The 144,179-nt window shown below is 48.7% G+C and overlaps 3 protein-coding genes across 11 annotated transcripts in view; 2 read left to right on the forward strand and 1 right to left on the reverse strand.

Moving 5' to 3' along the window:
* Positions 1-909: 909 nt before the first annotated feature.
* On the reverse strand, positions 910-37,049 carry LOC147673088 (spindlin-1-like). 6 transcript variants are annotated; one of them, XM_086946783.1, is made up of 6 exons: positions 36,951-37,024; positions 35,696-35,726; positions 31,632-31,673; positions 30,271-30,524; positions 26,913-27,146; positions 910-5,047 (listed from the first exon to the last, which is right to left on the reverse strand). In XM_086946783.1, the coding sequence occupies exons 3-6, from the start codon at positions 31,649-31,651 to the stop codon at positions 4,836-4,838; spliced, it is 720 nt and encodes a 239-aa protein (XP_086802909.1). In that variant the 5' UTR covers positions 31,652-31,673; positions 35,696-35,726; positions 36,951-37,024; the 3' UTR covers positions 910-4,835. The 6 variants fall into 6 exon arrangements, with proteins under 6 accessions (XP_086802909.1, XP_086802910.1, XP_086802908.1 ...); XM_086946784.1 differs by having other exon boundaries at positions 36,734-36,978; XM_086946782.1 differs by lacking the exon at positions 35,696-35,726 and having other exon boundaries at positions 36,951-37,049.
* Positions 37,050-45,672: 8,623 nt separating this feature from the next.
* On the forward strand, positions 45,673-91,279 carry LOC147673089 (uncharacterized). 4 transcript variants are annotated; one of them, XM_086946787.1, is made up of 11 exons: positions 45,673-45,828; positions 56,986-57,072; positions 65,616-65,822; positions 66,945-67,142; positions 70,252-70,452; positions 74,324-74,518; positions 75,331-75,504; positions 76,403-76,471; positions 78,184-78,333; positions 88,653-88,751; positions 90,286-91,279. In XM_086946787.1, the coding sequence occupies exons 1-10, from the start codon at positions 45,781-45,783 to the stop codon at positions 88,716-88,718; spliced, it is 1,395 nt and encodes a 464-aa protein (XP_086802913.1). In that variant the 5' UTR covers positions 45,673-45,780; the 3' UTR covers positions 88,719-88,751; positions 90,286-91,279. The 4 variants fall into 4 exon arrangements, with proteins under 4 accessions (XP_086802913.1, XP_086802914.1, XP_086802915.1 ...); XM_086946788.1 differs by having other exon boundaries at positions 56,986-57,057; XM_086946789.1 differs by lacking the exon at positions 66,945-67,142.
* A 49,071-nt stretch (positions 91,280-140,350) lies between these two features.
* The window catches only part of LOC147673090 (cocaine- and amphetamine-regulated transcript protein-like), a 12,999-nt gene continuing 9,170 nt past the window's right edge, over positions 140,351-144,179 (forward strand). Inside the window, exon 1 of the mRNA XM_086946321.1 lies at positions 140,351-140,580. Within this exon, the coding sequence (XP_086802447.1) occupies positions 140,449-140,580 (132 nt within the window). The 5' untranslated portion in view covers positions 140,351-140,448. The remainder of the gene's footprint in view (positions 140,581-144,179) is intronic.

The raw sequence follows: 144,179 nt of genomic DNA on the forward strand, positions 1-144,179 counted from the left end.
GATCAGTTTTCAACATTCTGCAGGACATGGAAACGTCAAACACTGTTCCCCCAACGTTGGTGCAAACTGCTCAACGGGGAAGTGGAGGGTACAAAGATATTAAGCGTGCAAAGTTTTTTATGAAGTGTGGTGTGAAACATAACGGAGACAACTGGATAACTGTAATAGCAATACACATATTTCAGTGATTATGTCCTCACCTGTACAAAACTTAGACGGACAGAGTTGGGCCCTAGAAATAAATATCGTTTAGATTTATAACTTGGCTTTCAATGTGATAATATGAACCCTTTGGTTTGAGTATTTGGGATAAGACTCTGTGGGGCAGTACCAAAGGGCCAAAAGGATGCATGACCCCAGTCCACAGCAAATCTGGCTTATGGGCTACTGAAGATGAAAGCACTAGAACTGGGGTTTAAGCTCCAAGCCCAGGGAATCTCAAACCTTGTTGCTTACACAGTCTGTGCAGTGTGGCTTTCAAACACCCTTATTTTGTGCCATTTATGTCAGACTGTAGACAGATAGAAGTATGCACAAAGACATACACTCTGTTGTAGAGCAGTGCATTTTTTGTAACTCCCCTATGCACAGAAATTATTACCACAGTTTTGTATATTTGAAAACAACATTGCAGAACACAGAATCCCCATTACAAGGATAAAAACCAAAGATTGCACATCATGAGCCAATCCCATATTATGTTCAAGAGACTCTTTACTCTAGGATGTAGCTTAGCCTATCCCTATATGCCTCAAGTTGGCAAAAGGGGTTGCACACGTTAAATATTGATGGACACTCCCGCGTATGTTCAGACATTACAAACACATTCGCTCACATCCCTCACAAGACATTCAAAGCAGAGTGGTATTTTACAATTTATGTGCACGGTCAGCAGTCGTAGCAACGTGGTGTGGAAGCCGTCATTATCATGAAGTTTATTGCATATAATTAATACATACAAAATATTATGAAACACCAGCACAACAGTAGTCAAACATCAAATTCAGTTAAAATCTAATCTACATTAAGTAAAATCCAACAAGAAATCAAATATAAAAACGATCAGCAATACAACACATTGTGAAGATAAAATGTAAAATTAAAAAACCGACTGAACCAGAGCTTGCCCTCCTAAGGCGTTGCCAACAAGCTCTTTAACGGAGAGCAGCAAATACCGCAATACGATTGGTTGTGGTTTTAAACAGACTGTGCTGCACCACAGGCAGACTTAACACCTCTGCTCAGGAAAAAAGGTTAAACCAGACATTTCTGAGCCAGCTTACCAGGGTACAGGATAAAAAAATAAAAAAGTATATTAAAAAAATGAATGACTGCCCCAAATGTTAATAGAGACGCAATGTCATATGCACTCATCCATCGGGCTTTCCCTTCCACAATCAAACCTGGCAACCATAGAGAACTGGCATACGTGAAAGAATGAATAAAGTCGATGCAAACAAGGTTTGCAGATTAGAGAGGTAGCTATTAACGTCAGGTTCATTAAAAATGACCAACAGTTGGAACAATTAGCCCATTCCTCGTCAATCCAGAAAAGCTGAGCTGGCGATAAAATCTGGTGTCTCTTAAATGGACCAATATGCATTGTGCCCAGAATATCTCAGATGGGGTCTGCTTAACCAGGTCTAGCTGAAGAAATACAGTGCACAGGGCTCGTAAAAAATATTTTTTTAAACAATCAAACAAAAAAATAATAATAATCATATAACCACTACATTCAATTAATCAGAATTTCAGTTGAAATAGAGACTTACTACACATTACTTAATGAGTAATCGGAGAATCTCCTACTTTCGACCTAACCGCTAAAACCGCCAGGGTGGATTGGGGAGCCCCTCCACAGTGAAGAGAACCTTATTTTTTTAATGTAAAAAGCACACAGGCCCGACTATCCCCCACAGTTGTACTGTGTATGCACCCATTGCTATTGTCCTGCAAACTGGCGGAGGCTTTGCTACAACAGAATGTCCATACGCGGAATGGTCTTTGATCAATTAAAGAGTAACGTGGGCCTTTTCTATATGCTTAACCCCACTATCCATTTAAGAAAAACAGATAATAAATTGCTCTGCTCTGTCCAGGGTGATTCCTATAGGACAGAACTTGAGTCCATGCGCCCCTGCCATTACCTTTGCTTCGTTAATTAAAAGCTTTTCCATAAGATATAAGCTTTTACGGATGAAATCAATGATTTCAGAAGTCATATTGTCATATCTAAAAGTACAGCATTACTTGTGAACGGTAGTATAGGGATACACTTTTCTCCCCAGAAGATTTGATGCGTCTTTACCGGAGGATGCAATGTCATTGTTATAAGAAAAAACTATTTAGAGCACTGTGCTGTCTCACGCTTTGTACACAAAACATTGAAAATCAGAACAGAGAAGCAATTATGTGAAGGCTTATATAAACTACAGTTTAACAAATCTTGTAAAAGCATGTCCGAGGAAGCTTGAGTTGTACAGCAACAATTAACTCAAATTACCTTTTGTATTATCATAGTGGAAAAGTATTAAACAAATACATATAGTAAATTTGATGTACTGCTTGGTTGCTGCTTTAAAGAATCAAAGATTATAATAAAGTACAAATTGGCATGTCCTACAAAAACTGGGAGGTATGTCCAGGAGTGTGCCCAAAAGGGACTCCATTAGGTAGTTCATACGTAGGTTAAATCAACGCATGGCCAGTACACAATAATGGACACTTTGGGAAAGTGTTAGCCAGCTACCCCCATAAACCTCCCTCCGATCAAAATTTAAAAGAGTTGTTCTTGTGCATGGCTCCGACACCCCACAACAAATACTGTCTAAGACCCGTCTCCAGCTGTGCCATCTGCCAAGGGGCATGGAGTTGAAGGCCTGGTACAAGTAAAGAAAAGCAAAGTAGAAAGGTTGCCATTGTATGAAAATGTACTTGACAACCTCAATAATGTTCTGGGGTCCTTTACTGAGGCCTTCAATGTCTGCCAAGCCTCTTTCATCTGGGAGATAACCATATACTACAGCTCGAGGGAGGTATTTTGGGTACTAAAAGCGAGGGGGACTGGTCTTGAGTTGTATTATCAAGGTAGCCTCTGCCCTACAGCACTGCTGGTCAAACCTATTATTGACATGGGCTCTTCCTTCCAGTCGACTTGCTGGTTTAAGGCCTAGTCTCCTTAAATAATGTTGATTATTCTTAAAGAAACTCCTCAAAGGATACACAGGGGTTATGGGTTCCAAAGGAATGTGGCCAAAACTACCACCGGGTCAAAACCTGCAACACTCAATGAGCGAAGTGACTAACTATAACCTAAAGGGGGCAGAGAGGCAATGAGAAAGTAGGCCTCCTATAGAAAACACCAAGGAGAGCAGGAGGCGGTCTGACTCCATTCACAGGAGCACTTGCAGGTCTTGAAGAGAGGTTCAAGCAGCAGCAGAGATTAAGAAGGTGAAAAAAGTGATGGTGGGCGAGATGTACAAATCTGCTTTTAGCCATACAAAAAACTGCTTTTATATCTAGTTGTTCAACACCCCCAGTTGTTTTGCACATGTGGGAGCAAGCCAGGCGAAGGCTGGGGGTGTGGGTGGGGTGATTCAATTCTATAAAATATGGTCCGCCTCTTCATGGACATGATCAGTAACTTATTGGATTTAAGGAGCTTTGATGCAATGAGTCCTCACTTTGGATCAACTTCAACCTTGCTATGCTTCGGCACCAAGTCTGTGGGTGGCTGGAGGGGGAAGTTTAACAGTTGCAAAATTTCACACATTCTTATATTTGTAGCCATGCTTTTAGAGAAGGAAATGACGTACGTTCTTTTCTTCTATAATTATAAGAAGGAGATGGCACACAAGATAAGGCCTGTGCTTTATAATTTGGTTTTAAAAAATCAAAAATCTAATTTTACAATTCTTTTAAATAAAAGACAAGTTAGAGAGACAAGTAAGGGTTACCACACCTTACTGGAACATTGACGAGAGCAAGATATAGCCTGAGAGTCTGGAAATACTAACAATGGCAGCTTCACAGTGCCAGGAAGTGGTAGAGCAAGTGAAGGTAGGTTTTATATGTCTGCTGATGAAGATACAGTGAAAGGATGCAGACTAATCCTTATTGAGGTGTTGTATAGAATGCACACGTACATCTTATGGGGACGCATACAAAACCATCCTTCTATATTTTAATTGTGCATATTTTCGGAACAAAAACATTCATGTAGCTGGTGAATAGCTTTCTCCTTAGAGCCTCTTGGAGCCAAGCTGTGCACAAGGAGAGAAATGCCTCACACAAGGGAACTGGATGCCAGCTCTGCACTTGTTTTAACCAACCAACAACGCCTCTGCTTGGCTTGAATGGTTCACACTGTGAAGTCTACCCATCTGAGTAGCTGGTACATGCAGACACAGTCAGCGAAGGCTCTGCACAGCTTGAATGGCACACCACTGGCCAGGCTGTCCTTGAGTAATTGTAGCATGTAGCCTTCAGTTCTTACACACTGGCCATTTTTAAAGCAAGTACATCAGAGTCAAAAGGAGCATCAAGACAGCCTAGGAAAATCTAGGAACCAGTTCCTAATACTACAGAGCAAACACATCCAAAATAATTGCCTTCAGGTTAGGCAACTGTTATTGTCTTTTCTAGAGGACTCAAGTCACACCTCAGAAGTAACTTGGAAACAAAACTCAAATCAGAAATGACAGTCCAGTATCACCACTGCCTGAGAAACCCCTAGTAAGACCAGGATGTGAACAGTTTTTTTGATTTAAGCTAAATTCATCTCTATGAATGGAAACCAAAGGGTTGTTTGAGCTGGTGATCTCTCCCGTCTCCGTTCAGTAGGTTTTGACAACGTCATAGACATAGATGTGAAAGTCATCATTGAATTTGATGAAGTACACAGTGGGCTTGGATGGGATCTGGTAGATAAATATTCCAGTTTTCTTCACTCCTTTCTCATTGACATATTCAAATGGCTTTCCAGCCAGGCTCTCGTCGCCCTCCACATCAGAAGATCCCCGTTCTGGTGGCAGTAGAAACTTGTTCTCTAGAATTACAAAAATTAACTAATCAAAGGCAGACAAAAGCAAAAAATGTAAACGACTAGAAAGCATGCGGCTGACATGATAATACATATCTCTAAAATACCCAACCAGAAAAGCACTCGAAAAATTAATCAGATAAATATTAATCGGAATACAATGCTGGATGGTGTTCATATTCATGGTGTGATATTTTCATGCTAGATCAAGGAGCAGCACTACCACCTTACCAAGTAAAAAAACAAAAAATTATAAAAAAATAAAACAAATCTCTTTCTAGAGACCTAAAAAAAAATCTATGTTTTAGGCAGACCGTGTGACGGACATTGGTGGAACAAGTATCCACAATTACACAATATAATGTGTCATGCAGTAATTGCAAGGATAGATTTAAACGCCAGAAGCAATAAGTATGCACATGGCATGCAAAGAGCACATAAAAGCGCTGCAGTTTTTCAGAAATAACGCACAAGTTAATTACCTTCGGTAACAATATATCTGTAAGAAACATTAGTTAGTTATAGATTCCTTACCTTCGAATTACCCCCGGTGTCAGACTGGATCTGCAAATTTTTTTCGTCAGCAGTACCTCTGCGCATCGGAAGGTGGCGTCGGTCGGCTACGCGTCCGTCGTCGTGGTCGCCGGGATGACGTTGTAGAAGCTACTTAGACACCGCCCTTACTCGCGGACGTCAGTTCTGTACATGACTTTCCGCGCCATAAACGCAGAGCCATGCAAGACACTGACCATTGGTGCACAAAACTAGGGCCCTGAAAGGATGTCTGTAGGAGAGTAGGGTCTGCAATCCTATGATCACCCAGATTTTTTGCTTTTGTTTCACTGGTTTACGACTTTCTCTGGCTGTGGGCCTGCTAATCAGACCCACAGCCTGGCTGTTCTCTTTCTAAATTACGATATGTACCCTAGGTGCATTTACCAATTGGTACTGGGCCGCCTTATCAGACCCTGTAACTCAGGGCATAGGTGTACCCAGGGCCGCCAGGGGCTGCAGCATGTATTATGCCACCCCTGGCTGGCCTCCTAAATTGGACACAACTGGCTGCATGACAGCTGGGGCAAAGTCGTGTAATCACCCTTTGCTTTAGGTATAGTAGCTCTATATCTAACCATACAATGGACACCCGAGTTCCTATCAGTCACTCCTATGGCAGGCCTTGACAATCCTGAAGGCAGAGTGCGTGGGCTCGTGTGAACTAGGTTCTGGCCCGAGCCGAGCCCGGTTGCAGCTTGCGGAATCAAGACCCAATGGCTGTTCCATGATAACGCGTACCACATTGGTAACTTCGGTGTCGCGTTATCAAGGCATGTCGAGTAAGGTGTCATACGAATCGGGATGCTGCCCTCTCACCAATACTGGCGACGAGGTTAACATTCCGCCCTTCTAGAGGGACACGACATGTACGTAACTGTGAACCCCGGTTAAAGTTAACTGAAGCCTCAGCTCCACAAAATGGATGCTGCCACCACAGACACGAGTCTGACCTCCTGCTGCTGGGAGTCCTTCCAGCGAGGAGCGCTTGGACAAAGGGTTTCCTGTCAAGGGCGGTGTTCGCACCGTCCCAGACAGGGTTTGTGTATTCTGGGTAGGTAGGGCTTTTGCGAGAAGGTGACTGCGGAGTGGCACCCCGGTGCTCACTACGCATCAGCCGGTCAGAACCAGTTCCAGGGGCGCCAGCCCTGGCCTGGGGAAAGTCCGGCAGGGGAGAGGGGTGTAACTACCCCCCTTCCTGGTCCCACCCTTAGGGCAGGACCTAGTCATGTACCCACCCCTTTCTTTAGGATAAAGGCCGGAGCGGGGACCCTTCCAAATTAGATCATCTTTGAATCAAGAACTACTTTCCATGAAAGGACCTTCAAGACTCTTCTCAAGATTTCTCCCTTGTGACTAAGGAGTAGTCACCCTGCATCAGCGGGCACCATCTAAGAACTCTGCGGTTTGCTGCAAGTCCTTCCTCAAGGATCCGACGGCCCAGCTCGACGAGAACCGGCTTCCCTGGCACCTCTGACCTCTACCCACGTCATCAGCTCAGCTGTGATCTGTGGGTGCGACGAGACCTCGAGGGACCGGCCATCATCAAAACCTGCACGCTTTCTTAAACCAGCACGACCATCGAAGCAATTCTCTGGTGAGTGCTCTGGGGTCCGAGAAGCCCCGACCCTGAGCCGCTCCAGCACCGAAGTGCAGTCTCCCAGCATCTCCACGATCTGCGTGGGGCCCTTCTGCTCGCTGCTCAGCCCGTTGTCTGGTCACTAGCCGCTGGCTTGTGCCCTTCTTTGACGACATCCGACAACCAACACTGCTGGTCTGGTTGCTCCAGACTGGCCTTTGCTCCCTTCTGAGAGAGGAGCACCCCGGACCCTCCTGGTCCACTCAAGACTCCATTGCCAAGGCTTGTTGCCCCAATCCTAGGCCCAGCGACGCCGACAGCATCAACCTTCGTGGGACAGCTCGCACCTCCATCCTGGTCGCCGACAACGCCTCCTGGTCCGTGAGACTGCAGAGCCTAGCGTCGCCCACTCACCTGGTCGAGGTGACGGCCAACCGGTGCCTTCCTGGTACCCTCTGACTACTGGCTAGTAGTACGAACTTGGTCCCCTCTGCTTTCAGGTATCATCGATCTCTGATCCAGGCTTGGATCTCTACGAACTATTCAGCACTGGTCGCCGGCCAGCAACTCCTTTTCCTTCCGGCTCGTCAGCGAAGACCCCGACGCCTGTAAGACTTGTGCAGCCGCAGCCCTCGTGGCTAGGTAACTTCGGCATTTCGGTGCCTGCATAGCCTCCTTACTCTAGGGTCCCGAGTCCCTCGCTTCCGACTTGCCTTATCGGGTCCGCCCGAGACCACTAAACTTTCCGTGTCCTCGGACACTTGTTTAATTGTGCACTTGAAGTATTTTCCTAAGAGATTTGGTTTGTGCTTAGTACCCTGTCCTCATAAAGAGTACAGGGCTGTTGTGAATCTTAATAAATATCCTGTTTATTTTCATAACACTTGTGTGGTGTCCTTTCACTGGGTGTTCAAGGGGTACATGTGTGGTAAACAGCTGGCTTAACACGCCCTCTCGAGTCTTTAGCCTTAGACTGCTCGTATCCACGCTACTAGGATAGCTGGTCTATAGGTTGACTTACAACCAATCCTCATAAGGGTCGTTTGGAACGATACATAGCGGTCGCTAGAATAGCGAACGCTGCATATCGGGCCAACTTCTCACAATGTCCTTCACCCTAGAAATCAGTTTGCAGAACGGGAAGGATGGGGGGGGGGGGGGGGGGGGGTGGGGTGGGTTGGTGAGCAGTAAGGAATCTATAACTAACTAATGTTTCTTACGGGGCGTGGCCAAGCAGCATGACCGGCAGGACATGAGCTCCTCCGGCTCCGTCCATCAGACCCTACCAATCTTGACAAATATCCTGTCCGGCCTCCTAGACGAGCTGACCGGCACCCGCCCCCTACTGCCTGGGAGGGCCAGCGGACCGGATCCTGAGACGGGTCCCCACGAGTGGCCACCGTCAATTCCTGCCGGGTGACACTCCGGGCCTCTTTCTACTCGAGGCCGGGGCTTTCGGCCTTGCACTGCAGGGGGCGGAGCCCTGTTCCGGGCCGACGGAGGCCTGCCATCAGCGACCCCTGGTGCCGGGGGAGGCCGGTGGGCCGACAGCGGGACGGACCTCTGAAGCTGGCCCCCGTCGATTTCTGCAGTGAGACGCTCTGCGCCTCTTTCCATCTGGGGCCGGAGCTTGCGGCCTTCGGCCTCCGGGGGGGCGGAGCCCCGTCGTGGGCTGGTGGAGGCCTGAAGTTGTGAACCCAGCGGCGGGGCGAATTAGTGTACCGGAGCCATCGGGGGCTCCGGTTGCTGGGAGGCGCCTGTGGGCACCACCCGGGCGCCGCGGCGGGAGTTGTCGCATTGACGGAGGCGGGGGAGCGGACCCGGCCTCCCGCTTGATCTGTGTGACCCTTACCCCCTCTTCGTGGCGGACTGTGGCTGCACGGGGGCAGACTTCGGCCCGGGCGGGGCCCGACACTTGGCAGCCTTTAAGGGGTGCAGAGGTGGCGGCCTCGCCTGTGCCCAGGGATTAAATCTGTCTGGCTGGTCAGCCTTTGGGGCCCCCGGCGCCATTCTGCGGGCAGAACCGCGCCCTGGACTGAGACCCTTCCGGTGGTCTGGTGGCAGATTTTGAGGGTCATTCTCGTAGCCTGTGCACGCTAGGAGCTGGCAGAGTGCCTCGCCCACAAGCTGTGTTTGCCCCCCAGGGCAGATGGAGAAGTCCGCGTCTTAATCTTCAGGTGGGCGGAGGCCGGCCCGGACGCTCTGATCCCTCGTGGCCCTGGGATCCCGTGCTGGTGGACATTGGCTCGGTTGCCTGGGACGGGGGCTTCTTCTTGGCGGGGAGGCCTGGTACCCCACGGCGCTTGCCGCCGCATCGGCCCCTACGATAGGTGGATGGAGACATAGGGGCTTCTTGTTTCCAAAGGGTCATCTGGGGTCCGAAGATCCTGCTCTGGGAGGAGCTCTGCGCCCCCTTTCGGGTCCGGGAGGGCCGCAGCTGGAGCTCATGATGCCTAAGGATAAGACATCTCGGTCCTCGCAGCCCAACACCATTACACAATACACTACCCCGCGACTCCATTCTCAGCGGCTCAAGAGGCAGTCGGGCCATGACGAGGTGCCGGATGCCCCTTGGGAGCCCTCCCGGGCGGAACTTTTGAAAGCAATTCAGGGCTCCCACTCTGCACTGGAACGCCAAATAGAGACGGTATCCATAGATGTCAATCTGTTGCAGGCCGATCTGCGGAATGCAGCGGACAAAGTGACTGTGGCGGAGAGTAATGTCAAACAACTACAGGGTGAGGTGGCCGGCCTGAAGAAGGTATCACAACTGACTGCCACGACGGGAGCCCTGGAGCACAGGGCGGAGGACGCGGAAGGGAGGGCGCGTCGCAGTAACATCCGTGTCCTGGGGGTGCCCGAACGTGCGGAGGCAGGGAATGCGGAACGCTTCCTAGAAGACTGGATTCGTACTCGCTTGTGCCAGAGCGGTCTCTAGGAGGTCTTCGTAATTGAAAGAGCCCACCAGGCTTTGGTCCCGCCGCCATGCCCGGGGGCACCCCCTAGAGCCATCATCGCGAAAATCCTGAATTATCGAGACAGGGATTGTATCCTGCGGGCAGCGCGGGAATCGGGAAACCTTATGTTCGAAAATAGCAGGGTCTCCATTTACCCGGACTATACCCAATAGGTTCAGGAGCAGCAGAAGTCCTTCCTAGGGGTCAAGCAAAAACTCAGAGAGATGCAACTGCAATACATGCTTTTATACCCTGCTAAGCTCAAAGTTCTGTCGAAGGGGAAGGCGCACTTCTTCGAGGCCCCGGCGGAGGTCTGGGAGTGGCTGGAGACCGGGGAGACGATCCTCCGGGAGAGCAGGAGAGAGGGGGGGTCCCCGTGAAAGATGGGGCTCCAGACTGCCTAGGAGACGCAATAGCAGATGGCGGCGCCGATCCGGAAATGCGAACAGTCAAGTGCACGGCAGAGTTCTGGTCGGTGAGGACGGTGCTTTACATATGAGTCCGGCGGAGGTGGCCGACGACCGGACGGCTGGTCTCCCCCTTGAACGTGATGATATCCTGGTCCCGGACACTCTCCTGGAAGCGGCTTCAACCGAGCCGCTTACTGCCATGGCGGTCTCGGAGACTGCGGCGAGCGGATCCCCAAGGGGCTGGAGATCCCTACTGAGAGACTTGGACATTTACGTGAACAAAAAGTGGCTGATGGGTGACTCAGTATGGCGGTTGAATGTGGGCCAGTTAGTTGAGTTGGGGCTCCCTGGGGCTGTTTCTGGGGGAGGGAGGGATGGAAGTCTCCCCTTAGTTGGAGGGCCTTGCGTTTGCGGGGCTGAGAGCGTGATATGGGTTATTGCAGTGGGTGTGTATGGTCGGGAACCGAAATGTTGAGCCTGGACTTTGATATCGGCAATGGGGTTGGTGGGGAGTTGGGGGGGGGGGGGGGGGGTAGTTTTCTTTGTCGTTGTAGTGGGTTGGCCTCTTAAGCGCATGAGGTGGCTGTGCACGTCCTGGCACCAGCAGGGTAAGGGCAGAGTGGCGCGTGTGGTTGTTGTTGACATTTTGCTCGTGGGCGGGGGGCTTGTTTGAATGGGAAATTGTGGGGTAATGTTTGGGGCATCAGTTGTATTACAGGTCGGGGACTGCGGAGGGTACACACTGTGCGGGGGGGGATACGACGGGGGTAACAGTTTTTGGCGCCCATGGCGTATAAGTTTCTGAGTTGGAACGTAAGAGGGCTGGGCACATGCACCAAGCGATATAGGGTCCTCTCCTACCTCCGGAGACACAAGGTGTCTATAGCTTGTTTACAGGAGACCCACCTGGTGGATGATGGGGCACAAAAGCTAGGGAAAAAATGGCGTGGGCAGTTGTTTCATGCGTCCTTCTCTTATGCTAGAGGGGTTCTGGTTTGGGTGGCACCTGGCGGGCCGTTCGCTACGCAATATACGGAGGCAGATGTTCAGGGGCGGTATCTGCTCCTTAGGGCTATGCTGGATGGGAGGGATTTGGTTATACTGAATTCCTACGCTCCCAACACTGATGACCCGACATTTTTTGGGGATTGCAGGACACTTTTATACATGATATGGGAACCCCGTTGCTTTGATTCGGGGATTTTAACTGTATCCTTGATCCGGTCCTGGATAGGTCCCCCCTCGGGAGGGTACTAAGCCCCGCATGACTGCGCAGCTTAGAGAAGTCATGAATAATGTGGGTGCGATAGATATCTGGCGCTTGAAACACCCATCTCAGCGGCTGTACACCTGTTTTTCGCCCACACATAATACGCACAGCCGTCTCGACAGGATATTAGTGGCTGATGCCGGAACTAGCCTGACGATTGAGGTGACGCACCAGGCCCGGTTCTTGTCCGATCATTCCCCGGTGTCCTGTGAGGTTTGGTGGGGTTCCCCGGTGGCCCGGCCTCACACTTGGAGGCTCCCGGCAGACATCCTTCGTGACCAGGTGGGGAGGTCGCATGTGGATAAGGCGATAGAGGACTACGCGGATCTCAACTGGAGTGATGGGACGGTATCTCTAGCCACCAGATGGGAGGCCCTCAAGGCAGTTGTGCACGGTGCTTGTATGGGGCTCACCTATGGTGTTCGGAAGCAGCTCCTTCACGACCTACAGAGGGAGGAGGAAGCTCTCCTGCGTGCTCAATCAGTGGGCGACCCTAGTGGTCCCCAGCAGCGGGAGGAACAGGCGGCTCGGACCCGGGTACATGATGTCCTGGATCGGTTGGACAGGTACACTCTGGGCCAATATAGGCAATGCCTTCACCGGGAAGGTGACAAGTCGGGGAGGCTTTTGGCCTGGATCCTGAAACGGGAACAGACCCCTGAACGTATCGTTGCCCTATGTAACCAGAAAGGAGTAATAGTTTACTCAGAACGGGCCCTCCTCGAGGTCCTTCAGTCCGATTTACAGCTTGTGTATCGGGCGGACCCGGCCATTTCGATGGCCACTTATATCCCTTATTTACAGGAATTGCCCCTCCTGACCCTTTCGGATTCGGACCGCGAGGACCTGGACTCGGTCCTGACCCTTCTGGAGATACAGGGAGCGCTGGCTCGTTTGCCGTGCGCCAAATCTCCAGGTAGTGATGTATTCCCCCTGGAGTTTTACTATGAGTTTCAGGAATGTCAGGCGCCTCCCCTATTGCAGGTCTATCTTGAGGCCTTTGAGGAGGGGGGGGGGGGGGCTCAGGGTGAGATCTGCATAATTCTCAAGCCAGGGGGGACAAGCATGACCCTTCCTCATACCACCCCATCCCTATGATCAACACTGATGTCAAGATTTTGACTAAGCTGCTGGCTACCCGGCTGGCGCCATATGTGGAACAATTGGTGCATCAGGACCAGTATGGTTTTATACCTGGTCGTAATACGGCAATGAATCTGAGGCGGTTAAACCACATACAGCATCATGGTGGGCGACACTTGCAATTTTCTGTCGCTCTACGCGGATGACGCGTTGTTTTATTTGTCCACAGCTAGAGAGGCCCTACCGCAGTTGTTGAACCTCCTTGACTGCTTTGGGGATGCGTCGGGCCTGCCACTCAATCGCGATAAGTCAATGATTTTCCCACTTTCGGGTTTTGACTCTGTACACATCGAGGATCTGCCGGAACTGGGCTTACGATGGGAATTGACCAGCTTTAGATACTTGGGCATTCACGTTGCCTCGTCGGAGGCTCAGGCCCTGGCCGGTAATGCAGACAAAGTGATTGCCTCGCTGAGTCAGTCGGTTAAATTTTGGAACACCTTGCCACTCTCCCTCATGGGGCAGCTGGCCATCGCTAAAATGGTGATGTTGCCACGGATGCTGTATATTCTTCAGAATGCACTGTGCCCTTTCCCCGCCGAGGGTGTTTCGAACCCTCAATTCACTACTGACGTCCCTGCTGTGGGCGGAACGGCGTAGCTGAGTGGCCCTGAGCACTGTGGTGTGTTCCTTTTCAGAGGGAGGTTTAGAGGCCCCACGCTTTGATCTTTATTATTATGCGGCACAGCTCCTTCCGGCGGCCAGATGGTTTGCGGATACCGATACGTGGGAGACTAAGCTGTTGGCTGGCCGGGCCACGACGCAGGAGCTTCAGCAGGCACTGATGCAGGGTTCGGGGGCTTCACCCGCGCTTCCGTATGTGGTACGGCACACGGCTAGTGTGTGGCAGCGTTTTGTGGAGAGGGTTCTGCACTCGGCGCCCTTTCATAGAGAGTTGCCAATTTGGATCTTGGCCTCGATGGTGGAGGTGGAGAGTCAAATGTCCTTTCGATCATGAAGGGACAGGGGCTATGAACTGCTTGCAGATCTGTACCCATCGGATAGCTTCCTGACTTATGACCAGGCGGAGGACACATTTGGCCTGAGCGGAGGGCAATTCCTTCAGTATCAGAGCCTGCGCTCCATTGTGCGATCAATCTGGCCGCAGTGTCCAGAGATTCCCCAAATGACCCATACACTTCATATCATATTGACCTGTGGCAGGGGGCGTAAGTTGATAACTTTGTTGTACGTGTCGATGAGACGTGATTCACCACCCCCCCCCAGTCCCGCCGTCCTGGGCGGCGTGGGAAGGGGACTTGGGTGCACTTCTGGATCAAGGTCCGCGGACGCGCATAGGGACCTTGACAAAACGAGTGTCCTGTAATGCTCATTTTAAGCTTATTCATTTTAATTTTCTTCATCGCACCTATCTTACCCCCAATACGGTGAGTAGTTACTCGACGGATGGACGGGACAACTGCCCCAAGTGTGGCACAGCAGGGGCGGGATTTTTGCATATGGCCTGGGAATGTTCTTCGGTGGGGAGCTTCTGGACCGGGGTGGTGAGTCGCATTGTAGCCACCACCGGGCTTCGAATTGACTTGTCCCCCTTGCATTGTCTGTTGGGTTTGGTGCCTAGGCCCAGGAAACGGAAACTTCTGTATAGGATGCTGCAGTTGATGCAATACAATAGCAAGGAGTTATTCAACATCGTCAAAGAATTTACCAACCCATCAGCAAACTCCAACGACATCACCCCCTCTCAAGCCCTCTGCGACTCCCTAGCCTCCTTCTTCCACAACAAAATTGCAGACATCCACAACAGCTTCGACAACCGACCCGAAGACCAACCCACCCAACCTTCTGCAGGACCTTCTCCCCCCTTGAACATCCTTAACAACTGGAACCCAATCTCCACTGAGGACACCATCCGCCTGATGAACTCCATCCACTCAGGATCCCCAACTGACCCATGCCCTCACCACATCTTCAACAAAGCAGACTCCATCATAGCACCACGCCTCCCAGACGTCATCAACTGCTCCCTCAACTCCGCCACCTTCCCGGAAAGCTGGAAACACGCAGAACTCAGCGCCCTTCTGAAAAAACCCACAGCTGACCCCACCGAACTCAAAAACTACCGCCTCATCTCGCTCCTTCCTTTCCCGGCCAAAGTCATCGAAAAAGCTGTCAACAACCAGCTTGCCGCCTTTCTCGAAAGCAACAAATCCCTCGACCCCTCACAGTCCGGATTCCGAGCCAAACACAGTACTGAGACCGCACTCATCGCAGCAACAGACGACATTCGAACCCTACTGGACAATGGAGAAACAGTCGCCCTCATCCTCCTTGACCTCTCCGCAGCCTTCGACTCAGTCTGCCACAGCACCCTATTACAGCGCCTCAGTAACATCGGAATCCAAGGAAAAGCACTGGAATGGATCACCTCGTTGCTCACCGGAAGAACTCAGAGAGTCCGGCTCCCTCCATTCAAATCAGAGGCCTCTGAAGTCATCTGCGGCGTGCCGCAAGGATCGTCACTCAGCCCCACCCTCTTCAACGTATACATGAGCCCCCTCGCAGCCATCGTTCGTCAACACAATCTCAACATCATCTCCTACGCTGACGACACCCAACTGATCCTCTCACTCACCAAGAACCCCAACACCGCCAAAAACAACTTACACGAAGGAATGAAAGAAGTAGCCGAGTGGATGAAACACAGCCGTCTGAAACTGAATTCAGACAAAACAGAAGTCCTAATCTTAGGTACCTCCCCCTCCGCCTGGGACGACTCTTGGTGGCCAGAGGCCCTTGGAAAAGCACCCATCCCGACGGACCACGCATGGAACCTGGGCGTCATCCTGGACTCCTCACTCTCAATGACCAGACAAGTCAACGCTGTCTCATCATCCTGCTTCAACATTCTTCGCATGCTCAAAAAAACTTTTCGCTGGATCCCCACCGAAACTAGAAAATCGGTCACTCACGCACTTGTCACGAGTCGCCTGGACTACGGAAACACCCTATACGCCGGTTCCACCGCAAAACTCCAGAAAAAACTCCAACGCATCCAGAACGCCTCAGCCAGGCTCATACTTGATATCCCGTGTAAAGAACACATCTCTGGTCACCTGAAAAAACTCCACTGGCTCCCCGTAAATAAGAGAATCACCTTCCGCCTATTAACCCACGCACACAAAGCACTTTACGAACTTGGACCCGAATGCCTCAACACACGACTGTCCTTCTACACCCCTCCCGTCAACTACGATCCTCCAACCAAGCCCTGGCCACTGTTCCCCGCATCAACAAAGCCACCATGGGAGGTAGATCCTTCTCCTACCTGGCAGCCAAAACCTGGAACTCTCTTCCCACTCACCTTCGGCTTACTCAGAACCACCTAGCATTCAGAAAGCAACTTAAAACTTGGATATTCGACAAGTAATTTTCCCCCTTCCTCAAGCGCCTTGAGACCCTATGGGTATGTAGCGCGCTATATAAATTTCTGACTTGACTTGACTAGTTTTGGCTAGGCGCAGGGTTGCTATCACATGGATGGGACAGAGGGCCCCTGAGGTAGATATTTGGCTTGGGAATTTGAGGGAATGGGCACTTGCGGAGGAAAAAACGCATATGCAGAACTCCAGAAAAGATGACAAATTGCAGGAAGACCTGTTGGCTTAGCAAACCCTGTGTATGGCAGGGTTTGGCACGGAGTCACACTCTGATTCCAAGGGTACCAGCGGCGACCTGTTCTCTTCATCTGAATCAGGCCTGGGGGGGGGGAATGCACGTCTATGAGTACTTGATTGTGGGGTGCTGCTCTTGGGTCCTGCTCTGACTTCCTCACGTATACTTGAGCTGTAATTCTGGTAATGTTTCTCTGTCACATGAACTTCCTTGCTTGCAGATGTAGTCCTTTCTGTAGAGTGCCATAATGAGTCCATCGACCTGTGTACTATTGTTTGTAACAATGCCCATGTGGGGGGTAGGTCTTTTTGCTTTTTGTATTGCTCATAAAAACTTTTGAAAATAAAGGTTTTTTTAAAAAAAAGAAAAAACTAATGTTTCTTACAGATATATCGTTACCGAAGGTAAGTAACTTGTGCATCTGAAAGAAACACACTAGTTATAGATTCCTTACCTTAGAATAGATACCCAGCAATACCATACCCGGTGGTGGATCTGCAAACCAACATCAAACCAGAAACTCATGGAGAACTTGGCTGTCCAGGCAGTAGTGTATGTTGAACGTGTGCAGCGATGCCCATGTGGCTGCCTGACAGATGTCATTCAGAAGCACTCGCCATCCCAAGGCAGTAGTGGCTGCCGTCGCCCAGGTGGAGTGAGTGCATAGCCAGACTGGAGGCTCTTTTTCAGCCAGAGAGTAACTAGCCTTAATACACAACACGACCCATCGATAAATGGTGCATTTGTGTACGTACCGACCCTTCTTTGCGCCCACGTAACAAACAAAAAAGTTTATCATCCATCCGGAACTGTTTTGTGCGATCTAGACAGGAGGAGAGTGCACGTTTTGGGTCCAGACGGTGGAGACTCTCTTCCTCCTTTGAATGATGTGGAGGGGGAAAGAAGGTGGGCAAAGTAATGTCTGCCCGATGTGGAAGGCTGTGACCACCTTAGGAAGGAAGGATGGACGGGTCCGAAGAACTACCTTATCCGGAGGGACAGACAGGAAAGGAGACTTAGAACAAGCATTAGAAATGCAATAGGTCTCGCAGCATTAGAGTTAGTGCTTTTAGAATTGTTTATGGGTTTTTTTGTAAATCTTTAGCATGAGGTTGAGGGTGAGTGAGGGTGAGGGGTTGAGGGTGAGTGAGGGTGAGTGAGGGTGAGGCTGAGGGGTTGAGGGTGAGGGTGAGTGAGGGGTTGAGGGTGAGGGGTTGAGGGTGAGTGAGGGTGAGGGGTTGAGGGTGGGTGAGGGGTTGGGGGTGAGGGGTTGAGGGTGAGGGGTTGGGGGTGAGGGTGAGGGTGAGTGAGGGTGAGGGTGAGTGAGGGTGGGTGAGTGTGAGTGAGGGTGAGTGTGGGTGAGGGTGAGGGATTGAGGGTGAGGGGTTGAGGGTGAGTGAGGGTGAGGGGTTGAGGGTGAGTGAGGGTGAGGGGTTGAGGGTGAGTGAGGGTGAGGGAGGGTGAGGGGTTGAGGTTGAGGGGTTGAGGGTGAGTGGGGGTGAGTGAGGGTGAGGGGTTGAGGGTGAGTGAGGGTGAAGGTGAGTGAGGGTGAGTGAGGGTGGGTGAGGGTGAGTGAGGGTGAGGCTGAGGGGTTGAGGGTGAGGGTGAGTGAGGGTGAGTGAGGGGTTGAGGGTGAGGGGTTGAGGGTGAGTGAGGGTGAGGGGTTGAGGGTGAGTGAGGGTGAGGGAGGGTGAGGGGTTGAGGGTGGGATTATACAGTCAGTCCCTCGGTCACAAGACCTGCCAGGAGGGCTGTGCTGTGGTAGGTTTATCCCGGACGTGCTGTGCTGCCCTGCCCTGCCCTGCCCCCGGCTGCAAGGGTGCTCCAATGCTGGCCACGCACTTCTCTGTAACGGGTGTCATGTGAGGGTGAGTGAGGGTGAGGCTGAGGGGTTGAGGGTGAGGGGTTGAGGGGTTGAGGGTGAGTGAGGGTGAGGGGTTGAGGGTGGGTGAGGGGTTGAGGGTGAGGGGTTGAGGGTGAGGGTGAGTGAGGGTGAGGGTGAGTGAGGGTGGGTGAGGGTGAGGGTGAGTGAGGGTGGGTGAGTGTGAGTGAGGGTGAGGGTGAGTGGGGGTGAGTGTGGGTGAGGGTGAGGGATTGAGTGTGAGGGGTTGAGGGTGAGTGAGGGTGAGGGGTTGAGGGTGAGTGAGGGTGAGGGGTTGAGGGTGAGTGAGGGTGAGGGAGGGTGAGGGGTTGAGGTTGAGGGGTTGAGGGTGAGTGGGGGTGAGTGAGGGTGAGGGGTTGAGGGTGAGTGAGGGTGAAGGTGAGTGAGGGTGAGTGAGGGTGGGTGAGGGTGAGTGAGGGTGAGGCTGAGGGGTTGAGGGTGAGGGTGAGTGAGGGTGAGTGAGGGGTTGAGGGTGAGGGGTTGAGGGTGAGTGAGGGTGAGGGGTTGAGGGTGGGTGAGGGGTTGAGGGTGAGTGAGGGTGAGGGGTTGAGGGTGAGTGAGGGTGAGGGTGAGTGAGGGTGAGTGAGGGTGAGTGAGGGTGAGTGAGTGTGAGTGAGGGTGAGTGGGGGTGAGTGTGGGTGAGTGTGGGTGAGTGATTGAGGGTGAGGGGTTGAGGGTGAGTGAGGGTGAGGGGTTGAGGGTGAGTGAGGGTGAGGGAGGGTGAGGGGTTGAGGGTGGGATTATACAGTCAGTCCCTCGGTCACAAGACCTGCCAGGAGGGCTGTGCTGTGGTAGGTTTATCCTGGACGTGCTGTGCTGCCCTGCCCTGCCCTGCCCCCGGCTGCAAGGGTGCTCCAATGCTGGCCACGCACTTCTCTGTAACGGGTGTCATGTGAGCTGGCGTCATCTGACACGGCCTAGCAACCGCGCGAGCCCAGCGTGGAGACCGCAAACACCAGAGCCTGCTATCGGCGCAGGAGCAACTCGCTGCAAGGGCGCCTCGCCCTGCACCACCTCTGGGATACACGGCGACCCTGCACTGAAAGGAAGAAATGGATCTTAGGCAGCTCAGCGAGCTTCACTCTGATTGCACTGAACAAAGAAGCGTGCATTTTCCCTCTTTAACCAACATGCCAGAGGCTTCTGCTCACACTACTGCCGAGTAAGGCTAGGAGCAGGGTTTAACACAGTTACATCAGAAAAATCTTCGGGTGACGCATTACCAGCTCGTTCAAATATATATAACATTAAAGCAGTGACTTCTCAAGACACGTGACACAGAACCACAGAGCGTACCCGAGGCGAAAACATGGGAGCTGTACACAAAACCTCTCCCAATAATTGTAATGAAAATAAAAAAAATCAATAAAAAAAAAAAACAGTAAGTACAATAACTGTTGCTATTTTTCTAAAGTATTGGAATGGCGAGTAACCTTGTCATCCGCAAATAAAACAGCAAATGTTGTTTTAATTATTTTATTTTCCGGTCTTTCCAAGTCTGTGTAAGAGGAATGGCGGTGTAAGGAAACTCGTGCAACCGTGGCGATCACCAACTCAGCCTGAATCTAGGTGCACTGGGAAAACTGTGAGTAAATGGGTGAACTGTTAAGAAATACAGCGATGCAATGTTAAGGGGAACTGCGAGGCAAGGCGGAGGTAGAGCTTGTATCTTTACTGAGGACTATTCCCGTTTGTGACATTTCATCGCGAGGTGAAAAAGACAGCTGGTGTCAACAAATTAACTTTTGTCAACTATAAAACAAGCCTTTCACCGTAACACGGCGGGGAGGGGGCGGAGAGGGAGAGGAGAAATGCGACACGGAGGGAGGGGGAGGGGGAGGGGGCGGAGCGGGGAGGGGGCGGAGAGGGGAGAGGTGCGACACGACGGAAGGAAGAGAGGGGAGGGGGAGGAGAAAGAGAAATGCGACACGGCGGGAGGGGGCCTAAAGTATTGGAATGGCGAGTAACCTTGTCATCCGCAAATAAAACAGCAAATGTTGTTTTAATTATTTTATTTTTCGGTCTTTCCAAGTCTGTGTAAGAGGAATGGCGGTGTAAGGAAACTCGTGCAACCGTGGCGATCACCAACTCAGCCTGAATCTAGGTGCACTGGGAAAACTGTGAGTAAATGGGTGAACTGTTAAGAAATACAGCGATGCAATGGCGGGGGAGGGCGGGTTTGGAATGACGAGCTCGCGAGGCGGTGTTGGCGGGGAGGGGGCGGAGCGGGGGAGAGGGTGTGTGTGAAACGAGACGGAGGGGAGAGAGGGGAGGGGGAGGAGAAAGAGAAATGCGACACGGCGGGAGGGGGCGGAGCGGGGGAGAGGGTGTGTGTGTGTTGTTAGGAGACGGACGTGCACGCGCATGCGCTTTTAAGGTCAATGCGCATGCGCATAAGCTCAATGCGCATGCGCATTGACCTTAAAAGTCACGGGCACTGCAAGGAATCGCCACGATTCCTTGCAAGTTAGATAAAGAGTCGATGAGCCCCTATAGTCTCGCTTGCTCGATGCGCATGCGCATCGACAGGCGAGACCTAAAAAAAGAGCCTGGAGGTCGCTCACCCTTCTAGCAGAAGGGTTGGCTACCAGGAAAGCAGTTTTAAGAGTCAAAAGACGTAAAGGACAGTCATGCAGTGGCTCAAAGGAAGCACACATTAAATAGGTCAGCACAAGATTCAAGTCCCACTGAGGCATAACGAAGGGGATTGGAGGAAAAAGGTGCATTAAGCCTTTTAGGAAACGGTTAACAACCGGGGACTTGAAAAGAGTAGGCTGATCTAGCAACCGAAGGAAGGCTGAAAGATAGCCCTTGATAGTGCCCAGAGCAGAGCCCTGCTGGGCTAAAGAGAGAAGAAACCAGAGCACCTCAGAAAGAGGGGCAGAAAGGGGATCCGAAGCCTTTGATGTGCACCATGCTTCAAACTTGTTCCACCTACAGGCGTATACCGTCTTTTTGGAGGAATGCCTGGCTGCCAAGATTGCGTCACAGACTTCGGGAGGCACGTCGAAATACGTCAACTGCCGTCGCTCAATCTCCACATAAGGAGGTAGAGACTGGACAGGTTGGGGGGGGGGGGGGAGAGGACAGTCCCCTGCTGCTGCGACAGAAGATCCTCCTGAAGAGGCAGTCTGATCGGAGGATCGATGGCCATGTTGAGCGGCTCGGGATACCAGACTCTCCGTGCCCGATCCGGAGCCACAAGAATGACCTAGGCCCGGTCGAGTCTGATCTTCTTCAGCACTCTGGGCAGTAGTGATATAGACGGAAAAGAGTACAACAGACCGCAACCCCACTCGTGGCGAAAAGCGATGCAGAGCGAGTGCAGTCTTGGAAATTCCAACTAGCAGAATTGCTGACATTGCGCGTTCTCTTCGGTGGCGAATATATCTAACCAAGTCTTTCCCCACTGTTGAAAGAGACCTTGCACCACCTCAGAGTGAAGACGCCATTCGTGATCGATCATGCACCTGCGGCTGAGTTCGTCCGCCCTAGTGTTCAGAGAGCCTGCCAGGTGTTGAACCACCAAGGAAATGCCCTGATGTTCCAGCCATATCCAGAGGCATAGGGCCTCCTGACATAGGGTCCTTGAAACCACCCTCCCTGCTGGTTGCAGTACCACATGGCGGTGGTGTTGCCCTCTGAGATCTGGACGCAATCGGCCAGATTCCATGGATGCTGTGCCCACTGGAACTTCAGGTCCCACTGCAGAACCTGCATATGCCACCTGGCATGATCGACCTGCAGGATGCAGGAAGCCATGAGGCCCAGCAGCCTCAGGGTTATTGTGGCCAAAACCCGGGATAGCGGCTGAAAGATCGGAATCATAGCCTGTATAGCCCAGACTCGCTGTTCGGGAGGATAGACCCGAAACCGAGTCGTATCCAGTACCGCTTCGATGAAGAGGAGCTTCTGAGAGAGAATCAGGTGTGACTTCAGCACATTGATGGAGAACCCCAGCAAATGCGGGAGGTCAGCCGTAGTCTGGAGGTGGGAGACGACTGCCTGTGGCGAGCCCGCCTTCAACGTCCAGTCTTCGAGACGTGCAAAACCCACCTGTCCGATGTGCTGGTGCGCCAGTGGGGGAGGTGATGGCGAATCCTGCCGCCCACTGGTGTTTTATGGGCCGAACAGGTCGGATTAGGAGGGTTTGGTGGACTGACCAGCCCTTTGGTCCCCGGAACCACGCCGGTTGTTTCCACGCGCCCAGCCGCACGAAGGTTGGGTAACTTGCTGCGGCCTGGTGTCTGGGTGGGACGTAGCGGGGCAGTCCTTCCATAGCCACAAAAGGGGTGAAAAGCAGACTGTGCCGGGTGTTGGAGGGGCCTAAGGACTTAGCCGTAGCCTGTGAGTTCTTGAAGCGCTCTGGGGCGTTGTCTGCTTTGTTCCCAAAAAGGCGACGGCCATCAAAGGGCATGCCCATCAAGGTGTTCTGGACATCCCCTGAAAAGCCAATGGACCTCATCCAGGCGTAGCAGCAACGTTAAAATGGTATCCCACACGGAGTGCGAACATCGGCCCAAGAGACATGCGGTGTTTACGGATCGCAGTCCAAAGCTGGAGGAAGAGAACATTTTCTTGCTGCGGTGATCCAGATTCTTGAATTCTCTTTCCGGTGGAGCGGTAGGGAAGGCGCTCTTGTAGGTAGAAGCTTGAACTACCAAGCTTTCCGGGGTGGGGTGTTGGGAAAGGAAAGAGGGGTCGCCCAGAGCCGACGTTGGACAATCATCCGGTCCACGGGAGCCCCCGTGTTGGTCCTGGGCCACGTGCCCAAAAGGACATCTGTGAGGGCCTCATTAAACAGCAGCAAGGGCTCCGAAGAGCTCGCAGCCGGTTGAAGCACCTCTGTCAGGAGGTTAGTCCTGACCTCCACCGCAGGAAGCTCGAGGTTGAGTGCCTCGGCCGCCCTACGCAACACCACTGCGTATGACGCTTCCTCCTCCGTAGCCACGGTAGGAGGAGACAACATGAGAGGTGTCAAGACCACTGGCATCCTGCAGTTCCTCTATCCACTCTGGCTCAGTGTCTAACTGGTCAGTCAAAGGGTCACCGGACCCCTCCCAGCCCTCATCCTCTGGGTGCCAACCTGGCTTAAAAGGAACCCCAGTAGTGAACAGGGGCACATAAATCCCACTAGGCGCCGTATCCGGCATCGGACGCCGCCGGTCCGGCTCCACGTCGGGATGGAGGCTGGGGTCGACGTCAGCCGGGGAGCCAACCAGCGTCAAACGCGTAAGAAGGTCAACCGGCGCTGATGTGGATCCAGGCCTGGATCCAAGGGGGGCCTGCGGTGCCGGCGCCGCCGGCAGCGCAGACCTAGGCCCCCCAACCGAGTATGCGGGGCCCGAAGGCGCGCCGGCTGGGTCGGTCCGTTTAAAGATGGCATGCATCGCCTCGTAGAGCATACAAAGCTGGGCCGGGGTCGCTCCGGGTCCCGGAAAGGGAGGGAAACTTAGAGTTGACTCTTCGGGCTCCGCGAACGGAGCCGTGGGAGATGCACCACCCGTGTGCCTCGCCGGATCGGCCGACCGACGAGAAGTCGAAGAGCGACAATGCTTCTTCCACTTCTTATGCTTCGACTTACCCGACCCAGAGTGCGAAAACTTCGATGACTTAGAACTAGAATGGTGGTGGCTCCGCGACCGGTCCCTCGAACGGCGCGGAGCCGACTGCTGGCGTTCAAGCAGATTTCGGAACCGCTCACGCAAAGCCTTTGTCACCATCGACTGGCAGTCGGAGCACGACTTGAAGTAGTGATCGCGCTCCAGGCAACAGAGGCTCACGCGGTGCGGATCAGACACCGACATCACAGGGACCGCAGAACTTGAAACTGGGTATCCCTCATGCACCCGTTCGGAGTCCGAGATTCGAGACAAGAAGCCCACAAAAGTCGAGAAAAAGTAAGTCAAAAATCGACTGAGGTACCGCTCTTCCCGTATCTGCCCTGGCTGGCGCGGAAAAAGAACGAACTGACGTCAGCGAGCGAGGGGGGATGTAAGTAGCTGCGACGTAATCCCGGCTACCACGATGACTGACGCAGGACCAACCGATGCCACCTTCCCACGCGCAGAGGTATTGCTGACGAAAAAACTTTCTCGATCCAGTCTAACGGGAGGGGGCAATTCTAAGTTAAGGAATCTATAACTAACCTGTTTCTTTCAGATAAGAGTATCACCAGTATGGAAAATGTATTAGGAGAAAACTGAGGTGACTTCAAGAGGATACTACTCAGAGGACCTTAAAATGCTAAAAACATTTGCAAAGCTACTTCAACATCCTAAACTCTGTCAGAAATCTTAAAAACTGAGCTGTAGTGAGAGGATCCTTCTTCCTCCCCCATCTATGAAAAACATGAAAGGCAGAATGCAGGCCTCTCAAGTATCCAGGGAACAAACTGACACCATAAGATGGACAGTACACAACCCAGTCTGAACAGAAGCAGATGGCATGCTTCATATCCATAAGCCAGGTCCTCCCTGGACTGGAACCAAGCATCCTAGGAACGGTTTCGGGGTTTCACCCCTCATCAGCCAGGATAGCTTGACTGCAGTGGCATGGAGAGCACAGTTATCACATCTGGGCCTACCCATCCCACTCGGGGGTCACAATTGCAAAAAGAACAATTGATGAAGAGAATGTTGAACAATGTCAAACATTCCCCCCAGTACAGAGATCTGAGCCTAAATCCATCAAGCTAGCACATTGTATGCATCAACCTACAAACTATCCCACAGACAGCTGAGCTACTTGTCCGATTGTTTGAAAAATATTAGTGGTATCACGCTGTATGCCTGACGAGGTGGTGTATTGGGCAAAAGAACAATGGATCTCTTAACTGGGGGAGAATGTTTGAATCCTTCAGTCCATCATTTGTTGCAGTGACACTCCAATATGAACATAGGCAAACCTTTACACAATGCGGGGCAGCACACATTGTGTTTATAAATATCTGTTACAAGTGTCTGGAGTGGGTGTCAGGTGTAAAATTGCGAACTGACACTGTAAAGTACATATGAAAGGTAATTAAGGCCGCTTCCAACATGTGTTCTTCTCAGGACTTTTTCAAGGCTCAGTGAACTTATTTCTAATGTTTCAGGCCCCCTAACTATGACAGAGAGTCAAGGACTTTACATTCATGACACCATAAAATAATGATTTTTAAGGTATTTTCAGTTTGAAAAAAAACATAGTAGTGTTTCCTCACCAGAAATAAGTTTTATTGGGAGAACCCCAATGAAACCTACTCCTACCAGTACTTAATATGTTTTAACTAGACGGTTATTGGCCTAGACAGCAATTGCAACTCAAGAAATAGCTGCATGGTTCAGCGACCACCCAAGCTACTGCCAATTTATCTCTGAAGAGTCTATGAATTAACTACGCTCCAATTGTATTGGAATTACCTCTTATATGAAGGCAAACAGGTAGGTATATCATCATTGTTAATGTGGTCCACACACGTACTCTTAAGAAGTCCTGACAAGTACAATCAAACACATCTGCTGTGGAGGTTAATAACCCTCCGTGTGAACATTACGCTGGCCATTCTAATTTGGATAGGAGAGTAGGATTATTCTTGCCGGAGCTTGGAGGTTAAGCCTTGCTATGTTTGCGCTCATCTACTAAATTGTAAAATAAAAGATCAGTGATGTCCAATCTAACAAGGAAACAAAAGAGTCTCAAGAAAGTCAAGTCTTTACAGTGTACTAGTTTGTTGTTTAAGCTAGCCATGTTCAGCCATTAACAGTCAGTCTAAACTGAATCTTCACCAGAGCAAATAGATGTATCCAAGGGAGGCAGTGAAAGATTCAGAGGAAAAGTGCAGCACACAGACAAGAAATTGAAGGAAATAAAAGGCAGAAAAGTGGTAATGACATCAAGAAAACTACAAAGGACATCAAAATAAAACTGCAAACAAACACAAAGGACAGCTAAAAACTAAGAAATCAGGAAGAAAGCAAAAATGTGCGTGGTGGAAACAAATGTGAAAAATTTGAGGCCAATAAAAAACGATTGAAATTAAAAATACATTCCTGGTTACCCAAACATGAATCTATGCACTTAATTAAAACAAACTCAGTACACGCCATTTCCTACCCCACTGACATACTGGTATATTTGCAGTGTTTGCGCCAGTTGCAAAGTCATAAAATATTCTTGAACAGGCAGCTGTGGAAGATGGTGTGGCTTGTACAACAACACAGAAGAAACAACTGGCAGTTCTAAAGTACCAGCAACGCGATACAAGTTCTTGCCAGGCTACTATCAGTAAGGACCATCCCTTGATCTCCCTCCCTGTAGCCAAACATCTGCTACATGTGGCTTGGGAGTGCAAAACCTCACTTGTGGCTATTACCAGCTGCAACACTGGCACCAGAGTGGAACAGAGCAAATCATGCTATCAAAATGAGGACCAGAGGACTATCATGCGCCCTCCATTACCTTTATCTGTCAGGATACGCAGGTCTCCTATCTCGTAGTCCTCGTGTAGATGGTACATGTAGAGGACCGGATCCTTCTCGTAGGTGATGTAGTGCCAGCTGCTCATGATGGGGGCATGGCAGAGCACCATCCCACGCCACTGTACCTTACTGCCATCATCTTTCTCGAAGACGTGCTCCACTGCCTTCCCAACCAGCTCCTCTGCAATGCGGATCTCCTCTTCAGTGGCCGTAACTAGAGGGGAGAGACAAAGAACAATTGAGGGTGCTATATTTGTACGTCTATCTCTCTAGGCCCCAAGGGGGTATCGAAGATCATCTGGGGCAATTGCTACATGCTCCTGGTAGAACTAAGTAGGGCATGCTTGGGGGGAAACATACAGGATATGCTTGGCGAAATCTGGTAATGAAGCAACAACTTTCAATGCAGGCAGGCAGGCAGAAAAAAAAAAAAAAGGAAAAAAAAGTCCGCCTGGAAAAGCTTGTGAACAAATTTCCATACATTCAGACATTTCAGGGCATCTACTAAAACATCTTTCTACTTATTTATAAAGCACAAGACCAGTGCGTCAGTATGGCTGAGAGCTGGTTGGCATACTCAAAGACACTGAGTATGTGTGTCAGATATAGGGAGCTTCAGCACACCTTCAAAGAGGCGTCCTAGAAGGGCATTTACAAGGTACACGTGGGGAGAGTGGTGGACCTGGTCCTCTCTGCAGGGTCATCCCCAAGTCTTTTGCCTTCACCCTCATGTTTTATGTACCAGTCTATGTTGGCTTGTAGGACTCTGCGCACTTTACCACTGCTAACCAGTGCTAAAGTGCTTGTGCTCTCTCCACTTTAAACATGATGAAACTGGCGTGCACCAAATTGGCACATTTAATTTACTTGCAAGTCCCTAGTAAAGTGGTACTACATGTACCCAGGACCAGTAAATGAATGCTGCTAGTGGACCTACAGCACTTATTGTACCACCCACTTACATAGCTCTGTCAAACATGTCTCAGGTCTGGCACTGCAGCCTGTATGCCGTTTTAAACTGTCATTTTGACCTGGCAGAATAAACATTTTGCCATGGGTGGGTAAACCTTTCTTTTTAATACATATCAGTCACCCCAAAGGAAGGCCCTAAACAGCCCATAGGACAGGGTCCTGTGTTTTTGAAAAGTCAGGCTTTTACTTTTAACTTTTACATATCCTTGTAGTGAAAACTCCTTAAATTAGTTTTGCACTACTGAAAGGCATACCACTCCCATAGGATAACATTGGGTTACCTCATTACATTTAATATGTGATAACTTTTCATTGGGAACAGGTAGAAATGTTGAATTCGCTCTCTAGAGAATTGTAATTTTGAACCCTCTAATGGTAAAGTTGGATTTTTGTCACAATTCTGAAAATGCCACTTTTAGAAAGTTTGCATTTTCTTGCCCAGACCGTTTGGTGCCTGCAGCCTATACACTAGGACACATGACTAGGTAAAACTGGCATTTGGTCTTTGTGTATTGCTCTCAGACAGTGAGACAAAGGGGTTATAGGTCTTGGCAGAATGGGCCATCTCCGATTAGATGGGGGTAAGAGCTGTCACCAACCACACTTACACATCACAAAGGCTCTGCCTCAGCACACTCACAAAGGTTTCACACTAGTCTTTTGTGCCCCCCCTCTGCCCCCAGAAGCTGAGGCCATGGCAGGGAGGAAGGAAATTCCTAACACCTCTAGGGGCGAACCATCTAGAAACTTCTCCTTCAAAGCTCGCACAAAGGCTAAATAGTGAACTCTCAGTCTGAACTCCTGAACTTGCAGAAGACTCAGAAGAAAGACTGCTGCGCTGCAAGGAGGACTGCCAATCTGCTGCCCTGCTGACCGAGTGAGACAAACTGAACCTGCCTCTTGAATCCTGTACCACTAGAGTAACTACAAGGACTAGTTGGCTGGCCTCCTGATCACAGACTCAGGGACAGAAAAAGCTGCTACCACCATGAAACTGGACTCTGCCCGAGTCTTGTCCACAAAGTTGTGCCACCCCAGACATGGACCCTTTGAAGTCAGCCTAAAGGAGCACTGCCAGCCCAGCTGTGGTCTTAGCAGAACAGACGCAGAGTGACATATCGCAGCTCCGCATCTGAACCGTCGCTGAAAGATGCTTCCTCTATGCAGGGCCTTGCATCGCAGCCCCTCGAAACCACCACTGAACGATGTTTCTTCTGCGCAGGACCTCGTGTCGCAGCCCACAGCCCCTCAGAACCATGCTGCGCAATGCAGGACCTCCCATTGTAGCCCCCAGCTCCTTGGAACTGCTCCTGTGCAACACATTCTCAGAGTAGGACCTTGCAAAGCTCTGCAACCAGGTTTTAAGGTACTTTTTCAGTAGCCTTAACTTGGCCCCTGTATCCGGCCCATGCTCCATTACGGTCAGCCTGAACTTGTGACTTTGTCCCAGTCTGTCACAACCAGATAATCACAGTTAGCATTGCGTGCATTTAAGTACAATTTTTACTTAAATCTTTAACATTGCTTACTTCCGGTTCTAATGATTGGATTTGTCATTTTGGCGTCAAAAAATTAAATGTAACTATTTTTCTGAATTGGCGTGAAATGTCGCTGTTGAGTTTTCACTTTATTACTGGTTATGTTCTGCATAAAAACTTTACACGCTGCCTCCAAGTTAAGCTTGACAGCTTTTGCGCCAAGCTACCAGAGGGTGAAGCACAGGTTAATTTGGTGTTTGCTTGCATTACATCCTGTCAAGAACTGTGGTGCATCATAAGTAGGGTTTCACCCCCTTCAACCAGTAACCCAAAATTCTACAGGGAATCCTCTGGTAACAAAAAATTCAACTAGACATCTATTTAAGAAACGGAAGCCAGCAGAAACATCAATGCTGCAGCAGGCTGCAAAAATGAAAGACTAAATCAAGTCAGTGGTCTTTCGATGCTGTCAAAATCCATGCAAAAAGTTATTCGATGCATTTTTATATCGCACTTGGGTCCAAAGATAAGCGTCCTTCAGTTTCACTGTCAGTATTTTATTCAATTTTTAATCAGCACTATTACAAGCCAGATGTGTCACAGATCAATATTACCACATATGCTGCAAGTACAAGAAATAACTGAGCGAGTTTTAAATATATCGATTTACGAGTGCATTCACTCATGTGACTATGTAAGCCAGCTGGACATAAAGCTTTTACAGTAGTGAAAGCCTCTTAAAAGTATTGTTCCTGGGCTGTGAGTCAGATAACACAGGAGATAGCACTTTAACTTGGAGAGAGTAATGGAAGTGACCCTACTCTGTCCCATCCAACTTAAACTCTAGAGTACGGAGCTTGACCCAGTGTATTGAGGGTTTGTACTCACAGGACCTCCTGGGCATGATCTGAAGCTTCTTCACCCGCTTGTCCTTAAAGAGTTCAATCCCGTAAACGCAGTCAACTCCATCATAGATCACCAGGTACAGGCCAGGCTTCACTTCCACCTGGTCCAGCACCAAGCCTTCCCACTGGCTGATGGTGCCATTCTTTTCCTGCCAGCCGTGCTGGACTCTCTCTCCAATCAGGCTGGACAGCTGCAGGCCTCCCACAATCTCTTCACATTTCTTAGTGGTGCGACTCCTAAAAGCAACGAAAGAGACAGAGCGGTTACCGAACAAGAGACAGTAATCTCTAGTTGTCAACACTAGTGACAAGAATTATGTTTGGTAGGAATCCATATGATGTATTTTGCTCATTAATGTTATATCAACTTTTGAAACAACATCTTGAACAGTATCAAAAATTATATGATTAACTTTAGTTCTGTAATTTTTTATTGAAAAATAAAGCATATTTACAAACGTATTCTCATGAGAAAATAGTTCAGAGTAGGTACAAATACTGCCTAATTCAGGAAAAGATGAAAAATACTAAAAATGAAGTAAATGTTTTTCAAAATGTTTAAATTCATTAATCACTTTGCAAACCCTAGACCTAATCTTTGGGCAGGTTTTTTTTTCTTTTTAGCAAGCCCGTGGTGATATTGCCCCAACATCTACATTGTAATTTTTAACTCATGCTGATGTACTTGCTCACAGCAAGCTGAAATGTCTGTTGTGGTGGACTTACTCAAAACAGAAGACACAAAAAGACAATAGTCAACTTCCAGACATGCAAAATGTTATCCATCACTGAAATTCCAGATGGTTCAAAAAACACCACAGCAACTTTGTGTGAGTGCTGAATATTCACGAGTAGTCTTAGATCTACTGGTGAAATATTTTGATTAAAACTGAAGTTAACAATAAGATATTAGCAAAAAAACGAATCAAAACATCTTTAAAGGGAAAAAAACGCTTGAAAGAATCTTTACAATTTGGGAAATACTGGCGGTTTTTATCATTCTATTTTGAGAGGCTTTTTATCACACATTAGTTTTAAAGGTGTAAAAGTTACTTAGAAGTATGAACAAAGTGTACATTGTTTAATAAAAAGAAACACAGAAGTAGTTTAGAATAATGCAAGTACTTATAAAGTATCTATAAAATGTGGTTAATTGTCAAGGTTTCGCTCTTGACAACAAATTTGTGAACTCCTGTAACTACCATAGCCGCATTTTCGCATAAATCAATTATTTTAAACTACATAAGAGTGCTTCCAACGTGATTGGAATGTTGGGAGAAGCTATGCTTGATCACTTCGAAAATATAATAAGTCTATATTGAAGTAGTTTTTCATACAACATACCGTACTTTTGTTTCAGCCATCTCGAACTGCAAGTGCTTCCCTCTGAGTAGGAAAAAACAAACCAAATACCTAAGCGTCATTTTTGTATCAAACTGCAGATTTACATTTTAGTAGGGTCTATACAACAAAGACATAAAAAAAGGCATTACACTTTTGGGCAATTTGCAGTAAATAATTTGATGCACAGGGAGAAGATGAGGCATTGAAAAGTTGCAACTACCGGAAAGATAGGGATTGGTGCAGCGTGATCCCTTGCTATCCTTATATCTTTCGAGCTTGCTGCTTTAAAACAGTGAAAGGTATACGGAAGCCAGAATGTAGGAAGGGATCTCTGCTTAGGCTCTACCCAGAGTCTAGTCGTCCATAAGTTGATATGTCAGGTGGGAAGGAGTTTTAACTGTATAGTTCATAGATGCATTATACAATTTTAGTTTCATCGAAACGTCACCTCATATCAAAACTATGTTCTTGCTACTTCACTGGCACACCTTCGATTTATATTCCAGCTCGTACATCATTTTAATTATCCCCCTAACATCCCATGGGCAAGAATTCATTTTTGTTTCCGACAACATTCTCTGCCGACTTCCCTAGTTTAGTGTTGCAACTTATCCTAATCACGAACACCTTATTTTTACTTATTCGTTTCAACTTCCATGCATCACTGTAGTTACACTACAAACTACAGGTGAACTCCAACATCATTTTTCAGCTTACTAGAGCCTCCTCCATAACGGTTCTTCTTTAGTCTACTATTAACTCTACACCCCCACTTCCCACCATGGTAACTCGTTCCTGCAGTCCAAAATGTGTTTTTAGTTTGCACAGCCATGAATTCCCACCACTTGCTATAATCCCCAAAAACAAAAGCCCCAGTTATCTGGAATTCACTAGTCTTTTGTTCAACTACAACCTAGGTGCATATAGGTTCCTTAAATAGAGAATGATACCACCATCTACAACACATACGGACTCTGTTAGTAAACAGAAATATAGGACCTATCTGATACAAGGCATGATAGGTGAAAGCACAGGGCACAGGATAAGGCGCTATTTCAGAAGGTCATAAATCAACCTCCGAACCAGAAACATTTGTTTTGTCCCCAATGAGTTTAAAAATATACAAAAACATTAATTTCAATAATAAGAAAGCAGCTCTTCAGTTGACCAATGGAATTGGTTGTGATTTGATCGACGTTAAAGGCCATGAGTAAAGATTACAACCTACCAATTCAAACCACCAAAGATAACTTCATAAAGAACCAAATCAATCTGTCTTAAAATTCAGCAAAATGTATTTTAAACTACATGCACACCCAGCCTACACCGGTCCTCAAATGCAGCAACATTTAACATTACATCTCCGACACACTCAACTCTACCATAGAGTAATTCTCTTCTAACTCAATTACCATTGCAACACTATCACGAAACCAACCAATAGGCCGCCCCCTTCACCCATCTTATATCTAGAGCACATAAGATTTACTTCTTAACCCCTTTGCTGCTGATGACGAGCTCAGCTCGTCATCAGACACGGGTGGCGTGTGCTGATGACGAGCTGAGCTCGTCATGTAACGTGGTATTTTTAAAAATGCCGCACAGCGCAAAAATCACCGCAGCAGCGATGCGGTTAAATGCCCTTGCTGGAAACATCTTCAAAACCAACTAGCAGCTTTTTTTTTTATTGACACAGAGCTCTATGGTTAAAACGTTGCTCTATCAGGAATATTTCCCAAACTACTACTTCTTAAGATTTCCTCCACTATGAAAGAATCTCATCTTGATCCCAACCTCCTTCCTCACTCCAGACCAGTCACCAACCTACCATGTCTTGAGAAAGCCTTTAAGAGATGTGCTTCTAGACAACTGCCCTTCTGGTCAATGAAGAGTACCTCTTATTGAAAGACCAATTTTCTTCTGGTCTGTCTGCAGAACTGGAAAAGCCACTTTGAAAATCTTGGCCGATGCACACAGTATACTTGGTCTACTTAACCTCTTGGAAACTTTCAATATAGCTGATATCAATGGGAACACGCGGTCATTCTTGTGCTAGTTTTCCTCCTTTTTATCCAACCATGATCTATTAGGTTAGATTGGAAAGTACATTTTAGTAAAAGTATTAACACCCTGTAGTGTTCCTTTGGTTCCTATATGTGCGCCCACTTGGTTAAACTTGCATCTGGAGCCAAAGAGTTTGCTGTTCGCGGTATAAGGGTCTCAAGTCACAAATGTACAGACAACACGTAACTTTACCTAAAATCAACCTCCACATATGCCCGCACCTTTGGATCCACACTTGTCAATCTCGACAGTTGGATAAGTTAAAACTTCCTAATGCTGAACCCCCTGAAAGCAGTTTCATCTCACCTTCTCTCAACACATTTGATCAATTGCTACTGGCTTTATTAAAGTATTGGATTGAAGCCTTCCACCATAGACAGTACAATTTCTAGGATTTACGGCCAAATAAACCTCTCACTCATCAGAAACCCCTAAGCTCAAACAGATAACTTTTAGCTTAATTCACTAAAAAAGATTAAAGCCCCCTCTATAACCTGGTCAAGTGAAGCTGGAGCTCATGCTCTTGTAATTTCTTGCTTAGTCTGTAGTCTTAAGTATCCTGCTAATCTCATTCATGCCTTTGTTCATCATTCTACAGCTAGACGCGTGTCCTCTGCAAAGAAACTCAATCACATCTCCTTCTGCTCATGAGACCATCACCAGCCGTGCATCGAGAAGGGATCAAATTTCAAATCTTCTGCCAAATATACAGTCATTTATCTTAATAAACCTCCATATCTAGCTAAAGCAATCACCAGATAAGGAAAAATGTGATGTCTATTCCAATACACATCAGAACTCCATAGTCTACTCACTACTACAGAAAACTACTATAAATTAGCAAGTCACGGTTTCTCGGTTTGAACATAGATCAAGCCCATTGATAATTTATTTGCTTAGTCACTTACCTTTCTAGTTCAAAATGGTTGCATGCACAGCGTATTCTTTGTAGAGAATAGTAATAATACTAGAGTTGAAAAGTTAATAGAAAACTGTATTTTATTATTATTAGATATTCAGAATATGTTGGCTTGAAACTCAGCACCAAAAGATGTAGGTTCTACTGAAAAAAAAATGTAACTACACTTTCTGCCACTGCCCGGAACACAAGAGTTATCACTCCTGTTGGGCATACATTTATACCGGGAGGATGTTGTGGCCAAGAGGAGCGTTTACTATCCTGCTTGAAATCATGCTGTTTTTAGTGAAAGATAACAATTCTGCAACGCGACATCAGTAATGTTTTTCTTTTTTCACTTATGCCCTGGCTGGAAGTAGGTGTTACAGTACGACACTGTGGATAGTCTTCCATCTTTAGGGAGTCTATTCTACTACTAGCATGCTGGCAATCACGTATTTGAAGGCACTATTAAAAGAATTACTGAACATATCTGAAAAGTTTGGATTTCCAAATACACATGGACCTGTCAATTTTATAGAATTATGAGAAAATATGTTAGCCAATATAGGAGGCCATTATGAATTTGTTTTACACGAACAGGGGCGCAGCATTAAAAAGTTTGACTACTACAGCTGCATCTCCTCCCCATTATGTTGCCAGCCCACCGAAGAACAGACAAAGGGTGCGAAAGAGCTGCTTGAAGCGGGTCATGTTGATGGTCAACAATCAAGTATGAGAACGCGCCATGCAAGTAAAGCTTTTTAATGTGTTGAGCAAAATAAGTCAATATGTTTTATTATGCTAATTTTTAAACTGACAACTTTTAGTTTTATCAATCTATGGCTGTACAGTACTATATTAAATTAAACTACTTCTTTATAGTATATCTTAAGCCATTAGTGGACTTCTCAACCGATCTAAACAGGCACTGGTGAAGCCATTAGGTTTATATTTTGAGACCTATTGGCTATGCAAATAGTTTTTATCTACAGAGAATCCTTGATGCTGTGCAGTGCGGATAAACTTAAAAAAAAAAAAAACTTTGACATCTGCCTGTCTCATTTTGTAGGCATGCGCTACTACAACATGACATGGTTACCTTATTAGTTACCGATTCAAGTTGGTTGTAGCTGAAAATAAAATGTGCAAATTATTTTTTTTTAAAGCAGGAGTGCTGTGGAAGCAGCAAAGAGAGAGTGAAGCAAAAGGTGAAGCAACAGAGGGGAGGGATGGGTACAGGGTCTAAGCAACAATGGAGTGGACGGGAAACAACAAGGGGTATGCATGTAGACTGAAGCAATGAAGAGAAGCATATGGATAGTGCATGAGGTGCAGCAGAGAGAAGCACTCGATCGATAGCAACTCGGAGTGCACCGAAGACTTAAAGGAGAAAGATGGCTCGAAAATACACACATTTTCTTGGAATGCTTCACACAAAAGAATAAAAGTCGTTCTTGAAATGAAAGCCATATAAACTGCCATGCCAGATAATCAAGGAGTTTGTAAAGAAGCAATGCTCCATTAGCCGGAATAACAGAAGACTGACACGCTGGGTCACCAATAAGAAGTAGGCAAATGAGAGTGACAAGAAAAGCCAACTTATGGTAAGCAACAGTCGGGCTCCAAGCTCCTGTAGCTTCTGGATAAGCCACAATATGCCTCGGGGCAGACAACGCATGCACTGTCTAGTAGTTTCAACCTAAAAAGGGCCATTCACTTGTAGTATTGAACAGGTGTGAGGTCGGAAATGCTACAGTGTGATTGAGAACTGTATATACTTATACTGTAGCCATTGTTTCGGGTTTCAAGAATCTATTTCACGTTTCTCAACGTGGTCGTCAGGCCCACAAGCATCAGAAACAACTCCAAACCACCCAACTACAGGAACCGTTAACAACACCATAAAAGCAACACTGATCCAGGCTCTACCCTCCCAGCAATGCCCTCAGAGCCCCCCCCACTGCCCCTTCCACGCGCACCACTGACTCTTAGAGCGTTCAACCTCCCAGGACCACCCACCCTCCTGGCACCAGACCCACACCCTACCCCAGGCACCACTGATATAAATACCCCAGAGTGGGATGCGAGAGAGACGAAGATGAAAAGGTCTGGACAGTTTAATTCTGCATTGACTCACATGTAAGTGTGGGGCTTTTCTTATGAGGTACCGCTGGAATAGATAGTTATCTTAAAACAGGAACCCCTCCCTAGCCCACCCCTAAACCGGAAGTTGGCATGCGAGACCCTCTGCCCACCAACCAGCACCCCAGAACCTGTATGCTTTCGGCAGACCCCCACTCCCCCCGGCCAGCATTGTTGACAGGGCTGCTGCTAGAACCCGAGCCCACCACTACCTTCTCCCTCACACCGACTTCGATGCACGAGCGCCCGCCCCCACCGACTCCAGCACACGGAGGCCGGAGCACCCAATCAGAAAGCTGATTCACAGTGATTGACAGTTAACGCAGCGGAAGTAAAATAGCTCTGATGGCTGCCAGCACCAGGAAACCTGTGATTGGATAGAACTGGCCCGCCCCCCGAAAAGAGGCAGCCAGTCCGCTCTTCAAAGGCGCCGTCTTGGTTGCTGACCCGGAAAAGGCGGGTCATAAGTTAGACGTGTCGATCCATATGTGCCGGAAGTGATTGCCCCACAGCACATGGGCCGGCGCTGTTGTCTAAGGTTAAGGTTCAGCGGGTCCTCGACCGCAGTGACCCCACGAGGCTCTACTTCCGGCACAGGGAGCTCTAGGGGCGCCTGGAACTGTGGCCCTCGGGGCCTGAGACCTCTATCATACATGCCAACATTTCAGAAGAGCAAAGAGGGAGATTTAAAAAAAAAAAAAATCGGGAGAATGTGGCCTTTAATCGGGTTACTGACATGTATGGGCTTTGGGAGTGTGCTGCTGCAGGATTTGACATTTGAAATACAAATGCAGGTTTTTTTCATACCTTTCAGAAACATGGAGCGCAATGGCAGGCAGAGAGAGGGTGATGCAAGTGTTGTGCACCTGCCTGGCAGGTTGCTGGCAGTGTATGTTCCCCCCACCCCCCCTGTGTGACAGCCCAGGCTAAAACAGCTTCCTGTGCATACACAGCCCCCCCCCCCCCCCCATCGACCCCCCACCAATACTTCACAGGTCTTTAAAAGACCATTCCCTTGTTAATGACGCATTGTTGGTTTTTCACCCCTTCTAGAGCCCCTGCATGGCCACTCTAACTATTGCTGGAAGAATTGGCACTTTACACAATACCAAGCCCCGTCAGCTGAAACCCAGAGGAATCGGGTTTTTACTTGCAGGAATCGGGAGGCAGGAGACTAGCCTTGAAATCGGTAGTCTCACGCCTGAATCGGGAGGGTTGGCATGTCTGCTCTATTCCAGCAATGGGGCTTTGAGGTGGCGCTAGGGCAGGGGGCTCTGTGACAAGGCGCTCCCCAGGCCCTCGCACCTTCTGCCCCCGGCAACACCCGCACGTTTATCACATGTACTGGGGGGAACACACGCAGTTTATCAGGTGCTTGGAGACCCCAGAAACAAGGGGCAGATCAGTGCTAACATGCCAACATTTTAGATAGAGGTGGCTGCTACCCTTTGAAAGTGGTGGAGCAATAGAGGAGTCCCACAAATACGCCAAAAAACTAAAGAAAACACCCCCTCTCTCCTCCAAAACTCCAAAGTAAACCACCTCTCCCTCCAAAAGCTCAAAATAAAATACACCCATACCCTCCAAGAGCCCCAAATAAAACACCCCTCCCTCCACAAGTAAAACAAAACCACTAGATTAACATTTGAAATACATAGTACTTTCCCACCCTCTATGTTCAACTTGTGAATCTGCAAGCTCCCCATACCTATCCAGACGCTGCGCTCATGCTGTTAACCAGCATGAAACCAGCGCTTAAATTGAATGGAGCGGGCTGGCTGGATGCTTCTTATAGGCCTGTGCTTGGTCCCCACCAGCTGTCTAAGACAAGTGTGAAGCTTCAAAGTGTGTGTGTCACTTTGGCCAGCACAAGACAGCCAGCTGAAGTGACATGCACACCCTGAAGCATCCAGCCAAACACTGCTCCTGTCCTCTGCTTTCAATAAGCAGCAGAGGACACACCCCATATGTCTGTGGGGTCAGCTGGCTGCTGCAGTGCACACATTGAAAAAAAAAATGGCAATTACATATTTTCATTGTCATTTTATTTTTCTGTACGGTTAGCAACATAAACTGCAGCTGATTTTAGAAGAGGAAAGTGGGAGATTTTAAAAAACATAATCAGAAGAATGTATTTCCACTTTGACTTCAATTGAAGCAGAGGCAATTTCAGGCAGGAGAAAGCTAAAATAAAGCTATTATTTACTGCAAAAATAGAGAGTCTCCTGTCTGAATCGGGTCTATTGGCAAGAGCGCCAACTCTGATGCTGGGGGACCGGGTTTGAGTCTTGGCGGAGGCTCAACATCCTGTGATTCCGGGCAAATCACTGAAAGTCTCAGTGCCTAAAAAATTAATGTGTCTGTCTGTAATTCAACTAGTGTTCATGTAAAGCACTCTGATACATTCCGGTCGAGTTTGCACTATTTAAAACTGCAAAAAAAAGTATGTGGGCAAAAGAGGAGCATGGATGACAGCCCCTACAGCAGAGGTCTTCAAACTTTTTGATGCCGAGACCCCCTTGTAAAACATTTTTAGGCGTAAGGACCCCCTTACAACAAAAGTTTCTAGAAACTGGTAGTCCTCATCAACTTTTGACAACCATAAATGCGCCTGTTAGTCCTCATCACATCCATCCATCCATCATTCATCCACCCACACTTTCACGCATCCATCAATCCACCTTTTCATCCATACATCCATCCTTTATCCATCCGCCCTTTCATCCTTCCATCCATACATCCATCCTTTACCCATCCACCCTTCCATCCATCCACCCATCATTCATCCACCCACCTTTTCACACATTCATCCATCATTCATCCATGCAACCTTTTATCCATCCATCCTTCATCCATCCACCCTTTCATGCTTACATCCATCCTTCATCCATCCACCCTTTCATCCATAATACACCCACCCACCCACCCTTTCATCCATCCTTCCACCCATCATTCATCCCCCCAACTTTTCACACATCCATCCATGCATCATTCATCCATGCAACCTTTTATCCATCCATACATCCATCCTTCAACCATCCATCCACCCTTTCATCCATCCATCCTTCCTTCATCCTTCCACCCTTTCATCCTTCCATCCATACATCTATCCTTCATCCATCCACCCTTTCATCCTTCCATCCATACATCCAGCCTTCATCCATCTACCCTTTCATCCATCCATTCACCCATCATTCATCCACCCATATTTTCACACATCCATCCATCATTCATCCATGCAACCGTTTATCCATCCATACATCCATCCTTCATCCATCTACCCTTTCATTCATCCATCTACCATTTCATCCTTCCATCTATCCATCCTTCATCTATCCACCCTTTCATCCATCCATCCACCCTTTCATCCATCCACTCACCATTCATCCACCCACCTTTTCACACATCCATCTATCCTTTATCCTTACATCTATCCATCATCAGTCCACCCTTTCATCCATCCATCCACCCACCCATCATTAATCCACCCACCTTTTCTGTGCCTCTCTCATGGGGGAGGGGGGTCAGTATCTCTCTGCGTCTTCTTCCTTCTTCTTTCCCGCTCTTGGGAGGGCATCTCTGTGCCTCCCTGCTGGGGGTGGGGTGGGGGGTTGGAGGGGGCAGACAGGCTGTAACAACATCTCACCATGAAGAACAGACTCTCAGGCACATTTCTTCCCACAGGCGCCAGGTATGAGGGCACCTGGGACTTAAACCAATGATTTATGGGACGTGTCACATGACCCACAGCTCCAGGCGCGCACGTCCATTGAACTCAAAGGGCTACACTACAGCCTCCTCCTGCAGCCACCCCCCCAGATCGTGTATGTGAGCCCGGCTGAAACAGCTTCAGGGAAACACACACAGCCACACCCAAGTACTTCACAGGTCTTTAAAAGACCTTTTACTTCTTAATGAGGCTTTGATATCTTTCACCCCTCGGTGTGAATTAGGTCTCCGCCGTGAGCACTCTCAATCAGCCCAACGCCAGGAACTGCATGCTCTGACAGAATCTGCGACCCCCCTCCAAGGACTCCACGACCCCCCTTGGTGTCGCGCCCCACAGATTCAAGACCTCTGCCCTACAGTAAGACTGGATGGATGAAGGGGGCATATAGGGGGACCGCCAGACACTGCCTCAGAGTCCTCACCAAAGGGTCACGTCTGTGCACATAATTATGGTCAATAACTAATAATTGTATAACTCAGCCCTAACTAAAAGTGACAAGCTGACACAAAAATGTGGCTTAATTATAAGTTATATATACACTAATGGGGAGAAGCACTCAAATTGAGTATGGTATCAACTTCATAACATGCAAAATTCAGCACTTCAACCTCTTTAGTTCTTGTGCTCTAAGCTATAAGGAAGGCATATTATTATGAGGTGCTGTGGAGCGCCATTTCACTCAGGACTTCAAGGGCAAGATCACCAAGGATGGATCATTGGGGGTCATGGCCCCATCTGACGAGAATAGAATAACGTCAGCACTGTTAGTGTCAGCAGACAACTCCAGCATGCTATTCAAAGTCTTAAAGGAGATTGATGAGCCACCAGGGACACAGCTCATGAACCTCTCCCAACACTACTGTGATAGGAGTAGCACTCTACATCCAGGATAAAGTCCTTAAAAACTTTACCCAGTTCATCCCGACTGCATATGATGAACCTATCACAGAGGTAGTCAAAAGGGAAAGTGAAGACCAGTCTAAGGGAAGCGTTCCCAAGGTTCTGAGAAGTATGCCCTGTCCTCTTTCCCACAGATCACAGCTCTGCAAACCAAGGAATTCTTACTTGGCCTTAAGTCCGGAGCTCCCTCAGACACTTGTATGCCTTCCATATTCCGATTTGGCCCTGACAATAGCCAACTTCCTGTGCCAGTTCTTCAACATGACTCTCATGGGTGGCAACTACCCAGCCACCTGGAAGGAAGCAATCGTCTCACCTCTTCTTAAAAAAACAAATACTGATCCCTCAAAGTTGAACTTCCGACCTATCTCCCTTCTCCCCGCTCTGGCCAAAATCCTGGATAAATTCATCAATGATGAGCTGATGAAACACATTGAATCCCGGGAAATCCTGGACAGCTCTCAGAATGGTTTTGTGCCCGTTACAGCACCAAAACTGCCCCTGTAGTAGCCACAGACTGTATCTGCATGCAGGTTGACCAAGGCGAATCTGCAGTGTTGATTTTGCTAAACCTTTCAGCGGCATTCGATAACATCTCCCCAGCGTGCATGATCCAGCGACTGCTGAAAGCAGAAATTACAGGAAAGGCTCTGCAGCTTCTCCACTCTTTTATGACCGGAAGAACTAACATCATCAGTTGTGGTGGCTTTAGAGCAAAGGCCTTCAGCTTTCCCTGTGGGGTCCCCCAGGGATCTTCACTTAGCCCCACATTCTTTAACCACTATGTGACCCCTCTTTTGGAGTTGGTGACATCGTTTGGTTTCCAGGTGCTCTCCTACACCGATGACACCCAAATCATTGTGTCCATAACAAATGATTTGCAATTAGTTGCCCAAAAGTTTAATCAATGTATGTCCAGCATTATATGCTGGATGAAGGATAATTCTTTAAAGATCAATGCAGACAAAACCGAGGTGCTAGTCTTTGGATCACAGAATTCTATCTGGTCTAATGCCTGGTGGCCTGCAGCTTGTGGTCCCCTTCCTGTGCCAGTCAAAACTGCAAAAAATCTGGGGGTCATATTTTATGAGGGTCTGACCTTTGATGCCCAGGTTAGCCAGTCAGCCAGCACCTGTTTTTTCATCTTAAAAACCCTGAGTAAAGTACTGCCGTATATCCCATCTGAACTGCATCGGCCTAATATCATCGCTCTAGTCACTTCCTGGCTGGACTACTGCAACACTCTATACCTCAACATCAACACAGGGCCCCTGAACAAGCTTCAGGTGGTACAGAACACTGCGGCAAGGCTGATTCTTAACATCCCAAAGTATCAGTCAGCCAGGGAAAGAATTCGAACCTTGCACTGGCTCCCCACCAGGAGGCGCATTTCCTTCAAGGTCTTTAGTATGGTGTACACGGCTATGCAGAGCAATGGTTCATCACACTTAAAAAATATGTTTCAGTGATACAACCTGAAGAGGACCTTGAGATCCTCCTCACAAAAAACAGTTTCTCCCAGATTTCACATGTCCGGATGGGACGGTCGCTCCTTTTCTGAGGCATTCACCAAACTCTGGAATTCCTTGCCCCGTCCATTTCAAAGGCGGACTCTCTTCTGGTCTTTAGGAAACTTCTGAAAACCTGGTTATTTGCTTCATAGCTGGATGCTGGAACATTTTCCTCCTCCCCGTTCACTTAGTGCCTTGACACCAGTGGGTATAAGTGCGCTTTATAAATATTAGCCTATCTTATCCTGTTGGAGTGTTATTTTCACCTGGTCTCAGCTGACTACGGGCTTCACTGCTGTGTTAGCCCATTTGAGTGGAACAATGGCCTCTCTAGATCACCTGCACAATGAAGTAGATAGAATTAAAATAAAGCCAGTATCAGTGAAGGACATGCTGGAGGCAATGTGCACAAGAGCTGTTGGTGCCTTATCGAAGAGGTGTACAATACAACAGGAGTGAGAGATTGCCCTTCCTCCTCAATGCTGGTTATGCTACTGTCAGAAAGAGGAAGGAAGTAGAATAGTGTGAGAAACTCAGCTGGAAGATCTAGCTCAACACAGCTATTTGCTCTAAGGAGGCACTCCCATTAGAAGAATAGGAAACCACTAGACAGCAAGACATCCCTCTTGTTATGTTATGAGGATTTGTAAGGCACACTAATCACCTGTGAGGGCATCCTGACACTTCAGCAGCTGTGGAGGCCCCACAGAGTTATTAGAACAGCCAGGTCTTCAGCCTCTTGCGGAACTCGAGAAGTGAGAAGGAGGCTCTGATGTGTTGAGGGAGGTTGTTCCATAGTGTGGGTGCGATGTAGGAGAATTAGGGATCTGCTCTGCTTTTGTGAATGTGGGGAGTGTATGTTAGTGAGTTTGAGGCAGAGCATAGGTGTCTGGCAGTTGGTGAAAGTGTATGCGGCAGTTCAGGTATGCTAGTCCAGTTTTGTGTAAGGCTTTAAATGAAGGCCCCTGCAACCCCAGCTGTGCGGGGGTCTGAACTCCACGGGGCCCCCGCAGTACAGTAACCTGGCCTGAGAGATCCTGAGTGAGTTTGAAGTGGGGCCCCTCTGTGCACTTTGCAAGGGGGCTTCTTCAGGTTTTGTTGCACCACTGCCTGACTCACCTCAGGCCGGCTCACTGTGAGAGACAGAATGACAATGAACTGCTCCTTCTGTCACAGCAGAGGTGTCCCTGCCTCCTGGCTCCCTACAGGTGCAGCACAGACCTCAATGAGCTGCAGATGGGAAGCCATTAGCACTCGCTTTGCAGAGGACTGGGGTAGGGAGGAGGAGTGAAAAGTTAGGGGGGACTGGTTAGGCCCAGGGAGGGAGCTTTTTAGGTTATTTGAGTCTCTCTCCCCTCATAGAAGGCAGGGGGTCGGGACATAAATGAGTCTCTGTTGTTCTCCTCCTTTTCCTGCCAGAGTCCGAGCTCATACTATATAAAACTACAACAAAATGAATGATCCTGGAATGTGGGCCACTTTTTTGGGGCGTGCCTGGGCCTAATTGTGAACCCATACTGACACTGAACCTAGGCGAGACATTTGTAAAAAAAATCTCAGGAATTGAAATTCTTGTAAACTTACCTTGCGTTGGAGGAAGTTTTAAGCTGGTCAATGGTAAAGTAACATAATTTTCACCATAGAAAAACAATATTGAGTCTTCGGGCTATTTCAGGAGATTTGGCGCTCACCTTTTATACAAAATACAAGAAAAGCAATACTAATTTATTGCCACGGTCAAATGTAGAAATATTCCCAAAACGTCTTTTACTAAATGTTTTTAGGTGCAATATAGTCTTGCTTTTCCCGCAACGAGATGTAGGCGGACGAAACCCTGACGCTACAAAGCACTCAATTCCTCCCAGGCCTTCAAAACTGACCTCAAAGTTCTTCTCCTTCAAAGACACTTCCGAATGTAATTATCCTTCTACCTGTGTTTGGTACTCGTTTGTAACATGCACATGTCACTTTTCTCTTGTAAAACACTGTTTGCTACCTCTTACATTTTGTTAGCTTTAGATACTGGCACAAGTGCGACCATTGCCTACGTAACGTTTGTTCTTGTTCTTGAGTGTCTGCCATTTACTGCAGTATTATACCTCTACTTGTATTTTGTACGCTTTGGTAACCTGCACACATGTCACTTTTTCCTCCTATATTGCACCGTTTGCTACCTTTTGTATTTTGTTTGCTCACAATTGTCATTGTTGCCTCATGTAACTTAATGTTTGCTTTTGTAATTTGTTCACTTGCAATGTTCTCCTCATGTATCAGTTTTGTTCCTATTGTGAAGCGCCCTGACACCTTCGGGTAAAGTCTGCGCTATATAAAAATGCATAAATAAATACATAAATAATAAATAGTCAGTAAAGACCCTGCAGATTTTGCTTTCTATGTGTTAATATATAATGACGTATGAAAAACGTCTTAGATTCTAAAAAATTCTAAAGAATTAATGTTTTGCAATATTTAATACAGCTAACCCAGCATAACTATATATTTTTTCGTAGCTTGAATGTTTACGCTGTAGTTTTATTCGCACTCTGTGAGACTCTGCCAGGTGGAGTGTTTCTTTTCTTTCAATGGTCTGGAGCTGCTCGTTGCGGACATTGATGGGGCAGGTTATATGTCCTGCAGTTCTCCCATTCTACCCGTAGATGCCGCTGCAGAAAGAGACGGCGACGCTCTGCCTCTGTCCTCCCTGTCGTCACTGGTGGTTGCTGTGCATCTTGGGAAGTGTAGTTGAGCGTCGTATTCCAATAGCGGCGCGGGCAGGCTGTCTCACTATAATGCCCAGACTGCCCTTCGGCGCTGCCCACATGCCAAGCTCTGCTGATGCCTGTTGAGTGGGTCCTGGGTCTGCTTTTTGTGCAGTGATTATGGGGGTCTAGAGGCGGAAGGATGGCTGCCTGCGATGGGGAGATAGTGTACCAGAAGGACAGCTCCCAGGTAAGGACGGAGGCGAGGGGTGAGGGGCAGTGTGATGAGCTAGGAGGGGGTGGGGGCAGGCATCAGTCTGGAGCTGGAGGGCTCTGTCTAGGAACCACAGCTCAGTCTGGGCTGCACAGCACGTCCTCGGGATGACAGCACCACGAACACAATATCGGCTGTGTTGCACTGCACAAGCAGCAGTGTCTGCCAGCCCCAGTCACAGGAAGGGCTGAACAGGGCACCTTGTAGGTGCCAGCTCTGACTAGAGACCCAGCAGAGCCCGGGATGCACAGCACGCCTAATGCTCCACAGCACCAGCTCCCTTACACTGCACCACCCGTTGATGCAAACACTGTCTGAGTATGTGTTGCACTGAACACCCTGCTGATGTAAACACTGTTTAAGAGTATGTGTTGCACTGCACCACCTGTTGATGCTCACTCTGGCTAAGAGTAACACCCTGTTAATTCAAACACTGTCTAAGAACATGTGTTGAACTGCACCATCTGTTGATGCAAACACTGTCTGAGTATGTGTTGCACTGCACACCCTGTTAATGCAAACACTAAGAGCATATGTTGCACTGCACACCGTATTGATGCAAACACTGCCTAAGAGACACTCTAGAGTATGTGTTGCACTGCACACCCTGTTAATGCAAACACTAAGAGCATATGTTGCACTGCACACCGTATTGATGCAAACACTGCCTAAGAGACACTCTAGAGTATGTGTTGCACTGCATACCCTGTTGTTGCCAACACAAAGAGGCACTGCTGAGTACGTGTTGCACTGCACATCCTGTTGATACAAGGACTGTCTAAGAAGCACTGCAGAGTATTTCTTGCTCTGTACATCCTATATCAACACTAAGAGGCACTGCTAAGTATGTATTGATCTGCACACCCTGCTGTTGCCAACACTAAGAGGCACTGCTGAGTACGTGTTGCACTGCACACACTGTTGTTGCCAACTCTGTCTAAGAGGCACTGCTGAGTACGTGTTGCGCTGCACACTTTGTTGTTGTCAACACTGTCTTAAGAAGCACTGCAGAGTATGTGTTGCACTGCACACCCTGTTGGCAACACTGTCTAAGAAGCACAACAGAGTATGTGTTGCACTGTACACGCTGGTTTTACCAACACTATTTGAGTACGTGTTGCATTGCATACCCTGTTGTTGGCACTCTGTGTAAGAAGCACTGCAGGGGGTGTGTTGCACTGCACACCCTGTTGCCAGCACTAGGAAGCACTGCTAAGCATTTGTTGCACAGTACACCCTGGTGATAGCAACACTATTTGATTAGGTGTTTCACTGCACACCCTGTGGTTGCCAACACTGTCTAAGAGGTACTGCTGAGTATGTGTAACACTGTACACCCTGTTGTTGCCAACACTGTCTAAGAGGTACTGCTGAGTATGTGTAACACTGTACACCCTGTTGTTGCCAACACTGTCTAAGAAGTACTGCTGAGTATGTGTAACACTGCACACCCTGTGGTTGCCAACACTGTCTAAGAGGTACTGCTGAGTATGTGTAACACTGTACACCCTGTTGTTGCCAACACTGTCTAAGAATCACCAGGGTATGTGTTGCACTGCACATCTGAAGGATGCCTGCACAGCTTAAGAGTCCCTTGCACAATGCACTCTTTCAATGCCAGCATTGTCTACAGTATGCAAGGTAAGGGCAGCCCACAAGGCGGCGTCCCATAAGTGCACAGAGTGATGTCCAGTGAATGGAATAATCCGAACTTTATCAAATATGAAGGGCAGGTAATCTGTTCTCTAAAGAATTGAATTATTCAATCGTCATAAATTCGTTTTGTTCACATGTCATTAAGAAAGGAGGTCTTTTAAATGAGGCAGATAGTTGCTCCCAAATTGTTGGATCGGATACCATTTGGGCTTAAAGAAGCCCTTCACCTAAACACTCCTTCATCGGGGGAGTGTTGAACGCCAGTGTATGTGGGTTTAAGAATTTATCTTGCGGTGTCGCTAAGACGTTCTAACGGAGCGAATAATCTTATCTTGCTCGTAGATCAGTGGGTGATACCCGATCTGCACGCATCCCCCTAACGAACCTTCAAAGGAACATTCAAACTTTGCTTTTACACCAAGTGTACATGAACTACCACCGTATATCTGCATAGCATTGTCTACAGGCCTTTTCAATCCCTGTCTGTGTTCTGCTGCATTCTGTGGTATGCCAGCATTGCCCATGAGCCAAAGCACAGTTTATGTTGCCCTGAACCTCATGTAGAGACCAGCACTCAATAGGGAGCTATGTTCGAAGCACTCTCCAGTAGTACACCACAGTCCAGGGTACACCTTCTTAGGGATACAACTGTGTCTGGAAGGCGAAGCCCGGACTGGAAAGCAGGTTATTTTCTGTAGTAGCCGCCTGAGCTGGGGAAGTGCCAACTGTGGGAAGTACAGTGCATGAGTAGCTGTTAGAGAAGCACAACACAGGGTGGGAGTACCAGTCTGGCAGGCACTGCACAGTAAAACAAGACCGTTTTGTAGGAAAAGGGAAACTGATAGAAAGTCATGGTTTCTCCAGCAGACCGTAGTCTTATGCCTCCATCTTCGAAGCAGCCTACTCACTAAGGGGTTGCAGTAGTGCAAGTCTCCATCTTCCACAGAAAGGTACAGCAGGGTGGTTCGCCAGGCAGTCTTCCCTCACACATAACATGGAAGCATGAGCAACAATATTGCAAATGATTTCTAACAAAGGACTAATGTGGCATAAACAACAGCAGTGCAAGCTTCCCATACTCACATAACATGTACAGCACAGGCAGAATCAGTGCAAGCTTCCTGTACCTGCATAACTTGTACAGCACAGCAACATCAGTGCAAGCTTCCCATACTCACATAACATGCACAGCACAGGCAGAATCAGTGCAAGCTTCCCATACTCGCATAACATTTACAGCAGCGGCAGAATCAGTGCAAGGTTCCCATACTCGCATAACATGCTTAGCACAGCAGCGTCAGTGCAAGCTTCTCGTACTCGCATAACATGTACAGCTCAGCAGCATCAGAGCAAGCTTCCCACTACTTGCATAACATGTACAGCTCAGCAGCATCAGAGCAAGCTTCCCACTACTCGCATAACATGTACAGCTCAGCAGCATCAGTGCAAGCTTCTCATAACATGTACATCACAGCAGCATCAGTGCAAGCTTCTCATACCTGCATAACATGTACAGCTCAGCAGCATCAGAGCAAGCTTCCCACTACTCGCATAACATGTACAGCTCAGCAGCATCAGTGCAAGCTTCTCATAACATGTACATCACAGCAGCATCAGTGCAAGCTTCTCATACCCGCATAACATGTATAGCACAGCAGCATCAGAGCAAGCTTCCCACTACTCGCATAACATGTATAGCACAGGCAGCATCAGTGCAAGCTTCCCACTACTCGCATAACATGTACAGCACAGCAGCATCAGAGTAAGCTTCCCATACTCACATAACATGTATAGCACAGGCAACATCAGTGCAAGCTTCCCATACTTGCTTAACATGTTCAGCACAGCAGCGGCAGTGCAAGCTTCCCATACTCGCATAACATGTACAGCTCAGCAGCGGCAGTGGAAGCATCTCAGTCCCGACCACTGCCACTAGTTGCAAGTATGACACCTGTATTGCATATTTACCTGTAGTAATGCACCCCCTGGACTTGGATGTACAGTCCTGAATGACCCCTCGTTTTGGTCCAATGAAGAAGCGCCTCTCCACCAGTTTTCTCAGATGTCCGGATGGGGAATGACAATCTAGCAGGGCCCCTCTTTGGGTCTAGGGAAGAGCCCCCTTCCTGCTTCCACTGACGACTATATGCAGGCCTCCTTGACCTATGGAGACCAGAACTAAGGTCTTCTTGTACTCTGTCGGACATTGAGCCAGTCGTCGCTGATTCACACTCGACATTTGCTCTCCTCTGCATCATGATGTCTTTACCCCAAATGTCCTGTTATTCTCTCTTTGTCTAAATTGCACTTCTTATCGTTTCTCGATGCCTATCATGTCAATTTAATTTAATTTTGCTTGTCCTTAATATATTTCTGTACCCTTACCCGATATCTCCCCTGTTAATGTAATGATTGCTTATTTTTGCATTTCCCCCAACCCTACTCCGCAATCTCTTGACTTCTGTCTCTCCATTCCCAAATGAGTACTTCCACTTACTGATTTTATCCTATTACCCCCTTCTTGGCTCCCCTCACACTCCCCCTTCTATTCTCTGCTCCCCCTCTTATTTATCACATCTCCCCCCCCTTGTTCAACCCAATCCCGTGATCCCCACTCCCTTCCCCCTTCTTTGTCTCCCTTTCCTCCCCTTTTGTGTTAACTCATTCTATGGTGGCTACTCCTCTGTACTACAACCCTTTTCAATCTCAAACCTTGACAATTCTTAACTCTTGCCCCAACATTTGAGTCTGTCTTCCCACACTCTCTGAATTTTCTCTCTTCCACCCTGCCCTCTCGCCCTCCCTATCTCACACTCCACTTTTTCTTCTGCCCGCACATTCAACCATCCCAGCTGTCTTATAATGCCTCCCTCCAATCATACCATCACTCCACCGACCCTTTAATCACTAGATTTGGCACCAACTCGTGGACCATCCTTTACCCTCCCACGCTCTCTAAAAATGCCAAGAAAAACCTGAAACATAAACTCTTAATTCGTCACCATGATCCCTTTTTGTTGACTACTACCTTAGCCTTACTTCCATTGTCAAAACCAATTACATCTTCTACTCGAAGCGTCCCTCTAAATGGAAAAGTGTCTTCCTCCGCCATTTACCCATTAAGAAATCCATCAAAATCCCATATGGCCTGAAGCTATCCACCACTCCATCCCCCTCATTCGCTGGAGAAATTGCCATCTCAATCTTCAAATTAGGAAATATCCTCATTCAAGGCTCGGAAAACAACCTCTCCATTTTCGAACTCCACTTCAACCAGTCCTATATGATCTACTATCCTCACCTTCTCATTCTTCCTCAGCCGTGCAAACACACAAAGCCCTCACAACTACACTTTCCCTGACTCCAGCTCCACCTCCCACCGAATCCTTTGATATCTTTGAAATCTCCCCATCCCAGTCCTTGCCTCCCACTGCTAACACTGCACCCGCTCCTGCGCATGTCCCCTCCCCCTCTTATCTGACTCCCACCCCCTACACTCCCTCGGTCTCTCTCTCACCCATCCCCAACCACTTACCTCTTTCCCCTCTCTCCTCCTTTCCCCCACTACCCGATCCTTCTTCTCCTTTCCCCTCTTCCCTCTCCTCCTCCTCTTACCACCTCACACCCAACCCTTACCTCACCCCTCCTACCTTTCTTTCCTCCTCCTCCTCAATCCCTGTCACCCCATCCCCTCCCCTACAACTCACTGAAGCCCCTCACTCCTTCCCCACTACTGCACCACGATGTCCTCACATTCTACCAGACCTTTTTGATCCTCAACCGCAAAGACAGGATTTCCCATCTCCTCCTCCCCCCTCCTCCTCCCTTAGCACCCATCAAACCGCCGGGTTACTGGACTCTCACACAGCCATCCTACAGCAGGTCGGAATCGGGAACACCCCTCTCATTCCATCTCCTGGATTCCCCCCTCTCCCACCGCCTACCCCTCTCCCCCCCGAATAAACTGGAACAAACCCCCATCCATGTTGACCCCCTTTCCTCCTTATCCTCCCCCTTCATAACTCAATTGCTTCTTATCATCCAAATCCACCTCTCTATCTTATCATTAGAACTCTCCTCCCTCAGGAAGAACTTGATCACCCTCCGTGACACTAAATCGTCCAACCACCCCATATCCCTCGTCAACATTCCTCCCAACTTTTCTCCTCATCTCCAAGGTTGCACCTCTCCTAATGACATCCTCTACGATGGATTCCCACGTAACTGCCATCTCTCCACTTAAGGCCTCCTTCTTCCGCACTCAACTTGATCGAGCCAAGAATAGATCGAGGGAATTATTTAACATCATCAAAAAACAATCTGCTTCCGCCACCCCCAAGTTGATTGCCACTGCAGAAAATTGCGACCTTATTGCGAATTTCTTCTCTGAAAAAATTGCCAAGATCGACGCATCCTATGCTTCAAATCCCTCCCCGCAAGGTGTCTCACCCCCCCTTGTCCTCCCACCCTTGACTCCTCTATCTCCTTCGCCTCCTCCTGATCCTTTCCCCCCCTTTGATACTGCTCTTCGCCCGCTCTCTGCCGTCCCCCAAGATCCTTTCCTCCCTAGCGCACAGCCTAAAAATAATGCCTCCTGGCTTCACTTCAGCCCTGTTTCTGAGCAAGAAGTCCTCAACATCATCTTCAAGCTCAAACCCTCCTCTCATACCCTGGACCCTCTTCCTTCCAATATCGTTCCAGACCTAAAGCATATCATCACTCCTTACTAGACCTTCATCAACACATCCCTGGCCACAGGTTGTGTCCCTGTCTCCCTTCAGCTGGGCCAAATCTTACCCATCCTTAAAAATGCCACAGCCAAACCATACAACCTCAACAATCTCCGCCCCATCTCTAATCTTCCTCTTCTCTCTAAAGCTCTCCAAAAATGCGTCCTTCTCCAACTGGATAAACACATTGACTCATTCTACCTTCTTGATGTATTTCAATCAGGTTTTCGAAAGGGTTGTAGCACTGAAACTGCAAATCTCAACATTGTCGATGACATCCACCACTCCCTTGACAAGGCTGAGGCTTCCCTTCTCATCCTTCTTGACCTTTCTGCTGCCTTCGATACTGTCAACCACTCTACTCTATTCAATACCCTCAAAGATCGCTTTGCCCTCAAAGGTCCCTTTCTCAAATGGTTCACCTTCTTCTTCCAGCACAGATCCCAACAAATCAAAATCAGCAGTTGCCTCTCTAAACCTACACCTGTCTCCCTTGGTGTACCACAGGGGTCTATTCTCCCTCCCTCTCTTTTTAACCTCTTCATGGAGCCCCTCCCCCTCATTCTAAAAAATGCAGGTATCAACTACCACCTCTATGCTGATGACACCCAACTTTACTGTAAAATTAAATTCCACGCTGACATTCTGCACCACAATGACACCCTGACTAAGATCTAACAATGGTTCCATCACAACCACCTGAAACTCAACCCTAAAAAAACTGAAATCATCCTCTTTGCCCCTAAAAATAACGGGCTCCCCATGCAGCTCTGGCTCTCTGACCGTAACGCTCTCAACTGCTCCCTTTCCATCTCTAACTCAGTCAAATCTCTCGGTATTAACATTGACCAAAACATCAGTCTTTCCCCTCACATAAAACGTGCTGCCAAAGGAGCACTCTTCTCACTTCTTCACCTCAAAAAAATCAAACCCTTCATCCCTGCTGATGACTTTAAATCTGTTGTGCAATCATTAGTTCTCTCCAGACTCGACTACGGTAACTCTTTACTCCTAGGTACTCCTAAAGTCCATCTAGCCCCAATCAAATCAGTTTTGAACCTTGCGGCCAGGCTTATCACGGGTTCTAAGAGGCGGGATCACATCTCGCCCTTCCTCAAAGATCTCCAATGGCTTCCCCTGTATGGCAGATCCATCTACAAAAACGCCTTGCACTCTCAAACCCCACTGTATCTCTCCCAAAAACTTCACAAAGCCGGCTGCCCCAGAGAATTGAGACTCTCCAATGCCCTCATCCTGGTCCCTCCCTTGGTTAAAAAATAATCTACTCAAGCTCGCTCTTTCTCCTGTGACTCTCCCAACATTTGGAACTCTCTTCCCAAAGATCTACGTTGCAACCCCTCATACTTCAGCTTCAAAAAAGATCTTAAACAACACCTTCTCCTCAAATACTGGGGTCCTTAATCCTGTTTCCCTCCCAGGTGTCTCCTAACCTCCCCCGTATTTTTCCTTTTTGCCCCTCTGCTTCTCACCTGCCCCGCCAACCCCGCTTTGCTTCCCACATCTTCCTCCTTATCACTTCTTCCCACCTCATTCCCCTAACTGCTCTCTTCTCTCCTTACTTCCTCCATACCCCCTCCTCACGCCTATTCCCTCCCCTTTCTACTCTAACCTTTCCCACTTACTACTTCATCCAAATCGCCCTGACTGGTTCTTAATGTTACTTCCTATTCCGTTGACTTATATTTATTTTTCATCTACTTTTTGTTCTCATAACCTGCCTCTCCTTATGTCTGAGCTGTCAATTACTTTTGCCTGTAAAGCGCTCTGATACCCTTGGGTCCTGCCAGCGCTATATAAAACTGTTTAAATAAATAAATAAATAAACAGCATCAGAGCAAGATTCCCAATACTCTCATAACATGTATAGCACAGGTAGCATTCGTGCAAGCTTCCCATACTCGCATACATGTACAGCACAGGCAAAATCCGAGCAAGCTTCCCTTACTTGCATAACATGTATAGCACAGGCAGCATCAGTGCAAGCTTTGAATACTCGTATAACAGGTACAGCACAGGCAGCATCAGTGCAAGCTTTGAATACTCGTATAACAGGTACAGCACAGGCAGCATCAGTACAAGTTTCCCATACTCGCATACATGTACAGCACAGGCAAAATCCGAGCAAGCTTCCCTTACTCGCATAACATGTACAGCACAGGTAACATCAGAGCAAGCTTCCTATACTCACATAACATGTACAATAAAGCAGTATCAGTGCAAGATTCCCATACTCGATTAAAATGTATAGCACAGCAGCATGAGTGCAAGCTTCCCATTCTCGCATAACTTGTACAGCAGCATCTGCGCAAGCTTCTCATACTTGCATAACAGGTACAGCTCAGCAGCATCAGAGCAAGCTTCCCACTACTCGCATAACTTGTACTGCACAGGCGGCATCAGTGCAAGCTTCCCATACTGGCATTACATGTGCAGCACAGCTGCATCAGTGCAAGCTTCCCATACTGGCATTACATGTGCAGCACAGCTGCATCAGTGCAAGCTTCCCATACTGGCATTACATGTGCAGCACAGCTGCATCAGTGCAAGCTTCCCATTCTCGCATAACATGTACAGCACAGCAGCATCAGTACAAGCTTCCCTTGCACATAGATCTGGGGCAGCACGGGCAACAACAGTACAAGGTCCTTCACAGAAAGAACAGGTATAGCATGTACAGAAGCAGTGCACGATTCACTCACACACAGTATAGGGATAGCACAGACAGTGGCAGTGCAAGCTTCTCTCAAACATATAACCGGTAGAGCAGAGGCAATAGCAGTATCTGATTCCCTCACAGATAATACAGACTCGACAGCAGTGCACCATGTTTCCCTAACATACAGCAGCAGTGTACCCTAACAAACAGAATAGATATTGATCACGCAGCAGCATTACAAGCTTCCCCCGCACACAGAATAGATACTGACCAGGCAGAAAGAGGACTAGCTTCCCTCACACACAGAACAGGTACTGGTCAGGCAGAAAGTACACGCTTCCTTCGCACACACAACAGGTACGGCACACAAATGTGTGGTGCAAAATTCCTTCATGCACATAACAGGTGCAGCACAGGAAGGAGCACTGCAAGCTTCACTGACATACATAGCTTGTATGGTGCAGGCTGCAACAAAAGAAGGTTTTCAAGTACATAATATACATAGATCTAGCAGTTCAAGGTTTCCACTCTCCGTGAGAGCAGGCACGTCACAGAAAGCAGCAGTGCAATCCTCTCTCTCTCTCTCTTACACACAAGCAATAAGTAACAGCTCAAATAGCAGTAGTATGTCACATGTCAGGAGCACCCACGAAAGGCCAGCCGTGCAGGGGCAAATAGAGTCCTATGTCATTCCTGTATCGGAAAATGCCATAGAGTTGGGGCAGAGTCCCGTGCACTCTTATATATCTGAGTAACTCTGGTCCAGCAGTGTTGCATCACATGATGAAAATGAAGTAGTCTTAAAAACTCATAACCTGTGTATTTGTGAAAAATGTATATTGCCCCCATGGTCCGCTGGACTTTTAGGCAGATAGTTGATGTGTTCTGTTACTCATGTCAGAAGCATTAATTTTATTAACTTTGGAAGGATGAAAGGCTAAGTGGACCCGCCGGAAGTTGAACCTATGATCATTGGTTCAAACTGAGCTGTGCAGTGACTGTATTAGTCCACTGAGCCCCCACCCTCAGCTTAATGCAATTATTTTGACAAATTAAAACTACATTATCTAAGATGTAATGCAACTTTTTATATTGGTTGTGATGTCTGTCGATGTAAATGATCATGTTATTGATCGAATACACAAATAAATAAAAGCGACATACAATATGTGTATTGCTTTTGCTTTAACAAAAGGAATTCGACTGGCGGACTGGTTGGCCTTATAACTTTGTAAACTTACCCATCCTGCAAATCTAGTTCTAACTGGTGCTGCTAGTTGTCGCTCCCTAGAGTGTCTAAACCCTGCACCTAACACCAGCAAACCGGGACGTGCTCTAGAGTACCCCGCCTGCTGTGCTGGGCTCTGACTTTTAATCATTTGTTAATTTGGAGCTGGCAAGCTGCAGATATTTTGCCCACAGTAGTAACCAGAGATACCGGACACTGTTGTGCTTTAGACATGGCCCTCGCACACGCGTCCAAGACTTGCCACAGGCAGAAACATAATAACCAGGGCCACCGGCAAGATGCAATTGTGGAGCTGCTGCGATTTTCACCTAACCATAAATGTGCTCCACTCCCCACTTGTTCCATCATCTGCTGAGTACTCTACACATTTCACCCAAAAATAGTTTCTTGCTTTAACAGTTCAAAAGTTACTAAATATGCAAGGTTACATTTTGCAGCGCAGCGGAAGGCCCTTTGCAAAGCTGGACTGTCACGTTTATATTGCTTATTCCTATATTTGGGTGTTAAACTGGTACTTATGAGTTGCATTTAATGCCCAGACAGTATTACCAAGTTTAAAAATGATGAAATAATGAAGTAATACTATTATAAAATGTTCTACATTATGCTGCATAATTTACTCAACCTTGCTGCATAATTTGGCCATCTCTTGCCGCATAATCCCAGTGGCCCTGGACACAATGCATCAGTACACACAAGCAGGACCCCAGCACCGGTTGACTGTGCTGTCCTTCACTTCAGGCTAAGTGTATGTATGTACACACTTGTTTTCTTTGCCTTTCTTTTGTTCTGAGGCACATGTTCCCTTTCTTTCTTTGCAGAGTGAAGACATCGACGAATGGGACGATGCAGCCCTCATCAAATCTTACGAGAAGGCTGTGCAGTCCTTTCAGGTACTTCGGCCAGAGGTATCTTCCCAGGACAAGCATGCTTCAGAGAGGGCAGCTCTGGGTGCCCTCTTACAATGCCTGCTTTTCTCCTTTCCTCATCCCACCACCAGCATGGGAGGACCGGGCGCTCTGTGCCTTTAACATAGAGGTGGGGTTATCCCTGCAGCAGCATGCAACGCCAGGGGTCACCCCACCTCTTGCAACCGAGATGGGATCACTATAGTGGTTTCATAGGCGGTGGGGTTATTCCTTCTGTTCTACCGAAATCAAGGGGGTCACTGTACTTCCTCTTCAGCAGGAGAGTTCCTTGTTCTTTTATTGAAGGGGGTGTGGTTGTTCTCTACTGTAGTACAGGAGACAAGAGAACCTCTGTATCCCAGGTAGGGCTAGTACTAGTATGAGGTCAGGATAGCATGAGAGGCAAGGGTCAGTCCTGCAGCACGAGACAACTGAGCCACTGGGGCACCATTTTAGGCGCTGTGGATATTCCTCTTACAACACTGATGGGGAAGGGGCCTCTCCGCCTTCAATACAGGAGGTGCGGTCACTCTCCATTGATGGGGAGTTAATATCTCTTCTGCCGCGAGAGGGAAGTGAGGGTCACTACCTCCAACACGAGAAGTGGAGGCTCCCTGTGGCACTATTGAAGGAGTTATCCCTCTAGCCTTCTGCCTCCAGTATAGTAGGTGTGTCACCAGGACACTTGTCGCGTGTGGGGTTAGTCTCCCTTTAGCACAGTCTGCTGCTGCATTCCTCCTTTAACTCTGGTGGTAAGGTCACTTACTGTCTCGTGCAGGAGACTGGACCATTCCACCACCAGCATATGTGGCTGGGTACACATTCTCACTTGTGTGTTTATTTTTCTACCTTTGATCTTTTACTTCAACACGCCTTGTAATCTCTGTTGATGACAGGGTTAACAGCGACGCCCTCAAACACATTCTTATAATCAATGAGTGTCATGGCACTTCCAAGTGCTGCTCTTTGTGAGGCAAATCCCAGTACTTAGACGCAGAATTCTCAAAGTGTTATGTATTATTTTTAAATGTCTGTTCTTCTTAAGAATCTCAATCTCTGTACATTTTGGCGGGGAGCTGAAGCCTGTCCCTCCTTTTAATCTTTCTGTTATTTCGAGGTATGGACCTAGTTCACTGATAGAGCAATCATTTCAGTACCTCAATTTGCGAAGTCAAAAATTGAACTTAGTAACTGGGTGTGAGGGCATGAGCGCCCAAATTTGCCAATGATTAATGAAAAACAATGTAGTGCCACATCCTCCTCCCAACCTCCCTCATACTGCTTGTTTGATCTTGGGACCAGGGGGAAGCATGCCCTATGTTGTGCTATATACTGATGATTTCATTGGAGACGGGATCACGCATCGCTTGCATGGCATGTCTTTTTTTCTGCAGTATTGGGGGCTTTTCGAATACTCTTCATAGAAGTGGAATGGCCTTGTTGCCTGCGGTGCTTGGCTTGCCACATTTTATAGTGTTTTTAAATTCTTTATTGTTGAGACTGAACTGTTTCTTCTTTCAGTGCATCTCTTACTGATTTTGAATAATTGATTAAATCCTCCCTTAATATTGGTCTTTCACTGCACAGCTTGGTTTTTGTGTCTCAAGACTTGACCTCGTGTATAAATCACAATTCTATAGAGATCACTTGGTCACTCGTGAAAGCGGCGTCTGAGCTTTTATGGTGCATAATTACAACTGAGAAAGTGTGTTGATCTCTCCAGAACAGCAGATGGGTGTGTATACTACATATTTGGGTGTAGTTCACACTTCTCTAAATTTGATGCTTTGTCACTCACAGCGCTGACGAATTAGCACCCCTGAAAAACCATCACACCAAACAAGACAGCAAAAAGGCCCCCTGGTTCAACGATGACCTTAAGAAATCCAAGAAGCTATGCCGTACTCTCGAGAAAACATGGAGAAAAAACCCAACCACCGACAATATGACCACTTTCAAGGCAGCCACCCGCAAACACCACCAGATGATTCGATCCACCAAGAAATCAGCATTCAAGAATCGACTCGACAACAACGCCCATAACAGCAAGGAACTACTCAACATCGTCAAAGAATTCACCAACCCCACCGCAGCCTCAAACGATATCACTCCCTCCCAAGACCTCTGCGATTCGTTATCCTCCTTCTTCTACAACAAAATTGCCGACATACATAACAGCTTCGAAAACAGTTCCAACGAACAATCCTCTCCACCCCTCTCAGAACCTAAATCGCCCCATAACAATCTCAGCGCCTGGAACCCAATCACCACCGAAGACACCATCCGCCTTATGAATTCCATCCACTCTGGCTCACCAACCGACCCCTGTCCTCACCACATCTTCAACAAAGCAGACTCCATCATCGCACCCTATCTCCGTAATGTCATCAACAGCTCCTTCAACTCTGCTACCTTCCCTGAAAGCTGGAAACACGCCGAAGTCAGCGCCCTCCTGAAGAAACCCACAGCAGACCCCTCTGAACTCAAAAACTACCGCCCCATATCCCTCCTCCCATTCCCGGCCAAAGTCATTGAGAAAGCCGTCAATAGCCAACTCGCCGCCTTCCTCGAATCCAACAACTCCCTCGACCCCTCACAATCCGGCTTCCGAGCCAAACACAGCACCGAAACCGCCCTCATCGCAGCAACAGACGACATCCGAACACTTCTGGACAACGGAGAAACAGTGGCCCTCATTCTACTCGACCTCTCCGCCGCCTTCGACACAGTCTGCCATAGCACCCTCATACAACGCCTCAGCAACATTGGCATAAAAGGAAAAGCCTTGGACTGGATCATCTCGTTCCTAGCCGGGAGAACTCAGAGAGTCCGACTTCCCCCATTCAAATCAGAGAACACCGAAGTCATCTGCGGTGTACCACAAGGATCATCACTCAGTCCCACCCTCTTCAACGTTTACATGAGTCCACTCGCTTCCATCGCGCGACAACACAACCGTAACATCATCTCCTATGCTGATGACACCCAGCTGATCCTTTCCCTCACCAAAGACCCCAACACCGCCAAAACCAATCTTCACGAAGGCATGAAAGAAGTAGCCGTATGGATGAAAAACAGCCGCCTAAAACTCAACTCAGACAAAACGGAAGTGCTCATCCTAGGATCATCCCCCTCTGCCTGGGACAACTCATGGTGGCTCTGCTCCCATACCCACAGACCACACACGTAACCTTGCTTCATCCTAGACTCCTCCCTCTCGATGACCAGAGAAGTCAACGCCGTCTCATCCTCTTGCTTCAACGTACTTCGTATGCTCAAAAAAATCTTCCACTGGATCCCCGCCGAGACAAGAAAGACTGTCACCCACGCACTAGTTACGAGTCGACTAGACTACGGAAACACCCTCTACGCCGGAATCACAGCCAAATTACAAAAAAAAACTCCAACGCATCCAAAACGCATCAGCGAGACTCATTCTGGACATCCCTCTCCAAGATCACATTACCGGCCACCTGAAAGACCTCCACTGGCTTCCCGTCAACTAGAGAATAACATTCCGGCTCCTCACCCACGCACACAAGGCCCTTTACAAACTAGGACCCGAATGCCTCAACACACGACTGTCCTTCTACACACCCACCCGCCAACTAAGATCCTCCAATCAAGGCCTCGCCGCAGTTCCGCGTATCCAAAGATCCACCATGGGAGGTAGATCCTTCTCCTATTCTCCTACTTGGCGGCCAAGACCTGGAATTCACTCCCCACTCACCTCCGCCTTACACAGAACCACATCTCCTTCAGAAAAGAACTCAAAACCTGGCTATTCGACAAATAATGATCCCCTTCCCCAAGCGCCTTGAGACCCTCTGGGTGAGTAGCGCGCTATATAAATTATTGAACTTGGAGGATGAAGGGTAAAAAGTCTGTCTTTTCCACTACAAATGGACTGGAAATCCTACTTGTGCCCTGCCTCTAAACACTAGGGCGCTATTCAGCAGTCAGTATTCTGATCTGAAAGTGTTTATTGCCATGTCAGTGCGCCTCACTTAAAACCTAATAGACCACAGTCGGGCGTGTTTATAGGTGTGTTTTTAGGACTATTTAAGTCTCTTATACTCTGCGACTATTTGGCAGAAACCTCAACCTTCCTGCAGTGTTCAGACAGGAAGTAAGTGATTCTGTTACAGCCACTACCTTTAGGACACAGAGGAGGCGAGCAAGGCATATGTGGAAGAACTTGGATCATTTGTCCTGGTCAGGGTTGAATGTAAAGTGAGAAAGGGACTGAGCATTATTGAAGCAACAATGGGACAACCATGATGTGTACTCTCCCTCTGCTGTACAGCACCTGGGTAGGAGGAATTCCAATCTGAAGGGAAGTGATCGAAAGAAGAAGCTCTTTGTTTCGTGCTACCGTAGACTACGACCGAAGAAGAGGGATTATTGTGGAGGGATCAATAGCTGACACTCGAAGGAAGATCCTCTGTTGCCTGTGCTGTTGTACACAGTGAGAAAGTAAGAAGAATTATTGTGGGAGGATGGAAAGATGATACTCAAAGGAAGGTGCTCCGCATTCCTGAGTTCTACTCTACTCTGCGAGTGAGGAAGAGTGATTGCTGTGGAAGGAAGGATGGATGGATGGATGATACCTGTTGGACACTATGGGAAGAGGGATTATCGTCGAAAGATGCATAGAAATCATCAATGGAGTGCGCTGTACAGAGCAAGTGAGAAAGAGAGTATCAGGAAATGAGTTAACTTGGAAAGATCGATTTTCAAACCTAAAATGAATCCAAATGCAATCTTCGCCTTTCCTCTTGGTTGTTTTTCTTATTGTTAGCCTGGAGTCGAGGGTGGAGGGAATGGGTGGTCCGAAAGGAAGGCAAGGTATTTCTTACTGAATGATCACCTCCAGTAGTACTTTGTTCACAGATCCATATCGGTAAGAAACTAACAGATGAGGGAAAGCGGCCTTTTGTATATTGAAAATCCTTCCACTGACGTACAATGGAGCAAATCTCCACTATTGTTGGACTTTGGATGAGTGAGATATACTATTCCCACTCCAACCTCACCTAGTTTAGGGACAATGCTGGGCTTTGGACGGGTCAAATTCACTGTTCTCTCTCCAACGTAAGCAGGTTTGTTATTCCCTCTATTCATTTTTTTAATGCAAATATAGAAAATTGTAAAAACATTTGCACATATTGAAAATAAAAATGTATTCAATCAGGTTGTCAAAATTATTAATATTTAAAATAAATACACTTCCATCTCTACTACCCAAAATATAAACCCCAACAAACAAATGAAATGAATAAACCCGTATAAAAATTAAACCGTATTAATATTAAAATAATGATTAAATAAAACAATTACAATTGAAACAATACATATAAAACTCACACAATGTCATAATTAAATGACCAATTAATTGAAAATCACAGACAATTAAAATATGTAAATTTACGTATTTGCCAATTCAAATGATACAAAATTAATTATTAATTAAAAACAATAATTTACATTTTGAATAGCTTCTCACCCAATCTCCCTACAAACTGAACAATCACCTACTAAATTAAACCTTGCTAAATACATTTGACAAAAAATACATTTCATATGAAAAATTAAACAAATACTACTATAATAATGCCTTGTGATAGAATAGCTAATATGTATCTCTAATAAAACACAAATTTTCTGTAGCCGTTTTAAAACATTATATTCAACGATATTGAAAATCGTTATATGTCTAAAAAACATATTCTTTTTTTTTTTTTTAATTATATTTTATTTTAGATTTCAAAAGAAAGCACACATTACAGAACAATGCAAATACCAAATATTGCCTCCTACATATGTTCGCCCAAATATTGCCGGGAGCTTTAAATCAACTACACTTTAGCATCATATTATAACATTTCTGAGAAACACAATCATGAAAAATAAAGAAAAACCCCAGCTAAAAAGAAAAGACAAATTAGTAAATTGGCAAAATGGATCATCCTATTCCTGTTCTCCACTTCTCCAAAAAACATATTCTTAACTTCTATATTGTTTCCCACAATATTTTTGAGTAGACAATCTTTTTGACTTTTTTTATTACAATATTTTTTCCACTATATTTTGGTAATTCACTGTGTAGAGGGGAAGCCTTAACAAGTCTCCTTCTCCTGGCCCTGACATGAGTTAAAGGCACAGACGTGGCCTGCTGAGGGGAGCTCCTGCATCCTGGCTAGCTCGACTATGGAGTTATTTAGAACCCAGTGTCTAAAATTGCAGACCCAAAAACACAAGTACAAATAACATTTGTGCCGCGTGTCCCCTGTATTTTTGCACCTAATGTAGACTTCTGGGCAAAATAAATAAATAAAACTTCTTTGATTCATTGTTGCGCCCACATTTCGACCCTTTTGTACTTTTTATGTCAAATTCCAAATAAATGATGTTGGCAAGTGTTTGGGCAGAGTGGAAATGAGCACAATTTGTGTTTGGTTCCTGTTTGGTAATAGTGCTACAATGGGCACTGGTGCGGTTTGCATTCTTCTATTATTCTTCACCGGGAGGCCTCTTTGAACCAACCAGTCGGACAAAAAGCTGGGGAAGGGAGAGTAATTTTATTTTTGGGACCATGGTTTGAGTTTTCCTATTTGATGTAATAATGCTTTGAATTACAGATTTTCTGGTTTTAGTTTAGTTGGTATGTATAATGTAATGCTGATTGCTTAAGGTAGAATTTTGTATTTGTTATAAAGCATGTTTCTTTTATTGTATTGGTGTATTTCTGTGGACCTCCGTTGGAGTTCCGTAACAAATAAACAAATTGAATTGAATTGCTTTGAATTACAGTTTTACTCTTTAAAAATGTAGCTTTGTTCTGGTGCTTCTTAAAATGCTTGGGAACACTGTGCTAGACGTGATTGTGTTACCCAGCCTAGGAAGAGATTGGCGGCTGTCTGTCCTTCTGTGACACTTGGGGGCCTGTTTATGATTTGAGTGCTGATGTCTGAAGTGGGACATCGGTGAAACTGTCGCCAGGAGGATCGTCTTTGTTCCTTGTTACTTCTGTGTTTTTAGCAGGATTATTCTGGAAGTAACGAGGAGGAATGGTCCTCCGTCTGTTGTTCTCTTTAATGCTGCTGTTTGCTTGTTGAATGCAAGGGAGGTTTTTGTGTGATTTCAAAAACTGGTTTATTGCTGGTGAAGATTGGTTTTAAAATATATTTGGATTAGACTATCAAAACATTATAGGAAAGTAATGCATAAGCTTTAAAAAAATCTTTTTGGATGAAAGTGTTGATTTGATATATTTTAAAAGGATCTTTAAAAGGATCTTTAAAAGCATGTTTCCAAACAAACAATTGCAAGCCCAATTGGTGTATCCGGTGATTGCATGGGCAATCGTTCAGGCAATGGCGGCACACTATGGATGCAAATATTGATATGGTGCTGTTGTTTTCATAAAAGGATCTTTTGGCAGTAATCTTCACCAAGAACTCAAAGGGAGACTCGCCACAAGCATGATTATTTATCAGTGGGCTTTTTGGAAATGGTTACATTTTACAAGCCAGCATTCCAACTTAACATCCTTCGGTTGCCCGAGAGCCCCTATCTGAGAGCACACCCTCCTATGGTGGCGTGTGTAAATGTACTGCATGCCACTTTGTGACCGGCGATTTCACCTGAGGAGTGCCAGGGTGCCCTCTTGCGAGCAGTTGAGAGTTGAAACTATCCTTTAGCTATCAGTCCTTTTATTAGCTGGGAATGCTTCTCGGGAGCAAACACCCATGGACTCCCTATGTCCTCAATTCTTGCATTCAATGCTTCCAAATTTGGGATAATAAGTCAGAGGCACAAGGTTTTGTTTCTTGAGTGATCTGTCTGGCTTTTGCAATCTAAGTGTGTTTATTTATGGTTTAGAACAGGAAGGATTCATTGCAGAAAATAGCTTTTGTGACACTAGGTGAAACAAACTCTCACCTTTTAGGGCATGAAGAACAGAGAACTGATGTCTAGCATTAATTTTCAGGCATGTTTGTCATGTTGTGTTCCTCTTTCAGGTGTCACCGTCTTCTGTTTCCACTTTGAATGACCCAATAGTAAAGTAACTTAATGTGGGCAGTGAATTATTAGTATGAAGATAACATAGTGGCATCTCCTTAATCCTACTATTGCCTATTCCTTCAATCAATCAATCATTCCTGTTTCTCTATATTTGTTTGCAGGATTTTTGTTTATAAAATGTAATGCTCAATTTTTCTATTTTTGTGTAATTTGTGTAATTTTGAAAACGTGTCCCTAAGCCTTCTTAACATCATATTTCGGATGGTCATTCACTTAGCAGAAAGAACTGGAGGGTTTCTATAATGTGAGAATGGAAATGTTCGACTGTTTTAACCGCGTGCTTTTCAGTTATTTTTTCACAGTAACCTTCATGAATTTCTCTGCGTTGTGTGTGATCTTGTTGGGTCTTGGTCCCTATTCATTTCTTGTGCTTTAAGGGGGTTTATTCTCCCTAAACCCCCTCCAAAGCGTGCCCTGATCAATCCTCATGTGGCCCAACTTTTTACCTTCTGCAGGATATCTTAAGGTGCAGTGAGAAGAGTCGGGGAGCAGAGGGAGCAGCGCCTTCTCAGCGGGACACCCAGAGGGAGGAGGCTGTGGATAAGAAAAAGAAGAAACCTGCAACGGCCCTCTCTACACCCCCCCTGCACAACTCAGCGGGTAGCAATGGAAAGCCATCACAGACGCCGCCACAGCAGGCGACAGCAGCACAGAACTCCACGGTGAGCAGCGTAGCCATCACTAAGCGAGCACATATGCCCCCAACGCCAGACTCAACTAATCACTGTTTCTAAAGATGCCTTAGTTTGAAAATCCTTGTGTTCCTGAGAAACGCCACAAAGTCGCGGTGTTCCTTAACCAGTTACATAAATACACATATGCCATAGACCTCGTCTATTCTGATTTGTCTTGCTTTTTAAGTGGTGATTTTCCCCGCTATTTTCTCAGTGTTGTTTTGTTTCAAACTGTATTTCATTACGTTTCTAATGACAACATGTAAATGTGTTTTTGGTTGACCTCAGAACATTATTATAGTTTTTTATTGGTGTTTGCCTTTGGCATTATCTTTCTTCTTTTGGAACATAGTATTTCTTAGAATATTTGGTGTATGAAAATGATGAGCCTGTGTGCTCTAGTGCTTTCCTGTCCTGCTTCTGGCTCACGTGAGCTCCAAGCTATGATCATTTTGTTGGCTTTTCGTATGTCACCGAAAGCTCCATTTTCTCTCAGCATCTATAGAATGGCGCTTCCTGTCGCCGCGCTCTGTGGCTGCGTCCTCTTCTCTGGCATCAGACGCTTTGCCCTGAATGTGATCCTCAGTGCTGAGCTCTGATTATTCTTCCCACGTTATTTATCTATAATCCTGGGATCTGTTGCTTAGTCCCGTTAAGGGCTAAAGATCCAGGACTTTTACTCTGGGCCCGGATCAGGTGCTACCCAAATGATTTGCGGGAGGACCATTGGCCGCGTCGCTTGCCCCCAGGTTGAATTCTTGCCCGAGTCTGCGATGGTCATGAGTCTAAGTCCACACCCCGTCACTCAGTTATTAGAATATGGTACATGGTCTTTGGCTCTGGTAGAAAGATCATAGATCTGGTAGGAAGATCATGGATCTGGTAGGAAGATCAGGGATCTGGTAAGAAGCCTATGGACTTTTACCAAGTTCGCATTATCTGAAAAGTTGTTCTAGCACAGACGCCTCTTCTTGGCAATTATTACCCTGGACATAGATTATGCGGCTCGGGTTCTGTGCTCGGCCCCTGGCTCTGTTTTACACTAAGCGTGCTGACTGCCGTGGCTTTCTTTCTTCAACACTGTACTGTCCTTTGCATTTTGCTGCACAGTGGAAGGCAGGGGATGATTGCAGAGCCGTCTGGTCTCAGGACGGACTGGTGTATCCAGCACGCATCCACTCTGTGGATGAGGAAGAAGGCAGCTGCCTGCTCGTGTACGAAGGCTACGGAAACGAGGAAGAGCAAACACTAGAGAATTTGCTGCCACCAAGCCCACCTGGGGACGAGAAGACAAAACCGCAGAAAAGGGTAACCAGCAACCGGCTTTTTAATTCTTTTTGCTGGCGTTACTTCAGTTGTGAAGATTACCCTAACACCGGGCCACAGGAATTATGCGACATGGGTGGACCAAATTATGTGGCATATTACAGCACATTATGTGACCATATCACTACATTATTTAGTTCTTGGCTTTTTTACACATCTTAACACTGCCTGGACAAAAGTTCCACCTCATTAGTACCAGTTTAAAACTCTCCTATGTAACAAAAGGCAATTGGAAAGGTGACCAGTGAACTTTTGCAAGGGAGTACCATTGTGTGGCAACACGTGTTACTACATGTTTAGTAACTTTTGATCTGCAAGACCTGCAAAACATGGAGCAGATATTAGATTGTGACAAATCCATAATTATGTGGAAAACTCAGTAGCCACAAAATCGCATAATTCTCGTGGCCCTGCCCTAAACCTTGCCTTGCATATCTAGTCACACCGGTTATTTATCTCTTGGGTATTGCTGAAGCAGCGTCAAAACAAATTGTATCTCTCTGTACTCTCCCTGTCTCTTTCTCTCACTCACACTTGCCCCTTTCTCTCTCATCTCTATATTTGTCTTTCAGTCCCTCCTTCTATTCCCCCGATTTATATTCCCTTTTCTCTCCCTCTTTCTCTACAACTACATCTGTCTCTAACTCTCATTCTGAGAGCTTCTTTTGCTCCAGGTCTTTTCCTTTCAGTCTGTCTCTCTCTCTCTCACACACATGCTCAACCCCACACTTACATAGAACAGGTATCAGCTGTGCAACCTTCCATCACGTACAATTCAGGCAGCTCCACTGCTAGCTTCGCTCGTGCTCACTCCAGGTACAGCCCGATCAGCGATGTAAGCTTCACTCCTATACTGATCAGCTGGCACAGTCGGCAGCAGTGGAGGCTTCCCTCACATACAGAACAAGTGCAGCACCGGCAGCAGTGCAATCTGTTCTTACAGAACACCCAGCAGCTGTGCAAGCTTCACTTCTATACTGATCAGCGGGCAAAGTCGGCAGCAGTGGAGGCTTCCCTCACATACAGAACAAGTGCAGCACCGGCAGCAGTGCAGTGTGTTCTTACAGAACACCCAGCAGCAGTGCAAGCTTCACTCCTATACTGATCAGCGAGCACAGTCGGCAGCAGTGGAGGCTTCCCTCACATACAGAACAAGTGCAGCACCGGCAGCAGTGCAGTGTGTTCTTACAGAACACCCAGCAGCAGTGCAAGCTTCACTCCTATACTGATCAGCTGGCAAAGTCGGCAGCAGTGGAGGCTTCCCTCACATACAGAACAAGTGCAGCAACGGCAGCAGTGCAGTGTGTTCTTACAGAACACCCAGCAGCAGTGCAAGCTTCACTCCTATACTGATCACCGGGCACAGTCGGCAGCAGTGGAGGCTTCCCTCACATACAGAACAAGTGCAGCACCGGCAGCAGTGCAACCTGTTCTTACAGAACACCCAGCAGCTGTGCAAGCTTCACTCCTATACTGCTCAGCAGGCACAGTCGGCAGCAGTGGAGGCTTCCCTCACATACAGAACAAGTGCAGCAACGGCAGCAGTGCAACCTGTTCTTACAGAACACCCAGCAGCTGTGCAAGCTTCACTCCTATACTGATCAGCAGGCACAGTCGGCAGCAGTGGAGGCTTCCCTCACATACAGAACAAGTGCAGCAACGGCAGCAGTGCAACCTGTTCTTACAGAACACCCAGCAGCTGTGCAAGCTTCACTCCTATACTGATCAGCAGGCACAGTCGGCAGCAGTGGAGGCTTCCCTCACATACAGAACAAGTGCAGCAACGGCAGCAGTGCAACCTGTTCTTACAGAACACCCAGCAGCAGTGCAAGCTTCACTCCTATACTGATCAGCAGGCAAAGTCGGCAGCAGTGGAGGCTTCCCTCACATACAGAACAAGTGCAGCAACGGCAGCAGTGCAACCTGTTCTTACAGAACACCCAGCAGCAGTGCAAGCTTCACTCCTATACTGATCAGCAGGCACAGTCGGCAGCAGTGGAGGCTTCCCTCACATACAGAACAAGTGCAGCACCGGCAGCAGTGCAGTGTGTTCTTACAGAACACCCAGCAGCTGTGCAAGCTTCACTCCTATACTGATCACCGGGCACAGTCGGCAGCAGTGGAGGCTTCCCTCACATACAGAACAAGTGCTGCACCAGCAGCGGTGCAACCTGTTCTTACAGAACACCCAGCAGCTGTGCAAGCTTCACTCCTATACTGATCACCGGGCACAGTCGGCAGCAGTGGAGGCTTCCCTCACATACAGAACAAGTGCTGCACCAGCAGCAGTGCAGTGTGTTCTTACAGAACACCCAGCAGCTGTGCAAGCTTCACTCCTATACTGATCACCGGGCACATTCGGCAGCAGTGGAGGCTTCCCTCACATACAGAACAAGTGCAGCAACGGCAGCAGTGCAACCTGTTCTTACAGAACACCCAGCAGCTGTGCAAGCTTCACTCCTATACTGATCAGCGGGCACAGTCGGCAGCAGTGGAGGCTTCCCTCACATACAGAACAAGTGCAGCACCGGCAGCAGTGCAGTGTGTTCTTACAGAACACCCAGCAGCTGTGCAAGCTTCACTCCTATACTGATCAGCGGGCACAGTCGGCAGCAGTGGAGGCTTCCCTCACGTACAGAACAAGTGCAGCACCGGCAGCAGTGCAAGCTTCCTTGACACAGAAGACACATTGTTATACAACACTTAAAGGGTGGTCTTAGAAGAATGATCATTTTTTTATGTATTGCTTATTGCATTAGGCCTTATTTGCTTTTGCACACAATATGTGGTGTGTTTTTCGTAAGACTGGGAAGTACCTAATGGGTGTCTGTCATCTGGCAGCCGTAAATCCGTGCTTGTATTTCTGCGTTCTCTCTGTGTGTGGGTAAAGTCCATGAGCTTGGGGCATATATACTCATGCAGCTTCACGTTCCTCTACTTTGAGTGCGGTCAGGTCAAAATGCAACTGTGTAATCAACTGTTTTCGAGGGTTTCTCATGCCTTCATGATGATGAGCCCCGTAGGATCCTAGTCTCTCTCAGAAGTCCCAGCCTTGCGATTTCATGATCTCTGCTCTCCATTTTGTCATCAGTGGAAGGTTGGAGATGCCTGCAGCGCTGTGTGGTCTGAAGACGGCTGCGTCTATCCGGCCACTGTGAAATCAATCGATTATGAGGCTGGAACCTGTGTGGTCATGTATGATGGCTACGGGAACAAAGAAAAGCACAACTTGGATGAGATTGTGTCTGTCTGCAGCAGCAGCGATGAAAGCTCCTCTCCGACGATGACACAAGTGAGTGATAGTTGGCTGGTTTGAGTCTACATCCTTCCGTTGTAGAAGATTGTGCTTAGAACCGGGTATTGGCAGAAGTATGGGTTGGGGCGTGATCTGACCATGGTACTGGTCATGGGAAGTCTGTGTTGACACTCATTGCTGGTGTCGGTTATCAAGGTTGTTGACAGAAGGAGGGATTAACGGTGTCCCTGGCAAGTGAAGGGCTAACCGCATGACTGGTTGAAGAACGGTCTGCCAGCCTTACTGACTCAAACAGAATCTAACAAAGGTATTCTCAGAAGCAAGGTACAACAAAAAGACAGGAAGCAGCGAGGTAACGGAGGCTCCAGGTTGGTACGGGGCTGACACCTTGTCTAGCATAAGTGGTGTCTAGGAGTGTTACTGGCAGAAGGATGGACTAACAATATTACTAAAAGAAGGAAGGTCTAACAGTGCTACTAGCAGAAGGAGGGACTAACAATATTACTAAAAGAAGGAAGGTCTAACAGTGCTACTAGCAAAAGGAGGGTCTATCAGTGTTACTAGCAGAAGGGACTAATAATATTACTAACAGAAGGGGGGTCTAACAGTGTTACTAGCAGAAGGAGGGTCTAACAATATTACTAACAGAAGGGGGGTCTAACAGTGTTACTAACAGAAGGAGGGTCTAACATTGTTACTAGCAGGAGGGACTAATAATATTACTAACAGAAGGGGGGTCTAACAGTGTTACTGACAGAAGGAGGTTCTAACTGTCACTGGCAGAAGGAGGGTTTAACAATATTACTAAAAGAAGGGCGGTCTAACAGTGTTACTAACAGAAGGAGGGTCTAACTGTCACTGGCAGATGGAGGGTCTAACAGTGTCACTGGCAGAAGGAGGGTCTAACTATCACTGGCAGAAGGAGGGTCTAACAGTGTTACTAACAGAAGGAGGGTCTAACTGTCAAAGGCAGAAGGAGGGTCTAACTATCACTGGCAGAAGGAGGATCTAACAGTGCCACTGGCAGAAGGATGGTCTAACTATCACTGGCAGAAGGAGGGTCTAACAGTGTTACTATCAGAAGGAGGGTCTAACAGTGTTACTAACAGAAGGAGGGTCTGTCACTGGCAGAAGGAGGGTCTAAAAGTGTTAATATCAGAAGGAGGGACTAACAGTGTTACAAACAGAAGGAGGGGACTAACAGTGTTACTAACAGAAGGAGGGTCTGTCACTGGCAGAAGGAGGGTCTAACAGTGTCACTGGCAGAAGGAGGGTCTAACTATCACTGGCAGAAGGAGGGTCTAACAGTGTTACTATCAGAAGGAGGGTCTAACAGTGTTACTAACAGAAGGAGGGTCTGTCACTGGCAGAAGGAGGGTCTAACAGTGTCACTGGCAGAAGGAGGGTCTAACTATCACTGGCAGAAGGAGGGTCTAACAGTGTTACTAACAGAAGGAGGGTCTAACAGTGTTACTATCAGAAGGAGGGTCTGTCACTGGCAGAAGGAGGTCTTACTATCACTGGCAGAAGGAGGGTCTAACAGTGTTACTATCAGAAAAAGGGTCTGTCACTGGCAGAAGGAGGGTCTAACTATCACTGGCAGAAGGAGGGTCTAACAGTGTTACTAACAGAAGGAGGGTCTGTCACTGGCAGAAGGAGGGTCTAACTATCACTGGCAGAAGGAGGGTCTAACAGTGTTACTATCAGAAGGAGGGACTAACAGTGTTACAAACAGAAGGAGGGACTAACAGTGTCACTGGCAGAAGGAGGGTCTAACAGTGTTACTATCAGAAGGAGGGACTAACAGTGTTACAAACAGAAGGAGGGACTAACAGTGTTACTAACAGAAGGAGGGCCTGTCACAGGCAGAAGGAGGGTCTAACTATCACTGGCAGAAGGAGGGTCTAACAGTGTTACTAACAGAAGGAGGGACTAACAGTGTTACTATCAGAAGGAGGGTCTGTCACTGGCAGAAGGAGGGTCTAACAGTGTTACTATCAGAAGGAGGGTCTAACAGTGTTACTATCAGAAGGAGGGTCTAACAGTGTTACTATCAGAAGGAGGGTCTAACAGTGTTACTGGCAGAAGGAGGGACTAACAACGTTATTAACAGGAGGAAGGGCTAAGAATGGTACTGACTGAAGGAGGGTCTAACAGTGTTTTGAGCAGCAGGAGGGATTACCAGTCCTGCTGTAAGGAGGAGGGTCTAACCACACTAGTGGCAGACTCGGAGTCTAAGATAGGAAAGATTCAGAAATGTTTGCCGGTCTCAAGAAGGTGAAAGTAGGTTTCCCAATATTTGCTTCTTTTTCTTGAACTATGTAGATTTCAACTAGAGTGCAACACGTTCCCTGCTTCCTAATGTATTCATACATCTTTTATTACTTTGTTTCGTAATCGGTTGTGAAAAAAAGGTTTTAAATAATGATGTTTGACTTCCTATAATGGAGGCAGAAAGTGAATTTGCTCTCCTCTTTTGGTGTTTTTTTTGTTTAGCAAACAAAGGGCTACATGCATCAAAATTGTAAATTGCGGATACCTAATTCCGAGTTCCTGAGAATCGCAATTGGGTAATCGCAATTTTCATTGTATGAACCTCAAAGAGTTTCAGATAGCTATTCCTAGGGGTTCGCAAATCGCTATACCCTAATATTAATGAGGTAGATCGCAATTTGCGACCCCCTAGGAATCGCAAAAATCACGGGGATGGTGGCCCGCTGAGGCCAGCAGACCACCATGTCCGGAGATTGCTTTTAAATAAAGCAATGTTTTTTTTTGTAAAGCAGCCAGTTTTTTACCTTAAAGGAAAACGAGATGCTTTAAAAAAGTGAAATGAAAAGTTCTGTGAGACCACTGCCTGCTCTTAAAAAACGCTGTAACAAACATTAACAAAAGGGGAAGGGATCCCTTGGGGACCCCTTCCAATTTGCGAATAGGTTACCACCTACTTAAAGTAGGTGGTAAAATGCAAATGTTTCGTGACCGCATTTCGGTCACAAAACATTCCTACATACCGATGAGATTCGGCATTAGGAAGGGACGTCTTAAACACGTCCTTCCTAATAGTGAATCGCAACCCATTTTGCGATTTGGTAACAAGTTACCGAATCGCAAAACAGGGTTGGCTGCATCTGTAAAGAATTTTTTGCCTTCGCAAACAGGCCGATTCTCGGAATCGGCCCGATGGCGAAGGCAAATATGCTTGATGCATGTGCCCCAAGAGGTCTTTAATCTCTATAATGTTCTTTAAATTAATCCATTATCAATCTGAGAGCTATCATTTGAGGATGTTACCAAACTTAGTCAACACAATTATCTCCTGTACTGCAAAGAAAAAGTTGTGCTATAATTTGTTGAGAATATGTTGTCTTCAAATTGTTTCGCTGGGAAAGAGCAAGGGGTCAAAATTCCAATAACTGTGCCATGGGGTTGGTTTGTACCGCGAAGACCTCTCTTTATCTTGTTATGCGAACATCTCAATTCAGCCCTCTAGTGAAGGACCTTTGGGAGCTGCAGGTTTTTGGATCAATTTATTAAATTAAGATATGCAGAATGTGGCTTTGTTTTTTTTGTTTTAGGATTGTCCATTCCTCTGCACAAGGGTACACACCTTGGTTTTATCACACAATTAACCAAAAGTTATTTTCTGAACTGGGTAAATCTCGTTTCAGAAGGACCACAAACCTTGCTTTGTTTACAAGGTGTGTCTCTCACATCTTGTAAACCTTCATAATGTCTACTATGATCCCTTTATAAATAAGATGCCACAGAGTGATCCACCAGCCCTGGGACTTTGCAGTTGCTTGTAATTTACTAAGACTGTGGCCTAAGAGGAAAACTGAATTCCTAAGCAAGTGAGTGTTGTGGTTTCAAGGTCTGAATATGTTCTCTCTCTTTGATCACTCAGTGGAAGGTGGGTGACCGCTGCTCTGCGCTGTGGTCCGGGGATGGCCGCGTGTATTCAGCTGTGATTAAATCAGTCGACGAGGCGGCGGGCACCTGCATGGTGGTGTACGACGAATATGAAAACGAGGAACAGCAGAACCTGGTGGATTTGCAGCTCACCGGCCGCAGCTCCACTGACACGAAGAAAAACCGTCAGGTGAGCAACATGAAATGCTGAGCCGGTGCTGGGGGAGCCCCACTTGTGTTTGCTAGTGCGCGTTTGGTGGCCTAAAATATACTTTCCTAACTTACAGCTTGGAGCACTGCCATACCTTGGCCTCCTACTGCAAGCGTGAGCAACTGAACCATTTTCTGTTTCAGTTCTAAACATACCCGTCTGTGAGGGCATCTGTACTTATTCTGGTAGCCTCTCCTGACACTGATGTGTCAAGGCGCCTCGACCTTCACCCACATCATCTAGTACTTTTATAGTTAACAGGTGCCTCCGAATGTTCTCCAGGTACGGACATGTAATGTGCAACCCCATTCTACTAGCATGTATTGCATCGGTGCCAACAATACTGATTTTCGTATGCCCTCCTAATAAACGCCACTCCCTTGTTCTTCTAGTAATAGGTCCTTACATGGCTCTGCCATGAACCTATTTTCTTCCGAAGCTGTCTCTAGATTGAATGTAAGTGTATTCATTAAAATTTAGGCGTGGCATATGATGGATAAGGAAAATGTGGTTCATGGAAACAAGGCTTTGCCAGAGTCCTTTGCTTGAGTCAAAGAACCAGGATTAGAAATGGTGTCCGGGGTCCTCCTCCAAAGCGTCTGTTGCTCTCAAGGTGCAGAAGATGCTGGGGGAGGGGGACGCATTTCTTTCCATTGTAGCGCCACCCCGTTGCCCACCTAGGCCAAGAGGCGCCTGTCTGGCTCCTCATTATGTGGAAAAGACCTATGGCAAGGCTATTGGCAACAGATGGAAGTTGTTCTAACTACTGTTCATTTTCTTTTTGCTAAAAGGATGAAGAGGATTCGGATTGGGTTTACAAAAGGCAGAGCTCCATCTCGTCTCAGGAGATGTCGCGAGGTTGGAGGAAGCAGAGCCAGAAGTCGGACTGGTTGTACTCCTTCCCTCCCCCACCGCCGCCGCCTCCACCACCGCCTCCTCCCTCCCTGCCGCCACCGCCTCCAAAGGTGAGGACTTGTTTGCAGCATGTGTGGTTGTGTATACCCTGCCAACATTAGTTGGGTTTTGGGTGGGAGAGGGAGAGTAGGTCTATCTGAATAGCCTAATTGTACCATGAAGCCACTCAAGTTTGTGTCCCCAGGTATAGCGGCGCGTGGCAGTGTTGAAAACATCCTGGGCCGCCAGAAACTAAACCTGGTTTACTCTGCTGCAGAAGCGACACCGCAGTTGATAGGGCAGCACACTGCCTGGAAAGAGGGGTTGTGAAGGAGCACTGAGGACAAGCTGCATAAAAGCCCAATCCGATATGGTTGGAGTCCAACCCCCCTTGAAAGGGTGGCCGTCCTCTGTTTACCAATCCTAGAAAACAAAAAAGTGATGGGCGGAATGCTTGAATTAATCTCAACCACTGGTAATTACTCTGGGCCAGACTCCTTGTTTGTCTACAGACAGTCACCAACCTCTTCCAATAGGAACAGTCCAGTCTGGACTGGTAGACCATGTTCCCTCTGAGTGGGAATGGAGAATGACCCAAACGGGCCTCTTCGCTCACTGCGCTCTGCGGGAATTAAGGTGCATCTCACCTGGGAGAGCTGGTAAGGCGGGGTCTAAGGTTGCTTGCGTTCCACAGGCGAACATAAGGCACTTTCTTGTATTTGAACGAGAGCCCATAACACAGAACTTGAAATGGGGGTATGTCTGAGGGGAGAGGGACAAAAGTTGAGGAAGGGGAGGTGAGAAGGTCCATTGTTCTGGGGTGTTCTCGGACGCAGCCGCTGATACTGAAGCCCCACATTGGTACCAAAGCGTGTTGCTAGTGTTTACATTGCATGCAAGCTGTTTGTGCGCACTCTTGTGTGATCTTGCCTTCGCTCTGTGTCTTACCTCTTTTGTTTCCTCCTTTAGACCTGTTTCTGGCCTCCGCCGCCGCCTCCCGTACGAGCTCACCTGCCTACCTGGCATGGCTGGCCTGCAGTGAGTACCACCATTCTGTCCTCATGGCTGTGTGATGGTTGAGAGGTGCTGGCAGTACCTACCTCCCCCACCCCCTTCACTCACCTTTGTCCAGCCATGTCTCCGCAGAGAAGGAGTTGGCGCCAGCAATGAGGGAGTCTGTGGTCTGGGGACCATTCTGCAGGCAGTGCAGCCAGGAGGCCAGAGTTCCAATCCGTGCCTCCCTTTTTACCAAAGTGGCTCGATCCTGGACAGACAAATGGCTGTCTCGCTCTGTGCCTCAGTGGGCTCCGCTCATCTGAAAACAGTGGGAGTGGTTAGATGTAGGCTAGGCCTCTGTACTATGTGCTGTGTAAACATTGGAGGCTCTGTATGTCCATACACCTGCCGACAGTGCCACAGCTCTGCTTCAAAACCATCTTTGCACGAGGACCTCTCCCCGAAGGATGGACACACACTAGCAATGCCTCTAGTCTGGTGACCATTAATGTGAGTCACAAGCTCTAAGACTCCATGTGGCATCTTTAAATGTGCCCCTGCAGACAGGTTTCTTCCAGGGGGTGGGGGTTGAGGGGATGACCCGCCAGAGGCGAGAATGATGTCCTCCAGGCCTCAAAGGAGTGAGTGCAGGCTGGAGCGTCGTTTCCTCTGTGCAGTGCAACAACTGGCCACTAGGCGGCGCTGTCAGCCTGTAAGTTTCTTTCAGGCGCTGCTTTCTTTGAAACGCGGTGGCTGTATGAGTTCACAGCGCCTTGGGGCTGCCGTTCTGAACTAATCAGTACTGAAAGCCGGGACCCTGGACCAAGCAGTTTCTATGATTTGACCCCCAAAACATTGCTAAAAAATGCAGAAACAAGTGCACATCAAACAAAATCTATTTTAATTTATTTAATAAACCAAAAAAATGCTAAAGTAGATTTTATTGAGAAGAATTGCTCTTTTCAGAATGTAGTTAGGAGCCCTGAAAAACTTTCCATTTTTGTTTCCAAGCACTTGATTAATCTGCTAATATGTATTTTCTTAAACAGTCACAGCCCCCTAAGTATGTGCTAAAGACCCACATGGGTGATCCCCAGGCTAGGAGCTGCAGCCTGGGGGCGCTTCTCTCCGGCTGCACTGGTTCAGGCCTGCCCGCCTGCTGTTTCTTGAGTGCACATGTGTGCACATGTGTTCAAAGAGTTCTTAGGCCTCGCCTGCTTCATGAGAGGTGCTCTCTGTCTCATCTGCCTGTTCTTGTGACCCAAGCACAAACGCCGCCCCTGGCCGGGCTCACGTGGGAGACAGATGGCACAAAAGACATCTAGAGAAGTTGCTCGTCAGACACAGTCCACCTGTCATGAGAGGCCCGGATATGAACATGGAGTGAAAGAAGGAACACTACAGGGGGTGGGAGGATGGTGAAAGGGTCTTTCCAGAAAGAAGGGTTGGAGGAAAGAGGGGAGAGGGCGAGGCCATCCACCAGGGGTGGGATGGAGAGAAGGAGAGGAGGGAACGCGGAGGGGAGGGGGAAAAGCAAAGAGGGGACGCATCAAGGGGAAGGGATGGAGAGATGGGCGCGAAGCACACACTGGTAACGTAAAGGGACGTAGAGACGCCAGGGGGAGGGACGGAGCGACATGAGCAGGTGTAGATGAAGCGATGAAATGGACAAGTTTACAGTAGGGGGTGAGATATTGGGGTGATGGCAAATGGAATGTCCGGCCATAACCTTCGCCTGTCTTCGCTCTCTGCAGTCTGCCCAGCTGCCCCCACCCCCTCCGCCGCCACCGTTCTTCAGCACAGACTGGGAAGACTACGACGAGGATGAAGAGGAGGATGAGGACGCGCTGGCCTGTATGTTAATGGCCTGGTACATGACCGGGTACCACACCGGCTTTTACATGGTAAGATCCGAGAGGTTGGACTCGTCAAGCACTCAGAGCTGTGGCGGCTCCTCCTCTGTGGCGGAGGAACGTCGCCCCACTGCTTTTAAACATTGCCACGTAGAAAGATAACATTATTATAGCTTTGCTTAGTTATCATTTTATGCTTGTGCTGCTTGCGGCGGGCGGGTGGGTGGGGCTGCTCTGCTCTCGGAGCCGGGCACGGGAGGACTGGTTTGCCACTCCTAAGTGTACATGACTGTTAGGACCTCTCGGGCCGCCCACAAGACTCATGCGCACTTTCCCTGTTTTCAATGCAGGGCTGCATTACAGCCTGCATATAGAACATGCCCAGGCCCGATTCCCTGGCTGAATGTTGAGCCAGGATGCTCAGACCAATCACAATGCTGCATTGCAGCATTGTGATTGGTCAGTGGCGCATGGCTGTGCCTCGTGTTCCTCAAGATCGACAAGGAGAGCAGCAGCAGAGACGCGGGACCCAGCAGCAAGGTATTTTTTTATTATTATTAAGGCTCCCTGTTTTCCGTTTTTACTGATTTTTACAGATAAATGCAGACAGAAAACCATTTATTTCCTTGTCTTGTATTTATTTTAAATGTGGATAAAAACGGAAATGAGGTGCTTTTTGAGTTATTCTAAATACAATTTGCCATGGCTACCAGGCTAATAACTGTGTTGATTGATAGGTAAGAGGGTTAAAAAAGAAAGGAATTTTAGTAAAGAGGCTTAAACAGCAGTAGCTATGCACAAGGCTGATACTGATATGTGCATATTTTTATATAAGTGCATTGATTTATCTTCTACGGGTGTTCATATCACTGAAACCTGGCAGGCACTCAAGCAGGGCTCCATATTTATTGGGTAAATAAATGTGGATATACACCAGTTTCAGCTTTATTTTTTTCACTAAACCCATAATAAATACGGATAAAGTTGACAAAAAATAAATATGGATAAATACAGACGGAAATGCCAACAAAATGAATACCATAAAAGCGGGAGTCCTAATTATCATTTTTTTATATTATGCATTCCTTCTCCCCCCCCCCCCCCGTGGGCCCACCCTGTCACTGCGAGCTTTGCCGACCTCCACTGATACAAAGGTACAAGGCCCCCGCTACTATGTTGGGATGTTACAGTGAGCTTAAGCTATAGACTATGTGTCACTCTCTTCATAGTGTCTACAGGTCCCCTGACATTGTTTGGGTGTTGTAAGTAACCCTCCGTTGGGGTGGCACACTGGGAGACGGCCCCTGTGGGAAATAAAGAGGCCTGACTCTCTGCTTCAGCCAGGAGCTCTGAGTTTGTTCCCCCAATTAGGTATTGTTGTGTTGAGATGAAATTATTTATTGTGCCTCTTGAATTTCAGGGGTGGTTGTGTATAATCACTCTCCATCCTCTCACAGCCATTCTGCCTGCTAAACTCTGGCTGTGCCCACGGTAATTTATGGAAAATAGAGCACCCAGGCAACACAAAAACAGATGGTTCCATCTCTCCATTGTACCATTCAATTATATAAACAAGTAATATGTATCTGTTATATATCAACTGAAAGAAACCTTTTTTATTGTCTTTTTAATCAGTTTGTCAATGAAATTTTTTCATGACAATTTTATACAATTTATTAAATTGAAATTTCTGTGCTAAATGTAGTGCCTCATTACTTATCATTATTTTGTTGCCTGAAACTTTGCCAGTGTTTGTGTTGCCTGGGTGCTTTATTTTCCATATATTAATTGCCCTGACCCAGGAATTTCATCCTTATCAGGGGGTCCTTGTTTTTCCCATATTTGTGCCCACGGTAATCTCAGTGTTGGGCCATGTCTTCCTAATAACTGTGCATATACAGAAGTGCTAAATGTGCGCTGAGTCAGTGGCCCTGCTGCTGGGATGTGGTGCAGATCAGTGTCTTCAGGCTTCTTGATAGTGCTGTCAGTGACGGAATTGATTGTTGAGCTGGATGCGTGCATCTTTTGTCAAGTTTGGGTGGACGCCAGTGGCCCCTGTGCAGTGCCCGGGTAAGGGAGCCTGCTACGAGGGCTTCTTCATTTCAACTCCTCTCCACTAATTTCCTTCATATAACTGGCCCTACTCTCTATCAGTCATAGCACGCACAAGTGTGGGTTTGTGGTATTTAGGAATTACCTTTCGATTTGTAGAGTCCTCTATGGTGGCTGAGGGACAGATGTACGACCCTCAGTGTTTGCGACTCGCAAATTACGATTTGCAAACACTGATGTATAGCAGGCTCTGAGACACTGTTCGCGATTCCCAAATGGGTCGCAAAGCACCTGCCATATTAATAATCATGAAGGCAGGTCTCATTTTGAGACCCATTGGAAATGGCCGTCACTCACAGGTATGGTGGCCTGCTGGGGTCAGGAGACCACTGGGTCTGTGACTGCTTTTTCAATGAAGCAGTTTAAAAAAAACGCAGCCCGTTTTCCCCATCCCATTTGCGACTGGTTTACCACCAATTAGAAATTGGTGGTAAATGCTGCGGTCGCAAAACAATCTTATATCCGCCTGCGACTTGTTTTTAGGAAGGAATGCCCTTGGCACGCCCATTCCTAATAGTGACTCGCAAAACCTATTTTGTGCGTCAGTAACAGGTTAACGGCTTGCAAAATAGGTTTGGTACATGTTACAACACTTTTTAGGAGTCACAAACAGGCCGATTTTCCGTTTGCAACTGCTGAAAACAGTTATACATCTGGCCCCAGATTCACCCAAGTAGCGGTGATGACGTTGGTACATTCCCCTTCGGTGTGAAGCAGATTGGTGCCAGCTGTCTGTTTATGCAATGCTAGCCATCTCCTGCAGGACTGCCAGCCTGGCGTCAGATCACACAGCAGCACAGACACTGCAACTGTGCACTTCATAAACGATGCCTTTCTGACCACAAATGAAGATGACCCCTGCAGCCTGAAATTGCTGGGCCTCTCATCTGCATTCAACACAGTCGACCGTCCCACCCGTATGGAGTCTTAAATGGGGTTCTCTGGCAACGGCCTTCACGGGTTCTCTACCTACCTTTCCAATTCACACCACCTCGTTCACGTGGGAATTTCCTGTTCCCAAAACATCCATACCACATCGGAGCCTCCCAGGTTTCCTTACGGTCCTATTCAGCCTCCACATGAAGCCGCTTGAGGCTCTACTTACTGATCGCACCATCAAAATTCAACAATATGCCGGCGATACAGAAGCCTCCTAGAAAGTCTCCTCCATGTCAGACATCCAACGCACTGCTCACACATCATCCAGACCTGGATGTCCAGCCCTTACCTGAAGATCGACCCAAGCAAGACCGAGTTCCTGGTATGAGCCAAGAAAAAACAAACAAGATGCAGAACAAAACTGGCTCAGTAACACGGAGCTTGGCTTCTTCAATCTCCAACTTTCACCGAATGCCAAATCTCTTGGATTCACTCTGGACACCAATCTCCCCTTCTAGGAACACATGCAGCCAAAAAGCAGATATTTTTGTAGCAGCTCTCTCCTCTAAGGAAAGGGAAATCTTTTTTTCCTGCAACAACTTCAGCACTGTTGTTCAAGCCCGTGTCCTCTTGCACATGGATGTGCCCTACTCCACATTGCCCCCCGTCCCCCTCCTAAGTGCATCCTACACACTGCAGCCCATCTTGCCCTAGGCCCAAATAAATACGTTCACTTCATCCCCATCATGGTGGAACTCCATCAGCTTCCCCTGCTGGCCAGGACCATCTCCAAAACCAACTGCATCACTTGCAGAGCCATCACCCCCACTTATCTTGCAGAGAAACCCACCATCTCTGTGATTTCAACACACCCCCAGCCAGGACACCATCAGACTGCAGACTAAGAAGTATTTAAAGGGAAACAAAAAGGTAGCAGACCTTTAGGAAAAAGGTGAAGGGCACCTCTTTAAAGAACACTAAATACCAATGCAGCAACATTATACTTTCTGCACTAAAACTCCAGCTAGCTGTCCTGTCACTCATTGGCTGTGTGAGTGCCTTGAGATGTGATGTTATTTTTGATAGTGGGTTGTGATCTGGTAAGGTTTAGTTTGATATTAGGTGTGTGCGGTGTTGTGAGTGTGTAGTACTACAAGATAGAGTGCAGCAGGTTAGTCATTTCCCAGTTGCGTGTCCGACCCTTTTCTGAAGTTGTGTCGCTCTGTGCCTAGATGTTGGCGTGTTGTATGTGTTTGCTTCTGTGGCTGATTTCCTCTTTTCCAAGGTTTTCTCGGTTCTTTTGACTGTGTCTGTCTTTCTTTGTCTATATGCCTGTGTCCTCTCATCCCTAATGTTCGCTTCTTTGGTGCACTCCCACTCAAGTCACTTTCCATGGAGTCATTTCAGTCTGTGGGTGCCACGAGCCTAGAGGATGTCTCAACATAGACCTGCACTTGGGCAGTCAAAGGTTCCTTTATGCCTGGGCTGTGCGTGTGTCCTGCCACCCCTATTTTTCTTTTACTGTGTTTGGATTTCTTGTCCTGTTTCCTGGTTCCCATCCACTGTCCCGGTGTCTGGCTCTGTTTTTTGTTATCTGTGTCTCCCGGTCCCACCTGTCTGAGTCTTCTCCTCCCTGTGCCTGCATCTTTCCCTCCCCATCCCCATGCCTGTGTCCCCTCATCTCCATGGTTTGTTCTGGGTAAGCCTGCCAGGGCTGTGATCTGGTGGATTGGGTTTGAGAGTTCTAGGGTGGCTTTAGTCGTCCAGGTTAACACATCTGTTTTTTAGGGCTGTTCTCAGTGCTAGTTGGCCGGCTAGGAAGTCTGTTGTTTGCATGGGCGGATGTAGAAAAGGCTTCCGGCTGCTGTGTTTTACATGCGTTGGAGTCTTTCAGAGAGGAATGCCGGCCGCTCTAGGTTCAGTGGAGTAGTCCATGTTAGTTCTAACTAGGGGGATATTGCCTGCAGCCTCTGGAGCTTTCACTGCTATGGTAGTATATGTAGTAGAGTTTGAGGCAGAAATAGCAGCTAATGGTGGGCTAGCAGGACAAGCTGATAAATACATACACCATTGACTCTTAGGCAGAGCAGACTTCAAGTGTTAGCCATGGGTATAGTGCTTGTCGCTTCCACATCTGAGTGGGCTAGCCGCGGGGTACAGAGCCTGTCACCTCTAGGGCAGAGCAATCTAAGGGGGCCAACCAAGGGTTACAAAGCCTGTCCCCTTTAGGGCAGAGTAGGCTTAGGGTTGTAACTCTAGGGTACAGAGCCCATCTCTAGGGCAGAGCATTGGGGTACACAGCCTATCGCCTCTAGCGCAGAGCATTTTAAGGGGGAAATTCAAGGTTACATAGTCTGTAACCTCTTGGGCAGAGTTGGGACAGGAGTGTAGCTCTAGGGTACCGAGCCTGTCGCCTCTGGGCAGAGTATTCCATGGGGCCAGCCAAGGGTTACATAGTCTGTAGCCTCTCTGGGCTACAGAGCCTGTCACCTCTAGGCAGAGTATTCCATGGGGCCAACCAAGGGTACAGAGCCTATTACTTCTAGAGCTAAGTGGGCTCAGGGTGTCAGCATGGATAACAGGACTTGTCGCCTCTAGGTCAATCTATTTGCAAGGGGACCGGCTTCGGGTGACAGCCTGTCACCTCTACGGCAGAGTGAGCTCAGGGGTATGCCCAGCGCTACCGATCCTGTCGCTGCTAAGGCTTTGCCGCCTGCAGGGTCCAGTTTGTCACTGAATGATGAACCGTCCCCTGGGCCTTTCTTTATGAATGAGGCATGAGTGTTGTCGGGCACGAGAAGGTGTGGTGATTATCAGGGGGTTAGCACGTCTACCACCCTTTGTGGCCTTATGGGTTGGGGTGAGGAAGTCAGAGGAACTGATAGTTCCGGTTGAGTTGGTAAAGTTGACAGATATATTAGGTAAGATCTAGTCCCTAAATCTAATATTGTCCACCAGAGAAGTTACAAGCCATGAAGAAGAAAGTGTTTGGGTCTTGGAAAGGGAGTTCCGAAAGCCCACATTGGGAGGCCAAAAGCAGCTACTCAGTGCACTGATTTTGGGTTGGATTTTTTCAACAGTTTGCCAATGCCAGGTCACAGGACTGTATGCCAGAATATGGAGTTTTTAATATTGTGGTATAATTTTGTGGCTATAATATCGACAAATTAAAATATGGAGAAACTGAGTATATATATTGGTAAATACAGGTGTACTATTCTTAATTCCACAAATGCCTACCTTGACGTTGTATTGATCGTCCCAGTCCATATATATGGAGTTGGGTATAGTACATCTATATTCACCTTTATATACTTACCTTGCCAATATTTTGCTGTCGATAGATACTATGGGTACACGGTATTAAAGTCCAGATAACTAAAGATCTATAGTGTTACTGATAGAAACATGTGGCTGCTTGATAGAGAGGGTGCTTGCATCAGAGATTTGGCTTTCTGAGCAGTTTATTTGAAATCCTGTGTTTAAGCCCAGACTCTGCTACCTCTGGGTTCTGGACTTCCTTTATTCATCTGAATCTGACGTGTGAGCTTTTGTGTCGTGCATCTTCTCTGCGGCCTTCTCCTTTTTAGGTTTCGCCTGGCGTTCACTGCGCAAGCAGTGTCGCGCAGGCAAAATTTTATGTTTTTCAGTAAGGGGCTTTCACCCGCCTCTCTCTTCCATTGGCTAGCTCCATAAATGGGGGCTAGCCAATGGAAGAGAGATCTGTCAGTAATTCTCGGAGCAGATTCGTGGCCGTTCCGGTGATTTTTCTCACTCCGCCCCTTTGCGAACGTCAATTGGCGGTGGGCGGGTGTTTTTTTTTTTTTGGGGGGGACGGCATGTTTTGATCATTTGTTCGTGGCTTTTGCAGGAGTGGGCTGCGCACTGAGGCCGTCCCTGCCGCGATCCTCCAAGGTCTTGCGCCACCCGGAGAGGCTCACCATGTCACAGGCATTGGCTCGTACAGAGGAGCAGTCGTGCCAGTAGGTCACTCGATCTCCCCGCGGGGCGAGCCAGCATTCTGCAGTCATTTTGCACTACAGACCTGGAGGCCGCCATCTTGCCTAGCCCTGCGGCCAGCACAGTCGAGCTCCACAAAGGTTCACATCTGCATATTTTTGGGGCCACAAGGTCTCTGTGTACTCGCCAGCAGGACCGGTGAAGACGTCGACGTCCAGGGGTCAATTTTCTCAGCGGGTCCTCATCCCCCAGCGTGGTGTTGAGTCGAGGCCTCGCGTCTACTGGGCCCGTGAGCCTCCTCACAGCCTGGGTTACGTTGCAGCCTCTCATGCGCAAGTCCGTCCGGCTCTGTGCTTGATCAGAGTGCTCAGCTCGTAGAGCTTCACACGCCAGGAAGCCAGTGCTGGCGGGGCGCAATGTGCCATGAATATCTTCAATTAACGAGGCGCCGTGTCAGGAGACTGATTAGCGCCGAAGCCAGCTCTGGGGGCAAAGATGCCCACTTTAGAAATGGTGAACTGGTTTGCGTCCCGGCGTCAGCTTGACATCGTTTGAATCTAGGTAAACCTCCCCAGGCATAAAAAAATGAATTTGACCTTTTGTAATGTAACAGGCACGCATATAAAATGCTCCCATACCTCTGGTCCGCGTTCGCGTTATATAAAACTGCAAAAAAAAGATAGAAATGGCCACCGACCTATGTTTCTCTTTCCAGTTGTTTGTTCACATAGCTCTTCAGTTAACGGTTATCCCTTATGCAGAAGTGTTGCCAAATGGATTATTGCCTGCATAAAGTTATTTATCTCAAAGGCAGCGCCCCCTGCAGGCATACTCGAGGAGCGAATAAACAGCCACATAAATTCTGCATGCAAATACCCCACTTCAAACTCTGCAGAGTAGCAGCGCGGAGCACTTCGGAGACTCTTCTGCGAAAAGAGTTTGTGGAAACGGATGCGAAAGCCGATAGGCTGTTCGGCAGTGATGAGCCACTATTTTCTATTCCTAGTTAAATACTGCTTCTCATCCTATTTCAAAAACATATACATTAACGAAAGGCCCAGTGCTAAAGAAAGAACAATATGCCAGTTAATAATAACTTTTACAGCGCGTTGGTAGGTTTCCTAGATTCATATTCATGACGCAGGAAGAAATGTCATTGCGGAGAATCTAGCAAACGGTCCTGATTGGCTGAGGTGTAGAGCCCATATAGTGTTGGACTACTATAATAATATTTTTTATATTGTTCTGTTAGGTTTCGCCTGGCGTTCACTGCGCAAGCAGTGTCGCGCAGGCGAAATTTTATGTTTTTCAGTAAGGGGCTTTCACCCGCCTCTCTCTTCCATTGGTTAGCTCCATAAATGCCATTGGAAGAGAGATCTGTCAGTAATTCTCGGAGCAGATTCGTGGGCGTTCCGGTGATTTTTTCTCGCTCCGCCCCTTTGCGAACGTCAATTGGCGGTGGGCGGGTGTTTATTTTTGGGGGGGGGGACGGCATGTTTTGATCATTTGTTTGTGGCTTTGGCAGGAGTGGGCTGCGCACTGAGGCCGCTGGCCGATGTCGGAGGAGCAGTAGACGGATAGGCAGCTCCAGTAGCCGCTCTGCTCGGTCCCAGGACGTGCAGGCAGGAGCCGGGCCTCGGTCTCTGGGGTAGGCCTGGCCAGAGCCTCGGAGAGCCCGCAGGGGACTCCGAGCCAGCTCCTTTCATCCTTTCCGCACACCGGTGTCCTCGCCCCGCTCCTCCCCCCTGACTCCCGGCGCCTCCTTCCCTGTCTTCGCCGCTGGGGTAGGTCTGGAGCAGAGCCTCGGAGAGCCCGCAGGAGACTCCGAGACAGCTCCTTTCATCCTTCCCGCACCCCGGCGTCCTCGCCCCGCTCCTCTGGCACCATGCTGAAGGTCATCGTGGAAAGTGACAGTAACCTCCCCAAGACCAAACTGGGGAAGGCGGACCCGGTCACGAGCATCGTCTTCAAAGGTAAGGGGGTTCCGGAAGGCTTCCCCTCCCTCCCGCATCCGGTTATCTTTATCACCGGGGCTGACTTATCCTGCCGTATACAGGTGAGGGAAAATACCCCACGCGGGCCACTGTGTCCCCCATCTTGGGAAGGGCACTGATGCGGGGGCCCTGGCGCTCCCTGCTGAGAACGAACCAAGAAGGCCTAATGGCTCCCCCAGAAGAGACACATGATCCGCCGGGGTCACAGCTCGCGGTCGATTGCCTCTAAAGATATGCATTTATGGTATTTACTAACAATAAAGGCCCGAGCTACAGGGGAGTCATTCTCTCTAAGGCTTCAGGTTGGGATATTACTTTTTGTCATTTTTATTAACCCATAGCACTTGGCATTATGAAGCATAAGTTTCCAGGTTTTCTTTTTTATTTAAGCAGGATTGGCGATAGATCCCAGCTCACAAAGTGCTGTTTCAGTTAAAAAACAAACAAACACCGGAATTGCTGAATGTTCCACCATTAACATGGGAACACTGGTTAACTCTGACTACCCACCCCTCCTTGAAGCATCCCCCCCTCACTAAGGTATGTTTAAATGAGAACTGAACACCGCTGTGGCTGGAAACCCTGCAGCCCCCGATCACCCTCCCCAAAAGGTGCTGACTGTGCCTTTTCGGCCAGCCGTCCACTTTTTAATTAGACTCCTGGCGACGGTGGAAGGAGTGGGCGAGCCCTTTGATCTGAGGGCGCTTAATGAACTTTACTTTTTAGGTCGAACCCTGGCTTTCACTGCGCAAGCAGTGTCGCGCAGGCTGTCATGTACTTGCACAAGTTCGTTTTATGTATTGTTTTGTAACTGTATTTATATAGTGCGTACTACCCCTGACAAGGTGTGGATGGAGTCAGTGGATGAATGGAGTTGAGTGGTGGCTAGGTGGATGGACTTAGTGGGTGGATGAAGTGTGTGTGTGTGTGTGGTGTGGCTGTGTGTGTGTGTATGTAGCTGTGTGTGTGTCTGTGTATGTGGCTCTGTGTATGTGTGTGTGTGGGTCTGTGTGTGTGTTTGTGGCTCTGTGTGTGGCTCTGTAGGTATGTATGTGTGTGGGACTCTGTGTGGGTCTGTGTTTGTGTGTGGCATTTGCGAGAAATTAAGCTATTGGCATTGTAAATGACAGTGCCATTTATTTATCTGTTTTCAAAACCAACACATAAATAAAAATGTTGTCATTTACAATGCCAATAGCTCTAACTTTTTCAAAGGCGAGACCGTTGCATTGTAAATGCTTGTTTCTGCTGCTGTCAAGAAATGCAGTATTTTTATTTGTCTTCAAGTAAATTCCTTCAAAGGCACTAACAAAATTAACCCGATGACGTGTCCAAATGTGCAAACAAGATTTTTGTTCATCTTTGACAATTATGTCCAACTGCAAAACCTCAATTAATAAAAACTTGCCTCTTCTCGCTGCTTAGGGACTGAAGCAGGGTCGTGCCGAGGCTCTGCGACCCACTCACAAGAAAGGTCAGCGGCGGAAATGAATGCCCGCCAGGATGCCGTGCCAAGCTGTGATGGTGAGTTTACCTTCTTATCTCCAGCATGTGGAATGGGGATACCTGGGGCCATCACAATTCTACTACTTGTGTTAGGATGAGTCCTGTACTCAGATAATATCCTTGGATAACCACCGCACGCCACACAACTGCACCTGGCCTCCACACGTTTGCAACCCTGCTGCCCACATGCAGCTCTCTAGTATTCACATGGAATTGACGCACTCATTCCTGTAATTATCGCACTGTTGCTAAATAAGAACCATATTCTCTCCATTAAGGCTGCACACTGCACCTTAGTGCATTCATTTTGACGACGAACAGGTGTGTGCTCTTCCTCAGAGTACAAACCGCAGTAGTAGAGCGGTCTGAAGAACTTTCCCAGGTGACATGGGGGCCCGCCCAGCCCCGGCTGAGGGTCTGGATTTGACCCCTTTATGTTTGTGAGTTTCTCTAATACCTTCCATTTCCCAGCTCTGTTCAAAATTTCATTCTGAGGAATATGTAAAGTTGCCCCTACAACCTCTGTCTTGGTTATCCGTTGCTTCGTGTCTGCCTGTAAGTGCAAACTAGACACACCACTGGGTGTTTTTGTTTCCTTCTGTCATCAATTATATTGGAAATCCTTACTTTTTGTTGCCAGTGGATACTTGATTAGTTTTGTTCTATTTATTCAATACTTGTGATTCCTCTCCCTACATAACTCTCCCACTTCTTCTTTCCCAGGAGGAATCTCTTGATTTATTTTCAGTTTTATGTTGGGGAGCAGCTGTGTGCGCTCCTTCTGAGGCTCCCATTTATAGTCCAAATGACATCACTGTTACCGTGATGGCGCTAAACCCGGTGTCGATGATGCTCTTATCATTGCTCTTACCTGGCACCGTCCTCTACTCCATGTGCCAAATCGATGCCCTTTAAGAAGATCAAAAATATGTACCCATGCCTCTCCCTTCCTTGTGTTCCAGACCTCTTCATTCCTTTAAAGTTCTACATTCCCTTCACCGCTCTGCTTTCTGGGGGTTCTTCAGCGGAAGGTGGCATGGTTCTAGTCTCTGCTTCCTCAATAGTAGGTCTGGGACTTCCTGCCTCACCGCATCAGCTAGCACAGTCGGCCATGATGGTGTGGCATGGTTCTAGTCTCTGCTTCCTCAGTAGTATGTCTGGGACTTCCTGCCTCACCGCATCAGCTAGCGCAGTCGGCCATGATGGTGTGGCATGGTTCTAGTCTCCGCTTCCTCAATAGTAGGTCTGGGACTTCCTGCCTCGCCGCATCAGCTAGCGCAGTCGGCCATGATGGTGTAGGCCCGCCCCTGGTCCCTCTCCCTTGAAGCTTCTCTGGTCCAGCGTCCACCCATCTGTATGATGGCGGGATTCTGGTGTCTGGTCTCCCTATGTTCTGTGAGGGTCTTGCAGGGGTGGGGGAGTGCATTGCACCAGTGTGTAAGTGGCTTTAGTAAGAGCAGTGGTTGGCTTTGGCTGTTGGTGCGTCTCATTCAGCGTGGCTACAGGTTCAGAGGGCTGTAGAGCTCATCTTGTGTCCTGTCTTCCTCTGTAGATGGATTATCTCTCCTGTGGAGACCGAAGGAACGCTAAGCGCCCAGAAGCACCTCCCAGCATGCGTCAGACACCTCCGTAACAGCGATGCGGCTGCTCCTCCCTTGCAACGGGTCTGACGTTAGCCTTCTAAAAAGAAGACGGACCCTCAAGGTCCATTTGCATTGCCAGCTGTTCAGAAAGAACCATTCCATGCCCGCTTTGGATGCCATCCAAGTAAGAGCTTGAGGACTGCCCTCTGCCAGCATTGGGGTGCCCAATGCCAACACCTCTTTGTACGGCGGCTGCGAGAGCTAAGTGTGACATCCTGCCCTGCTGTTGGCACCAGCGGCGAGTGCGGGGAATCTCCCCTCCATTCTGGTGCTATCTGTTTTGTACATTATAGCGACGATGGGCAGGGGTCACAATCCCAAGGGAGTCATGGCTTTTACTGGGGAGAAAAGTAACACATTTGAATTCATATGCTTGTGATCAGGAAATAAAAATGTCAGTGTTGTTGCAACACCGTTTTAATACACTTGGCTTTTGGTGACAGAAGTTGCTCCAACCGGCCTAGTTCTGGCACTCGCGTTGATGTGACTCTTGGTGAATTCTGTGACCCTTTCGGTGGCGCGAGGTATGTCCCTCTGAAGCCCAGCCATGACGATGGATGGATGGAGTGAGTTTCGTCAACAGACACCGTGATGTTCAGTACTGAATTGAGCAGCAGTCTGTGTTTTTACGCTGTTAAAGGGGACTGGTGGTGTGCTGGGCAGTAAGGTTTGCTGTCGGAGCTGCGCAGCTGGGAGAGGCAGGGGGCTGCAGCTCGATATTCAGGCTTAAAATGCTGTTTAATAACCATAAAAGTGTTTTTTATTTCTTTTCTGTAAATTGGCTTCTCTTATTGTGTGCATGATTCATTCTATCTTGAAGTCAGAGTTTGTTGCTGGTTTGTGTTCGGCAGCGACCAAGCGAAGCTGGTGCCTGTTTATTCTGAATAAATGGCTCTCTGTAAATTCTCTGTCCACTGCTTTCTTGGGTGTCTTTGGGCTCTCCAACGTTTTCTAACTTTCTGCTTCATTGGAGGATTTGCTGATGCTCCTGCCATGCAAAATCATTACATGGACCCAAATATCACTGGTTGGTAAAAGAGGAGAGATTGTATGCGCACCGTAACACTGTACACGCTGTTTTGTGAATATTCGCAGAGGCAGGATGAGGGAAATGGCCATTTAGCAGCAAGATGTGGATCAAAGAATTGTGATTCTCAAGTTCTGTGATCGCTCAATGTGGTAAGGTCTGTCCTAGCTGAAGGTTGCTCTTAATTATCCCCGGTAGAAGTTTACGTCGCTCTTTAGGAGCTGTAGGCATTTCCAGAAAGAGACGGGTTCATGCCTCAAAACTGGGCTTGTACTCTGAAAGAACAACTGAAGGAGCAGGTGAACAGTGGTGGCTGGTGACATTTGAAAGAGGTGGGGGGAATACAGGGTGGGTGCCCGGTATCGAAAATTTTGAAAAAAGTGTGGGCAAATGGTGCATCTCCAAGCATATTTGAGAAAGCAAGAAAGTTAATAAAGCACTTATGAAAGTGTACTCATGACATCAACAAAGAGATTTCATATGATAAAGACGTTTGAGACTTTTGGGGTGGTGTGGGCGGGGTTATGGCCATCTGAGTCTCGTAGTAGAGGCCAAATAAATGTTCGGCATAGCTAAGTAGCATCTGTCTCTTACTGTAACCTGTGATGTGTGCAGACACACTGCATTAAACCGTGTACGGAGACCTTTTCTGAAGCCAACCTGCACTGAAACTGAATTTACACGCCTGGGAACTCAGCTCACCCTGTCTCCTGGATGCTCATCCAGACCAGGCTGATTTTCCTTTGAAAGAGCCTTCGATCCCGGAAAGTGGATTTCTCTGGAGGATATGGCATGTAAAACACGTCTCAACGGTGTGTACATCATGACACACTGAGCTCTGCTTATTGCAGCTCACAGTAGGATAAAATGCTGGTTGGTGCCTTTGGGCAGTGACAGAGAAAGTGTTTGACTCTAAGCCCCTCCCCTATATCCTCTGCCCCTAGGCAGCAGGTGCATTCAACGAACGCAAAGATCGGGTCACTAGTTCAAATTCACAATATTTATTCGGGAACAACATAACAGTAAAGTATACACAAATACAACATACTTCTAAGGATTTTGTTCCATGTACTTATCTCGCTTAAACCAAACATTAAGGAGGAAGAGGTTAACTGAGAATACAATAGGTTCCAAAGTATTTACTATTTCTGCAAGTGTTTTTTGGTCTGACAATACGCTAGCGCAGGAGATCCTTCGACAATTATCTATAATGGATTCAGGAGCCATTGCAGGATTAAATGTAGGTGATCTATTAAACTCTACCTCTAATAAAATGGTAGCGAGTTGATAGAGATCACTATTGTCACAGTTGTCAACCTTCACGTCTCTTAATAATGACCATACATTTACGTCTAGTAGGACATAATCGATGGTACTGCTCTGTCCACCTCACTTGAATGTAACCGCCCTATTTGTATCGGAGGAAGTTCGCCCATTACATGCGCTCAGACTCCGGCCCACTGCTATTAAGGCCACTTGAGCTATGGGCTAGCAATCAAATTAGGGATCCACCCCAGTATTCGTCCTTTTCTTCAGTTACCAAACTAATTGATGATGAGGGCTCAAAAAAAGTATTAGAATCACCTACAACAATAAATTCAGCTTCCTGTTGATATAATTCAATCAACCCATCTAACATAGTTTAAACCGGTGAATCACAGTTGGTGGGCATTGATCATGCATAAACATTCAGCAATATCAAATGCATGCTGGGGGGATTGCTTCAACACTGTAGGCAGTGAATCCACCCAGGAATACCTTCTTGTCAGCCCATACATCGTGCTTCCCCACAAAGTCTATCCAGTCTTGGTCATCCAATTCGGCTTTTATCCCAGCTACATTCCACGAGATCAAGGAGAGGTCACTTCTGAGCACTGGTGTCTGTTGGACAGGAGGTTCAATTCTTCGTTCTCTGAGTGCACACACAAGGTGGTGTTGTTGTTGGTTCAGAATGGGTCATCTCTATAACATCAGTTGGTGCAAAATTAGCGAAGAAATTACCTCTGAGCGGTCAGCTGCTAGCACAAGCCCTCCTTCATCCCTTTTTAGTTGTTCATAACGCAGTAAGTCACTGACAGATTTGGTTTGAGTTTTTAAGGCTCTGTTGTTAAAAGTCGCTGGCGCGATGGTAAATTCAGACCTATGGTCACAAAAACTCAATCATTAGGAGACTGTACAGCTCAGCGAGCTAAACTACAGGCTTTCAAGATGGCGCTTGAAAATACCGATAGCGAATTCCCCAAACTCATAGTGTGAGATTCGTATTACTGCGTCCAGTCTTACAATGAATACTTGCAGAACTGGGTTCAAAACGGTTTCAAAGACGCAAAAGGTGGCACAATCAAGCATAAATTGCTTTGGGAACAAGTAGTTCTATTACAGAAAGAACTGCAAAAGACTCACGTGATCCATACACTGAGTCATCAGCGTGATGGCGTTCTCGTTGCAGGGAATTCATTGGCTGATGAAGCCGCGAAGGCAGCTGTGCAAATGGCTTCCCTAGCTGCAATCACTTGTTCAAAAACAGAAATAGACGGTGAAACAATGCTGTCAATGTCACAAGCAAAGGCAGCGGAGCTGCGTTACCTCTAAACTATCCACTCGAATATGCATTGATGCCAACGCCGTTCCTTTTGTTCGAATCCCTGGAGTGGGGGATAGGGTAATTCAAAACAGGAATCGGAGAGTTGCTTTGGTTCAAGAAGCACATATGGGAGAGGGTTTGATACATCAAGGATTCTCAAAATCTCTACTAGAATTAAAAGAGATGTACTGGTGGCCAGGGATGAGCGCCCACATTTACGAATTTGGAATTAATTGCGATACCTGCTACAGAGATCACTGCTTAGAGCGCCACCAGATACCTGACTACAGCGTAGCCAGCCCAGTACAGACACCATTGTTAGACAGCATTAGACTTTCTACACGCAGACATCATGGACAAATGTGGTCTCACAACTATTAGGACAGATTCATTTGGATGTGGCCTCAGCGCTCGGCTGACGACTGAACTGTTATAAAAGATTTGCGAGTCTTTATCGGCACATGCGCAATCGGCATGCTACATTCTGACCAGGGTCCTGCGTTTAGCTCTCAAGCTTACAAAGAGGCCATGGCCAGCTTGGGCGTTGCATTGCGGTTTTCGAATCCATTCCATCCTGAGGGAAATTCTGTGGTGTAAAGTAAAAACCGTGACATAAAGCAATCTATAACAGCTAGGGTATTAGGCTCGGGTGACGGGTGGGTCAAACATCTAATAAGTGTCCAACGTAGTCTTAACAATCTGCCAAGAAATTCTCTGGGTGGAATCACTCCATATGAAATACTTTTTGGTACTAGAATGCTTATCCAGGATCTTGATCATCACACTTCAGTGGTAGAACAAAAACCCTTTGATATCAAAGACCGTTTGGCTGTTTTGCAGGACTTAAATGAAATACAAAGAAGTCTAAGCAACACATTACAGAAGCCTACTACCACTGAAGAAAAACCACCTGTCCCAGCAAGACCTGTCTGGATTCCAAAGATTGGGGATCTAGTCAGAGAGAAAATAGCGGATAAGAAGAAATTTGGGCCTTCTTACAGAAAACCAGTACCTGTCTTAGCAGTCCACGGATCAAGAACTGTGTTACTGCCGTCCCTTGCTGGAAGAAAGGAGAACTGGTTTGTGTCCATCGACCTGGTCAAACTACATCATGTGGCCGATAATAAGTAGTAGGCCCAGTGGACTCCAAAGATGTAGCAGACGACCACATCTTGCTACAATCCAAGAGGTTCGAACTGAGAGACTCATCACCTTTGAAGAATCTGCAGTGAGAAAAGAAGGACTATGTAACAAAGCCATGGATCTTGTGCCTCTTGAAACCCAAATAACAGTTCGTCAAGACACTCCTGTCTACAATGATATAGACTCTGACTATACTAATATGACAAGGGATCAAGCGGCACCAGCGAATCTAAGTAATCGGGATGCAATACCAACAATTGACAGAACTGCCTCTGGCTATTTCATCTACTTTGATACGTTTTCTGAGGATCCCAGTGAGCCGGAAATGACGCCAGCAAATAAAAATTTCAAAGAAAAAATATCAGAACTCTTTCATCAACTTGAGAAAACATATCTGGTTTCACCGTGGGTTGAATTTTGGATTGTGTTAGGTGTACTTTTTTTCCTCCTTTGGCTCACTCTTGTTTGCAGTTTGGGAAAGCTGATAGATGGAAAATATAGTAAAATGGACACAGCAAGTAAGAACATCAACTTGCTCCTGAAGCCACACAAATCATCTAATTGTGAACAAAGAGACCTGGCATCAGTGAACATCACAGCCATTCCCCTACCTGGTGGTATAGCATGGGATAGAACTGATTATGACATTTATGGTCCGGTCGAGCTGTTGAAGATTCCACATCAATTTAAGGTATCCTTGGGTGACTTTGTTTCACCCAGCACATTTTCTGATGATTGGGACTTTGAGACTGGTAATAACATGATGGCAGACTTAGAAATGTCAGCAAAATTTACAAAACATGAATACTTAGAAGATTCATCAGATTATGAAGAAATTTATTGTTTTAATCATTTTGGTCATCATTTTTTGCACAAATCTGCAAACCATAGAAATGTTTTAACTTGTAATCAATGGGAACATTGTCCTACGCCACCAAAAGGTAGCTCTAACACATTTTATGAAAAATGTCCATACTTCTTAGGTTTTAATGTCACAAATCCAGAAACATTTTACTTTAAAAATGTTAATGAGACAGGAATGAAAAGTATGTTGACTAATACTAAGCAAATTTATCCTGCAGCCTTTTATGCTCAAATGCCCACATTAGGTTTTGACTTTTGGAAAGACAATATTGAGACAAAAACTGTCTGGGGCACAAAAGACAAGGTTTAGAAACCTTATTTAGAGCCTGCATCATCCCAGAACAAATAATGTTTTTAAATGACACTGTTCAACAGACATCTTGTCTTGGCCTGGCTAAGATAAAAGATTTAAACAAACCGTCCATACCTAAGCCCACACCTGATAGTAATGGAACTACAGATGAGGAGGTAGACGTAAACTAGATTTTACAACAGAACAGAACTAATCCTGATTGGAAAAAATCGTTACTCTGGCCCACAGACACGAATAACTGTCAAGATAGATTCCTGAACAAGACACAAGGGTTTATAGTAACTAGGCCAGATCCAAGATATGTCCAGAGACAACATCCAGGGAACATAACAACTTACAGTGTAGGAAAACTATGCCTTGAGTGGCTAGAGAAATCCACACTTCCGGATATAAAACAACACTTAACTTTACTTTCAATTCAATTCAAGGATTCTTTATTCGATGATTAAAAATCACCATAAAAGCACATACATATATACATGAGTAAAAAATTCATTAAATCATTTTCAGGATCCCAATTATAATAATTATTTTTACACATTGCAAAAAAGGGAAAGGGGATTTTGACACTTCAAAAAAGATTAATAACAATTTTTAGGCATCATTCCTCTCCTCTGGTTACCCTTAAACGGACCGCCACTTTAATAAAATTCATTATGCAGCACAATGTTAAAGGGTCGGATGCTTTCTGTAGGTAGGTTAGGGCCTCTTTAGCATGTTTCAGGTTGGCTTGTTTTAAAATTTTCACTAGAAATCTACGCCTAGGCATGGAGTAACAAGCATTTACAATGCAATGGTCTCGGCATCACTAAAGGTAGAGCTATTGGCATTGCTCATGACATTTTTTTTCTTTCAATCATAAATAAATGGCATTGTCATTTACATTGCCAATACACAGCACTCTGCACTCAACAGCACACACTACTCTGCACTGAACAGCACACACTACTCTGCACTCAACAGCACACACTACTCTGCACTCACTACTCTGCACTCAACAGCACTACTCTGCACTCACTACTCTGCACTCAACAGCACTACTCTGCACTCACTACACTGCACTCAACAGCACTACTCTGCACTCACTACTCACTACTCTGCACTCACTACTCACTACTCTGCACTCAATACTCACTACTCTGCACTCACTACTCACTACTCTGCACTCACTACTCTGCACTCACTACTCAGCACTCACTACTCAGCACTCACTACTCTGCACTCACTACTCACTACTCTCTACTCTGCACTCACTACTCACTACTCTGCACTCACTACTCACTACTCTGCACTCACTACTCACTACTCACTACTCTGCACTCACTACTCACTACTCTGCACTCACTACTCAGCACTCACTACTCTGCACTCACTACTCACTACTCAGCACTCACTACTCACTACTCTGCACTCACTACTCACCACTCACTACTCACTACTCTGCACTCACTACTCACCACTCACTACTCTGCACTCACTACTCACTACTCTGCACTCACTACTCTGCACTCACTACTCTGCACTCACTACTCACTACTCACTACTCTGCACTCACTACTCTGCACTCACTACTCTGCACTCACTACTCACTACTCACTACTCTGCACTCACTACTCACCACTCACTACTCACACTCACCACTCACTACTCTGCACTCACTACTCTGCACTCACTACTCTGCACTCACTACTCTGCACTCACTACTCACTACTCTGCACTCACTACTCTGCACTCACTACTCTGCACTCACTACTCACTACTCACTACTCTGCACTCACTGCTCACTACTCTGCACTCACTACTCTGCACTCACTACTCACTACTCACTACTCTGCACTCACTACTCACCACTCACCACTCACTACTCACTACTCTGCACTCACTACTCACCACTCACTACTCTGCACTCACTACTCACTACTCTGCACTCACTACTCTGCACTCACTACTCTGCACTCACTACTCACTACTCTGCACTCACTACTCTGCACTCACTACTCACTACTCTGCACTCACTACTCACTACTCACTACTCTGCACTCACTACTCACTACTCTGCACTCACTACTCTGCACTCACTACTCTGCACTCACTACTCTGCACTCACTACTCACTACTCTGCACTCACTACTCACTACTCACTACTCTGCACTCACTACTCACTACTCTGCACTCACTACTCTGCACTCACTACTCTGCACTCACTACTCACTACTCACTACTCACTACTCACTACTCACTACTCACTACTCACTACTCTGCACTCACTACTCACCACTCACTACTCACTACTCAGCACTCACTACTCACTACTCTGCACTCACTACTCACTATGCACTCACTACTCTGCACTCACTACTCTGCACTTACTACTCACTACTCTGCACTCACTACTCACTACTTACTACTCTACACTCACTACTCACTACTCTGCACTCACTACTCACTACTCACTACTCTGCACTCACTACTCTGCACTCACTACTCTGCACTCACTACTCTGCACTCACTACTCACTACTCACTACTCTGCACTCACTACTCTGCACTCACTACTCTGCACTCACTACTCTGCACTCACTACTCACTACTCTGCACTCACTACTCTGCACTCACTACTCACTACTCTGCACTCACTACTCTGCACTCACTACTCACTACTCTGCACTCACTACTCTGCACTCACTACTCTGCACTCACTACTCACTACTCTGCACTCACTACTCACTACTCTGCACTCACTACTCACTACTCTGCACTCACTACTCTGCACTCACTACTCACTACTCTGCACTCACTACTCTGCACTCACTACTCTGCACTCACTACTCTGCACTCACTACTCACTACTCACTACTCTGCACTTACTACTCTGCACTCACTACTCTGCAATCACTACTCTGCACTCGCTACTCACTACTCACTACTCTGCACTCACTACTCTGCACTCACTACTCTGCACTCACTACTCACTACTCTGCACTCACTACTCACTACTCTGCACTCACTACTCTGCACTCACTACTCACTACTCTGCACTCACTACTCACTACTCACTACTCTGCACTCACTACTCACTACTCTGCACTCACTACTCTGCACTCACTACTCCGCACTCACTACTCTGCACTCTGCACTCACTACTCACTACTCTGCACTCACTACTCTGCACTCACTACTCACTACTCTGCACTCACTACTCACTACTCTGCACTCACTACTCACCACTCACTACTCTGCACTCACTACTCACCACTCACTACTCTGCACTCACTACTCACCACTCACTACTCTGCACTCACTACTCACCACTCACTACTCTGCACTCACTACTCACTACTCTGCACTCACTACTCTGCACTCACTACTCTGCACTCACTACTCTACACTCACTACTCTGCACTCACTACTCACTACTCTGCACTCACTACTCACTACTCACTACTCTGCACTCACTACTCTGCACTCACTACTCTGCACTCTGCACTCACTACTCACTACTCTGCAATCACTACTCTGCACTCTGCACTCACTACTCTGCACTCAATACTCACTACTCACTACTCTGCACTCACTACTCTGCACTCACTACTCTGCACTCACTACTCACTACTCTGCACTCACTACTCACTACTCTGCACTCACTACTCACTACTCTGCACTCACTATTCACTACTCATCACTCACTACTCACTACTCATCACTGCCGGGGAAGAGGTGCCGCGTGTGCTGCTGGCCGAGGGGAGTGCTGTTTGATTCAGGAGCTGTTTTTCCGGTGTCTATGCCCCGCCAGCAGGAAGAGTGCGTGCGTGGTGGCAGGCACAAAATGAAATGAGGATTGCCGGGTAGTCAACCGCTGCACATAAACACAACAGGGGAGACGGTTGCGGAGTTGGCTTTCTCCAGATATCTGCTGCGCACTGCGGGGAGGCTGGAGCTGGGTCCGTTTCCCAGCTCTGTCAGTGGGTGGGTGGGGGCTGCCGCCGGCAGGAAGGGATGGGGCTGAGGAGGACTCTGTATCACTTCCAATTACTCTTTTGGGAGAGCACAGAAATACGTCAAGACGTTTTAAACATCCTTGTAAAATAGTTTGAAGAATTCCAGAAAAGGTCAGGATTAGGAGGTGAAGGTAGGAGGCGGAACATGGAAGGGAACAATCTGACAACGAAGTCTAACCGTGTGGGAAAGAGGTAGAAGGGTCAAGCGGTGGAAATGTGCATATGCACACAAGAGAGAGATGCTCTTAAAGGGGTTACTCCAGAGGGCTCCGTAGATCTGCAAGTGTTAGTTTAATACAGTTCTGTGGAGATGGACAGCGGGAGCATGCGACCTAACGCATCTACAACAACAGCTTAATGGCGGCCGGCGCTTCTGAAATTTTTCGGAATTGGGGGCGTGGTTTTGATGTTCTGAGTGACGGACAACGTCACTGTCTAAAGAACATCAAAAATTACGCCCCCAAATCCGAAAAGGACGGGGCTACATCGGAGTGACTGATCTCTCCTCCAATGGCTGGCCTCCGTTTAGGAAGCCAGCCAATGAAGGAGAGACAGGGCAGGGAGGCGGGACCTTCTGCGCTACTGAGAGTCATTAAATCTCAGACCTAAGTCTGCGCAAGCGCAGCCTTTTAGGCCTTCGACCTAAAAAGGGCACAGGAGTACAAAGTGAAGGGAATCCTGCGGAGACCTATTGTCGCAGCCGCAGGTTCCCTTCTGCTCAGTTGTAGTTAAAAACCCTGCTGGTGATGCCAATAAGTATGGAAGTAAGTTTAATCTAAAGCGACACATCAGAAATCTGTCCTGAGCATTATGCATGAGGTACAAATATGGCTCCATTCCCTCGACGCTCTTAACCAGGTTGTGAGCCCTCACTGTCTTTTTGAGCCCTTCAGCCTCAGCTCTCTGTAGTGCTTTTTAATCTAAAAAAGCTTTTTTTACTAACACCTTGTGCTGGGATACAATTGCTACAGGGTTGGTGAAGAGGTTCCTGTAGCCAAGGGCCTCTAAGGTACTCTTTACATAATTGAGCCATGGTATTCTCATACATTTATCCCTTTCTAAACAATCATTTAGAATTTCCCTGCTTAGAGACTCGTCAGGGTTGACCCAAATTTTTAACCAGGCCACTATTGGCCTAAGTTTTACCAGATCTTCTAGGTAAGGCCTCCCTAGTTCCCTGTGTGCTATGAAACCAGCGGTACTTGGGGGTACTCTCAGGATGGTTCTTAGGTATTTATTTTCTTCCTGCTGTATTTTTGCAGTATTAACAAAGCCCCATACCTTTGCCCCATAAATCACTTTGGAGCAGCATATGGAGCTATACAGGTTCATCACCTGTTCAGGACTCCATCTGCCTACCCTCCTACCATAACTTCCAATTGCACCATTGGTAGCGATCATTTTGCAACATCGCTCCTCAACCAGGGAGTTAAATTGTAAAGCCCCGTCAAAAATTACACCTAGATAGGGAAATGTTTTAACCTCTTCTATTTTATGGTTTCCTATCGTGTACGTAAATTTGGTGCAAGGTTTGTTACCAGCCAACAGCACATATGATTTGCCCAAATTAACAAAAAGGTCTAGGGAGCCCATAAATTTAACAAATCCATCAATCAAAATCTGTAAGCTCCTAGGCGTACGTGCGAGCAAGACCGCGTCGTCTGCGTAAAGCAGAACGGGGATATGACGCGACCCCACCCTTGGGCAATCTGTCTTTAGATTTAACAAAAACTGTTCCAAATTGTTTATATAAAGGGAAAATAAAAATGGGGCAAGAATACAGCCTTGCCGTACCCCACTCTTGCAAGGAAATGAATCGGTCAGCCCCCCCTCCCTATTGAAACGGACTTTAGCAGAGGTATCACTGTGCAGTTCCCTTAAGATATTAATTAGGTCAACCTCTATCCCCATGAGAGACATCATAACCCAAAGTTTCTCCCTATTAACATGATCGAATGCCGCTGCCAAATCCATGAACCCCATATGGATGGCTTCATTACTGGCCATGGTGTATTTGGCAGTCAGTATATAGAGGTTCAAGCATTGATCACTGGTGGACCTCCCCGTCCTAAATCCATATTGAGTGTCCGAGAAGATGTTATTTTCTTCGGTCCACTCGGACTGTCTATTGAGGATCGCCCTTCCCAGAAGTTTGGCAGACACATCAATCAGGGAAATCGGGCGATAACACTTGGGGTCATCCCTATTGCCCTTCTTAAAGATAGGGACGATTAGGGCCTTTGACCAGGACGGCGGCAGGCCACAAGTAATGGCGGTATTTATGACCCTAGTCATTATGGGAGCCCAGAGTTCTACACAGCTCAAAAACAAATCAGGGGGATCCCGTCAGGGCCAGGGGCTTTATTTTTTGTCAATCCCTCTATTCCAGCAGTGATCTTCTTAATGGTGAACACTACTGTAGTGCCCTGATGTGAGGTCTCTGCATGCTCTTCAGTTGTTCCTGGCTCGTAGTTGTACAACCCCTTATAATGAGAGACCCACTGTTCTGGTAGGATGTTTGATCCTATCTCCGGGGTGTTATTTTCCTGGAAAGTTGGTTGGCTGATGATTCTCCAGAACCCGGACATGTCCCTTTTTTCCCCCGCTTCTCTTAGGTCTGCCCACGCTTCTCCCTGTAGAGCTAATTTCCTCCTCTTGGTCTCCCTCTTATATTTGTTCCTACACACCGCGATTTGTAGGGTGTCTCTTGGTTTGTTTTTAAGGCTGCTTTTGAGCTCCCTCAAAGCCTTTGAGCAGTCTCTATCGAACCAACGTGGGTTACAGTGGTTCCTTGTGGGCGCACTAGTTTTTAGTAGACCGTCTATAAGGTCAGCAATCTGGCCAAATGCTTCGAGCAACCTCGGACCTTGAACCTCCATATCTAAACAGTCATCCATGGCGGGTTTACCAGAGTCCATCAAGGATTTATAAAAGGTTTCCCCATCTATTTTGGACCACCTTAGTCTCCTTCCCTGGTCTGTTACCTTCTCAGTAATTGTACCTTGGTATCTACTTTTTGGGCCCGCCAGATGCAACAACCCCAATACAAGGGGGTTGTGATCACTAAAACTACTCCATTCTATCCCTACGCTGATGACTCTATTTATTAAAAGTCTAGAAACTAAGATATAGTCAATAAAAGAGGAACATCCTCTGCCCTTGAATGTAGGTGGGAGGCTGCCATCCCTCTGCACACCCATCATATTAATAGTGTGCTCTAGATCGTGATTAAGCAGGAGTTTACTAAAACCTAAACCATCCGGTGTGTGGGAGAAATGCGGCCCTTTCTCTACAGGGCAATGAGACCATTCTGCATCTATTGGGACCAGTGTCGAGCATAGGTTACAGTTAAAGTCTCCCATGACCAGCAGAGCAGGTACCTGTCCTATTTTCCGAGCTATAATTTCCTGACCCAATCTGTCATCCAATTCTCCTACAAATGAGGTATGGTCTCCCCCTGCCCCATTGTTGTAAATGTTGAAAACAGTAAGTCTTAGCCCCTTCCCATTAAACCGTACTGCTTGTATGGCATGGGATTTCCAGTCCGTAATGGACCAGGTGCCCGGAAGGTTTAGATCTACATATATGGATAGTCCTCCCATGGCTCTCCCCGATCTCATTTTTTGCGCCGGAACAAAAAGACATTTATACCCCTGCATGTGGAAGTTACTATTATCAAGGGCCCATGTCTCCTGGAGGCTAATTACATGGAAGTTACTAATATAATTGCGCCACTCTTTATTATTAAATTTGGCTGCCAAGCCTGCTATGTTCCAAGAAATAATTCTCAGTGCGTCATAGACCTGCTCTATTCCCCCATTAAGCCCAGTTTGTTCCACAGTCTCCACCTGACCCAGTTCCAACCCATTTCCTCCCACTGTAGGTTTGATAGCTGTAACCATGGGCTTGTCCACCTCAATCCCCCTAGCCCTGCCAGGTGAAGTTTGTTGTGCCAGCGGGCTTTGCTGCTCAGGTTCCAGTATTGAGTCCCCTATATTTACAACTCCTGGAGATACATTTCCCATTGTATTGGTATATCTGCCCATGTGTCAATCGACCCCCCAAGTCCGTTCAGGCAACTAAATCGATTAAAGCTGTGGAAGGGTAGCACCGGGCGATGAAAAACTGGCCGAGCATTAAAATCGTGGTGTCTACCCCTCCGGGCGACCCTTGTCCAGTTATCGTGGGCTTGATTGGAATACATAGGGGTAGGGGGGAAGAAAAACGACACATGTAGGGTCTGAATTGTTGATTCGGGTGATCTATTCTTCCCTAGACATATATGAGTAACAGTCCCAGCGTCTCGAAAACTCACCAGGATTCAATCCCCTATTATAGATTTGTTTGTTTTACCCACCCAAGGTACCCTTCTCACCATAATGATTTCGGATATAAAACAACACTTAACTTTACTTAAAGATGGCGTTGATTTGAGAGACTTCTTACTAGGGCCTCGTAAACCACGCCATAAACGCTTCATATACGCCGGTATATACGCTGCTTATAATGAAGCTTGGAAAGTCACGCAAATGGAGACTGCAGAACGAATATGAGAAATTGATCGCATTCATTTAGAGAAAGCTCTCTCTGTAGTTGACAATGGACTAACTACTCTGTCATCCAGAATTAATTCTTTTGATAGCATTGTATCCTCTGCCATAGACATAATGGAACATGACTTGCTCATGTTACAACATGGCCAGTCTCAATTACGTTCTATAATGCTGCTAGGCTGTACGTTACAAAATCTTCCTTCAGGCTATGTGCCTTGGAGTCTAATCAACACCATATCATTGTTTACTGAATTTAACGTTACAGATAAACAAATCTCTTTGGCACAAAGGGGAGCAGACTATACGGTGCTGAGCATAGAAAAACTGGAAAGATTATCATTAACCGTTTCTGAGAAGCCAGCCATTGAATGGATAATCCATGGCACCATCACAATACCATTGACGTTTTTCCAGTTTCAGTATTGCTTGAAACACATACCAGCAGGCTTGTATGAAATGTTGGGTAAAGAGTACATAACGTCGACCTGGGATTTACCATACACACACAAATGTTGGAGTGGGGGTAAGGGGGTATTTCTTAGTGGTAAAAATTGCAAGAGCTCACTGAGCGGTACACTTCTATGTCAGGGCATTAATTTGCATGGAGCCTGCGATGGTTCTTCGAACAACTTATCATGCCACCTGCAGAGTTCCCCAGCAGCAGTGATAGATCCAGTTTTTAGGCAGCTTTCCAATGGGAGCTACATAATGTTGAATGATCACAGCTGTTGTGGAATGATGCCAGGAATAGCCTATCTCGTTAGTGTGTCAGCAAGGGTCACTTGTTGTATGCAAGTATTGTTTCCTAAAGCTAAGACAGACGTGGAGTCTCCGCTATGGCCTTCACTGAACATCTCTTCTATACAAATTGATACTTTAAGCAGAATGAAAGCCATTCTTTTACAAAAAACTGTGCCACTGACCTCGTCCAAAGAGACGTATGATCTGCAAGTTGCAAGGTCCTCTGCAGAGATACATGCCATATTATCGACAAACTGCCCAATACATTTCGCAGAAATGTTAGGTCGTATCTTAAACAGGTCTGATACCAGTTGTATTGTACATGTATTTAAGATGATTTTTTCTGGACTGTAGCACCCTTTGAAGCAGTCCTAGGCATTTTTCCAAAGTTCGTGCACTCTGTGTTCGACGGCCTGCCTCTCATCTTGGGACTCGTAGCAGGGATACTATTTTTGTTCCTTCTGCTCCGATATGACAAGTCCAGTCACCAGCGATACCCAGATTACAATGGAGAATGCTCTTCTGGCGATGCAGTATCGTGAACGCATAACACAGATTCTTGGCTTGGCTCGTTTGAGAGATCTGAATACCACATGGTTCCTATCGTTCAGACCAATCTGGCAAGATTGCATCTTACCTGTTCTACGATGCCTGCTTTGTGGAGAGGAATGAGTGTTAGAGATCTGTCTGACACTTCCATCAGCACTGCCAACGGATGTTGATGCTTTGCTTGGTTCGGTAATGGCTCGTGCATTGTGTTGCGGTGATGGATTAAACCCAGATCTCTTGACTGGGTGTGAGTGTTTGATTGGTTCAGATGCTCCGTCCATCACCACCCCCTTTTGTACCGCTTTGTTTGCCATAAGTTGGCAGGGTATGCTCAGACGTGAGTCCCTTGCTCACTTTGGCACTGGATTCAAGCAAGCCTGGCTGAAGACGGCTGTAATGCCAGAAACCGGTCCTAGGAAGGTTGTTTCCGGTCCAGGGAAGGCATGGCTTGGCAGTTCGGGCTGCACTGTTCCCATGAGGCACAGGGACAGACTGATTTGCATATGGCCATGTCTGAACTGGGGTAGCAGAGTGGGCTAAAGAACGGTGATGGATTAAACCCAGATCTCTTGACTGGGTGTGAGTGTTTGATTAGTTCAGATGCTCCATCCATCACCACCCCCTTTTGTACCGCTTTGTTCGCCATAAGTTGGCAGGGTATGCTTAGACGTGAGTCCCTTGCTCACTTTGCCACTGGATTCAAGCAAGCCTGGCTGAAGATGGCTGTAATGCCAGAAACCGGTCCTAGGAAGCTTGTTTCCGGTCCAGGGAAGGCATAGCTTGGCAATTCGGCTGGACTGTTCCCATGAGGCACAAGGTCAGACTGATTTGCATATGGCCATGTCTGAACTGGGGTGGCAGAGTGGGCTAAAGAACGGTGAAGGATTAAACCCAGATCTCTTGACTGGGTGTGAGTGTTTATCTGAAAGAGACACGTTAGTGATAGATTCCTTACCTTAGAATATCCCCAGGCATCAGACTGGATCCGGAAAATTTTGCGTAGCAATACCCCTGCGCGCCGGCAGGCGTCGTCCGCGGCTCCGCGTCCGTCGTCTGCGTCGTAATGACGTCCTCGGAGTACTTAGACGCCGCGCATGCGCCCTGACGTCACTTCTTCTTTTTCTGCGCCAGCTAGCGCAGATCCGGAGAAGCTCTACCCCTTAGTCTTTTTTGACTAAATTTTTTGATCTTTTTGATCATTTCTTTTCTCGAGTCTTCGACTCCAACGGTGCCGGTAGAGATGCCCGAGTTTAAGCCCTGTTCCAGGTGCGACCGACTGATGTCGGTTACCGACCCCCATCGCCGGTGCCTCAAGTGTTTAGGCCTCGACCACGACGACTGCACCTGCTCCGACTGCCGGGCTCTGACGTCTAAGGCTAGGCGAGAGTGGTCTCGCAAGCGACTGGAGCTCTGGCAGTCGGCCGCGCCGCTCCAGGTCCCGGTCCCGGTCCCATGGGAGGTCGAGGGACAGGTCGCGGGGTCGGAGCCCTCGCAGCTCCGGGAGTGGTCATCGGTCCTCAGGATCCAAGTCCTCAGGTAAGAGGCATAAGAGGTCGGAGAGACATCATCATTCCTCCGACCCACCCCGACGCTCGCATGATGCAGCCGGGGGTTCGGGTGACACCACCCACGCGGCTCCGCCGGAGTCGCAGTCGTCGCCGCCTGCCCCACACCTCCGGGTCCCTGGGCAAGTCGCGACACCTGAGGAGATAGAGCGGTACCCCCTAGCCTTGAGGTCCCTCCCTCCTCAGCCGGGTTCCATGGTGCCTCCGGGCCCAATGGCCCCGGCTGGAGGCCCTAGCGGGTCGGGTGCTTCGGCTCCGACGCCATCGGGTGCTTCGGCCCTGGCGCCGCCGGCGACTTCGGTCCCGGCGCCGCAGGCCCTCTCAGGATCCGCATCCGGGTCGTCGCCGGTCGACCTCACGACCTCGCCGACGCCGGCCCTACGGGTGTCGCCCCCGGCACCTGCTATTAGCGCCGTCCCAGATCCTACCCCCGGTCCGGTTCTGGTGCCGGAGCGCCGCATCCGACGGCCTTTGGAGATTTCTATTTCAATGAACAGGACCCATCAGTTGAGCCTGTGCTACAGGAGATGGGTGACGAGGGTGATTGGGAGGGGACTGAGGACCCTCTCCCACAGGAGTGCCAGTCACCACAGGACTGGACAAATGAGCTTGGGGAGGCCAGTGGCATTGACACTTCGCCAGACACTGGATTTGTCTCCCCTCCCACCGTGGCTACGGAGGAGGGGGCTGCTTATAGTGTAGTGTTGACACGGGCAGCCAAGGCCTTAAACCTTGAGCTCCCTGTCACAGCCCCGGGCGACCCTTGCTTTTTGTCCACCCACCCCACCCCCGAGAGCATGGTTGTAGGAGAGTAGGGTCTGCAATCCTATGATCACCCAGATTTTTTGCTTTTGTTTCACTGGTTTACGACTTTCTCTGGCTGTGGGCCTGCTAATCAGACCCACAGCCTGGCTGTTCTCTTTCTAAATTACGATATGTACCCTAGGTGCATTTACCAATTGGTACTGGGCCACCTTATCAGACCCCGTAACGCAGGGCATAGGTGTACCCAGGGCCGCCAGGGGCTGCAGCATGTATTATGCCACCCCTGGCTGGCCTCTTAAATTTGACACAACTGGCTGCACGACAGCTGGGGCGAAGACGTGTAACCACCCTTCGCTTTAGGTATAGTAGCCCTATATCTAACCATACAATGGACACCCGAGTCCCTATCAGTCACTCCTATGGCAGGCCTTATCAATCCTGAAGGCAGAGTGCGTGGGCCCGTGTGAGCTAGGTTCAGGCCCGAGCCGAGCCCGGCTGCAGCTTGCGGAATCAAGACCCAATAGCTGTTCCATGATAACGCGTACCATATCGGTAACTCCGGTATCGCGTTATCAAAGCATGTCGAGTAAGGTGTCATACGAATCGGGGTGCTGCCCTCTCACCAATTCTGGCGATGAGGTTAGTATCCCACCCTTCTAGAGGGACACGACATGTACGTAACTGTGAACCCCGGTTAAAGTTAACTGAAGCCTCAGCTCCACAAAATGGATGCTGCTACCACAGACACAAGTCTGACCTCCTGCTGCTGGGAGTCCTTCCAGCGAGGAGCACTTGGACAAAGGGTTTCCTGTCGAGGGCACTGTTCGCACCGTCCCAGACAGGGTTTGTGTATTCTGGGTAGGTAGGGCTTTTGCGAGAAGGTGACTGCGGAGTGGCACCCCGGTGCTCACTACGCATCTGCCGGTTAGAACCAGTTCCAGGGGCGACAGCCCTGGCCTGGGGAAAGCCCGGCAGGGGAAAGGGGCGTAACTACCCCCCTTCCTGGTCCCACCCTTAGGGCAGGACCTAGTCATGTACCCACCCCTTTCTTTAGGATAAAGACCGGAGCGGGGACCCTTCCAAATTAGATCATCTTTGAATCAAGAACTACTTTCTACGAAAGGACACTCAAGACTCTTCTCAAGATTTCTCCCTTGTGGCTAAGGAATAGTCACCCTGCATCAGCGGGCACCAACTAAGAACTCTGCGGTTTGCTGCAAGTCCTTCCTCAAGGATCCGACGGCCCAGCTCGACGAGAACCGGCTTCCCTGGCACCTCTGACCTCTACCCCGTCATCAGCTCAGCTGTGATCTGTGGGTGCGACGAGACCTCGAGGGACCGGCCATCATCAGAACCTGCACGCTCTTAAAAACCAGCACGACCATCGAGGTAACTCTCTGGTGAGTGCTCTGGGGTCCGAGAAGCCCCGACCCTGAGCCGCTCTAGCACCGAAGTGCAGTCTCCCAGCATCTCCACGATCTGCGTGGGGCCCTTCTGCTCGCTGCTCAGCACGTTGTCTGGTCACTCGCCGCTGGCTTGTGCCCTTCTGTGACGACATCCGAGAATCATCACTGCTGGTCTGGTTGCTCCAGACTGGCCCTTGCTTCCATCCTTTGCGAGAAGCACCCCGGACCCTCCTGGTCCACTCAAGACGCCATCTTAGGCCCACCCCGTGGCCCTGAGATCTGCCAAGGCTTGTTGCCCCATCCTGGGCCCAGCGACGCCGACAGCATCATCCTTCGTGGGACAGCTCGCACCTCCACCGTGGTCGCCGACAACGCCTCCTGGTCCGTGAGACTGCAGAGCCTAGCGTCGCCCACTCACCTAGTCGAGGTGACGGCCAACCGGTGCCTTCCTGGTACCCTCTGACTACTGGCTAGTAGTACGAACTTGGTCCCCTCTGCTTTCAGGTTTCATCAATCTCCGATCCAGGCTTGGATCTCTACGAACTATTCAGCACTGGTCGCCGGCCAGCAACTCCTTTCTTCCGGCTCCTGGCTCGTCAGCGAAGACCCCGACGCCTGTAAGACTTGTGCAGCCGCAGCCCTCGTGGCTAGGTAACTCGGCATTTCGGTGCCTGCATAGCCTCCTTACTCTAGGGTCCCGAGTCCCTCGCTTCCGACTTGCCTTATCGGGTCCGCCCGAGACCTTAACCTTTCCGTGTCCTCGGACACTTGTTTTAATTGTGCACTTGAAGTATTTGCTAAAGAGATTTGGTTTGTGCTTAGTACCCTGTCCTCATAAAGAGTACAGGGCTGTTGTGATTCTTAATAAATATCCTGTTTATTTTCATAACACTTGTGTGGTGTCCTTTCACTGGGTGTTCAAGGGGTACATGTGTGGTAAACAGCTGGCTTAACACGCCCTCTCGAGTCTTTAGCCTTAGACTGCTCGTATCCACGCTACTAGGATAGCTGGTCTATAGGTTGACTTACAACCAAACACCATAAGGGTCGTTGGAACGATACATAGCGGTCGCTAGAATAGCGAACGTTGCATATCGGGCCAACTTCTCACATTGGTGAGCAGCGGTTGGGATTTGAGCTTGCTGTTGTTTTACCACACGTATCCTAAGAATATCTTGTTGAAAGATCGCACAAGTACTGTTAGTACATATAACTAAAAGCTTAGAATACTCTGAGTTCTACTGAACCAGCTGTTGTAGCTCCTCAAGGCTTAGCACACCTTGGCTACAACTCTTAGCAAGGGAACAGTAGGTAAACACATAGTGTAGGTAGGTGCATCACTTACACCACACTAGAAACAGTATGTCGGACAAAGGAGGAAACTCTGGGTCTCCCCTTGTGTCAGTTGACCCTCCACAGGTCATCCCTTCAGGATATACTGTGCTGAGCTTCAAGGAGTTGAGACGGTTGTGTCACTCCAGGAAGATTCAGCAGGGGTCTAACCCCACAACATCCTTTCTGATTGGTCTCTTGGAGACTTATGATGCCAGAAGAGCTGAGAAACTTCGTAGCTCTTCTAATCCAGAAGGAGACATGCCTCCCCTCGAGGGAACCCGGGACGATCCTGACCTCATTCACCTCGCAACTGATAACGAAGATGTGGAGGAGGATGAGGATGAGGATCTCTCTGGGGATGAGGCAGATAAGGGACAGGTAGAAGTCGTCAGACTAAGCAGGTCCAACTTAAGCAAACATGATAGCGGTACTGGGGGACCCCTGGGGCCACTATCAGGTCAGCTTAACATTGGGAATGGACGAGCCAGATCTCTGTCAAGAGGCTCTGGCAGATCCCTTCAAACCAATGGCTCTCACAACTCGTCTCAGAGAGGGATGACGTCCCCCCAGAGGAGAGTGTACGAAGCTAAGGAAAGGGCAGCTAATCTAAGGATCGAAAGGGAAGAACTTGCCCTGGCCAAAGAAAGGCTTGCCTTTGCAAGAGAGCAACAGTTAAGTGGGGTAGTCCCCACTGGTGGCAGCAATGTACCTAGTAATAGGGAAAAGAGTTTCGATACGAAACACCTTGGTAAGATAGTGCCCCCCTTTAAACAAGGGGACGACATCCACAAATGGATTACTGCTTTGGAGAGGGCCTGCACTGTGCAGGGCGTTCGCTAGAGTCAGTGGGCAGCTATCTTGTGGCTCTCCTTTGAAGGAAAAGGAAGAGACAAGCTCCTCACCACAAGGGTAGAGGATGCTAACAATTACCAAATCTTGAAAAATACGCTCGTTGAAGGGTTCGGCCTAACCACTGAACAGTACCGGGTGCTGTTCAGGGATACCCAGAAAACGCAGTCTCAAGATTGGTCTGATTTTGTCGATTGTGCCACTAAGGCTTTTGAGGGCTGGTTGCTGGGCAGTAAGGTTACTGATTACGAAGGATTGTATAATTTGATGATGAGAGAGCAAATTTTAAACAATTGTCAGAACCAGTTGTTGCATCAGCATCTTGTCGACTCAGATCTGACCTCTCCCCAAGAATTGGGAAAGAAGGCAGACAGATGGGTTCGAACAAGAGTCAAACAGACCCAGGGCCAGAATCAAGGTGGTCAGAAGAAAGCAGACCAGAAGGGTAAAAATTCTAAAGGGGAACAAAGTGACCAGAAGTCTTCGACAGGTCCCCAACAACCCAAAGAGGGTGGGGGTCAGGCTCCCCAAAAGAAGAAGGAAGGCCAATCCAAAAGATGGTGCCAGTACTGTAAAAGTAAATCTCACTGGTTTAGTGAGTGCACCAAGAAAGGAGGAGGGCAGACTCCTGCCACTGCAGCCCCTAAGGCACCTGTGCCCCCTAGTACAGTCAGCAGTGGTAGTGCGCCTCCCAAGGGTTTAGTAGGGTTAACCCTGGGTTCTGAGGGGCGTGACAACTTAGTTGGCACACTCACTCAGGCTGTCCTTGTCAGTACAGGGGACGTGGACGTGTCCCCTGACGTAAGCCCCAATTCTTTGGGCAAATACCGACAGACGCCTTTCATAAATGGACAGATGGCTCAGGCCTATAGGGACACTTGTGCCAGCGTCACCATGGTGACGCCTAACTTTGTGGACCCTGGACAGATCATGCCAGGTACAGAATTCCTGGTGACCAATGCAAGCAATGTCACTACCAATCACAGTATGGCAATTGTAGCTTTCTCCTGGGGAGGGGTAACTGGCCAAAAGAAGGTTGTAGTTAGTCCAGACCTACCAGTGGATTGTTTGTTGGGCAATGATTTGGAGTCGTCACAATGGTCAGAAGTGGAGCACCGGACTCACATGGAAATGTTAGGTTTGCCAGCACATGTGTTCGCCGTGACTAGGTCACAGGTCAGGAAATGCCCCACTGAACAGGTGCTGGATCCTGGAACAAAGGACCAGACACCTCCCAAGAAAAAGAGCAGTAGGGTTAAGGCTGCGCCTTCCCCCTTGCCCCAGGTCGAGGATCAAGTCTCGGAGGAGGCTGACCTACAGGAATTGCGGGAAACTGAGCCTAGGGAATTCGAACTTGATCAAGTTGAATTCTTGGGTTCAGGGGGACCCTCAAGGGAAGACCTGGGGAAGGACCAGTTAGACTGCCCTTCTCTTGAACCCCTCAGACAGCAGGCTGCTGCTGAGGCTGCTGGGAACGCCACAGGTACCCACAAGGTATACTGGGAAGATGGACTCCTGTACACTGAGTCAAGAGACCCCAAGCCTGGCATGACCAGGAGGCTGGTTGTACCCTTGTCTCAGCGTGGTTTCCTACTTACCTTGGCCCACGAGATTCCCTTAGCAGGTCACTTGGGCCAGACGAAAACGTGGGACAGGCTCGTCTCACACTTTCACTGGCCTCACATGAACGAAGATACCAAGGAGTTTTGCCGCTCCTGTGTCACTTGCCAAGCCAGTGGTAAGTCAGGTGGCACGACAAAGGCCCCCCTTATACCACTGCCTGTGGTGGGGGTACCCTTTTAACGGGTGGGGATCGACATCGTCGGTCCCATGGAACCACCTACAGCATCAGGGCACAAGTTTATACTGGTGGTAGTGGATCATGCCACCAGGTATCCTGAAGCTATTCCCCTTAGGACCACTACAGCCCCTGTTGTGGCAAGAGCCCTAGTTGGAGTGTTCTCCAGAGTGGGCTTCCCTAAGGAGGTCGTCTCCGACAGAGGTGCAAACTTTATGTCGAGCTACTTAACTGCTATGTGGAAGGAATGTGGTGTTAACTACAAGTTCACTACACCCTATCACCCACAATGCAATGGGCTTGTTGAGAGATTCAACAGGACCCTAAAAGGGATGATTCATGGACTACCGGAAAAGCTTCGGCGTAGATGGGACGTCCTGATCCCCTGCCTCTTGTTCGCCTACAGAGAAGTCCCACAGAAGGGGGTTGGCTACAGCCCTTTTGAACTTTTGTACGGGCATCCTGTAAGGGGACCCCTGTGTTTGGTGAAGGAAGGATGGGAGAGACCTCTCAAAAAGCCTGCAACCAACATAGTGGACTATGTGCTTGGCCTCCGCTCGCGGATGGCTGAATACATGGAAAAGGCATCTGAAAACCTTAAGGCCAGCCAAGAACTCCAAAAAGCTTGGCATGACCAAAAGGCTGTCTTGACTGTTTACCAGCCCGGACAGAAGGTGTGGGTGTTGGAGCCAGTGGCCCCAGCAGCACTCAAGGACAAGTGGTCCGGGCCCTACACCATCCTGGAGAAAAAGGGAGAGGTCACCTACCTGGTCGACCTGGGAACTCCCCGGAGCCCCCACAGGGTGCTCCATGTCAACAGGCTAAAAACATATGTCGACAGGAAGGACATGAGTTTGCTCATGGCCCTAGATGAGGGACAGGAGGAGGAGAGTGACCCTCTCCCCGACCTGCTCACTCAGAATCCTGACGATGGATCGGTAGATGGTGTTGTCTTTTGTGGCAGCCTCTCCGAACATCAACAGAGCGACTGTAAACAGGTTCTTCAGTCGTTCAGACATATGTTTTCTCTAACACCCAGCCAGACCGATTGGTGTACCCATGAGGTTGACACTGGTGACAGCTTGCCCGTGAAGAGTAAAATCTACCGGCAGCCTGATCACGTTAGAGACTGCATCAAGAGTGAAGTGCAGAAAATGTTGGAGCTGGGAGTCATTGAGCCCTCGGATAGCCCTTGGGCTAGTCCCGTAGTTCTAGTGCCGAACCCTCACACCCAGGGTGGTAAGAGAGAGATGAGGTTTTGCGTAGACTACAGGGGTCTCAATGCAGTCACTAAGACTGACGCCCACCCAATACCAAGGGCAGACGAGCTTATCGATAGATTGGCTTCGGCCAACTACCTAAGTACGTTTGACCTGACAGCTGGGTATTGGCAAATCAGGTTAGCTGAGGACGCCAAACCTAAAACCGCATTTTCAACCCCTGGTGGGCATTATCAGTTCGTGGTGATGCCCTTCGGTCTGAAAAATGCACCTGCCACCTTCCAACGGTTGGTGAATCAAGTCCTTACTGGGCTGGATGACTTCTGCGCGGCGTATCTTGACGATATCGCTGTCTTTAGCTCCACCTGGGAGGATCACCTGGTCCACCTGCGGAAGACGTTAGAGGCACTGCAAGCAGCAGGTCTCACTATCAAGGCCACCAAGTGCCAGATAGGGCAGACACAGGTTGTATACCTGGGCCACCTTGTAGGTGGAGGCCAGGTTCAGCCACTGGAGAGCAAGATACAGTCAATCAGGGACTGGGCTCCTCCAACCACCCAGACTCAGGTTCGAGCTTTCTTGGGCCTGACTGGATACTACCGGAAGTTTGTCAGGAACTATGGTTCCATCGTGACACCATTAAACGAACTGACAAGCAAGAAAATGCCAAAAAAGGTTCAGTGGACAGCGAGCTGTCAAAAAGCATTCGATGACCTAAAGCAGGCCATGTGCACAGCGCCTATCCTCAAGAGTCCGGACTACTCCAAACCATTCATTGTCCAAACAGATGCTTCTGAGTTGGGTGTGGGAGCTGTTCTTTCTCAACTGAATTTTGATGGTCAAGACCAGCCCATTGCTTTTATAAGTAGAAGGCTGACCCCTAGAGAGAAGAATTGGTCAGCTATTGAGAGGGAGGCCTTTGCTGTGGTTTGGGCCCTGAAGAAGCTGAGGCCATACTTGTTTGGCACTCACTTCAAGATTCAGACCGACCATAAGCCCCTCTTGTGGCTAAATCAGATGAAGGGTGAAAACCCCAAACTGCTTAGGTGGTCCATTTCCCTACAGGGGATGGACTTTACAGTGGAACACAGACCTGGTACTGATCATGGCAATGCCGATGGGCTCTCCAGATATTTCCACTTAGAACAAGAAGACTCACCTGGTCAAGGTTAGCTTAGTGTTCCGACGTTTGGGGGGGGGTCATGTAGGAGAGTAGGGTCTGCAATCCTATGATCACCCAGATTTTTTGCTTTTGTTTCACTGGTTTACGACTTTCTCTGGCTGTGGGCCTGCTAATCAGACCCACAGCCTGGCTGTTCTCTTTCTAAATTACGATATGTACCCTAGGTGCATTTACCAATTGGTACTGGGCCACCTTATCAGACCCCGTAACGCAGGGCATAGGTGTACCCAGGGCCGCCAGGGGCTGCAGCATGTATTATGCCACCCCTGGCTGGCCTCTTAAATTTGACACAACTGGCTGCACGACAGCTGGGGCGAAGACGTGTAACCACCCTTCGCTTTAGGTATAGTAGCCCTATATCTAACCATACAATGGACACCCGAGTCCCTATCAGTCACTCCTATGGCAGGCCTTATCAATCCTGAAGGCAGAGTGCGTGGGCCCGTGTGAGCTAGGTTCAGGCCCGAGCCGAGCCCGGCTGCAGCTTGCGGAATCAAGACCCAATAGCTGTTCCATGATAACGCGTACCATATCGGTAACTCCGGTATCGCGTTATCAAAGCATGTCGAGTAAGGTGTCATACGAATCGGGGTGCTGCCCTCTCACCAATTCTGGCGATGAGGTTAGTATCCCACCCTTCTAGAGGGACACGACATGTACGTAACTGTGAACCCCGGTTAAAGTTAACTGAAGCCTCAGCTCCACAAAATGGATGCTGCCACCACAGACACAAGTCTGACCTCCTGCTGCTGGGAGTCCTTCCAGCGAGGAGCACTTGGACAGAGGGTTTCCTGTCGAGGGCGCTGTTCGCACCGTCCCAGACAGGGTTTGTGTATTCTGGGTAGGTAGGGCTTTTGCGAGAAGGTGACTGCGGAGTGGCACCCCGGTGCTCACTACGCATCTGCCGGTTAGAACCAGTTCCAGGGGCGACAGCCCTGGCCTGGGGAAAGCCCGGCAGGGGAAAGGGGCGTAACTACCCCCCTTCCTGGTCCCACCCTTAGGGCAGGACCTAGTCATGTACCCACCCCTTTCTTTAGGATAAAGACCGGAGCGGGGACCCTTCCAAATTAGATCATCTTTGAATCAAGAACTACTTTCTACGAAAGGACACTCAAGACTCTTCTCAAGATTTCTCCCTTGTGGCTAAGGAGTAGTCACCCTGCATCAGCGGGCACCAACTAAGAACTCTGCGGTTTGCTGCAAGTCCTTCCTCAAGGATCCGACGGCCCAGCTCGACGAGAACCGGCTTCCCTGGCACCTCTGACCTCTACCCCGTCATCAGCTCAGCTGTGATCTGTGGGTGCGACGAGACCTCGAGGGACCGGCCATCATCAGAACCTGCACGCTCTTAAAAACCAGCACGACCATCGAGGTAACTCTCTGGTGAGTGCTCTGGGGTCCGAGAAGCCCCGACCCTGAGCCGCTCTAGCACCGAAGTGCAGTCTCCCAGCATCTCCACGATCTGCGTGGGGCCCTTCTGCTCGCTGCTCAGCACGTTGTCTGGTCACTCGCCGCTGGCTTGTGCCCTTCTGTGACGACATCCGAGAATCATCACTGCTGGTCTGGTTGCTCCAGACTGGCCCTTGCTTCCATCCTTTGGGAGAAGCACCCCGGACCCTCCTGGTCCACTCAAGACGCCATCTTAGGCCCACCCCGTGGCCCTGAGATCTGCCAAGGCTTGTTGCCCCATCCTGGGCCCAGCGACGCCGACAGCATCATCCTTCGTGGGACAGCTCGCACCTCCACCGTGGTCGCCGACAACGCCTCCTGGTCCGTGAGACTGCAGAGCCTAGCGTCGCCCACTCACCTAGTCGAGGTGACGGCCAACCGGTGCCTTCCTGGTACCCTCTGACTACTGGCTAGTAGTACGAACTTGGTCCCCTCTGCTTTCAGGTTTCATCAATCTCCGATCCAGGCTTGGATCTCTACGAACTATTCAGCACTGGTCGCCGGCCAGCAACTCCTTTCTTCCGGCTCCTGGCTCGTCAGCGAAGACCCCGACGCCTGTAAGACTTGTGCAGCCGCAGCCCTCGTGGCTAGGTAACTCGGCATTTCGGTGCCTGCATAGCCTCCTTACTCTAGGGTCCCGAGTCCCTCGCTTCCGACTTGCCTTATCGGGTCCGCCCGAGACCTTAACCTTTCCGTGTCCTCGGACACTTGTTTTAATTGTGCACTTGAAGTATTTGCTAAAGAGATTTGGTTTGTGCTTAGTACCCTGTCCTCATAAAGAGTACAGGGCTGTTGTGATTCTTAATAAATATCCTGTTTATTTTCATAACACTTGTGTGGTGTCCTTTCACTGGGTGTTCAAGGGGTACATGTGTGGTAAACAGCTGGCTTAACACGCCCTCTCGAGTCTTTAGCCTTAGACTGCTCGTATCCACGCTACTAGGATAGCTGGTCTATAGGTTGACTTACAACCAAACACCATAAGGGTCGTTGGAACGATACATAGCGGTCGCTAGAATAGCGAACGTTGCATATCGGGCCAACTTCTCACAATGGTCATCAAGGCCTCCACTTCCCAGACCGCATTCCCGATGGCTCCGCCCGATCGGGAATCCAAGAGGTACGAGCAGTTGGAGAAGAAGGTGTTCTCGCCCCTTAGTTTGGGACTGCGGTCAGTTAATACCGCATATCTCTTGGGCCGCTATACCCACACCCTGTGGGACGCTGTCGCGGACGTGCTGCCACAATGTCCGGAGGAGGTCCGGGCAAAACTCACCCAAACCCTTGCGGAGGGTCGAGATGCAGCGCGGTATTCCATCCGGTGTGGGCTGGATACCACGGACTCACTGGGCAGGGCGATGGTAACGACAGTGGCGGTTCAACGCCACGCCTGGTTGAGGTCCGCCAAATTTTCGACCGATGTCCAGGCCACTCTGCTGGACATGCCATTTGATGGCCGTCGCCTCTTTGGCGACAAGGCAGACCATGCGCTTGAGCGATTTAAGGACTCCAGGGCTACGGCCAAGTCCTTGGGCCTCTCGGCCCCTCGCCAGCAAACTGGTGCCTTTCGCTCCTTTCGTGGCCAAGGAAGGGGTGCCCCCACACGTGCTGCCAGCCACGCGCCGCAGAATATCCAACAGCGCGGTGGCGGCTGTGGAAACCACCGTGGCGGCGGTCGGGGACAACGGTGCGGCCAGTCCACACCTTCCCCCGCAGCACCTGCCTCAGAACCCTCCTAGTCCGAGGTTTCAGGCCCATGTGACGCCAGTGGGGGGCAGGGTTCGCCATGACCTCTTCCACTGGCGCACCGTCACGTCGGACAGGTGGGTGCTGCAAATCGTCCGAAGGGGCTACTCCCTCCCCTTCGAGGCGACCCCTTCAGCCAAGCCACCGCAATTCCACCGCGTGTCGGGGGATCACTTGCAACTTCTGCAAGCGGAAGTCACGGCCCTCTTGGCCAAGGGGGCCATCGAGCACGTTCCTGGGCCAGAAGTAGGGTGTGGTTGTTACTCCCACTACTTTCTGGTACCCAAGAAGGGCAAAGGGGGCCTACACCCTATCTTGGACCTACGGAACGTCCACGGCTTCCTCCGGAAGGAGAAGTTCAAGATGCTGACTTTCGCTCAGGTCTTAGCTGCCCTGGATCCAGGATTCACATCACTGTCCTGCCAGCCCACCGGCGTTCCCTCAGGCTCACGGTAGGCCACTCAGTTTACCCTGCTCTCCTTCGGCCTTACCAGCGCCCCACGGGTGTTCACCAAAGTGATGGCGGTGGTCGCAGCCCATCTGCGCAGGTTAGGGGTTTCAGTCTTTCTCTACCTCGACGACTGGTTGTTAAAGCCGGGCTCGCCCCAGACAGTCGTCAACCACCTCCAGACTACGGCCAACCTCCTGCATCTGCTGGGGTTCTCCATCAACGTGCCGAAGTCACACCTGTGTCCCTCTCAGAAGCTCCTCTTCATCGGAGCGGTTCTGGACTCGGCGCAGTTTCGGGTTTATCCACCCGAACAGCGGGTTCATGATATTCAGGCTCTGATTCCGATCTTTCAGCCTTTATCCCGGGTCTCGGTCAGGTTGACGCTGCGGCTTCTGGGGCTGATGGCCTCCTGCATCCTTCTGGTGCATCACGCCCGGTGGCGGATGCGGGCTCTGCAGTGGAACATGAAGTTTCAGTGGGCCCAGCATCAGGGCAACTTGTCCGACCATGTCTTGATCTCGGAGGGCACTGCAAAACAGCTGCAGTGGTGGCTCACGGACCGCGATTGGATCAGTGGCAGATCCCTCTCCCTACCCCACCCGGAGCACGTAGTTGTGACGGACGCGTCCCTCCTGGGTTGGGGAGGCCACATGGGAGAGGTTGAGATCAGCGGTCTCTGGTCTCCGGCGGAGTCCCAGCTCCACATCAACCTTCTGGAGCTGCGGGCGATCCGACTTGAACTGAAGGCATTCCTCCCCTCTGTCCGGGGGAGTGTAGTGCAGGTGTTCTCGGACAACACCACCGCCATGTGGTACTGCAACAAACAGGGCAGGGTGCGGTCGTGGACCCTATGCCAGGTTAGCTCTGCGCCTCTGGCAATGGCTGGAACATCAGGGCATGACCCTGGTGGTTCAACACCTGGCAGGTTCCCTGAACGCCAGGGTGGACGAACTCAGCCGTCGGTGCATGATGGATCACGAATGGCGTCTGAACTCGGACGTGGCGCAAGGCCTCTTTCAGCAGTGGGGAGAGCTTTGGTTAGATCTATTCACCACAGAAGAGAACGCGCAATGTCATCAGTTCTGCGCGTTGGAGTTTCCAAGGCGACACTCGCTCGGGGACGCTTTTCGTCGCGAGTGGAGTTGCGGTCTGTTGTACGCCTTTACGCCTATACCACTTCTGCCCAGAGTGCTGAAGATCATCAGGCGCGACCGGGCCCAGGTTATCCTTGTGGCTACGGACTGGGCACGAAGATACTGGTATCCCGAGCTACTCGGCATGTCAGTCGATCCCCCGATTCGTCTGCCTCTTCGGGAGGACCTTCTGTCGCAGCAGCAGGGGACGGTCCTGCACCCGAACCTGTCCAGTCTCCACCTAAGAGCTTGGAGATTGAGCGGCGACAGTTGAGGCCATTTGACTTGCCTCCCGAAGTCTGTAATGTCATTCTGGCAGCCAGGCGTCCCACCACAAAGTCGGTATACACCTGCAGGTGGAACAGATTTTTGGCATGGTGCACAGCAAAGGCTTTGGACCCACTCTCTGTACCCCTTTCTGAGGTTCTCCTCTTTCTTCTTTCTCTTGCCCAGCAGGGCTCTGCTCTGGGCACTATCAAGGGCTACCTTTCTGCCCTTTCCGCCTTCTTAAGGCTACCTGATCAGCCATCTTTGTTCAAGTCCCCAGTTGTAAATAGGTTCTTAAAGGGCATCACTTATATGTTCCCTCCTGTTCCTTTCGTGATGCCCCAGTGGGACTTGAATCTTGTACTTACCTACCGGATGTGTGCTCCCTTTGAGCCGCTCCATAACTGTCCTCTCCGTCTTCTTACCTTTAAGACTGCTTACCTGGTTGCCATCACCTCTGCCAGGAGAGTGAGTGAGCTCCAGGCTCTTTCTTCTTCACCTCCTTTCCTATCTGTTCATCCGGACAAGGTTGTGTTGCGGACAAGACCTTCGTTCCTGCCCAAGGTTGTCACGGCTTTCCACATCAGGCAGTCCATTACCATGCCCACCTTCTTTCCGCCTCCGCATCCTTTGAAAGATAAAGAGAGGCTCCACCGTCTGGACCCAAAAAGTGCGCTCTCTTACTATCTGGATCGCACACGCCAGTTCCAGGTGGATGACCAACTCTTTGTTGGTTACGTGGGCGCTAAGAAGGGAAAGGCGGTGCACAAGCGGACCATCTCGCGGTGGATCATCTTGTGTATCCAGGCGTGTTACTCCTTGGCAAACAACGAACCCCTTGTGGGACTACGGGCTCATTCTACCCGGGCCATGGTGACTACAACTGTCCTGGGCCGAGGAGTGTCCTTGCAGGATATTTGACAGGCAGCTATGTGGGCCTCGCTGCACACATTTGCAAGACATTATTGCCTGGACAGCCAAGTCCGAAGGGATGGCTTCTTTGGCCGTTCTGTCCTCCAGGACTTCCTGGTGTGATTATTGGTTCGCAGACCCACCACCAGGGTTGGTATTGCTGGGGTATCTATTCTAAGGTAAGGAATCTATCACTAACGTGTCTCTTTCAGATGCACAAGTTACTACTTGTGTAACGATATATCTGTAAGAGACATTAGTTAGTGATAGATTCCTTACCGACCCACCCATCCTCCCTGTTTTGCGACCCGATATCTAGGGTTAAGGTCATCCCCTTTCAGGGCCTTAGTTTCATGGCACCAGTGTTGGTTCTATCATGGCTCTGCGTATCTGGCGCGGAAAAGCTGTGTATCAGAACTGACGTCAGCGTGCATGGGCGGCGTCTAAGTACTCCGACGATGTCATTCCGGCGCTAACAACGCCGACGACGGATGCGGAGCCGCGGACGACGCCTGCCGGCGCGCAGGGGTATTGCTACTCAAAATTTTCCGGATCCAGTCTGACGCCTGGGGATATTCTAAAGTAAGGAATCTATTTATTTATTTATTTATTTTATTCGATTTATATAGCGCGTTATTAATGTCTCTTACAGATATATTGTTACCCAAGTAGTAACTTGTGCGATTGGTTCAGATGCTCCGTCCATCACCACCCCCTTTTGTACCGCTTAACTGTTGCTGCAGCACAACCCTGGTGAGCCAAAGAAAGAGAAAAACTAAGAATATCGGACAGATAAGCCTTTAAATGATCTACTGATCCCTCTCCACACCATTTCACAAACCTAGTGTCTTCTGGCTGATAATATCAAGTCCACCACATACGGTGGGAGAGAGAAAGAACTCAGGTTGCCCCGTTCCATCTCCAGGAATGAAGGTGCAGGCTCTGGGGGTGGAGGTGTAGAACATGCCCCTGCGACTGCAGGTCTCCCCTGAGAGGGGGATGGAACAGAGGGTGCAATGAGAGATGAAGGTGGTCTGTGTACCACACCCTTCTTGGCCAATCGGAGACGATCAATATGACTTGGGCCCGGTCTAGGCAAATGTTTCTCAGAAATCTGGGAATCAAGGGTATGGGAGGAAACACGTAAAGAAGCTCTGAACCCCCATCTAACTGAAACACGTCCCCCCAGCACTCCCTGAATCAGATACTGGAGACTGCAGAATGTCAGGCGGTGTGCGTTCTCATGAGTGGTAAACCGGTCTAACCGAGGAAACCCACACATCCTGAAATGTGATGGACCACCTCTGGATGGATAAGCCACTCGTGATCGGCTGAGTATTGCCAACTGGGACTGTCCGCACGCACATTCAGCACCTCAACCAGATGATTTACAATCACACAAATCTGATGGTCTTGAGCCCTGGACCAGAGTTGCAGAGCCCCTCTTCAGAGACGATGTACCACATTGCAGTAGTGTCGTCCATCAGGACCAGAACTGACTGACCGCAAAGAGAGGGAAGAAAGGCCTTGAGAGCCAAATGTATCGCCTGCAATTCCAGAAGATTGATGTGAAGCAATCTCTCCCGACTCCTGATGAAGCGTGGTCATGGTTGGAATTGTATCGCGCCGGCACTGACAGTACTGGCAAAAGTCAGCGAGAGAGGCCTAAACCGCTTCAGGTCCGGAAATCACAACGGATTCGCTCCCGCAACAAGCTTCAGAGAGCGAAACGGGAGGCTCAAATGGCTGCGGACAAGAGAGGGGCGCTGGCAGCGACGGCGAGCATCACGAGATCGCAGCAGGAGAGTGACATGGCTGTAACGGACTCTGGCGAGGACGGCGGCAGGACTGGAGAGGAATTATCGGAGGCGGAGAGCTCGAAGGGCCCGGTGGTCACCCCCCAGACATCTGACAAGATCTTTCATGGCTGACTCATGTATGGGACTTGGGACACTGTATTTCTTGCGGGGAGGTGCGCTGTTGGTAATAGATGGGCTGCCAGGTAGGGTGGAGCATCAACATTGCGGGATGGAAGGCGCGGGGCGCGGGCTCCGCCTGTCCGGGGTCGGCGATAACTCACCCCCTCGGGGCCCTTAAGGCCTTCTGTGGTGGCGACCACAGATTAGTCGGATGTGTGTTTTGTTTAAGGTTTGGATCGGGCTGAAATTGGGTTTGTAGGCTCTGACCTGGGGAGTGGGGTTAGGAGAGTTTTTTCTCTGATTCGTTTGGGGGGGGGGCAACTGCTATGATGTGGGCAATGAATGGCTACACTTGAACTGGATCATTCTGCGTTGGTATGGGGACGTTACCTAACTTGAAATGCCTGACATGGAATGTCCGAGGACTGCGAACTATGGTCAAACGCCACAAAGTGCATGCTTATTTGGTGAGGCGGGGGGTCCAGGTTGCCATGTTGCAGGAGACTCATTTAACGAAACAGAAATGCATTGCGTTACAGAAGAGATGGCGAGGTCAGGTCTTTGGAACCACTTACTCCGCGTTTGCTAGAGGGGTACTGATATGGGTACGAGCGGGGGTACCGTTCCAGATGTTAAATCAACTGGTGGATCCTGAGGGTAGATATGTGGCGGTGGAGGGAAAGTTGTATGGTCGGGATGTGGTCTTATGCTGTATATATGCTCCGAATGTTGATCAGGCTCGCTTTTTTGATGGTTTATCCTGCTCACTGGCCTCTTTCTTAGCGGGTCCTGTGATTCTGGGAGGGGACTTCAACTCGATCACAGATGTAGCCTTGGATAGATCTCACCCACCACTGGTCGATTCCCCTGTACGTAGGCTAGCTGCACACAGGAAGGATTGGCAGGAAAGATGGGGACTGCTGGATGTGTGGCGGGAACAACACCAGGGTAGCAGGGATTACTCCTTTTTCTCGGCCCTCCACGCTCTACATGTTAGGATCGACTCGGTCCTGTGCAGTGGGTCCCTAGCCCCACTGGTCTCCCATACGGAGTACCTGGCCAGGACCATCTCGGATCATAATCCTTTGCTGGTGCACGTCCAATGGCAGCGTGCGCGATCCGCGATTCCAACATGGCGGCTCCGGCCCGACACCTTGGAGGACTCGGTGTTTAGTGACGCGGTCCAACGGGCCATAGATCAATATTTTGATGAGAATGAGGGGACAGCAACTTGTAGGTCCACTGAATGGGACGCGATGAAAGTGGTGGTGAGAGGAGTGTGCATGGGTAGGTTTTCGAATGCCCGAACGTCGGTGTTGAATGCGCTTGCCAGTGCGGAAGAGAAGTTGAGGGATCTGGAACAGCGTAGACTGGACCGACCGGACTTACAAGCCCGGTTATTGGAAGCCAAGGAGGTGGTGGCTACCGAAACGGAACGGCTGCGGAGCTATGATTACAGACAATATGCCATCAAAGCGCATGCTGAAAGGGATAAGGTGGGCACGTTACTGGCCAGGCTCGCTAATCCTGAACTCAGAGGCTGCCCGATCTTGAGCATAAAAAATAAACTGGGGGAGACGGTTTATTCACAAACAGCGGTGATGGAATGCTTTCGGACCTACTATGCTGAGTTATGCGAGAGTCAGTTAGGGGTGGAGGCCTGGGAGATCGCTGAATACTTAGAATCGATGCAGCTTCCGGTGCTTGACGATGACGATGCAAAGGACTTGGGAGGACCTATTACGCTCGCCGAGATTAGGGCGGCCATTAAACATATGGCGAGGAATAAAACACCTGGGGTAGATGGCCTGCCGATTGAATTTTACCAGAAGTATGTAGATAGCTTGGCACCTAGACTACTGGTGGTGTATGGGGAGGCTCACAGGCTGGGGAGTCTGCCCGGATCAATGAGGGAGGCGTTGATAGTGCCATTGCTGAAACCCGGCAGAGAGGCGACTGATGTGAAATCGTTTAGGCCATTGTCTATGTTGACAGTGGACTACAAGATTTTAAGCCGTATTTTGGCCACCAGGTTGGCCCCACATATGACCAGGCTGGTGCACAGGGACCAGGCGGGGTTTATCCCCACGAGGAGCACGGCGCTTAATATTCGTCGTCTGATTGGGATATTGGACGGTGCAATGGAAGTGGACGATGCCCAGGCGGTGTTATCTGTGGATATTGAGAAAGCCTTTGATAGTCTGGAGTGGGTCTATTTAGACGAAGTCCTAGTAAAGTTCGGCATTGGTGAGGGGTTTCGTAGATGGACGAAGGTGTCGTATTCCTCGGCTACGGCTCGAGTACGTCTGGGCACTCTGGTGACTGCGGCTTATCCAATTGGTAGGGGGACGAGACAGGGGTGTTCCCTCTCCCCGCTTCTGTTTGCACTGGCGATGGAACCATTGGCGGCGCGCGCCAGGTCGGGAGACATGTACGCGGGGATCGATAGAGGCGGGCAGTTGCACTACATATCATTGTATGCAGACGATCTGCTGCTATATATGGCGGATGCGGAGCGGGCTCTGGAAGGGGCAATGGATATGCTGTCTGAGTTTGGTCGGTTGTCGGGCCTCAGGGTTAACTGGACGAAGACTTGTGTCTTTCCGCTCAGGGCGGACGTGCCATGTCCCTCTCGCGATATAGGGGTGGTCTGGGAGCCATCTTGCTTTACTTATTTGGGAGTCCGAATCTACCACGAGGTCGTGGACTTATTGGAGGGTAATATTGGGCGGTGCATACGGGCGCTGAGAGGCTGTATGTCTTTTTGGGCCTCCCTCCCTTTGTCAGTGTTGGGTAGAATAGCTCTGCTGAAGATGGTAGCTTTCCCGCGGCTCTTATATTACTTTCGCGCGCTGCCCATTTGCATTCCTCAGAGGATCTTTAGGGACCTGTGGACGATGGTCATCGATTTCCGTAGGGGGCATGTTCGCCGTAGAGTAGCATTGAACACGTTGCTTCGTCCCAAGCTTGAGGGGGGGATGGCGGTCCCTGACTTTGAGTTGTACTACTTGGCCGCGCAACTTCAGGTTCTCACACAGCATGTGGCTAGGGTATTCAGAGGGCCTGAGCACGACCGAGAGCAGGGTATACAACGCCATGTCCTGGCCTACATTATCATGCAGCAGAGACTGGAGTTGCGAGGCCTCACCATGGAGGAGAAGACGCTCAGGTTATGTTGGCAGAGGAGTCTGAGGAGAGCGAAGGCGTCCCGACCGTATGCCCCAGAGATACCGATAGGTATGCTGACTGCGCTGCCGCATGGGGGCAATTGGTCTCCATTACTGGAGTGGGAGGAGCTGGGACTGCAAGTGGTGGGGGATCTGTATCTTGATGGGACGCTGGTCCCCTTCCAGATGCTGCAAGAACAGTTTGGGATGCCGGAGGGAAGCTTCCTCTTGCATGCGGCCGTGGTGGCGGCCATGCAGAAGCACTGGAAAGGGGGGCTCATTGAACCGGAAACGACTATGGCTTGCCAGTATGTAGTGATGGCCGCTGGCACCTTTAAAGCGGTGACCTGCCTCCATAATAGGATGTTGCATGAGGGGTTGGATCCGCTCCTGGGCCTGAAATCGAAATGGGAAGTTAGCATAGGCAGGCCCATTCCGGACACGGTGTGTGGTCATATCCTTAAGCGTACGTGGAAGGGCACAAGGAACGCACGCTTTCAGCAGGTACATTTTTATGTGTTGCACAGGGCCTAGCTGACCCCGGAGAAGATCAAACGGTATTTCCAGGTGCAGGAGGCGAGATGTCCGAGATGCATGGCATTGGAGGCGGATTTGGATCATCTGTTATGGGGCTGCCCGAAACTGGAGGCTTACTGGGCGGAGGTTGGGGAAGTCCTAAATGTAGTGACCGACAGGGAGGTGGAGTTCGACATGGCGGCGTGCTTGTTGCTCTGGTTCCCACACACGAAAAATACTAAGGTGACGAGTAAATTTATTGACCTGGGGCTGATACTGGCGCAGAGAGAGATCACCTGGCACTGGAAGTCCAGGGAGGGACCGTCTGTGAGGAGATGGATGAATGAATTGCTGAGGTGGTCTGAATGCGAGAGTGTGCTCCGTATGAGACAAGCAGTCAAGCTCGACAATGAAAAGAGCCTAGAATCAGCGCGAGCGTGGGAGTTAATAGTGCAGGCATTGCGTGACTCCATGGTGGACGATGAGGACTGAATGGATAGTGCATAAGGACTCCATGAGGCTTATGAGTAGGGAGGTATTAGTAGATCTGTAGCGGGACCCATAATGGCGTTAGGAACATGGTCCACATCATTAGCGGTTGCTGGGGGGGGGAGGGGATGGGGGTTGTTTTGGGGTTGTTGGGGGGGCGGGTTGGGCACCGGGATCCAGGTTGGGAAGCGGCGGTGATCCCCGGGGCTGTAACTGTCCTAGCGGGTCTGGAGAGCTTGGATAGATGGCGGAGCAGGGGCAGGGACACATGGAACTGTTCTGATAGGGCCCACCACTGGATGGACTGGGGGGTAGGATCGCAAATATCGCCATGTGACTGAACTGTTAGAATATGCTGGACGGTGTGGGGGGAGGGTTAGGCGTTAGGGGGGTAAAATGCAGATACATGAAAAGATTATCGACCAATTGTCCCTCAGGGATGCTCACTATGATGTTCTTGCTGGAAGTTTGGAACGCTGCGCCGCCCGGCCCCCGGGATACGGGCTGAATGGCTGTGTATGATCTATGCTTTACTCGATCCATGCGGGGGGACACCATGAGTGTGCTGGTTGATTTATTGTATGCAATGGTTTCTAATTCTGCAATAAAAACAAATTTAAAAAAAAAAAAGTGAAGCAATCTCTCCCCTGTAGAACAAAGACCCTTGCTCTCCAGACCCCAGATGAGCACCCCACTCCAGAGTGGAGGCATCCTTTATCACTGTGGCCACCGGAGAAGGAGGTTGAAATGGCTTCCCTTGAGACAGGGAGCCTGAAACACTTCACAATCACAAATCCACTGCAGTGTCTCTGGAGATTCTGACCACCTCCCTGAGATCCATATTGTGTTGAAACAACTGCCTGCGGAGGTACCACTTAACGGCCCTCATATGCCAGCGTGCATGGTTGACCAACAGTATGCAGGAAGCAAACAGACTGAGTAGGCGCAAAACCTTCAGGACTGGAACAGCCGCTCCATCTTGAAACATTCGGACCATGGCTTGGGTGTCTAGAAACCTCTGAGGAGGTGGGAAAGCACGAATCAGAGTAGTATCTAGCACTGCCCCTATGAACAAGATGCACTGAGAAGGCACCAGGTGAGATTTTGGTACATTTATCGAAAATCTCAAGTCAAACAACAGTCGAGTTGTTCCTTGCAGATGCAGCACCATCTTTGGCGACTTCACTTTGAGCTGCCAGTTGTCCAGATAGGGGTAAACAGGAATCACTGACCTTCTGAGATGCGCTGCTACCACTGCCATCACCTTCGCGAAGACCTGTGGCGCAGACGTAAGATCGAATGGGTGGACCACAAACTGATAATGTTGAGACCCCACTGTAAAATAGATATACTTCTGATGTGACTTCAGGGTGGGGATGTGAATATATGCATCCTGTAAATGGTATGCAACTCTTACCACGCATTTTTTACCACGCATACCATTACCACGCATACCATTACCACGCAGAACCCTTCACCACGCATACCTTCACCACGCATTACACTACAACGCACATAATGTTACAACGCATACAATTACAACGTAAGTATAGGTAAGTATATCATTTAATTTTATATATAGGTTTTAGGGGCGGGTTTGGGTTTTGGGGTACAGGGGTATTTTTAGGTTTTAGGGCTTGGTTTGGGTTTTGGGGTACAGGGGTATTTTTAGGTTTTAGGGCTGGGTTTGGCTTTTGGGGTACAGGGGTATTTTTAGGTTTTAGGGCTAGGTTTGGGTTTTGGGGTACAGGGGTATTTTTAGGTTTTAGGGCTGGGTTTGGGTTTTGGGGTACAGGGGTATTTTTAGGTTTTAGGGCTGGGTTTGGGTTTTGGGGTACAGGGGTATTTTTAGGTTTTAGGGCTAGGTTTGGGTTTTGGGGTACAGGGGTATTTTTAGGTTTTAGGGCTGGGTTTGGGTTTTGGGGTACAGGGGTATTTTTAGGTTTTAGGGCTGGGTTTGGGTTTTGGGGTACAGGGGTATTTTTAGGTTTTAGGGCTGGGTTTGGGTTTTGGGGTACAGGGGTATTTTTAACATATATTTACAAATAATAAAATTTAAATTATTTTTATTAATTAAATTATTTAATAATTAAATAATAAATAATTAAATATAATAATTAAAACAAAATTATTTACATTATATATAAATATTATATACTAACCTATACTTACGTTGTAATGGTATGCGTTGTAATAGTATCTGCGTTGTAGTGTTTTGCGTTGTAAAGGTTTTCGTTGTAACATGACCTGCGTTGTAAAAAATGCGTGGTAATGGTATGCGTGCTAAAAGTATGCGTGGTAACGTCATATATCCCCTGTAAATGGATCAACACCATTCAGTCTTACTGCTGCAGCGCCAAAAGAACCTGAGCTAGGGTCAACATCTTGTACTTCTCCTGCTTGAGCCAAAAATTCAAGAACCTGAGGTCTAGGATCAGCCTAAATCACCCGTCCTTTTTGGGAATCAGGAAAGGAGTAGCATCCCTGACCCTTTTCCTACTCCAGAACCACTTCTATTGCACCTTTCTGTAACAAGAACAGGACCTCTTGCTGCAGAAACAACAGCTGGTCCTCCGAACACTAGCCCTGGCGAGGAGCGTGAGCATGGGGAAACTCCCGGAAAGGAAGGGCATATCTATTTTCCACAAGATTTAAAACCCAGAGATCTGATGTGAAAGAAAATGGGACACCCGGCCTCCTACAGATCCAACATGCTCCAAGATGGGGGATATAGAGCTGCTTCTCTGCGGAACCAGTGGGGGGGACAGGAGTGGAGGAGGAGGAAGAGACCTGTTTGCGAGCGGCCCCTCGCAGACGACCTCTTCCCTTCCCTCTGTAAGACTTTTTCAGGGAGTTCTGCTGTTGCTGCTGCTGACGGACTTGAAATGGGGTAGCCTTCCCAAACCCCCGAAATCTATAACCACAACTCCTAGGCTGGGTCTGTAGGTCTAAGGATCCAGGAGTAGCTTTGCTATCCTTATCCTTAAAACGTTGCAGGGCTGAATCCGCTTTTGCACCAAAGAGCCTGGAGCCATCAAAGGGAAGATCCAGCAGAGTGGCTTGAACATCAGGAGAGAATCCAGGCCCTCTCAACCAGGCATGCCTCCTAGACGCCACCGAAGAGCCTATTACCCTGGCAACTGAGTCAGCGGTATCGAGCCCTGACTGATCACCTGATGGGCTGCAGCCTGTGTGTCCGACAGTACCTCAACTAAGTGACCCCAGACATCCTCTGGCAACACCTCTTTAGGAGAATCCATTAATGCATGGATGTAACGAACCAGCAAGCACATGGCATGAGTCGACTTCAAGGCCATGCTGGCCAATGAAAACACCTTTTTTGCGGATTCTTCCAACTTCTTGGAGTCTCTATCCCCCTGGGTGGAAGGGAAGAAACCAGCAGACTGCCTAGAGGAACAAGGTGCTTGAACCACCAAGCTATCAGGCGAAGGGTGAAATGATAAAACGCTGGATCCCCAAGCGCAACCTTATAGCGCCTTGTCACCGTTCTCGAACCAGCAGGTGCAGACATTGGTTTCTGCCATACTTCTAAGATTGGACCTGTTCATGCCTTGTTGAACGGAAGCAAAGGTTCCACCGCAGATGAAGTGGAGTGCAGGACCTCGGTTAAAATATTAGATTTTAACCTTCGCAGTTGCCAACTGCAAATCTAGAAGGTCAGCAGCCTTTCTTGTGATCGAATGATATGAGGCCCCATCCTGTGAAGGAAGAGCTTTGGGAGAGGAGAGCTCCCACTCCAGTGATGTGTCAAGCCCACTGGCTTCTTAAAGCCCTTTAAATGCATCCATATGGTCTAGTATCTCCCCCTCTTCAGCCTGCTCCTGCTGCTCCTAGAAATACTCCTCTTCCAGAAGCCTTTGACCCTCCCTACGTGATCGAATGTTCGGAATCGGCATCAGCAGCGCCAGTCGCGGCGCGGGAGACCCCGGAGCCAGCGTTGATGGAGGTCCTTCAGAAGCGGGCAGCGGTGCCGATTGAAGTCGAGATGGCGCCGGAACAAAGCCCAACTGTGCCGGAGAATAGTCTATCCTTCCTCCTGTGATGGTTACTGCGTTGAGAACTTCAGCGTCTGGAGACGCCGAGACAGAGTCATCAGCATGAAGGGCATGAATGGCGCCGGGCATAATGTTGAATGCCCAGATGATAAGAAAGCAAACCCACAGCTCCAGCCAGTGCACTGGATGGGTTAACCGCCCTGGCAAACATGCCATACACCGCATTAAAAAAATGCAACGGACCCGCCCCTAGAGCTGGGACAGGTGGGTACGGATCCGGAACCACCTGATCTGGGATAGATTGAGGTCGTATGGCGGGTTCTGGTTGCGGTGTCGGAGATACTGGATTCAGGGTCGGAGTGGTCGGAGGTGCCAGAGATGTTCCCCTGGGCTCCATAGAGCCCCTCATCTGCGGAGAATGCTCCGGAGTCACCTGCTATGAAGGACGCTGCAGAACGGGGGATGTCAACGTCGAAGACTTGTCCTTTGAATAGCGATGTTGGGACCCATTACGCCGCTTCCTCTTATGTTTCTAGGACGACCTCGAGGTGTGCAGAGTCAACGACCTCGACTTACTCCTCTCCTGATCGCTGTGCTCCTTCCTCGCCCGGGCCATGAACAGCTTTGCTTCTCTTTCTTTAAGGGCCTATGGATTCATCCGACGACACGATGAGTGTCCATCGATGTTGTGGTCAGACAATAAAGACCAAAGGCTTCTTCTGAGTAGCCATCGTGCAGAAACAGTTTAAAGACAACCGCAACAAAGTAGACTACAAAGAAATGGAGAGTCCTAGAAAACCTGTACCCTGTGGTGTGGCAGGTTACTGGGCCTGCCTGGTGGACTGGTTGCTTGTGCAGGGGTGGCAGCGCGCAGCGGTGGCCAGTGAGTCACACACTTGGTACCAGTCGGAAGTGACGTGCCCGAGCGCACGCCTTCCATTTATTCAGCCCCGCAGGCCACGCCTGGCCTGCGGATGTAGGGATGCGTGCAACGTGCGTCCACTAGAATGCTAACAGCACTACATCTCTATCCAACTACATAAACTTTTGCAAAACGTCCAGACCATAAATGTTCATCACATTATAACAACTTTGATCAATTGCTCTGTACTTGCGTGTCCCTTGGATGACGACTTCAGGGTCTCAGCTGACAGGCATAGTCTTTTAGTCTCTGACTTGGGGGTGGATTGGGCCTTAGGTTGTACCGCGGTATGGATTCCTGATGGGTGTGGACATGGTTGAGAGTCCACCTTCAGACTCCGACACTGGCCCTCGGGTGTCAGCTGATGAGTTGCCTCCTTCCTCTTGTGTCGCAGCTCGGGGTGACTCATTGACTCCATCCACGTATTCTGTGTTCGCCCTCGGCCCAGGGGGAACCACTTTGAACCACGATGTGTTCCTTGATACTTCCTCCCCCTCTCTTCTAGCGGTCACTATGGTCCCTTTTGTAGCAGTTACAGTCCACGGGCCTGGTTCGTAGAACGTCTGGAACTTTCCTCCAGGGCGCCTGTTCCTGATGACTACCCGATCCCTTCGGCATAGTCGTCGGGGTGCTGCTCTACGTCGCTGGCTCGCCCGCTGATTATTTTGGCGTCGACGTTCCTGAATCTCCCTCATGTTGCCCGTAAGCGGCGCCGGCTCCGGGGCTGTCGGAAGAAGGTCTCGGCATCGGCCCTGGAACATGAGGGACCACGGGCTCTTCTGGGTGGTGCAGTGGGGAGTTCCTCGATATTCCCTTAGGAATTCATGTAGCCTTTGTTCAGGGTCGGCCTCTTCTACCACCGCGATCCTGAACATCTTGTTTAGGGTCCACATAAATCTTTCTGCCTCCCCGTTGGCTTGCGGCCATTGGGGTGTGATGCGCCGGTGGATGATACCTCGGGCCTTCAAGAATGTGGCGAACTCCGCTCCCTGGAACGGTGGGCCATTGTCGCTTTTTATCTCCTCAGGGTAACCAAACATGGAGAACAGTCTTTCTAGCGCCGGCCCCACGTGTGTGAATGCCGTGGATTGCACCCTCTCAACTAGGGGGTACTTGGAGTACGAGTCGATAGCTACCAAGGTGTGTCCCTCTCCCGGAAAACTCCCGAAATCCAGGCTGATTTTGGTCCAGGGGGTCGTGCAAGCTTCCTCAGTAATTATCGGGGTCGGCCTTTCGGGATCGCTCGTCAGTTGGCAAGATATGCAGTTTTTCACGTAGTCCTCCACCATCGTTTCCAATTCAGGGAACCACACCTTTTCACGCATGCGTGCCTTCATTTTCGTGGAGCCCTGGTGGCCGCCATGAGCAAGTTGGGTGGCTCGGTGCCTGAGGCGTTTTGGTATCACCAGGTGTGTCCCTCTTAACAGCACCCCCTCTTCCGTGGCACTGAGTTCGTGGCGGACGTGCCAGAACTTCGTGAGGGCTTCCTTGTCCGATGCTGTCCAGGTGTCAGGAGGGTGTAGGTAGTTAGTCCAGGATCCTTCCTGTACGGCTTGTAATGACCTCATGTACGGGTTGTCATCCACTGTCGCCTCCTTGATCTCCTCGATGGTCATGCATTGAGGGCAGGACGTGAGTGCTACCCACTGGGCGTATTCCTCGCAGTCATCATCAACAGGCACTGGCTCTTGAGGTAGTGGGTGGCGCGTCAAGTAGTCAGCCGGATTTTTGGCTCCCGGTCTGTACACCACTTCCATGCCGTACGTTTGAAGCTGAATCACCCACCTCTCAATGTGTGGTGGCGGATGGGGGGCGGTGCCCTTGAAGAGAGGCACTAGGGGCTGATGATCGGTTACCATCACAAATGAGTGTCCTTGTAGGTAGAGGTGAAAATGACTGCAGGCCCACTTGATTGCCAGGGCCTCCCGCTCGATTTGAGCGTATCTGGTTTCGGTCGGGGTCAACGCCTTGCTGGCAAAAGCCAAGGCCGTCCATTGACCAGGCTCGTGTTCTTGGGTCAGAACTGCCCCTAGGCCCACCGGGCTGGCGTCAACAATCACTTCGGTCCGCTTAGCGGGGTCAAAGTATGATAGTGTTGCATTTTCAAGGAGGGCATCCTTTATCCCCTGAAAGGCTTTTTCTTTCGTGCCCCATTGCCACTTGGCGTCCGTTTTCGTTAGTGCTCGGAGGGGTTCACTGCGGGTTGCCAGGCCCGGTATGAACCGGCCACAGTACGTAGCCATCCCGAGGAAACTCCTCACCTCCGTCGGTGATTTCGGCGCTGGAGCATCCTTTATGGACTTGGATTTTCTTGGGTCGATTTGAACTCCTTCTTGGTTAAAAACGTAACCAAAAAACTCAATTGAGGATTGAAAGAATTGACATTTGTCTCTGTGGAGTGTTGCTCCGTGTGTGCTCAGCCTTTTCAAGACATCTCGCAAATGTTTGTAATGTTCGGACGCGGTGGCAGAGTGGATTAGAATGTCGTCGCTGACATTAATTACCCCCGGCAATCCTGACAATAGCTCCCTGATGGTATTCTGGAATACCCCCGCTGCCGATGATATTCCAAAGTTGAGGCGCTTATACCGCCGGAGGCCAAGGTGAGTACTGAATGTAGTGATGAAACGGCTTTCCTCTGCGAGGGGCAGTTGATGGTAGCCTGCATTGAGATCAATTTTCGAGAACCATCTCGAGCCATTCACATCGGCCACTATGTCGTCCATAGTGGGCGTCAAGTGTCTCTCTCTTCTGATAGCGGTGTTTGGCAGCCGCATATCGATACATAGGCGGATCTCGCCTGGCTGCTTGGGCTTCTCAACTATGACAATGGGGGAAACCCAGGGGGTGGGTCCTGTTACTTTTTCGATAACCCCCAGGTTCTCGAGTTTCTCAAGTTCTTTTTCTACTAACGGCCGAAGGTGGAATGGTATCCTCCTGTGGCACAGGGCAGTGGGAGAGACGGACTTGTCGATATGGAGTTTGATAGGGTCGCACTTGATGCAGCCTAGTCCTTTGAACAGTTCAGGGAAGCGCTCCAGCAGCTCATCCACTTGATGGGCCCTGATACGGTTAGCAAACGCGATCAGTTTGAGGTCCTCAGCAGTGTGGCTGCTTAGCAGGGTATCGGCTTCCCAGTCAATTATGTGTACCGTCGCTGTTACTTCTGCCTCATCTGCCCGGATGGGTATCACAATTTTCCCTTTTAGAGGTAGTGGGGTATCCGCTCCATAGGCGAAAATTCTTGTCTTTGAGTGTAGGACCTCAGGCCGGGGGCGTAGCTTGTTAAATTGTTGCAGTCCCATGACGTTGACAGTGGCGCCGGTGTCGATTATAGCTTTTACCTCATTCTCCCCCATGTGTACCACACATGTCGGTTGTGGCTGTCGCCTCTGCTTCAATTCCCGGGCAAAAGAGATCACATATGCTTCCTCATCTTCCGAGTCCGAATCATCGTAGATATTGGGCAGATGTTTGTCAGCCCTCTCCGTGGGTGGGTCTGTTAGCGATAGCTGGCGGACGGCTTTTGTGGGCGCCCATGGCTTTTTGGGACTCCTGGGTTGGGTTTTCCTGCGACAGACTGACGCAAAATGATTTGGGATTCCGCAGTTCCCGCAGGTTTGTCCTTGAGCTGGGCAGTCCTTGGCCGCATGGGGTTCATGCCCACAGTATCCGCAGCGGGCTTGAGGCGGGTCCCTCCGGTATCCCTTTTGTGCCTGGCCACGTGTCCGCGGTCGTACCGCGTCAGCACGTTCTACTTTGATGGTCTCAGTTTTGGCGGGAGTTTTGTGTAGGGCCTGTTCCATGGCCGTCGCTCTGGCATCCGAGAGTTCGTGGACTCTAGCTAGGATGAGGATGTCTTCCAGGGAGATCCCCGGTTTTCGCAGGATGTGGCCCCTTAGCGTTTTGTCTCGGCACCCCTGGATTAATTGACGTTGTATGGCCCTTGGCTGGTCCTCGTCAGTGGAGCTGGTCAGCTCCCTCACTCGTGTGTGGAATTGGTCCATGGATTCCCCATCCCGCTGGCGGGCTTGCCCTAACTTGAGGACTTCAAAGTCCACGTTTAACCCCTTCGAAGCTAATGACGAGCTGGGCTCGTCATGGCGCTTACCTGCCGTGGGCGGATGACAAGGCCAGCTCGTCATGAAACACTGACATCCTGCATATTTCAGCGCAGGACGGGAAAACGCCTAGCAGCCATGTGGTTAATTGGGGGTCGAAATGGTTGTTGAGGGCGGTGACTGCGGCAGCGTAGGTGGTCGCTGCACCCGGGTTAGGGAGGTGTTTGAAAAGTCTGAAAACCTCGTCTCCCGCGTAGTGGAGGAGTAGGGATCTTTTCACTGCGTCATCCGTTTCCCTCATGACCACAAAATAGTTCTCTAATCTTTCCAGCCAAATTTTCCATCGGGGCGAGGCCGTGGACGGGTCACTTGCCTCACTGAATGGTGGTAGCACCCCAGCAGCAGCATGCTGGAATGGAATGTTGATGACGGGCGCCACAGCATCACCATCCCCCATGGCGGCGACTCCCAAGAGTAGATAGGGTAGAAGTTCCTACGCGGGGCTGCGGCAGTGTGCGTACCTTTGTAGGCAGACGCTCCGTCTGTCCTCCTGTCGCTGTATTTGCCGCCAAAACTGCGTGCCTCGTGGCTGGCAGGTGAGGGTCCTCTACCAGGCTGCCAGCGTCTGCTGTGTCCTCTCCAGGTGTTACTAGGCCTCCCCAGGCCTCAGCAGGCCAGAAATACGAAGAACCCAGGGCAAGCAGGGTTGGCTTGGCGTTTTTCTTTCGCTTCTCACTCCAGAAGCGTGAGGAATAGCAGGGTGCGGAGGCCTCGCGTACCACGCAAGATGCGTGGTGAATGGCACCTGGTCGCAGCGGGAATCTCGGCGATGCAGCGGCAGGCTGCGGTGGCATACGCCCTCACCACAGGGCAGCAGGGTGAAGGGCAGGCACTGTCCAGCGGGCGGGAGGCGGACAAGGAGGAGCACGCCGGCTCCTGAGAGGCCGTTGGGGCCGCCGGGTCACACGCGGTGTGCACCGCGGGAGCGAGCAGACCGCTCCGCTTGGGCAGAGGTGTACGGGCGAGAGTTGGGCCCCCTCCGCTCGTCGCCAATGTGGTGTGGCAGGTTACTGGGCCTGCCTGGTGGACTGGTTGCTTGCGCAGGGGTGGCAGCGCGCAGCGGTGGCCAGTGAGTCACACACTTGGTACCAGTCGGAAGTGACGTGCCCGAGCGCACGCCTTCCATTTATTCAGCCCCGCAGGCCACGCCTGGCCTGCGGATGTAGGGATGCGTGCAACGTGCGTCCACTAGAGTGCTAACAGCACTACATACCCGTCAACGGCGCGGAGATACAGGGACTGATATCAGCACGCTGACTAGGTCTTCTTATGGCTCCGATGACGTCACACGGAGTTGCGAGCCGCGCCATGCTATTGTGAAGTCCTCGCGGATGTGGGAGAGCTATGAAACAAGTTTCTGTGGAATGCAAGGGGTAATCGAAAGGTGAAGAATCCACAGGCAGACGTATCCATCAGAACCATAGGTTTGGGTGGGTATGCGCATCGCTCCACCAACCCATAAATGTGGCCTCTAGGTGCCAAAGATACTTCTCTGGCTCGTGAGCTACTCCATTCACACGTTATTCTCATTCCCTTTCTCGAAGTTATGATGTCACCTCGGCCACTCTCTCTTCCATCTCTCCCGCCGCGCAGCGCTTGAGGGAACGTAACCCTATGTAAATAAAGTGCTATGAAAATAAGCAACATAACTACGCGTCTAGCCTTGCAGTGCTCGTCTGCTGCAACCAGTCTGGTGTATGTCACAGACCCTGGGCCTCTCCCTCTGTGCCTCGTCAGGTAGAGGCCCAGTTCTAGCAGCTATATACGGAATGTGTTCATAAAACCTCTAGGCGCTGCGCGGAGCGGCTCAGCATCATTCAAACGGGAAACGGAACTCTTGTCCCTGCCTTTCATTCAACGCCAAGCATTTCAACACAATCACGGATACAGATGCCACGTGTGAGCTTGTTAAGAGCTACACAAGCGGCCATTGATAGTGGATGATAAAATGCGGATGTATATTCTGGCTATTTATTGATTTATTTAATGCAGTTTTATATAGCGCGGACTTTACCCCAAGGTGTCGGAGCGCTTCACAATAGAGCCAAGACCGTCACACGAGGAAGTGTACATACTTACACGTTACAAATACAAACGAGATAGACGAAAAAGTGAAATAAAACAATAGATGGCAGTCACACAAAAATCAAGAACACAAAAGGCTTCGGATCGTACAGGCACAGACTGCATATTTACAACATTGGAAGCGCTTCCTGGAGGGACTTGAGAAGGGATGCATTCGTTCTGGGAGTGTCTCCGGAAGAGACGAGTTTGAGGTTTGTTTAGAAAGTCCGGGTAGAGGAGGTGGCGGGGAGCAATGGAGGGGGCGCGCTCCGGGTTCTGCCCGCATTGACCAAGAAGGATTGAGCCATCGATCGTTCCCTATTGAAGGTGGGGGGCTCAAGTATTAATTTTTCGGCATTACTTGAAGGTCTGGACCCTCCAGAGATTTCAAGTTTATTTGCCCGGTATCGAGAGGGGGAGGGTGCGGGCTTTGTGGGTGATGCAGGCAAGCTTGGAGAGTGATCTTGCTTCAATGGGAAGCCATCGAAGTGAAAAAGTTATGGGTGTGATGTGGTCACTTCTTTTGGCCCCAATGACACACCTATACTGCCTAGAATATTTTGATTATCCCGGTGAATAAATGCAGCGCTTCGAAGCGGCGAAGAGCCCTTGCAGGCACTGCTCCCCGTGTGGGGTCAGCTCACCTCATCACTGGCGCGTGCGCTCTCTGCGGGCCTTGTACCAATGTTTGAAGTGTTAATGGAAACCGCTCCCTGGAGGCTGCGCGCCCTCCTCGGCCTCCCCCTCCGCAGCGCAGCATGGCCTCTGCTGCCCGGAAGGAGGGGTGGGTGCGTCCATCCAGGCCCGTGACATAGGAGGGAGGGCTGCGCTGCGTGAGGGCGGCGAGCAGCGATAAAGGACGGCACCCCCTCCTCTCAAACCATTTGAAGTGCCGCCACCGAAGGACAGAGCCTGCCTGCGAGAGACAGCGCCTGCCTGGCAGCGCAGCGCCCAGCAGCATAGCGCCCAGCTGCACAGCGCCCACCTCCCAGCTGCCAGTTCAGCACCATGGCCAGCTCCCGGCTGCCCCTCCTCTGCCTCACCTGCTCCCTGCTCCTGCTCCTGGCCTGCAGCGAAGAGTCGGTGGAGCTGCGCTCTGCGGAGAGTAGCGCCAACAAGAGCCAGGAGGAGAAGGAGCTAGTAAGTGTCTGGGGGGTCCACTGGGGGATGGGGAGGAGTCACAGGTACGCCTGCTGCTGGCTCAGTGTTGAGATCTGGGGTTGTAAGCCGCTGGACACGTGTGTGACTCCTGCAAGGGTACTCCGCCTTTTATCATTCCGAGGCTGACAAACTTGGTGCCACCGAGTTGCATAATAGCAACACTTATTACTCACAGCGACAAAGGTACGAGCGGATTCATTAGGTTTGAAAAGTTATCTAAAATCTGTCTGTATTTCGTGCACTCTCAGCATTTCTCTTTTTTTATTCTCAGAGCCTTTCTACTTTGATATGCCTCTGTTTTTCCCTGATTCCGTCGATCTGTCTCTTTCCTCGCGCTCTCACTCAGTTTTCCCTTAAAATGTTCCTTTTCATCCCCGTTTTCCAATGTTATGCACCCCCTTCCTCTCACCCTGACATGCTCCACCGCCTCCACATTTCCCCCTTCAAAGCTCACGCGCTCAGTTTCTTTCTTGATATTTCCCTCCCTCCATCCATTCCCTCTTCCTTGCCTCCAGCGCCCTGATGCCCCTTAGCAAGGTCTGAGCTATAATAGTCCTAACTGTTTTATGCCACACGCCGGATGGACCTTCAAGAAGGCGCGGGAAGGGGGGGGGGGGGGGGGCGCGGGGGCGGGGCTTGCAGTTCTTTATCAGAACAGCCTTGAGCCCTCATTCTCGACAGCTTCTAACCACACCTGTGAAGCTCTGTCACTTATCGTTCGACTCTCCCCCCAGGATACCTTTGAAGCTGCGCTTATCTATAGCGGCAACGAGATATTCATCCTTATCTTCTTCATCCATAGCAGTACACTTATCAATCACGTCCGAAGAACGAGAAAGAAAGTCAGCACACCCATTTTTGCTGCCTGGAATGTATTCAGCAACAAAATCAAATTGTAGCAACTTTGAAGATAACCGTGCCATTCTGGGCGTAACCCCCTCACATTTTTCCCACTAAGGATAAATACCAACGGCTTGTGATCAGTTTTAAGACAAAATTTCCTTCCCCAAAGAAAATTTCTAAACTTTATTATAGCCCACCAGCAAGCCAACAATTCCTTTTCGATGACTGAATATTTCATCTCAGTAGATGACAATACTCTTGAGGCAAATCCTATTGTGTTTAACTGTCCATCCTTATTTTGGGAGAGAACAGCCCCCAACCCGACATTACTTGCGTCTACTGTAAGAGTGCACATTAGTGAGGGATCAAAATGTTTTAAAATAGAAGGAGAACTAAGTTGCAGTTTCACCCACTCAAAGACTTCTTGACACTCCTTGTTCCATTCAAAAGCAATACCTCTCATCAACATTCGTGTTAGTGGTCTGAGTCTGAGTCTGGTTGCAAAATCTTGTATAAACCTCGAGTAGAATTCACATAATCCTAAAAACGATTTCAAACTACTCTTATCTGAAGGAGATTTAGCTTTGACAATAGATTCCACCAAACTTGTTTTAGGAAGAATCCCTTTTTGGTTGACTAACAGCCTGATTCATGTAGGTAAATTGCACTCGCAAAGGGCCAGATTCTCAGAATCTGGCCCTTAGCGAGTGCGATTTTTGCATTTGGTATTCATGATACCAAATGCAAAAATCGCTTGGCCCATAGGAATGATTGGGGAGTATTTGCGAGTAGCAAATTGCTACTCGCAAATAAAGAACATGTAGGAATCGCTATTTAAGTAGCAATTCCTACATGAATGCCGTTTTGCGTGTCCTCAATAGCGATTCGCTATGATTCGCTATTAGGGACACGCAAAACGGCATGTACATGAATCAGGCTGTAAGTGTCCTAAATAGTCAACTTCATTTGTTGCAAATACACACTTGTCTCTGCGCAACACAACTCCCATGTTTTGGAACCTAGATAGAACTTCTTTAAGTATGACGTCATTAGAGCTTCTGTCAGGGGCATGTATAAGCACATCGTCTTGGAAAATAGACAGACCATCAATGCCCTTCAACATGTTCGTCATTACTCGTTGGAAGACGGATGCCGCAGAGGCGAGCCCAAACGGCATACGCACATACTGGAAGGTGCCGATTGGAGACACAAAAGCGGTGAGAGATCTGGATTCAGGTGTTAACTCAATTTGGTGATATGCAGATGCCAAGTCTAATTTAGAAAAAACTTTAGCATCTTTCAAACTGGACAACAACTCATTTATGTTGGGTAGGGGAAATGAATCGACCCATATCTCTTTATTGAGACAACGAAGGTCCACGCAGACCCTAAGCTCACCGTTCTGTTTTCTAGCAACAACCAATGGAGACAACCACAAGGACGAATCCACTGGTTCAATGATACCCTTATCACGCAACATTTCAAGTTCTTTTTCTAGGACGCACTTTAGATGGCACATTTACCAAGAACGCAGGCCTCTCTCTGCCAGAGGTATTGCCACTTCCTTGGACAGATCATTCGGCCATCATTTTTAATCTTGCACGAATACCCCTCGATCGACTTAAATCTAAGCCCAAAAAGAATATAGTTACCCGGGCCTGGAAACATATTGATAGCCTTGAGATGGGGAAGTGTCTGAAAGTCACCACCCAAATCTTTCAACTAATTTGGATGAGGCCGCGGCGGCTTACTCGAGATGGATCGAGAGCGCATGTGGGAAATTTGCTCCAGCCAAACTGGTTACCCCTCAGAGAGCCCAGCCCGCAGCACCTTGGTTCTCTGCAAACCTGCAAAAACTTAAAACAGACTGCAAGAGGCTAGAGAGGGTATGGAGAAAAGGGTACAATTTAGAAATGGAGGAGCTTATAAAGAAAGCCTCTCCATCTATAACAGGTTACACTTAGAATCCAAAAATATATATTTCGCAGAGCAGATAAAAGAGGCGAAATCCTCTTCTAAAGAGTTGCTTAGAACCATTACCAATCTTACGAACCCTGCCAAATCAAATACTCCCAGTAGCCCAGCTCTGTGTGAGCCGCTAGCCTCCTTTCATCTCAAGGTGGAAGTTATCTTCTCCTCTTTTATCAACTAGCAAGGAGAGGTGGGTGACGCTGCAGCTAATCCTATGCTGGGGACCACTGCCTCTTCACATATGCTAGAGGGCTTCAAACCTTTTGAAACCCAGGAAGTAATTAAACTTTTGTTGGCAGCTCGGTCCGGGCACCCCTGGACCCGTGTCCAGTGTCAGTGATCAAATGCTTCCCAGAGGTCATAGCATCCTACTTCACAACATTGTTCAACATCATTATTGAGTCAGGTCAATATCCCAACATTTGGAAATCAGCCTCAATTCTTCCGCTGATAAAGAAACCGAATTTGGATCAAAATGATCCTAACAGCTATAGACCTGTTTCACAACTTCCTTTACTGGCCAAAGTAATAGAGAAGGCCATCAATGTGCAACTCAGCACTTTTCTCCAGAACACCTAGGCGCTTGACCCCTCACAGTATGGCTTCCGTGCAGTTCACAGCACGGAGCTAGCTCTTATTAAAGCTATGGAGGAGGTCAGAGGAGCGGTGGACCAGGGAGGTATGGCAATCCTGATTTTGCTGGATTTGTCAGCAGCCTTCAATACGGTCCACGACAATGTTTTGATGGACCGTTTATCGAAGGT

Source organism: Lissotriton vulgaris, chromosome 12 (assembly GCF_964263255.1).
Source record: "Lissotriton vulgaris chromosome 12, aLisVul1.2, whole genome shotgun sequence".
Lineage (NCBI taxonomy): Eukaryota > Metazoa > Chordata > Amphibia > Caudata > Salamandridae > Lissotriton > Lissotriton vulgaris.

Excerpts from the sequence above, each read along its gene's own strand:
- LOC147673088 (XM_086946782.1), bottom strand. The coding sequence starts at position 31,651 with ATGGCTGAAACAAAAGTACG. Across the intron at positions 27,147-30,270 it reads GATCATGCCCAGGAGGTCCT|TTACGGCCACTGAAGAGGAG; the intron begins GTGAGTACAAAC and ends TCTCCCCTCTAG. Across the intron at positions 5,048-26,912 it reads GCGTATCCTGACAGATAAAG|AGAACAAGTTTCTACTGCCA; the intron begins GTAATGGAGGGC and ends TTGTAATTCTAG.
- LOC147673089 (XM_086946787.1), top strand. The coding sequence starts at position 45,781 with ATGGCTGCCTGCGATGGGGAGATAGTGTACCAGAAGGACAGCTCCCAG. Across the intron at positions 45,829-56,985 it reads ACCAGAAGGACAGCTCCCAG|AGTGAAGACATCGACGAATG; the intron begins GTAAGGACGGAG and ends CTTTCTTTGCAG. Across the intron at positions 76,472-78,183 it reads CCTGGCATGGCTGGCCTGCA|TCTGCCCAGCTGCCCCCACC; the intron begins GTGAGTACCACC and ends CGCTCTCTGCAG.